General features: G+C 38.7%; 2 protein-coding genes across 3 annotated transcripts; both read left to right on the top strand.

Annotated features, from left to right (window-relative positions):
- Positions 1-2463: 2463 nt before the first annotated feature.
- On the top strand, positions 2464-42082 carry LOC121368941 (solute carrier family 13 member 5-like). The gene is made up of 16 exons (XM_041493705.1): positions 2464-2595; positions 3301-3594; positions 7967-8116; positions 12408-12523; positions 13141-13319; positions 15365-15506; positions 17251-17406; positions 17803-17931; positions 20139-20240; positions 27756-27859; positions 30477-30585; positions 30858-30874; positions 31777-31892; positions 33003-33164; positions 37203-37340; positions 40689-42082. Exons 2-16 carry the CDS (start codon positions 3355-3357, stop codon positions 40923-40925), a joined length of 2097 nt encoding a protein of 698 aa, XP_041349639.1. The 5' UTR covers positions 2464-2595; positions 3301-3354; the 3' UTR covers positions 40926-42082.
- Positions 42083-62978: 20896 nt separating this feature from the next.
- LOC121369349 (solute carrier family 13 member 5-like) lies at positions 62979-138084 on the top strand. 2 transcript variants are annotated; one of them, XM_041494353.1, is made up of 15 exons: positions 62979-63124; positions 85019-85343; positions 88117-88266; positions 89336-89451; positions 91744-91898; positions 92410-92506; positions 93766-93918; positions 99554-99682; positions 123967-124065; positions 126312-126416; positions 128667-128764; positions 129892-130007; positions 132030-132191; positions 134427-134564; positions 136486-138084. In XM_041494353.1, the coding sequence occupies exons 2-15, from the start codon at positions 85149-85151 to the stop codon at positions 136624-136626; spliced, it is 1854 nt and encodes a 617-aa protein (XP_041350287.1). In that variant the 5' UTR covers positions 62979-63124; positions 85019-85148; the 3' UTR covers positions 136627-138084. The 2 variants fall into 2 exon arrangements, with proteins under 2 accessions (XP_041350287.1, XP_041350288.1); XM_041494354.1 differs by lacking the exon at positions 62979-63124 and adding an exon at positions 83437-83467.
- The last annotated feature ends 6095 nt before the right edge of the window (positions 138085-144179 follow it).

The raw sequence follows: 144179 nt of genomic DNA, 5'->3' as shown, positions 1-144179 counted from the left end.
CAAACTATCTGATTCGGCTATGCTTTAGATAGGGGTGTCGGGTTTCTACTCATAGCGTTTGTTCTAATCACTAAGTTTAATGTCATTTAACTAGTAAATGTTCAAGCTAAAGGTATGAGGCGTCCGACCTGGTGCTTATACAACTTTAGCGTCTAGACTCGATACTCTAATAAAGTCTGAGACACTAATGTCATGACAACGCCATACAAATTGTATGCGTGTGACGTCATTAGAGACTGAGTCTGGATTCTAAAAGTTTTATAAGCACGGGCCCAGATTTAAGAAACGTTTCACAGTACTTAGCGTTCATCTGAAATGTGAACATTGACAGTTTTTAACACTGAGTGCGCTCTAGCCTTATTCCCGCATATTAACGTGTCCTGTATACGTCACACTCATTACCTCTAATCGTAACTGACTTGATTGACAAAAACCACGATGACTCTTTAGACATATAAACTAACCATTACCATACCTGTGTTAAAGTTATTTTTGTGTGTAACGACACCACTAGATCACATTGCTTAATTAATCATCGGCTATTGGATGTCAAACATTTGGTATTTCTGACTCGTAGTCATCAAAGGAAACCCGCTACATTTTTCTGAATGCAGCAAGGGATCTTTTATATGTACTTTCCCACAGACAGGAAAGCACATACCACGGCCTTTGATCAGTTATTGTGCACTGGTTGGAACAAGACAAAACACAATCCATTCAATGGATCCATCGAGGTGGTTCGATCCTGCCACGCAAGCACCTCAAGCGAGCACTCAACCGACTGAGCTAAATCCCGCCCCTCTCATACCATTGATACAAAACTGGAATTGATAAAAAATAATACGCTTTTTTCCAACACCTGTATAAAGTAACTATTCCTGAACCAGTGATACAAAACTGGAATTGATCAATAATAATACGCTTTTTTCCAACACCTGTATAAACTAACTATTCCTGAATCAGTGATACAAAACTGGGAATTGATAAATAATAATACGCTTTTTTCCAACACCTGTATAAACTAACTATTCCTGAACCAGTGATACAAAACTGGAAATTGATAAATAATAATACGCTTTTTTCCAACACCTGTATAAACTAACTATTCCTGAACCAGTGATACAAAACTGGGAATTGATAAATAATAATACGCTTTTTCCAACACCTGTATAAACTAACTATTCCTGAACCAGTGATACAAAACTGGGAATTGATAAATAATAATACGCTTTTTTCCAACACCTGTATAAACTAACTATTCCTGAACCAGTGATACAAAACTGGAAATTGATAAATAATAATACGCTTTTTTCCAACACCTGTATAAACTAACTATTCCTGAACCAGTGATACAAAACTGGGAATAGATAAATAATAATACGCTTTTTCCAACACCTGTATAAACTAACTATTCCTGAACCAGTGATACAAAACTGGGAATTGATAAATAATAATACGCTTTTTTCCAACACCTGTATAAACTAACTATTCCTGAACCAGTGATACAAAACTGGGAATTGATAAATAATAATACGCTTTTTCCAACACATGTATAAACTAACTATTCCTGAACCAGTGATACAAAACTGGAAATTGATAAATAATAATACGCTTTTTTCCCCTTACACCTGTATAAACTAACTACTAGTATTCCTGAACCAGTGATACAAATAAGAAATTGATCATAACAATACCCCCCCCCCTCAAGACAAGACTTTATTAACGCTCGGGCTGTTTCACAACGGCACAGGAGGAATATATAAACATGCATATACTCAGTTTTACTATAGTTTGATCTTCCATAACAGTATAGTAGTTTATCTATAGGAATTCAATTACTGAGCACCAGTAATCCAACTTGTGAGATCCTCTCCTAATTATAAAGTATACAACATTACGATATCGGCTACTCTTTGGGCGACAGCGAATGTATCGGATGTGTTTGTGTTAATAAATGCGTGCGAATATATATATATATATATATATATATATATATATATATATATATATATATATATATGTGTGTGTGTGTGTGTGTGTGTGTGTGTGTGTGTGTGTGTGTGTGTGTGTGTGTGTGAGCGCTAACACATGTAATGGACTGTATGTACCTGATACATCTTAATAATGTGAGACACAAAAACCTCGCGTGGACAAGACAATACAGGTTTGCTTAAAATCTATGGCCGGAGTGTGTTTCCTTGTCTGACCACCACCAAGAAAACAAGACGAACAACACACGCACCGAGCAGCAAAGGACCCCACATTGTTTTACTCGCCTGGAGATGTCGTTCACGGACGGCCAGGTGTCAACACACACGTGCTGCTCGTATACTTCCGGGTTTTTGATCAGGTGTAGCCTGCACTCGAACTGGCAGTTGAACACAGAGCAAAACAAAGTAATATACGATGGTTATTAAATGTACAATAAACGGCTAACCGAGGTTCAGTGAGTGTTCAAGTATTGTTTTAACCCGTGGGTTACCGGGTCCATCTGTACAGTACAATGGTCGGTGGTAATAGCAGATATCAAACCAATCTCACTGCGCTTTTAGCAGCCGAAAAGAAGCAACTGCTGTGGGCATCCACTTGTTGAAGGTGAGATATTGTTTTTAATGGTAATAATGACAGAAACTCAAACATACACACAGACAGAATAGAGATTTTTTTGAAAGCACTGCATAGCAGAACGATAGTAACAAGGCAAATATATATTGTTCTAACTATTCTTTTATTATATTTATGTCATAAAATAAAGTATCTATCCAAGGCATGACAATTTTCTCAACGGTTCGTCAGTATATTATTGACATCATCAAAAGCTAAACAAGTTATAAAGCAACATTTAGTTGCTTCTCTGTACACCCTCAAAAGTTTATAAAAATAAAATAAACCAAATGAGAAAAGATGTAAATTAACACAACAATATATATATATATATATATATATATATATATATATATATATATATATATATATATATATAATGTGTTTATGCTTTGGTTTGATAATAGGTCTGTGTGAAATTATTATGTTGCTGTGACCACCACGTGATTGCTACGTGCTTATGCATTTTCTATGCAAATGAGATGAAACTCCGCTGTTACAAATGTTAATTTAACTTATATACATTTATCTATATACAGATCAATAAAAGGCTTTGTAAAAAATATACATACTATGGTTTACAAGTGATATTGTTCATAATGGTATACCGGTTGAACAATGTTAGCTAAAATGTACAAAAGAAACGTAGGTGGATTTGATCACTGTCCATGTTTGTGAATGTGAAAGTTCATGTAGTGTTCGGACGGTGGAGATAAATCTCGTCAGTGTGGAGACTGAGACGTCGTCGCCATGGATGGTTCGCCAACCCTGGAGACCATCCCGCCCTATGCTGTAGCGACGGACAGCCCGACAGTGATGGTAGATAACGGGACTGTAGAGATGGACGGGAGGTCGACCACGCCCACCGCGCCCAGGATACCCACACAGACCATGTCTGTCCTCAAACAGCTGTGGTCCCTGAGAGCTGTCATCATCGTGTTCCTCGTCCCCATCATCCTGATGCCTCTACCGTTGGTAGAAAACTCTACAGTAAGTAATACACAATTCCTGATGCCTCTATCGCTGGTAGAAAACTCCACAGTAAGTAATATACAATTCCTGACGCCTCTACCGCTGGTAGAAAACTCCACAGTAAGTAATACACAATTCCTGACGCCTCTACCGCTGACAGAAAACTCTACAGTAAGTAGAACACAATTCCTGACGCCTCTACCGCTGGTAGAAAACTCCACAGTAAGTAATACACAATTCCTGATGCCTCTACCGCTGACAGAAAACTATACAGTAAGTAATACACAATTCCTGACGCCTCTACCGCTGGTAGAATACTCCTCATGTTAAGTAACACATTAAATAACACAACCATTCCTAATGCCTCTACCACTGGTAAAAAAAACCCACCCTACAGTAACACAACAATTCCTCGTGCCTCTATCACCCACAAGGGTACAGCCACTCCCAGACTAGTTTACTAAATCAAAACTAGTACAGGTGTCACATATAATTTGCACTTCCCTAGATTTGCACTTCTCATTCAAGATTATACGTAGAATAAGCACTCCCCAGTGCATATTATACATGTGATATACACTCCCCTAGTCTATATTATATGTATAATATGCACTCCCTCTGAATAATATGCACTCCCCCAGTTTATATTACACATAGATTATAATAATTGTTTGAGCACTCAAATAATGATATTTGTTTTAGTGGTTTTTTATGTTCATATGACCAGTGCACTTTGAAAAAGTTGATATAAATATCAGTGGTGAATCTAGATGGCTATGTGAATCAGGGGCGGACCCAAGGACGCAAAATCGTTCTTGGAACCGCCCTTGAAAATTTGCAGAATAAAAATAATAACTGATCTTCTGTGGTGATCGGTTGAATCCCAGAATCGCTTTACCCATCCCTTACTTTCCTTACTTCCGATTAATATGACAGGAATTATGTGGAGATAACATTTCAAAGCTTGGTCTTAAGCAGGTTCATATTTTAGAACAAACAAATCATTACTTCAGACCCACCTACCCCAGTTAAGTGCCACCTTATTACCACCATCATTCCTGCATTCTTTGTTCATATCAGGGATCCGATATTGACAGTCATTGTTTGTTTAAAAACATTTATAATTTTTTAAGTAAAGGAAGTTGTAGACGATGTATAAAACAAAGGAAGAAAAACGAATTTTAGATGACCCTGCAAACGATTTTCATGGAAAATTATTATACTTAACAAAAGAGAAGAATATATGAATATCAGCGTATAAAACAATAATACACTCATGCCATCGATCTCTACTATAGTTGTAAGTAACGATACTAATCATGTATACAGCGTATACATTCATGATTACCTCTATGCACGATAATACACTCATGCCATCGATCTCTACTATAGTTGTAAGTAACGATACTAATCATGTATACAGCGTATACATTCATGATTACCTCTATGCACGATAATACACTCATGCCATAGATCTCTACTATAGTTGTAAGTAACGATACTAATCATGTATACAACGTACACATTCATGATTACGTCTATGCACGATAATACACTCATGCCATAGATCTCTACTATAGTTGTAAGTAACGATACTAATCATGTATACAACGAACACATTCATGATTACCTCTATGCACGATAATACACTCATGCCATAGATCTCTACTATAGTTGTAAGTAACGATACTAATCATGTATACAACGTATACATTCATGATCACCTCTATGCACGATAATACACTCATGCCATCGATCTCTACTATAGTTGTAAGTAACGATACTAATCATGTATACAGCGTATACATTCATGATTACCTCTATGCACAATAATACACTCATGCCATAGATCTCTACTATAGCTGTAAGTAACGATACTAATCATGTATACAACGTATACATTCATGATTACGTCTATGCACAATAATACACTCATGCCATAGATCTCTACTATAGTTGTAAGTAACGATATAATCATGTATACAACGTACATTCATGATACGTCTATGCACGATAATACACTCATGCCATAGATCTCTACTATAGTTGTAAGTAACGATACTAATCATGTATACAACGAACACATTCATGATTACCTCTATGCACGATAATACACTCATGCCATAGATCTCTACTATAGTTGTAAGTAACGATACTAATCATGTATACAACGTATACATTCATGATCACCTCTATGCACGATAATACACTCATGCCATAGATCTCTACTATAGTTGTAAGTAACGATACTAATCATGTATACAGCGTATACATTCATGATTACCTCTATGCACAATAATACACTCATGCCATAGATCTCTACTATAGCTGTAAGTAACGATACTAATCATGTATACAACGTATACATTCATGATTACGTCTATGCACGATAATACACTCATGCCATAGATCTCTACTATAGTTGTAAGTAACGATACTAATCATGTATACAACGTACACATTCATGATTACGTCTATGCACGATAATACACTCATGCCATCGATCTCTACTATAGTTGTAAGTAACGATACTAATCATGTATACAGCGTATACATTCATGATTACCTCTATGCACGATAATACACTCATGCCATAGATCTCTACTATAGCTGTAAGTAACGATACTAATCATGTATACAACGTATACATTCATGATTACGTCTATGCACGATAATACACTCATGCCATAGATCTCTACTATAGTTGTAAGTAACGATACTAATCATGTATACAACGTACACATTCATGATTACGTCTATGCACGATAATACACTCATGCCATAGATCTCTACTATAGTTGTAAGTAACGATACTAATCATGTATACAACGTACACATTCATGATTACCTCTATGCACGATAATACACTCATGCCATAGATCTCTACTATAGTTGTAAGTAACGATACTAATCATGTATACAACGTATACATTCATGATCACCTCTATGCACGATAATACACTCATGCCATAGATCTCTACTATAGTTGTAAGTAACGATACTAATCATGTATACAACGTATACATTCATGATCACCTCTATGCACAATAATACACTCATGCCATAGATCTCTACTATAGTTGTAAGTAACGATACTAATCATGTATACAACGTATACATTCATGATTACCTCTATGCACAATAATACACTCATGCCATAGATCTCTACTATAGTTGTAAGTAACGATACTAATCATGTATACAACGTATACATTCATGATTACCTCTATGCACAAGGGGCGGAAGCCGGAACATAGCCCAGTGGTAAACCGCTCTAGGATCGATCCTCGTTGGTGGGGCCCAATCAGCTATTTTTGTTCTAGCCAGTGCGCCACGACTGATACATCAAAGGCCATGGTATGTGCTATCACGTCTTTGGAATGGTGAATATAAAAAAATCCCTTGCTACTAATGGAAAAATGTAGCAGGTTTATTAAATCTAAGACTCTATGTCAAAATTACTAAATGTTTGATATCCTATATTCGATCAATAATTAAAAAATTGTACACGCCTCATGTTCAATAATGTTCATTACTCTACATATTATCTACACTACCTATTCATTATTATACACAATTTAAACACCACTTTCATTGTTATACATATAACCTACCCTCAACATTCATTATTATACATATAATCTGCGCTCCCGTTCATTATTATACATATAATCTACACTCCCCATTCATTATTATACATATAACCTACACTTTCAATTTTTTACCAAACATAAAATCTGCACTCAAGACTTAGTTACACACACACACACACACACACACACACACACACACACACACACACACACACACACACACACACACACATATATATATATATATATATATATATATATATATATATATATATATATATATATATATATTAGGTAGATCGATATAAAAATAGCTAGCTAGATAGACAGACAGATAGAAGGAAGTAAATACTAGATTTGACTAGTACATGTACTGTATCTCATATGTAATGGTCGCCGAGGTGTCGTTAAACTAACATTCCTTTTCTTGGTTGCCAAACAAGTACGGATACGAAGAAGAAAGCCTTGATGGACGAACTAAATACGACAATAGAAATATTTGTAAATTGTTTTCACAGAACAGAATTTTATTCAACTCAGATCACCAAACGGTGATGCATTGAGGTGGTTTACAAACATATTATACAGACGGCTGCAGTAAACGCTTGACACACATATGATATACACATAATACACAATAGGTATAATAATATAACAGTGTTATAAGCAGTAGTATACTTTACGTATTGTCTATAATTATACTGTATAGATATTTTTGAGAACAGAGTTAATCACATTTAGGAACATTCCCAATTTTTATTTGTCGTTGATAGCTTTTCGAATTAAATAATTGACAGGAAGGAAGATGCGCCTATTTAATCATCGTAATGGCCATCTTTTGGATTTCTGAAGCCATCCCAATTGCTGTGACGTCACTGATCCCGATTTTCCTCTGTCCAATGATGGGTATTCTTACAGCGAGACAAGTGTCAGCCACCTATTTAAACGTATGTATTAGTAGGTTTGTTACATCGTGTTGTATCCGATCACTTTAAAGGATACACATTGAAAAAACATATATAGTGTTTTTGACTTATAAATACACTATGAAATATGAATTTTTAAAAATGAATTTTTTTCCGTATTAGTAAACTTTAATACATGTACTTCTGTTCATATTCCCAGTCATATCAATATTTTGATGTACAGATATGATAGAAATGATAAAGATAGCAGAAATGAACAACATAAACTGGATACATTATAACTAGCATTCAGAGAGTACTGCTAAGGCAATACATGTGCCTCACCGGGTCCCACAAACCCCTGTGTTGAAGAGCCATAACTTTGTTAAACATGGATAAATTCCATTTGACAGTTATGGCCCTTGAGTAAATTTAGTCAGGTACCATTTCTTAAAAAAAGTACTTATTTATCGAAGTACGAGCATTTCTTTAGGATTATACCAAGCATACTTTTCTAACCTAATTTGGGGTTGCTGAATAAAAAAAAAAGTTGGCCATCTGAAAAATTACATTTAGGGGGTCAAAATGAAAAAACAAAAATGATAGTGTAAAAAATTAGGATTGTGTTGAAAATACATTGTGTTTAAGTATAATTGAGTGTCACAGCTTATGTTTTTATCTATTTTTGTGCGATAATTTATTTAGGACTGTATGCAACATTTAAATGTGCTGAATCCAAAAACGTGTTGGCCAATTGGTTATAGACAATTTATGATGTTTTATAACAATTAGATGTGTACATATTTTGTGTATAATTATGTAACAATTAGAAACACAACGGCACATTTAATAACTAATCCTTCCAGTTTGTCCTCCCCCCCAGTTACCGGCCTCTCCCAACGCTTATGTTTCGAGGACTTGTTTATATCCAACGTCCAAAACTTAATCAGCAAAATTATGAAATCATGCCAGACCTGGCAATGACATGACAAAGATTTGCCTCCAACATGATTGATATTCAATTGGTATATTATTATTAATCCCAAGTTAACCAATGTCAGATATAGGCTAATTTTCAACCTCTATACCTATAATGGGAGGATCACACATCGCTATGAACTAAAGTTATCTGACAACACAGGAAAGGTTCAGGTATATATGAAATATGGATAGAGACATATGGCTCTGTAGCTGTTGATCAGGAATTGGCAGACAACCAATGCACGAGAGAAATGAGAGCTCATAAGCTAGCATCTCAAGCACTCCAACATTTAATCTTTTTGTAATTAATTATTTTCATAGAACAGAAATACAGAAACATTCACCAAAGACTAATTAAAATAAACAAAAATGTATGACAACGATGTATGTTCTTATTGCTGTCTCGCAATTTACATTACAAAATATATTATTAAACACAATGCTGGCTTCAGATTTTGATTAATGGTTTTATGAATACATTTGTATGATCACATTAACTACAATCAATGGTGCACTGTCTATGAGGCAAATTCTCATCGGTTGCTTCATGAAATCCTTCATGGATTTTTATATGGTAATTTTATGGTCAAAAGACCAAAGCGCCAAACTGCAATATACCAGTAGTACAATCAGGTACAATCCTTAAGTTGAATAAGACATTTTACACAGACTATTTACAGCATACAAAGCCGGCCTGGGAGTGAATACTGATCATACGCTGATCGTAAAATTATGACTTGCTACCAATACCAGTACCCGTTGTTGAAACAAACTCAAGATTCAAATGTACCTGAAAAAGTCAACCTTGATTATTAACGGACAGGCATTGGCTCAAAGTCCAAAACACAAAGGGAACAAAATGTTTCACAAACATGCTGACATGTTGTATTTGATCGCTACAAGTCTCTATTAACCAAACTAAATGCACAGATTACAGATGTACAAACCCGTAAGAAGGATGCCAATACCTCATACTGAACTGAAAGCAATACAAAATTAACTAATTCCCTCTTTGAAACTATTTTTAAAACTTTGCCGAGGACAATGCAGTGTAAAGTAGTAACACTGAGTTGATTGTTGAATAACCAAAGACCAAGCACGGGGAATCTGATAATAATAATAATAATAATAATAATAATAATAATAATCTTTATTTAAAGAAGGTTACACAATTAATAGTACTATAATCTCCCTTGTGGCCTTCTGTCTATTAAGTATTAAACATTATTACTCAACATATAATGAAATAAACAATGTAATAACAAAACACAACATAATTAATCTTCATTAAATGCATCGAAACTATAAGATAAATACCCATGATGCATACATAATTAATACAATTTTGTTTACATATACAAACAAATGTTATCACAACTTGAAATAATCATAAACAAATATAATTTAAACGTACAGACTCCTGAGTAAAGATTTTACCAAGAGTCAGTGTTGTTATGAATTTTTTATATTGTCTATTAAATGAAAGTAAGGATACACTTTTTAAAATATAAAATAACACCGAAATATTTGAAGGAGTGTTTATACAATTCAGTGTTGGGTCTTGACAATACAAGATTATTATGTGTTGCTGATCTCAGGTTATATTTATTTGAGCCTGATGATGGTATGAAATAATCACTTATATATGCAGGTGTCAGATACCAGAAAAGTAGTTCATGCAATTCACTGTTCAAAACTATCTGACTAAATATTGCTGTACATATTAGTAAGGCACTGATATCCTATTGGGTTTTTCTTTTTCACATATGAAATATCCATGTAACAATTGGACAATGTTTGGAAATCCATTCCTATAATATAATATTGGAAAACACACTTTTTAGTATCAGAATGTTGAGTTGGGTTGCTTTTCATGCTCTAAGATGCAATACTATTATTTCATATATTATGGGCTTTCAAGGGAAATTAAACGATTCTGAAAAAATGGTGGTTACTGAGATTAAATGGACATGCTTTAGACAATGAATTTGTAAAGTGTATAATCTAACAGTAGACAGCGGAGACAAAGTACGAAATGTTCTACCTGGGAAACTGAAACATCCAAAACGTGGTGTTCGCAGATGAGCCTCCTAGAGTCATTTCATTACCATGCAAAGCAAGCTTACATGTACCACTCTATACCTTCCACCACCTTCAGCAGTGGATGGACTTGTATGGATGAATAACCCATGAATGCCATCTGATTTTGCTTCTAGTTTGTGTTAAAGTATTATAGAGGTTGCTGTTGTTATTAAATAACCTTTTCTCTAAATACCCATACATGTTAAAAAAATCTTAGCATAATATTTGATGTAATAAATAAAAAATACAGCAATGTGTTGCTAAATAGACTACGTTTTGGACGATATATTTCCACCCATTGCAAATAGTTATAATATGGTAGCCATCTAAATCATACCACACATATTTTGAACTCATTTGTGTTGTATGCTGCGATGCATTCTTGCATTTATGGCAGTAAATAATACCCTTCATAAGACTTGCATGTCGATTTTATAACAAATGGCCACCATTTTGTTTTTTGCCATCTTGTTTTTAAATATTTGACACAAAACTATATTTAAAAATTTTAAATATTTTTATAAATTAAATGTATCCACATATATGTTAATGTCAAAACAAATCCTATAAAAATCGTTGGAATACCAGTTACATACTTTTTATTAGGCAATTTTCCGCCATTTTATTTTCGGCCATTTTGAACTAAAAAACGTAATTTCTCAGATGGCCAACATGATTGTTTTTGGATTCAGCATACCAATATTAGGTTAAAAATCTATGTTGGCCCAAATCCCAAAGCAAATGCCCGTACATGTCACATTTCTGGAAAATGGGACCTGACTAATTCTCATAAAATCAAACTTGATCTGGCCATAACTCTGTTAAAACTGGATAAATCCCCATGCATGTCAAACTTGTTCTGTAACTGTACATGATAAATATTTAAAGAACATTTCAAACAGAAGGATAGAGAGGAAAGCCATAGTCCCCTCCAGTTAGACCGGTAGGAGACTGACAAGAAAACAGCATGGTGGTAAAAGTGTACCAATGTGTATAGTATAAGATAATAATGATGCTTTTTGCAAGTAGTCGTGTATGTAGCTATCTCTGAAAGGTACGTTTAGTATCCTTACAAAGCAATGTTTTCTAAAACATTAAACAAACACCTTACACAGTATTGTTAGAGTACTTTATGTGTTAAAACAGTGACTTGAGCTATTCTCTTTTATAATTTGGTACCAGCAAATACTAAAGTATTTTGTGATATAAGATAGCTAGTTATTGTGTGAAGGTGTTGCCATACTAAGGAACTATTTCTGATTGTGTTTAGGACACGTCCATGCTGTTTATCGGAGGTCTGATTGTAGCTATCGCCATAGAGACGTGGGACCTACATAAACGGATTGCGCTCCGAGTTCTCATGCTGGTCGGCGCCGAACCCAGATGGTAAGTGTTATTTAATGTGCTCTAGTGGTGTAGTTTAACAAAACAAACTTTAACTGTAAGTCAGCCTGTCGTATTCTCTCTTTTATAAAGGTTTATGTTGTTGTTTTTTGCTTTGTTTTGTTTTATTATTTTGTTGTTAGATTTGTTGTTTTTTAAAATCTATATAACAAAAGGCTATGACAAATGAAATAATACATTTATTATCACATGTGTTTACAAACCTATATCCATATTCTATATTACATTCATTGTGTATTTGCCGAATTGTAAACGAGTAGTAATAACACAACGATAGCACCAGATGTTCACGATAAAGGAGCATATCACAAGAAAAAAAAAATCAAATTCCAATGGTATTAGTTGAAACTGATTTCCGTTTAACATTCTAAACAGTTGAAGTTGGTGTTTTTATTAACACCTGACAAAAATAGATTTAGAAACTTGTTAGTCTTTTACCTCCACAAAATGTTTCCTTTTGTTTGTTTTTGTCTTTTCTCTGTCTCTCTCTCTCTCTCTCTCTCTCTCTCTCTCTCTCTCTCTCTCTCTCTCTCTCTCTCTCTCTCTCTCTCTCTCTCTGTACAATATACAATAACAAAATCCCTAAAACATTCCGTTAGGCTAATGGCTGGTTTGATGTTCGTCACGTGGTTCCTGTCGATGTGGATCAGTAACACAGCGACGACGGCCATGATGATCCCGATAGTACAGGCGATCCTGCAGCAGCTCAAAGACAGCGGCAACCTCACCGGCCTGGACGGCAAAAACATCGGCAGGAAGGGCACACAGCAAAACTTTGGTAAGTACAGCCCCCACCTCATGCAGTGCCCGAGACCTAACTCACTAAACTCTCGCAACGTTGCGATCTCGCAGAGCAATAAAAAGAGTGCCCAGAGGCCTGATTCACTAAACCCTCGCAACGTTGCAATCTCACAGAGCAATACAAACAGTGCCCAGAGACCTAATTCATTAAACTCTCGCAACATTGCGATCTCGCATAGCAATAAAAACAGTGCCCAGAGGCCTGATTCACTAAACCCTCGCAACGTTGCGATCTCACAGAGCAATACAAACAGTGCCCAAAGACCTAATTCATTAAACTCTCGCAACGTTGCAATCTCGCAGAGCAATAAAAACAGTGCCCAGAGGCCTGATTCACTAAACTCTCGCAACGTTGCGATCTCGCAGAGCAATACAAACAATGCCCAGAGACCTGGAGCCTAATTCACAAAGGTCTCTTAAGCTCTGCTAGACAAAAAAGCATCCTCTTTGCAAGTCTTTTAACATTGCACTGCGAGATCGCAAAGTTGCGAGAGTTTAGTGAATTAGACCCCTGGGGCCTAATTCACAAAGGTCTGTTAGGCTCTGCTAGACAACAAAGCATCCTCTTTGCAAGTCTTTTAGCATTGCACTGCGAGATAGCAAAGTTGCGAGAGTTTAGTGAATTAGGCCCCTGATTCACTAAACTCTCGCAACGTTGCGATCTCGCAAAAAAATACAAAGATACTTGCAAGGACGATGCGATGTTTCTAAGAGAGCTTAATAGAGCTCTGCGAATTAGACCCCAGAACATTTATATGTTTGTCCTGCTATTATAAACAAAAACAATGTGCTTGTGCCACTCTAACTAAAGCGTGCGCCACCCCCGCCCCTTCTTCGCATGTTATTCGGAGTATGTTTGTGTCACAAGGCAATGTTTATATTAATCTTCAGAGTTGAGAGAGAGTAACCCCCTTCCAGCCCGGCTGCCCGCTTCCAAAACCTAATAATCGTCTCTTAAGTATTACAGGTTCGTTGTCAAGACATGTTACAAAAGGGGGATAATCCGTTTAGTACTCGCGTCGATGTGTCTCCAGTACAAAGTGTAAATCTGTTTTAAGACCAGGACAGCTATATATAATCCTTCCCACAGCGAACGCCATTTGTCATACTATGGAATTTACTACAAGTTATGTATTTATGAGCCGATTCTTATCTAAATTGGACACAAAAATAGTTTTTTTCCAAAACACGTATAATTTTCTTCTTATGTCAAACCAAACAGAAATTATTTACAAAACATTTCTGTAATAGTATAGTATAGACTATAGTTCACAATACTTTAAAAACTAAACCTAAATATAAACAACTCTTTCATTCCAAAATTATCTGGACAACAATTATATTCCAACCTATTACGAAAACTGAGGATTCTGAATTACTATGGTTTCGATATTGATGTTGCATGGACTCATCACTTCTATAATGTTTAGGTCTTCACTAAATATTAAGCTAAAATAATTTTCGTATAGTTTGTAAAAAGACCCCAGAAACAATAATATCCTGTATTCCCAAAAATCTTCCATTTTGTAACCGTTTTCTCGAATCGATCTTATAACATACTTTCATTTGAAAATCCTTCTCAAATACGCACCCAACGTTTTATTCTAATGCTAGGCTCAGACTGTCAGCTGTTACGACGAAGTTGGCCAACTCGACGGTTGCGTTGTAATTTCCCCAACTTCCAAATTATGACGGATAAGAATGGGTTATTCGACGATAATCGAGTTGTAAGAGCGCTCAGACCAGAAACTGGACAGTCATAGAAGCGGTGGCAGTATAAAACTGGCCAACTTTATGCTGGCAGTTGGCAGTCTGAAACCAGCATTACAGAACACATGTCGCTTGAAAACATTTTAGTCCTCTGCCTCCAAATTCATTGTATAGATAATGCTTTTTTTTAGTATTAATCTATTTTATTTATTCCATAATTTTGATTTACCTTTAAATGTTCATTAACGGCGTCAGTATAAAAAATGTTCTCTGTGTTCAGTGATTGTATGTTATACTGTTTGACTTGAACAGACAACAGAGCATACGAGGTAGAGATGGAAGACATCCCACTGGACGAGAAAGCTGCCGCCGCTGCTGCTACTAACGCTGGTGGTGATGCCGCTGTTGACGATACCAAACAGGTTGACGTCACACACAAACACAGCACAGACAAGTAGGCACTCGCATCTTACTTCATGTTGTGTACCACTCGAATATAGCGGTGTTTTTGTTCTAAATATATTTGTATGTTATTTATTTATTAAGTTATTTTATTATACATACATACATATATATATATATATATATATATATATATATATATATATATATATATATATATAATTGTATTTATTTAATTTTTTATTTATGCTATCTATCTGTCTGTCATTTTGTTTATCTATCTCTATATAATATCTATCTATGTATCTATCTATGTACCTATATATGTATCTAGATATGTACCTATATATGTACTGATGTATAAATATCTATGTATATGTGTATGTATCTATGTATGTATGTATGTATCTATCTGTCTATCTGTCTGTCTGTCATTCTGTTTATCTATCTCTATATTCTGTTTATCTATCTCTATATAATATCTATCTATATATGTATCTATTTATGTACCTATATATGTATTTTTATATTTTGAATATCTCTATTGTATGTATGTCGGGTTTTGACTTAAACATACATATATTCAATGACGCACTGGCACAGGGGATATTAAAATCCTTTATTGCCTTCACAAATTTCCTCATGCCGTTACCGAGACCCGAACCTGTGGCACCCAATCGCCCGCAATTGTTGGGCCGGAACGCTACCAATCAGACCATCTACGTTCCACAAAAATAGAACGATCGTTAGTCGACACATATTCGTACCGGTCCAACAACCACGCGGTTCTAAGGCCCCATGACTTGGCAACGTTTGACTTACATGCAGATGTGGACAGACCTGGCACTGGCTATATATGTATTTTTATATTTTGAATATCTCTATTGTATGTATGTCGGGTTTTGACTTAAACATACATATATTCAATGACGCACTGGCACAGGGGATATTAAAATCCTTTATTGCCTTCACAAATTTCCTCATGCCGTTACCGAGACCCGAACCTGTGGCACCCAATCGCCCGCAATTGTTGGACCGGAACGCTACCAATCAGATCCAACTACGTTCCACAAAAATAGAACGATCGTTAGTCGACCATATTCGTACCGGTCCAACAACCATGTATGAATATATATGTATCTGTATATGTATGTATGCATGTATGTATGTATGTATGTATGTATCTATCTATCTATCTATCTGTCTGTCTGTCTGTCATTCTGTTTATCTATCTCTATATTATTCTGTTTATCTATCTCTATATAATATCTATCTATGTATGTATCTATTTATGTACCTATATATGTACTGATGTATGAATATATATGTATCTGTGTATGTATGTATGTATGTATGTATGTATGTATGTAAGTATGTATGTATGTATGTATGTATGTATCTATCTGTCTAGCTGTCTGTCTGTCATTCTGTTTATCTATCTCTATATTCTGTTTATCTATCTCTATATAATATCTATCTATGTATCTATCTATTTATGTACCTATATATGTACTGATGTATGAATATATATGTATCTGTGTATGTATGTATCTATCATCTTTATATCTATCTATCTATATCCATCCACCCACCCATCTATCCATCTATCCATCCATCTATCCATCCATCCCTCCATCCCTCTATCTGTTATCTTTGTAAAAACATATTTTAACCATTCAGTTTATCTCGATCAGTGACGTGATGGTTGTAGTAATTTACAGTGACGTCATCGATGATGAACAAGTGCATCTAGACCAATGTTGTTGTGGCTGTAGTAGTTTAACAATATGTTGCAGTGACCTCACCGAGGAAGAGCAGGCCCAAGAGGACGCCGACCACCTGAGGATGTGCAAGGCGCTGTCCCTGGCTGTGGCCTACGCCGCTAACACCGGGGGGATCGCGTCGCTCACTGGAACCGGACCTAACGTCGTGCTCAAGGGCCAGTCAGACATGTTAGTATATTTGATGACTTTAAAAAAAAATCAGTCCTGAATTTGATGCCATTGTAAGATGAATTTGACTATAAAATATTTCTAACGACTAAAATTACATATTAGTATAGTTTTTTCTTTAATAAATCGGTGTTTGTATATTCAGTGTATGTCATAATATTTGTAAATAACCCAAAATTGATTTGGTCTACCAATAATTTCGTTCGTAAGAAAAACAAAACATCCCCACCCCCTCCCAAAAAAACAAAAACAAACTACCCCCCCAAAAAAAACCCTCAACAGCAACCCCCCCCCCCCTCAAAAAAAATAAAAAAATAAAACAAAACAAAATACACGCATCATTCATTTAAATCTGTATTTAAATTTTATCAATATTCATATTATGTTTATTTGTAGTATTTTTGACGAACGGAATATCCCAAACCCGATCACGTTCGCCACGTGGCTGATCTACGGACTTCCGCTCTCGTTCATCGTCCTCATCGTGCTGTGGATCTGGATGCAGATCTTCTTCCTCAGATGCAGGTTTGTTCCCTGTGGTCTGATTCGGTCTGACTCCCTGCAGGTGTGTTCCCTGTGGTCTGACTCGGTCTGGCTCCCTGCAGGTGTGTTCCCTGTGGTCTGACTCGGTCTGGCTCCCTGCAGGTGTATTATCTGTGGTCTGACTCTGTCTGACTCCCTGCAGGTGTGTTCCCTGTGGTCTGACTCGGTCTGGCTCCCTGCATGTGTGTTCCCTGTGGTCTGACGCGGTCTGGCTCCCTGCAGGTGTGTTCCCTGTGGTCTGACTCAGTCTGACTCCCTACAGGTGTGTTCCCTGTGGTCTGACTCGGTCTGGCTCCCTGCAGGTGTGTTCCATGTGGTCTGACTCGGTCTGGCTCCCTGCGGGTGTGTTCCCTGTGGTCTGTCTCGGTCTGGCTCCCTGCAGGTGTGTTATCTGTGGTCTGACTCGGTCTGGCTCCCTGCAGGTGTGTTATCTGTGGTCTGACTCGGTCTAACGCCCTGCAAGTGTGTTATCTGTGGTCTGACTCTGTCTGGCTCCCTGCAGGTGTGTTCTCTGTGGTCTGACTCGGTCTGACTCCCTGTAGGTGTGTTCTCTGTGGTCTGACTCGGTATGACTCATTGCAGGTGTGTTATCTGTGGTCTGACTCGGTATGACTCCTTGCAGGTGTGTTATCTGTGGTCTGACTCGGTATGACTCCCTGCAGGTGTGGTCTCTGTGGTCTGACTCGGTCTGACTTCCTGTAGGTGTGTTCTCTGTGGTCTGACTCGGTCTGACTTCCTGTAGGTGTGTTCTCTGTGGTATGACTCCCTGCATGTGTGTTATCTGTGGTCTGACTCGGTCTGACTTCCTGTAGGTGTGTTCTCTGTTGACTGACTTGGTCTGACTTCCTGCAGGTGTGTTCTCTGTGGTCTGACTCGGTATGACTCCTTGCAGGTGTGTTCTCTGTGGTCTGACTCGGTCTGACTTCCTGCAGATGTGTTCTCTGTGGTCTGACTCGGTATGACTCCCTGCATGTGTGTTATCTGTGGTCTGACTCGGTCTGACTTCCTGTAGGTGTGTTCTCTGTGGTCTGACTCGGTATGACTCCTTGCAGGTTTTTATCTGTGGTCTGACTCGGTCTGACTCCCTGCAGGTGTGGTCTCTGTGGTCTGACTCGGTCTGACTTCCTGTAGGTGTGTTCTCTGTGGTCTGACTCGGTATGACTCCCTGCATGTGTGTTATCTGTGGTCTGACTCGGTCTGACTTCCTGTAGGTGTGTTCTCTGTGGTCTGACTCGGTATGACTCCTTGCAGGTGTGTTCTCTGTGGTCTGACTCGGTCTGACTTCCTGTAGGTGTGTTCTCTGTGGTCTGACTCGGTATGACTCCCTGCTCCTTGTGTGTTATCTGTGGTCTGACTCGGTCTGACTTCAGGTGTGGTCTTCCTGTAGGTGTGTTTCTCTGTGGTCTGACTCGGTATGACTCCTTGCAGGTGTGTTCTCTGTGGTCTGACTCGGTCTGACTCCCTGCAGGTGTGGTCTCTGTGGTCTGACTCGGTCTGACTCCCTGTAGGTGTGGTCTCTGTGGTCTGACTCGGTATGACTCCTTGCAGGTGTGTTCTCTGTGGTCTGACTCGGTCTGACTCCCTGCAGGTGTGGTCTCTGTGGTCTGACTCGGTCTGACTCCCTGTAGGTGTGTTCTCTGTGGTCTGACTCGGTATGACTCCTTGCAGGTGTGTTCTCTGTTGTCTGACTCGGTCTGACTCTCTGCAGGTGTTATATCTGTGGTCTGACTCCCTGCAGGTGTGTTCTCTGTTATCTGACTCGGTCTGACTCCCTGCAGGTGTGTTCTCTGTGATCTGACTCGGTCTGACTCCCTTCCCTAATATTGTGTATTTATGTGAATTTTTGAATGGATCTCTATATTGTGTATTTATGTGAATTTTTGAATGGATCTCTCTATCTGTTTCTTTCTGTCTCTCTCTGTCTCTCTCTGTTTTTTTCCGTCTCTGTCGCTCTCTCTCTCTCTCTCTCTTTGTCTGTCTCTCTGTTATTTTAGAGAGAGACAGAGACAGAGAGAGAGAGAGAGAGAGAGAGAGAGAGAGAGAGAGAGAGAGAGAGAGAGAGAGAGAGAGAGAGAGAGAGAGAGAGAATGAGTGAGTGAGTGAGTTAAAAATTAACCCGTTTCTTATATAATTAGTTATGTATTGTTGTGTGTGTCGGCAGATAATTACAGTTAGTTTTCCACTTTCAGAGGCTTCTGTAGCTGTTTCCGGAGAAAGACAGACGGAGGGACGGACGACAGTGAAGTTAAAATAGTCATACGAAAGGCATATACAGATCTGGGACCAATTTCGTAAGTGAAGTAATAACTGAAATAACTAAATCCAACCTTACAGAAATAGTTTATCTCTGATGATGTATGTATGTCACTGTTCTTAACACTTATATTATCTGCAAAATGTTTAAATAAATTTTATTTCATTTTATTTATACTTATTTTCCTGCTTATATTCATTTATAGTTCAAGCACGCTGTCTTGGCACACGCATCAGCTACCTGCTTGGACTGTGTGTCTAGGACACTGTGTTAATCGTTAGTTGCCAGTGTATAGTGAGAAGTCGGCATAGTGTCCTGACACCTTCCTATTGAGTCATTACCGGCATGCAGCACTGATAGCTGAACCACTACACCACATAGGCCTGTTTTTAGTCAAATGCATAAAGATGAATTGTAGTCCGTTTGCGTCAAAAGGGAACCGATGAATTGCAATGCAGCCTTATATATGCAAATTCGCGTATATAAAGTAAAAAACAAAAACGTCGGTGTAAATAAAAACGTTTCTGTATAAATTATCATCAAATCGATTACTAAAGTAGTGTCGGAAATAGAATAAAACTGATTTTCGTCGATTATGTCTTTCATATTAAACTGACAAGTAAATATTTTGTAAATATCTATTTAATGATACTCTACCTAATTTAGCATGTACTTGTTTTGGCTCTCATTGATGTTCAAGGTGGTGTTTACTCTTGAAATTAAAAGAAAGATGTCAGTAAACAGGTGATTTGTGTACTTTATTGGAACAGACTAAATAAATTTTCATCGACATGTGTCAATTTCATTTACCCTAAACAAAGTTTTAATTTAAAACTGCAAGTTAACGGAGTATTTTGAATTTTTGCATATTTAGTGAATATAAATTCAATATAAGTACATTAGAAATGTACATAATCTTGCAAACACTTAAAGGTGCTATATCATAGTTACATGTGAACATCTGTTTGTGATAAAGATTCTTCCATAAAAATTTATTTTCTACTAGTAGATAAAATTATATTGTTAGAATCATTTATGGGCATATAGTTGAAGATGTAGTCTTTAAATTTTAAAGCAAAATTTAATTTAAAAAAATATATTTGCAGAAGCTGTGATTATGCAACTTGGATAAAGCATCTTTAATACATGTACATAGCACCTTTAATACCAGTATAACAGATCACACACTCAGAATGGTTCTTGACCGTTTAGCTCAAAAGTTACTTACAAATGTCTATAAATATTTTGTTTTGGAGAAGGATAGGGGTAAACCGTCATCAGAGACAGTCCTTCACATATTGCAACAGCAATGAAATTAACACATGTCGATCAATTGTTTTATAACCTGTTCCAATAAAGAGCACAACTCACCTGTTTACTGACATCTTTCTTTTAATTTCAAGAGTAAACACCACCTTGTATATCAGTGAGAACCCAAACAAGTAAATGCTAAATTAGGTAGAGTATCATTAAATAGATATTTACAAAATATTTACTTGTCACTTTAATATGAAAGACATAATCGATGAAAATCAGTTTTATTCTATTTCCGACATTACTTTAGTATACACTTGATCATGCCAGTGAAACAGCATACCTTAGCTGATCCAGTATTTTGTATTTATTCACCCCTATATTAAAATGAGCTTTAATCTTTACATTTGGATAGTAATTTATTAAACTATTTTGTATTTGGTTTATTTACATACAAATTATTGGTAAACATGTTTCTTACACACCCCTTGGTGAGAACCTCATTCGTTATTTATGATAACACATACGTAACACATATACGTGTGTTAACAATTTCAAGACTTACAACTGCCTGCTCCTAGGTGGTGAGAACCTCATTCGTTATTTATGATAACACATACTTAACACATATACGTGTGTTAACAATTTCAAGACTTACAACTGCCTGCTCCTAGGTAGTGAGAACCTAATTCGTTATTTATGATAACACATACTTAACACATATACGTGTGTTAACAATTTCAAGACTTACAACTGCCTGCTCCTAGGTGATGACCAGGTCACCAATGCCGTATATCCAATAAAAAAACACACACGAGCGAAATCGATTACAGTGTGACGTATAGTTAACCTGACAATCATGTGTCTGTGACGCGTAAGCCAGTTACACGTGCAAAGGGTTGTAAATATCTTTTAGTCGAAACATATGTTAAAATTTGCTTAAACCTGGTGTTTGATGATATGTAAGAAATAGAATAATACATTCGTGTCCGTTAGATACCGTTTATCTCACAAATCGTTGTTTAAAAACCTATCAAACTCGCTTTCGCTCGTTAGATACATTTTAAAACAACTGGTTGTGAGGTAAATGGTATCTAACGGTCACTCATGTATTATTCTCTATATTATAGTTTCGATGGGTCATAATATGAGTTTTAGAATCATTTAGTATATACATGTAATATATGCCAATTCATCGGTTCCCTTTAAACACAAACAGACTATATTTAGTCTTACCTGATAAAAAAAACCCTCTGGTTTTATGGATGACCGTTTATGTGGTTGACATATTTTTATTCTTTATAAAAATACCCGACTGGAATTTATAACCGAGTATATACAAGGATACACCTGTTGGTAGAAGCGATTTAAACCAGTATTTGATACTGCTCCCTGCAGGTGTGTCCTCTGTGGTCTGACTTGGTCTGACTCCCTGCAGGTGTGTTCTCTGTGGTCTGATTCGGTCTGACTCCCTACGTGTGTTCTGACGATTCAACTGAAATTGTAAAGAACATCGTGAACAAAAAATGATAATAAAATAACATTTTGTATGTATGTGAATGTTTCTTTCTCTCTCTCTCTCTCTCTCTCTCTCTCTCTCTCTCTCTCTCTCTCTCTCTCTCTGTGTGTGTGTGTGTGTGTGTGTGTGTGTGTGAGAGAGAGAGAGAGAGAGAGAGAGAGAGAGAGAGAGAGAGAGAGAGAGAGAGAGAGAGAGAGAGAGAGAGAGAGAAATTAACCCGTTTCTTATATAATTAGTTCTGTATTGTCGTGTGTGTCTGCAGATAATTACAGTTAGTTTTCCACCTTCAGAGGCTTCTGTAGCTGTTTCCGGAGAAAGACAGGGGGGGGGGGGGGCGGACTACAGAGAAGTTAAAATCGTCATACGAAAGGCATATACAGATCTGGGACCAATTTCGTAAGTGAAGTAGTAACTGAAATAACTAATTCCAACCTTACAGAAATAGTTTATCTCTGATGATGTATGTATGTCACAGTTCTTAACACTTATATTATCTGCAAAATGTTTAAATAAATTTTATTTCATTTTGTTTATACTTATTTTGATGCTTATATTCATTTATGGTTCAAGCACGCTGTCTTGGCACACACACCAGCTACCTGCTTGGACTGTGTGTCTAGGACACTGTGTTAATCGTTAGTTGCCAGTGTATAGTGAGACGTCGTCATAGTGTCCTGACACCTCCTTGTTAACTCGGTACCGGCATGCAGCACTGAAAGCTTAACCACTACACCATATAAGCCTGTTTTTAGTCAAATGCATAAAGTTGAATTGTAGTCCGTTTGCGTCAAAAGGGAACCGATGAATTGCAATGCAGCCTTATATACTCTTCAAAAAAACGTAGGGGAACCTGAAATATTAATGTTAATATCAACTATTAGACCGAACATACATTTTGACCACATACATCCTAGTAAAGAACGTTCAGGTCTGTTTATCAACACACCGAAACACATTCCATAGTTTTCACGTGCATCACGCAGTTTCCCCGTGCACGTGCGTGGGGTGTTATTAAATTTTTGACAATTTCCAGGAAGGTCGATTAATCACTGTGGAACATTATTACTGTCAATCTTTTTCATTCTGTTGATCATACAGTTGTTATTGTTTTGTTTTTAGTCATTTTTATTGTTTGAATTTGCGATTTACTGATATAAAAACCGTCAACTTTCGAATTTCATTTCTGACCTCAATCGTCCTTCAGTATCTTTGGTGGTCATAAAATCTACTGTAATACTGAACTACCGGTTGTAATGTTTGCACAATTAATTCACTATTATCATATAAATTTTAAAGCCACATCTAATATACCTTACAATTTTGGCAATTGTAAATTCTTATTAGAGTTCCCCTACTTTTTTTGAAGAGTATATATGCAAACTCGCATATATAAAGTAAAAAACAAAAACGTCGTTGCATAGGTTAAATTTCCTTTTTGGAAGGGACTAATGGAACAGACAAGGTAACCCGCAATTCTGCCGTTGCATTATCGATTACTAGTATACAACTGATCATGCCGGTGAAACAGCATTATCGATTACTAGTATACAACTGATCATGCCGGTGAAACAGCATTATCGATTACTAGTATACTTTAACTGATCATGCCGGTGAAACAGCATTATCGATTACTAGTATATACACTGATCATGCCGGTGAAACAGCATTCCTTGGCTCATCCAGTATTTTGTCTTGACCCCTATATTAAAACGAGCTTTAATCTATACATTTGGATAGTAGTTTATTAAAATGATTTTTATTTTGTTTATTTACATACAAATTGTTGGTAAAAATGTTTATTATAGTTGGTATAAGTTTAAAACGTCAAAATATAAGTTTTAGATTTTTGTTTAGTATATAGTATATGCCAATTCATCGGTTCCCTTTAAACACAAACAGTCTATATTTAGTCTTACCTGATAAAAACCCTTGGTTTTATGGATGACCGTTTATATGGCTGACATATTTATATTCTTTATAAAATTACCCGACTGGAATTTATAACCGAGTATATACAAGAAATATTACCAGTGTTCGTAGAAGCGATTTAAATCATGTGTTTGATACGTGCAAACACAGGCAAAGGTTAAGAATTCCCTTAGTCGTAACGAATTTGTTCAAGGGTGATGAAGTAAAAGAATAATACATTCGTGTCAAACACTAATTTCTTCTTTAGCTGTTTAAAAAGAAGAGTCTTACACGCAAGCCATCACACCTCGGTATATTTACTGGTTCATTCTCATCTTGCCATGCTCTATATTATGTATTTGAATTGTCCTCTTCTTACACACTGTAATGTGTCTGATGTGTTGTATGATAAATCTTGAAGTAACACTAATTTCTTCTTTAGTCTTACCTGATAAAAAAAACCCTCTGGTTTTATGGATGACCGTTTATGTGGTTGACATATTTTTATTCTTTATAAAAATACCCGACTGGAATTTATAACCGAGTATATACAAGGATACACCTGTTGGTAGAAGCGATTTAAACCAGTATTTGATACTGCAAAACAGGAAGAATAAGAATTCCCATAGTCGTAACGAATTGTTCAAGGGTCAAAGTATAAGAATAAATATGTGAAACACTAATTTCTTCTTTAGCTGTTTAAAGAAGAGTCTACACGCAAGCCATCACACCTCGGTATATTTACTGGTTCATTCTCATCTTGCCATGCTAATTATGTATTTGAATTGTCCTCTTCTTACACACTGTAATGTGTCTGAGTGTTGTTTGATAAATCTTAACGTAACACAACTGCTAATGATATATTAGTCTAAGGATGAAGTGTTAATGCCATCCATTAAACGCTCTGTTCTGAGTTCACTGCCACTGTAAACTGTTTCTGACTAACACGACCGTTTTAACAACTACAATGACACGTTATTAAATAACAAGGTGCTTTAATTTTATCATATCACTTGATTGTTGCATCTATATATTCTTTATGATGTAATGGAGAGGTCTTAATATATGCATGGCCTGTTGACCGATCCATGACCATTATAATTTGGTAATAAATATGTTTAAAACAATGACACGTTCAATACATGTTCTTGTTTACAATACCAGTGTCTGTATGTTCATTGTCTTTCTGGTCATCGTAGTGTTTGTAAATGTTCATTTTATTTCCTAATAATATATTGAATTTAGTTTTCGTACGTACGCCATTATCAAGAAGTGATATCTAGTAAGCTTGTGAAAGGATTAAGACGAGCTGTAACGCCTTGTATATATATATATATACAAACAATGACATTCGAAACAAGATAAATAAAGTTTGTTTTATTTAACGACGCCACTAGAGCACATTGGTTTTTTATCTTATCATCGGCTACTGGACGTCAAATATATGGCCATTCTGACACTGTTTTTAGAGGAAACCCACTGTCGCCACATAGGCTACTCTTTTACGACAAGCAGCAAGGGATCTTTTATTTGCGCTTCCCACATGCAGGATAGCACAAACCATGGCCTTTGTTGAACCAGTTATGGATCACTGGTCGGTGCAAGTGGTTTACACCTACCCATTAAGCCTTGCGGAGCACTCACTCATGGTTTGGAGTCGGTATCTGGATTAAAAATCGCATGCCTCGATTGGGATCCGAACCCAGTACCTACCAGCCTGTAGACCGATGACCTAACCACGACGCCACCGAAGCCGGTTCGAAACAAGAAAATGCACACAGCATTGTGTAATGTTAGACATTAAAAATACTCTGTCGATCAGGAAAGTGTTACAATAGCTCGAGCACGGGACAGTCTCTTTAAATGTTTTGAAAGCTTGCTGGTATGTGGACGTGGATTATGTGACGGGACTGACTTGTTTATCAATTGTTCGTGCGTTATGTGACAGGATTGAGTTGTTTATCAAACTGTATACTGTTGTATAAAAATGCACTGAGTTATTCGTGAATACGTATCAGATGGAAATTCTCAATAGCCTGACGAGCACAATTGTTCCTTCACAAATACTTGACCCGCCTTTGAATACCCCATTATTTGGATACACACCACATCTCGTGTCGTTATGACATACCAACGTATTTCAAGCTGGAAAGCGAGGGACTTAAATATCAGTGACGGATGAAGAACAATATACAAAAGGTTCTTAAAATATCTCTCTTAAAGGGGGAGGGACATAGCCCAGTGGTAAAGCGTTCACTTGGTGCGCGGTCAGTGTGGGATCGATCCCTGTCGGTGGGCCCATTGGGTTATTTCTCGTCCCAGCCAGTGCACCACTACTGATATACCAAATGCCGTGGTATGTGTTATCCTGTCTGTGGGATATAAAAGATCACTTGCTACTAATGGAAAAAAATCCTTTATAGCTGTGTCAAAATGACCATATGTTTGACATCCAATAGCCGATGATTAATAAACCAATGGCTCTAGTGGTGTCGTTGAACAAAACAACTTTCATCTATGTTAAAGGACTCATCTACCACTACCTACCCACCCCAGTAATCTTTGTTTAATATTTTATTATCTTAATCATTATAATAAAAACGGAGTTAAGATAGTTCATGAATCTTTATTAGTTTTTTGCTCTAATTCAACATTTTGGCTTTAAAGATTTTTTTGTTGTTGTTGTTTTTTTTTTTTGTTTTTTCAAACATAAACATGTAGTCCCATCTCAAATAACAGAGTTAATATTTTATAAAACATAAAACAATTGACTATTTGCCAGAATTTGGCAACAAAGATGTTTAAATATGACATATTTATTTCTTTGCATATATGTTTGCCTAAATGAATTGTGTTCTTGTTTGCTGTTAGGTTCGCTCAGAAAGTCATCATCATTCTGTTTATCATGCTGGTCATTCTGTGGATCACCAGAGATCTCGGCGGAACTGGAGGGTGGGCTCCATCTTCCCACCAGGGTAGGTTGGATACTGCAATATTTTCCATTCGTGTCCCCGCCTGCCCGCCCCCCCCCTCCTGTAGACCCCCTGTCTGTCTGTCTAGCTGCTTGCCTGCCTGTCTGTCTGTCTGCCTGCCTGCCTGCCTGTCTGTCTGTCTGTCTGTCTGTCTGTCTGTCTGTCTGCCTGCCTGCCTGCCTGCCTGCCTGCCTGCCTGCCTGCCTGCCTGCCTGCCTGCCTTCCTGCCTGCCTACCTACCTGTCTGTCTGTCTGCCTGCCTGCCTGCCTGCCTGCCTAAGAGCCCTGATTAAACTATGTAGTGAGGTTTTATTAAACAAGCATTTCTTTCTTTTCATTCTCCCTTGCTTCTAAAATATTAAATATTATACTATATCAGTGCTTACCATTCAAATCTACTTTTAATGCAGGGACTTATGTTTTATAACGCTGTTAGTGTGTAGTTGTACCCACATGGTTCACAATATCTTGGCTCCACGTGTTTAGACACACTTGAACGTAAAGTGGGAGATAACACACCATCCAACTACGACTGGCCAAGGCTAAATTGGCCTAACTGATATTGGCATCGTCAAAACCGGTCATTTGTTTACAATGCTAAATAGTTATATATGTGTTAACACGTACCATATTTTTTAAAAGAAAAAGGCAAAGTACTCATACAGCGTCAAGATTGTTTTATAATGTTATTTTACTGACCTTGACGTAAAGTGGACGAATCAGGTGTAATACGCTTAAACACTAATTCTCGTGCATTATGTCGGATAGTGTGTTTCTAAAACCCCTACCCCCTGAAAGATATAAACGACAATGGGTAATAAACAAGAAATATTACTGGCCTAGACGTAAAGTGGACGAATCAGGTGTAATACACATAAGCACTAATTCTCGTGCATTATTGGATAGTCTTTTTCTACCCCCAAAGATATAAACGACAATGGGTAATAGTATTATAGCCTAGACGTAAAGTATATAATACACACAAGCACCAATTCTCGTGCATTATTTCGGATAGTTTGTTTCAAAAAAATAACTTTTTTCCTTATATTTCTATATATATATATATATATATAGATAGATAATGGGTAATAAACAGGATATTTAGCTCGCTTCCCTTTCGTATCAAGTTTATGTTCCACGTGAAATAATTTCCATTGTCATTCGCTAAACCTTATAACAGCTGAACATTATTTTGCTCGGGACATAAACATGATACTAAACAAAAGCTTGTTTAATATCCTATAGATATGTTGGCCATGAATAGAAGAGTTTTTGTGTGCCCTACTTGTATTTAGAGTTCACTGCAACCTGTATTCCCGTCAACATATGTGGACGTTTTGTTAGTTTATTACTCCCTGGTCCTAGGTTAAGTATCGCGACTACCAAATGGGGCGTTATCACTGTGCTACTTGCAATAACAACTTGTAGCATGATAGGCAGTACTCACTTGTGTCATATTGCCTTTGCTGTATAATTCGTGCGAGTAAACTACCTTTGATTTGGCGCCCAGTACCAGTCGATCACATGTTGTAATGTCCCAAACACACTGGACCTGGGTCTGGGTCTGGGTCTGGCGTGTATGGTACCAGTCGAAAATGAAACGCATTAAATCGAATATAACAACACACACCGTGTCTGTGCTGGAGTGCACTGGAGTGGCAATAGATGACATAGAACATGAACTATATTTTCACTGAACCAGACTGGCAGTTGCGCAATGTTGGAGCCTTATTTTTTAATTTTTCTTACTAAACAACAGGAAAGATATATATTAAACAATGTGGGATTATTATAATTATTGTTTATGTTTATAGATATTTATGGACGCAGTCAATTATAATTGAAATATTGATAACATATAACAGATACAAACGCAGACGTCAACGTATACCAGATATGGTGTCTTTGCCACACTCTTCAGACCCAGATTCAGACCCAGATTCGAGGTGTTTAGGCCTAAGTCGTTTCGACAAATTTCATAGTGATAACGCCCCTTTAGCCAAAGAGTAATCGCTGATTAATAAATTAAACAACTACATTGTGTATTCCTTTATATTCCTCTCTGTCAATCATTTTCGTTTATATTCATGATGCCACACTACTGTTTATGTCCTGTTGGAATTTAAGCACATTTTCCTGGACACACCTCAGGTGTCTGGGCTGTCTGTCTAGGATAACGGATAGATGATCAATTATCGCGTGTTTATCATATCGCATCATTGTTATCTCATTCCCTGGATAGATGATCGATTACCATTATCTATCAGTCTTAATCTCTCATTCCCTGGATAGATGATCAATTATCACGTGTTTATCATATCACTTCTCTCATTCCCTGGATAGATGATCAATTATCACGTGTTTATCATATCGCATCATTCTTCTCTCATTCCCTGGATAGATGATCAATTATCACGTGTTTATCATATCGCATCATTCTTCTCTCATTCCCTGGATAGATGATCAATTATCACGTGTTTATCATATCGATTCTTTCTACTCCCTGGATGATCAATTATCACGTCTGTCATTCTTCTCTCATTCCCCAGATAGTGAACAATTATCACGTGTTTACCATATCGCATCATAAGGTATTGCCTCAGATTTCAATTTTCCCCAGGTTTGTCTCTCTTTCGACTCCCGATAGCTTTTCATCAGTGTCCTCATATGTCTTATTCCCTGTTACCGTCATCCGTGCCTAATGTCTTCTGCTTCCGCAAACCTGGACGGTAAGACTAGTCGCTGTTTATCGTATCGTCGTCGTCGTCAAGAGTAGTGACATTAGTAGTGTTTATCATCAGCAGGATTATTCTAGCAGTAGCATGGTAGTAGTAGTATTGACATGCTTATTATTATTGCATAGTCTGTGATTCTTCTCTCATTATCAGTGTAACAGTATCAACAGTCGCAGTAGTAAGGTATAGCACTTTCGAAGCAGGTTTGTAGTAGTCGACTCCCGCTCTTTTCATAGTGTCCTCCTGTTTAGTAGTCATCCCTGTAGCTTCCGCAAACCTGACGGTAAGACTAGCCGCTGATGTCGTCGTCGTCGTCGTCACAGTAGTACAGCGTAGTGGTAGCAGTAGTAGTAGTAGTAGTAGTGGTAGCAGCAGCAGCAGTAGCAGTAGTAGTAGTAGTAATAGTAGTAGTAGTAGTAGTAGTAGTAGCAGTAGCAGTAGTAGCAGTGGCAGGAGCAGGAGCAGTAGTAGTGGTAATAATAGTACTAGTAGTAGTAGTAGTAACAGCAGCAGCAGTAGTGGTAGCAGCAATAGTAGTAGTAGTAGTAGCAGCAGTAGTAGTAGTAGTAGCAGCAGCAGTAGTAGTAGTAGCAGTAGTAGTAGCAGCAGCAGTAGCAGTAGTAGTAGTAGTAGTAGTAATAGTAGCAGTAGTAGTAGTAGTAGTAGTAGTAGTAGTAATAGCAGCAGCAGCAGTAGTAGCAGTAGAAGTAGTAGTAGTAACAGTAGTAGTAATAGTAGTAGTAGTGGTAGCAGTAGTAGCAGTAGCAGGAGCAGGAGCAGCAGTAGTAGTGGTAATAATAGTACTAGTAGTAGTAGTAGTAGTAACAGCAGCAGCAGCAGTAGTAGTAACAGCAATAATAGTAGTAGTAGTAGTAGTAGTAGCGGTAGTAGTAGAAGCAGAAGCAGCAACAGTAGTAGTAGCAGCAGTAGCGGTAGTGGTAGCGGTACAAGTGGCAGTAGCAGTAGTGGTACAACTAGTGGTATCAGTAGTAATAGTAGCATCAGCAACAGCAGCAGAAGTAGTAATAATAGCAATAGTAGAAGTAGTAGCTGCAGGCCTTTATAGACTATGATGCGACTACAGGTTGAAATGACGACAAACAGTAATTGTAATAATAACAGACAATTATACTACATGTTATAAAAGTGTTTTAGATTGGTAACAACATATTGTTTATGTAACAGATGAAAGCAAGAGCCAGCTGGTGCCTATCTTGAACTGGAGGAATATACACGAGAAGATGCCGTGGTCTCTGTACCTTCTTTTGGGAGGAGGTTACGCATTGGCTAAGGCATCAACGGTAAGCGTGTATTCATTACCAAACGATGTGTTTGAGTGTGCGTCTTAGTATATGAATATATGATTATAGCAAATTAATTAAAATATCTTAACCACATCTTATCTCTCACACAAGGAAAGAAATTAAAAATACACAAATGAGTGAATGTTATATTAGAAACATATTAAAGTAAATATGTTTTGATCAAATCGTACCCAAGCTAATTCTTATACAATAGCAAACCCTCTGCGACAGGTTGTTCCCCATCCATGGTTCTTACTGGGAGGGTTGAGTTGGGTGCGAGGCATAATGAAAAAGCGCTCTTTTAGTTCGTAAGTGCATTTTGTTTTCTAGCTGGAGATCCTGTATTGGTTTTTCTGCCCTCACCCCCCTCAACTCTAGTTGATTTAATCCTAAGTCAGGTTCTGCCCTGTACGAACCGGTGATACATACATATAATTATGTTATAAAAGTCGCTATGGGTTGAAGAACGACCGTCAGTTTTAATAGGTTACATGTATGTAATTATGTTATAAAAGTCGCTATGGATTGAAGAACGACCGTCAGTTTTAATAGGTTACATGTATGTATTTATGTTATAAAAGTCGCTATGGATTGAAGAACGACCGTCAGTTTTAATAGGTTACATGTATGTAATTATGTTATAAAAGTCGCTATGGATTGAAGAACGACCGTCAGTTTTAATAGGTTACATGTATGTATTTATGTTATAAAAGTCGCTATGGATTGAAGAACGACCGTCAGTTTTAATAGGTTACATGTATGTAATTATGTTAAAAAAGTCGCTATGGGTTGAAGAACGACCGTCAGTTTTAATAGGTTACATGTATGTAATTATGTTATAAACGTCGCTATGGGTTGAAGAACGACCGTCAGTTTTAATAGGTTACATGCATGTAATTATGTTATAAAAGTCGCTATGGGTTGAAGAACGACCGTCAGTTTTAATAGGTTACATGTATGTAATTATGTTATAAAAGTCGCTATGGGTTGAAGAACGACCGTCAGTTTTAATAGGTTACATGCATGTAATTATGTTATAAAAGTCGCTATGGGTTGAGGAACGACTGGCGGTTTTCAATAGTTTAAATGGAAGTAATCATGTTTCAGGAGTCGGGCCTGTCGCGATGGGTTGGTGAGCGGCTGACAGTTTTTAGTAGTCTCAACCCCTGGCTCATGCTGCTCATCCTGTGCTACATCCTGACATTCGCCACCGAGGTCACCAGCAACACCGCTATCGCCACTCTCATGATGCCAATCCTCGCCCAGCTGGTTAGTGCCTTCTTTTATATACCCATACAATCACACACTATATCATCGCCACCCTCATAATGCCATCCTCACCCAGCTGTTCAGTGTCTTCTTTATAGTATACACACACACACACAATCACACACCATATCATCGCCACCATCATGATGCCCATCCCCGCACAGCTGGTCAGTATCTTCTTTATACACTCACACAATCACACACTATATCATCGCTACCCTCATGATGTCCATCCTCGCACAGCTGGTCAGTGTCTTCTTTATACACCCACACAATCACGCCACATATCGTCACCCTCATGATGCCCATCCTCGCACAGATGGTCAGTGTCTTCTTTATACACCCACACAATTACACACTATATCGCCACGCTCATGATGTCCATCCTCGCACAGCTGGTCAGTGTCTTCTTTATACACCCACACAATCACGCCACATATCGTCACCCTCATGATGCCCATCCTCACACAGATGGTCAGTGTCTTCTTTATACACCCACACAATCACACACTATATCATCGCCACCCTCATGATGTCCATCCTCGCACAGATGGTCAGTGTCTTCTTTATACACCCACACAATTACACACTATATCGCCACGCTCATGATGTCCATCCTCGCACAGCTGGTCAGTGTCTTCTTTATACACCCACACAATCACGCCACATATCGTCACCCTCATGATGCCCATCCTCACACAGATGGTCAGTGTCTTCTTTATACACCCACACAATCACACACTATATCATCGCCACCCTCATGATGTCCATCCTCGCACAGCTGGTCAGTGTCTTCTTTATACACCCACACAATCACACACTATATCGCCACGCTCATGATGTCCATCCTCGCACAGCTGGTCAGTGTCTTCTTTATACACCCACACAATCACACACTATATCGCCACCCTCATGATGTCCATCCTCACTCAGCTGGTCAGCGTCTTCTTTATACCCCCACACAATCACACACTATATCGCCACCCTCATGATGTCCATCCTCGCACAGCTGGTCAGTGTCTTCTTTATACACCCACACAATCACACACTATATCATCGCCACCCTCATGATGTCCATCCTCGCACAGATGATCAGTGTCTTCTTTATACACCCACACAATCACACACTATATCATCGCCACCCTCATGATGCCCATCCTCGCCCAGCTGGTCAGCGTCTTCTTTATACACCCACACAATCACACACTATATCATCGCCACCCTCATGATGCCCATCCTCGCCCAGCTGGTCAGCGTCTTCTTTATACACCCACACAATCACACACTATATCATCGTCACCCTCATAATGCCCATCCTCGCCCAGCTGGTCAGCGTCATCTTTATACACCCACACAATCACACACCATATCATCGCCACCCTCACGATGCCCATCCTCGCCCAGCTGGTCAGCGTCTTCTTTATACACCCACACAATCACACACTATATCATCGCCACCCTCACGATGCCCATCCTCGCCCAGCTGGTCAGCGTCTTCTTTATATACCCACACAATCACACACTATATCATCGCCACCCTCATGATGTCCATCCTCGCACAGATGGTCAGTGTCTTCTTTATACACCCACACAATTACACACTATATCGCCACGCTCATGATGTCCATCCTCGCCCAGCTGGTCAGTGTCTTCTTTATACACCCACACAATCACACACTATATCATCGCCACCCTCACGATGTCCATCCTCGAACAGATGGTCAGTGTCTTCTTTATACACCCACACAATCACACACTATATCGCCACCCTCATGATATCCATCCTCGCACAGCTGGTCAGTGTCTTCTTTATACACCCACACAATCACACACTATATCATCGCCACCCTCATGATGTCCATCCTCGCACAGATGGTCAGTGTCTTCTTTATACACCCACACAATCACACACTATATCGCCACCCTCATGATGTCCATCCTCGCACAGCTGGTCAGTGTCTTCTTTATACACCCACACAATTACACACCATATGATCGCCACAATCATGATGTCCATCCTCGCACAGCTGGTCAGCGTCTTCTTTATACACCCACACAATCACACACTATATCATCGTAACCCTCATAATGCCCATCCTCGCCCAGCTGGTCAGCGTCATCTTTATACACCTACACAATCACACACCATATCATCGCCACCCTCACGATGCCCATCCTCGCCCAGCTGGTCAGCGTCTTCTTTATACACCCACACAATCACACACTATATCATCGCCACCCTCACGATGCCCATCCTCGCCCAGCTGGTCAGCGTCTTCTTTATATACCCACACAATCACACACTATATCATCGCCACCCTCATGATATCCATCCTCGCACAGATGGTCAGTGTCTTCTTTATACACCCACACAATTACACACTATATCGCCACGCTCATGATGTCCATCCTCGCCCAGCTGGTCAGTGTCTTCTTTATACACCCACACAATCACACACTATATCATCGCCACCCTCACGATGTCCATCCTCGCACAGATGGTCAGTGTCTTCTTTATACACCCACACAATCACACACTATATCATCGCCACCCTCACGATGCCCATCCTCGCCCAGCTGGTCAGCGTCTTCTTTATACACCCACACAATCACACACTATATCATCGCCACCCTCATGATGTCCATCCTCGCACAGATGGTCAGTGTCTTCTTTATACACCCACACAATCACACACTATATCGCCACCCTCATGATGTCCATCCTCGCACAGCTGGTCAGTGTCTTCTTTATACACCCACACAATTACACACCATATGATCGCCACAATCATGATGTCCATCCTCACTCAGCTGGTCAGCGTCTTCTTTATACACCTACACAATCACACACTATATCGCCACCCTCATGATGTCCATCCTCGCCCAGCTGGTCAGCGTCTTCTTTATACACCCACACAATCACACACTATATCGCCACCCTCATGATGTCCATCCTCGCCCAGCTGGTCAGCGTCTTCTTTATACACCCACACAATCACACACTATATCGCCACCCTCATGATGTCCATCCTCACTCAGCTGGTCAGCGTCTTCTTTATACACCCACACAATCACACACTATATCATCGTCACCCTCATAATGCCCATCCTCGCCCAGCTGGTCAGCGTAATCTTTATACACCTACACAATCACACACCATATCATCGCCACCCTCACGATGCCCATCCTCGCCCAGCTGGTCAGCGTCTTCTTTATACACCCACACAATCACACACTATATCATCGCCACCCTCACGATGCCCATCCTCGCCCAGCTGGTCAGCGTCTTCTTTATATACCCACACAATCACACACTATATCATCGCCACCCTCATGATGTCCATCCTCGCACAGCTGGTCAGTGTCTTCTTTATACACCCACAATCACGCCACATATCGTCACCCTCATGATGTCCATCCTCACCCAGCTGGTCAGTGTCTTCTTTATAATCATATGATATACTTACCTTTGTTTGACACCTAATGGCTGATGCTGGGGTGTCGTTGTTTTAAAGTCATTAAAACACACACACACACACACACACACACACACACACACACACACACATACACTGCCAGGGGTCATAGAACGGTAGAACCCGAATCCGCCAATGAGAATAATTTCTCTACACTCAAACATATACTTGTAAGTATGTTAGACTGTTGTGCAATGCTACTTAAGTATCTGAGTCAGTTTACACATAATTTGCATGATTTGACTACAACATTCGAAATTCAATATCTTCATCAACTATCAAGATTTTCAAAGCAGATACGTCGCCACGGATTTATGAAATTGAAGATTTAAATGAAACTTTAAAAAACATAGTGCATAGATTAACAGGTGTAACCTTAAATTTTCTATGTTCCATTTGAAGTAAAGTTTCCTTAACCTTGGCCAAAACGAGTATACTAGTACATGTATGTGCCTTTTGGTTCAGTCACTTAGAATTCCACAGAACCGTATAACACTCTTTGACGATTCGCATTCCAACAAAAATGACCGTGACCTTTGTGTTTCTGTTTTCTTCTTTTAGGCATTGTCGCTGAATGTGAACCCATTATTCTTCATGTTTCCGGCAGCACTGACCACGTCGTTCGCTTTCATGTTGCCAGTAGCAACGCCACCGAACGCAATAGTGTTTTCCTATGGACAAGTTCGAGTTATAGATATGGTAAGTGATAAAATGATACTAAAGATGTTGTTGATGAAAATGATGTTGTCATGAAAGGTTATTTCCCTTAGATGAACTCTTCCAGTTTGACGACAATTGAACATTGTGTATTTGCTATGGTACTACATCCCCTCCATACCGTGTCTATTCTTGTTTATAATTATTACATACAGTGAACGCATGTCCAGCAGACCTGGGTGTAGACTATGAGACGTGCAGATCCAGATACTGCTTAATGCTGTAATCTCCACATAGGTGTTAATGTTTAAAACAGATCATTCACGTTATTGTATTCGTATTGTATAGTATTTTTATTTTTATTATTTTTGTTTACATAATTATATAAGTTTGATTTTTGAATTAATCCCATTCATATACGTACCTTTCTTTGACAGACATTTGTTTGTGCTGGGGTGTCGTTAGGCATTCATTAAAGGGACATTCCTCAGTTTACTGCATTGTAAGATGTTTCCGACTAATAAAATATTTCTACGATTAAACTTACATATTAAATATATTTTCTTGTTTACAATGTTAATATCTGTATATTCAATGTGCTTCTGGTCGTCTTAATATTTGTAAGAAGCCCAAAATGGATTTTGTCTTCAAATAATTTCGTACGTACGAAAAAATAATATTTTAAGGAAATAAAATGAAATTTAACCTAGTACAAATATTACAACGATCAGAAACACGTTTAATATACAGCCACTAATATTTTACGCAGAAAAACGTATTTAATATGTAATTACAATCGTTAAAAAGTCTCTGTTAGTCGATAACATCTTAAAACTTGCAGCACACTCAGGAATGTCCCTTAACTCATTCATATGACTTTGTTTTGTAACTTGCCATCATCTGTGCCACTTAACTCATTCATATGACTTTGTTTTGTAACTTGCCATCATCTTTGCCACTTAACTCATTCATATGACTTTACTTTGTAACTTGCCATCATCTGTGCCACTTAACTCATTCATATGACTTTGTTTTGTAACTTGCCATCATCTGTGCCACTTAACTCATTCATATGACTTTGTTTTGTAACTTGCCATCATCTGTGCCACTTAGCTCATTCATATGACTTTGTTTTGTAGCTTGCCATCATCTGTGCCACTTAACTCATTCATATGACTTTACTTTGTAACTTGCCATCATCTGTGCCACTTAGCTCATTCATATGACTTTTCTTTGTAACTTGCCATCATCTGTGCCACTTAGCTCGTAATTGTGTTTGCTAATCTATGTAACTTAAAAGATACGGATTAATGAAAACTTTTAATCCATTTATAGTGTTATATTTTTGGTCATTGTTCCCTCACCCTCAACAAGAAATTTCTTTAACCTAATATAATGCCAGGCGTGGGCCGTGATATCATCAATGTGCATTATAAGTTGTAGAAGTATCAGGAGGGGTTTATGGATTGTTATACCCTCTGTATGTTCTTGTATTCCGAGACGAAGGCCGAAGGCTCTGGATACAAGAGCATACAGAGGGTATAATAATCCATAAACCCCCCGTGATGCCTCTACAACGAATTGAACTAGTAACCATCAGTTATATAATGAAAACATGACTACAGGGAAACGACGGCAGTCACAATTAGAAAATATAGTTCGTCAGAAAAAACCCCAGTTATAAACTTCAAATGTCTTCAATGCCTCATTGTCTGAAACAGATATTAATTGAAACAATAACAAATTCTCAAAACTGAATGTAGTAAACAAATTGCAATAAATAACACCAACGATGTCACAATGTAGTGGAAGTCGAAATCAGCTGATCATTTTCCTATAAATAGATTTGCTCTGAAAGGGAGTGATCATTTTTTTTTATAAATTATGTTAACATTTTGAATAGAACAGTTTTGAAAAATAGACGATTGCTGGCATGTCAAGCTGTACGATTGCGCATTGGTAGTGAAGTCGGAGAATAACATGTACATATCTACACCATCAAAGTGGTCAACTTCCGAAATGTTTAACTCGGTTGTCTGTGGCGGGTCCCTGGTGTGATACGAAACGAGGTCAACTGCAGTGATGTTATTGGCGACAATGTTTTTGGTTGCAGGCCTACTAGAGGAGCGTGTTGCCAGTGCGTTAATATTTCGCCGATTTTTCTGCAGACCAGACGTCATAGCCTGTCCCATCTGAATGTTTCCTCGTCAGATATGCGTTGGTATGCGACAAGCGAACTTGTACCTTTGTGACCAGTCACGCTTTTAATTTGTGCTGCAGCGAAATTTGATCTGCTGAGAATGGTGGCCCCAGTTACTCGCAGACAATGATTTGTGTATACTTGGGAAAGACGACATTGCTTGCTTATAGTGGACATGAAACTACCCAGTGTGTTCTTTCCAATTGGTTTATTAGCGAACCATACTTCATCATCGTAGATGCTGTCCCTTGGACATTGCAAAAGACGATCACATTTGAGATTAAGCTTTAAAATATAAATGACAAAAAATTAAACTGTACACAGAGGAGAGTCCGGCTGTTTGGGCATGGAAGCACGGTACGATTCCTTGTCATCACGGTGATGTTTGCTAATTTCTGAATTCGTTTTCTCCGCATATCGTAGGCCTGTATAAGGATTTATGCGTACTTCAGTGTTTTTCGTCATTGTCTCCATGTTTTCAACCCACGACGGAAAAGGTATACTCTGATATCATGTTGAACTTTATTGGCTAGTCCAGTGGGTATATCGACATTCATAGACATTGAAGAGTATATTTTCTAGCGATCATGAACAGAAATCGATTGTTTGTGATCAGTCTTGCCTTTGCCGGCTGCTCTGAACTCTTAATTTGGCGGTTTTGAACGATTGGTTTGCATTGCAAAATTCTGGATATTTAATTGTCAATTTTGCGGCAATGTGGCGGATTCTTCAAATATCGGTTACGACCATACCTAACTGACTCCAGCGTTGATGTTTTGTACAATCCACCGTGCTTGGTTCTCAGATCCAGGTAAAAATTACATCACACTTCATTTAATCGCACAGCGTCAAGTGTTTCAAAATTAATGTCCAGTTGCTTTTCTTGTAAGTATTCTTTAAGTGTTCTTGCGACCGATTTGTTTGCTTTTTTAGTGCAACTTGGTATTAAACGTGCGCGCTTTTCTTCAATTTCATTTTCCGAGTGGTTGGCAAATCGTTTGACAATAAGAGATTTGACTCTGCCCACACGGGGTATTAGGGTTTTGTCCAATGAAATTCGAGTATTTTATTTGAAGGCGAGAAAAAATATATTACATTCTTTATGTTAACAGTGTCAGAGTTGGAAGTTGTGGTATCAATGGGACTTCTGTTTTCGCTGCAACCTTTATGTTAGTCGCTTGTGTTTGTAGGTGGCGTGCGGTTTCGTCATGAACGTAGTTACTGTGCCAATCCTCGTCTTCGCTACCATCACCTGGGGCAACGCCTTCTTCCACTTCGACACCCTGCCCGACGGCTTCAACGTCTCTATCCCCATTGCGACGACAGCGACACCGTTAATATGTCCGACGCTGGCTCCTGTGATAAACGCCACGCTGGGCTCTGTGATAAACGGAACACTAGCATCTCTTAACGGAACTGTGGGATAGAGGTTGAATACTCGTGTCGAATACAAGGGAACAGCCCGTGTATCGCAGAATGTTGTCACCTAATAAACAAAATACACATATACACATATACACACAGATATACATACATACATACATACATACATACACAATTATACAAACATATATAAACATACTAGTACAATGTATTACCGTTGTGAGATATAGATAAGGCAATTATAACCCAAGAGACAGACACATTTTGTTTTTAGGGCCGAGGTGTACCAAGACCCTGACAAAACATTTTGGCCCAAGGATTGGAGTTGCCTTACAACGGTGATTGATTCTTTTTCTTGTCCATTTACTTACAGTAACAAAACATTAATTATGTAAGCTAAGGTTTGTTTATTCTACTGTAGTAGTGTTGATATAAAGTGGCAGTAGCTAGTGGGAATTTCCCTATTAGCCCTGTTCGTAGAGCGCTGAACTCTCGTACTGAGAGACCGTGGTTCGAATCTTCTCAGTGGAGGTTGGTTTTTATCTGTTACATTTGGAGCCGACGTAGGGCTAATAGGGAAATTCCCACTAGCTACTGCCAGTATGAGCACTTTATATCAACACTATTACACAACAATTCATAAACATTTCACCTACAAACTCATTTAATCATACACGGGGAAATATAGTCAACATTATGCAACGACATAAAAATGTAACAACTTCAACATAAATATAAAGTAAAAAATATTAATTTGTTTAAATAGTTTTAATACAATGATCCAGCTTGAAATGGCAATTTGAGGAATACCTAATTCAACAGAATTCTGAAAAACCGCGGCCCTTACAAAAAACCACAAAACGTTTTGTCCCATGGGTTGGAATTGCCTTATCTAAACGTCACAATGGTGATAGATTCACACACACACACACACACACACACACACACACACACACACACACACACACAACCTGAAAGCCAGGCTATAAAACCAATATACAGCTACAAAGTAGATTTACAGCAATCATCTTTCTCACTTCAGCGCGACGAAACTGACTTTAAAAGCAACCAGCCATTATGATATTTATATTTATTTTATGATGTATATAAATATATGAAACTATTTTATGTTATAATAAATATTTATTTTTTTATATTTATTGTAGTGAAATATTGTTGATATACAAATGTAGAAAACCCCCACAACGTGTTTGTTTTGTTTTAACCAATACAATCTGGTGTAAATCAACACTGACAGAATCGGTTACAATTATGATATATTCTACATAACATGAAACAGAATTGGCGTAGAAGAGTGTGGATCTATCTCAGTCGGTAGAGCGCTCGCCTTAGGTGCTTAGGTCAAAGGGTCGAATCCCCTCGGTGAACCCATTCTCTCATTGATTGTTTTCCTCTTCCAATCTGCGCTCCACGAGTGGTATATCAAAGACCGTGGTATGTGCTGTTCTGGATGTGGGAAATGACATAACAAAGATCTCTGATGCTGGAGGAAAACTGCAGCAGGTTTTCTATGATGACTGCGTGTGAGAATTACCAAATGTTTGACATCCAATAACCGATGATTAGTAAATTAGTGTGCTCTAGTGGTGTCGTTAAACAAAACAAACTTTACCTTTGCTACAGTAATCACATGTGGATATTAGTGTGCCCTACCAGAACGTATACTAACGAGAGATAACTATTTAACGGCACCTAAGCACATTTAATTGTTGACGTCTAAGTTTCAAAACGTCGAAGCTGGGTCTGAGTCTGGCGAGTGTAGCAAACACAACGTCTGGTATATTTACCTCGTAACAGAATTTAGTAATCAGTGTAACTTAGAGTGTACGGATTAGTGGACATTTTCAATCCATTTATAGTATATTTGTGGTTATTGGATGTCAAACATTTAGTCATTCTTGAGAGGAAATCTGTTGCATTTTTCCATTAGCATCAAGGGCTCTTTTATATGCAAAGACAACATGTGTGGTGTATTTTGACGTCTGGGTCTTACCTGTTGTATAAAGAGAATTCCATTTTGATTAATGTATTATACGTTTCCTGTTGTTGACGTAAAGCATCTGCCAGTCTATCAGTGTGAAACTATGGCCCATGTTCTTTGTCGTCTGTTACCAGATCTGTAGTTCACGCCCGCACAGACGCGCCCTCCTATTTGATTCAGTGCGTTTAGTTTGTCGACTGGTACCATACTCACCCGACCCAGACAGAGCCCCGGTGTGTTTTGGTCCTTACACTCCGTTTTTGCAACACTTGATCTAAAAGGTTTAAAGTTTGTTTTCTTTAACGACACCACTGGAGCACATTGATCATCGGCTAGTTTGATGTCAAACACTTGGGGGTAGAAGTTGGAGATGGGGGAGGGGCAGATAAAAGAAGGACGAGAAAGGTCGGCAATTAGAGACGCGGTGCAAACCAGATTTCTTTTTCTTCATTTCTACCATCTGTAAACACAGATCCGTAAACATGCAATCATACACAGAAATCCAACCAGCATCATAAAACCAAACAAATACTTGTAGTTCAGATTACCCGACCTTGCCTAGAAAAACTGTGCCACGCTAATGTTTTTAATGAAAATCACAAAATGTTCAAGAAAAATGACAACCAACCAATTTCACCAAGCGGATATTTGTAATTGTTGTTATTGTGTACAATATTCTATAGGGAATTAAATTACATTTATGTTGTAAATTAAAAAATATATTACAGTGTGGACCTTAATTGAATAACATACTCACATGTCATTCATGTTTTAACCAATGTTACCACAAAATAAACCTATACAGGTTTCATATCCACGCCGAATACTTTGTGCGACCTAAAGTTGAGAACATTGACCAGCACGTAGATGCAAGAACCTGATATATCCAGTCTGACACGATCTTATTATGCGGACTCACTTCCCACAAATCAGACAGAGTGTGCGAAATGTAGCGCCCCTCGTTTGGACAAACTACACTGCCCCTGTAACTTATTTTCAGAAGTGTGATTTTACCTCCGCATTTTGAGGATTATGATTTGAGGATATGTATGTGTATATTCATTAAGGTATCAATCCGTAAATATATATATATCCATCCATCCGTTCATTCGGCCATCCATCCAATCCCGGCACCCATCCAACCAACCATCCATACTCCATCCATCCATCCAGCCAGATAGCCAGACAGAAGACAGACAGCCAGCCAGCCAGCCAGCCAGCCAGCCAACCAGCCAGTCAGTCAGCCATCCATCCAGCCAGATAGCCATCCATCCATCCATCCATCCAGCCAGCCATCCACCCAACCATCCATCCAGACAGCAAGCAAGCCAACCATGCATCCATCCATCCGTCCATCCATCCATCCATCCATCCATCCACCTATCCATCCATCCTGACAGCCATCCATCCAACCATCCATCCAGACAGCCAACCATCCATGCATCCATCCAGACATCCATCCATCCATCCATCCATCCATCCAACCATCCATCCATTCATCCATCCATCCATCCAGACAGCCATCCATCCAACCATCCATCCATCCATCCATCCAGACAGCCATCCTTCCATCCGTCCATCCATCCATCCTTCCATCCATCCATCCATCCATCCAGACAACCATCCATCCAACCATCCATTCATCCAGACAGCCAACCATCCATCCATCCATCCGTCCATCCATCCATCCATCCATCCATCCACCTATCCATCCATCCTGACAGCCATCCATCCAACCATCCATCCAGACAGCCAACCATCCATGCATCCATCCAGACATCCATCCATCCATCCATCCATCCATCCAACCATCCATCCATTCATCCATCCATCCATCCAGACAGCCATCCATCCAACCATCCATCCATCCATCCATCCAGCCATCCATCCACCCATCCATCCATCCATCCTTCCATCCATCCATCCATCCATCCAGACAACCATCCATCCAACCATCCATTCATCCAGACAGCCAACCATCCATTCATCCATCCAGCCAGCCAGCCAGCCAGCCAGCCAACCATCCATTCATCCATCCAACCATCCATCCATCCAGACATCCATCCATCCAGCCAGCCAGCCATCCACCCAGACAGCCAGACAGACAGCCATCCATCCATCCATCCATCCAACCATCCATCCATTCATCCATCCAGACAGCCATCCATCCAACCATCCATCCATCCATCCAGACAGCCATCCTTCCATCCATCCAGACAACCATCCATTCATCCAGACAGCCAACCATCCATTCATCCATCCATCCATCCAGCCATCCATCCATCCAGCCAACCATCCATTCATCCTGACAGCCAACCATCCATTCATCCATCCAACCATCCAGCCATCCATCCATCCATCCAGCCAGCCAGCCAGCCAGCCAGACAGCCATCCATCCATCCATCCCTCCAGCCATGCATCCATCCATCCATCCATCCCTCCAGCCATGCATCCATCCATCCATCCATCCATCCAGTCAGCCATCCATTCATCCTTCCTTTCATCCATCCATCCATCTATCCATCCATCCAGACATCCATCCATCCATCCAACCATCCATTCATCCAGACAGCCAACCATCCATTCATCCATCCAACCATCCATCCATCCAGACATCCATCCATCCATCCTGACAGCCATCCATCCAACCATCCATCCAGACAGCCAACCATCCATGCATCCATCCAGACATCCATCCATCCATCCATCCATCCATCCAACCATCCATCCATCCATCCATCCATTCATCCATCCAGACAGCCATCCATCCAACCATCCATCCATCCATCCAGACAGCCATCCTTCCATCCATCCAGACAACCATCCATTCATCCAGACAGCCAACCATCCATTCATCCATCCATCCATCCAGCCATCCATCCATCCAGCCAACCATCCATTCATCCTGACAGCCAACCATCCATTCATCCATCCAACCATCCAGACATCCATCCATCCATCCAGCCAGCCAGCCAGCCAGCCAGACAGCCATCCATCCATCCATCCCTCCAGCCATGCATCCATCCATCCATCCATCCCTCCAGCCATGCATCCATCCATCCATCCATCCATCCAGTCAGCCATCCATTCATCCTTCCTTTCATCCATCCATCCCATCCATCCATCCAGACATCCATCCATCCATCCAACCATCCATTCATCCAGACAGCCAACCATCCATTCATCCATCCAACCATCCATCCATCCAGACATCCATCCATCCATCCAGCCAGCCAGCCAGCCAATCATCCATTCATCCAGACAGCCAACCATCCATTCATCCATCCAACCATCCATCCATCCAGACATCCATCCATCCATCCATCCAGCCAGCCATCCAGCCATCCATCCAGACAGACATCCATCCATCCAACCATCCATCCATCCATCCAGACAGCCATCCATCCAACCATCCATCCATCCATCCATACAGCCATCCTTACATCCGTCCATCCATCCAGTCAGCCGTCCATCCATCCTTCCATCCATCCATCCAGCCAGCTAGCCAGCCAGCCAGCCAGCCAGTCAGCCAGCCAATCGGCCATCCATCCATTCAGGCAGCCAGCCAGCCAGCCAGCCAGCCAGCCAAACAGTCAGTTATCCATCCATCCATCCATCCATATATACCCATCCACCCATCCAACCAGCCATCCAGCCAGTTATCCAGTTAGCCAGCCACCAGGTAGCCAGCCAGTTATCCATCCATCCATATATACCCATCCACCCATCCGTGCATCCACCCATCCGTGCATTCACCCAACCATCCAACCAGCCATCCATCCATCCATCCATCCATATATACCCATCCACCCTTCCACCCAGCCATCCAACCAGACATCCAGCCATCCATATATACCCATCCACCCATCCGTGCATCCACCCAGCAATCCATCCAGCCATATATACCCATCCACCATCCATGCATCGAACCATCCGTGCATCCACCCACCCATCCAACCAGCCATCCATCCATCCATATATACCCATCCACCCAGCCATCCAACCAGCCATCCATCCATCCATATATACCCATCCACCATCCATGCATCCAACCATCTATGCATCCGTGCATCCAACCAGCCATCCAGCCAGTTATCCAGTCAGTCAGCCAGCCAGCCAGCCAGCCAGCCAGTTATCCAGTCAGTCAGCCAGCCAGCCATCCAGCCAGTTAGCCAGTCAGTCAGCCAGCCAGATAGTATGAAGACATTTATTAGTTTGTTATCATGAAAATCTAGGTCGCCAATCACAGTGAACACCTGAACACTTTAACCTTGAATTACAAAAACGTAGAAAAGCTGTATACCCTTTAGAAATCGCGTCCTGTTTAAAACTGCCTCACAATCAATAAAACATAACTTACAAACTATACTGGACCATATAAGAACAGTAACTGTTTAACAAACTTCAACACAAACGGAGTGCTTGCTTTGTTTCACTGGAGGTAGTACTAATGTATACTATCGCTACGATCGTCAGGACGTAGCTATATTATCTATATTGAATTGTCAGAAGAAACAAAAGAGAATACAACAAACGTATGGAGTATGCGTGTGTGTATGTATTTGTGATAATGATAAAAAAGGCTGAGGAATTTGCAAATTTAATTTGAAATAATATCAAAATAAAAGAAGAAAACCGGACAGCATTATATCACATCACATATTATAAGTAAATTTTAAATTCAATCCAAAAAGGAATTTGTTTACCTCAGTACTAACAAAAACTAAAAAAAAGAAAGAAAGAAGATAATTCGGGCAGCCAAAAAACAACATATTCTGAACTTGTTTTCATTTTAACTTATTTTCGTACTTATAATAATATATTATAGTATTATGTATATGGACATTTGATTCCTGAAATTAGGAATACAAATTTTGTGTCGTCTGGCCTGTGCATTCATATTGTTATTATTTTATTATTATTTGTTGTTGTTGTTGTTATTGATGCTACCTAATTATGTTTGCTGATGCCAGATTATTTGGTTTTGTACAATAATATTGAAAATGTAATACATCCAATTAAGGTTCAAGCACGCTGATCTGGGTAATCATTACAGCTACCGTCGTCTTCTGTCACTTCACATCCATCTTAAGTTAACGAAGAAAACTATGGAGGGACCGCGATCGCACACCCTCTAGAACACACATCAGTCCTAGTTGCAGGAATCATCAAACATAAACATGTCCCGCGTTTGGTACTGCTGTTAGGAAGTTTCGTCTAATAACAGTTTTAACAACTTAAATAACATATTAAATAAGTGTTGTTGTACCGAATAAAATATCCAGGGTGTTTGTGATCGTTCTAATGATTGTAGATGCTCAAACTTCCTTTTATTTCCTAATACAGTGATGTTCGAACAGACGAAACTATAGGGAGGTAAAATCTAGTTTGGGCTACTACAAACATTAAGACGATGATGAGGTAACTAGTTTAACGTGCAAACATCAAGACGACGAGAAACTATAGGGAGGTAAAATCTAGTCCGACCTACGATAAGACGGTGGCCTGACTCGGGATGGAGTTTGGGGGGGGGGGGGGGGTAGAAACTGGGCAGACTTTTGAAAATAGCAATTAGTAAAGAACGAGAAACTATAGGGAGGTAAAATCTAGTTTGGACTACTACAAACATCAAGACGACGAGAAACTATAGGCAGGTAAAATCTAGTTTGGACTACTACAAACATCAAGACGACGAGAAACTATAGGGAGGTAAAATCTAGTTTGGACTACTACAAACATCAAGACGACGAGAAACTATAGGGAGGTAAAATCTAGTTTGGACTACTACAAACATCAAAGTCCGACGATAGACGCGAGTGGCCTCGTTATTTGGGTGCACAGCATCTACGGGGAGGTGATCTAGTTTCCTCTACTACAAACATCAAGACGACCAGAAACTATAGGGAGGTAAAATCTAGTTTGGACTATCTACAAACATCAAGACGACGAGAAACTATAGGGAGGTAAAATCTAGTTGGGACTGTTATCCATGTCATGGACTGAGGAATCCCTATAGGTAGGTAAAATCTAGTTTGGACTACTACTATAACATCAAGACGACGAGAAACTATAGGGAGGTAAAATCTAGTTTGGCCTACTACAAACATCAAGACGACGAGAAACTATAGGGAGGTAAAATCTAGTTTGGACTACTACAAACATCAAGACGACGAGAAACTATAGGTAGGTAAAATCTAGTTTGGACTACTACAAACACCCGAAGAGGGAGTAGAACGACGAGAAACTATAGGGAGGTAAAATCTAGTTTGGACTACTACAAACATCAAGACGACGAGAAACTATAGGGAGGTAAAACTATCCACAAACATCGCCGTCGCGGAGGTAAAATCTAGTTTGGACTACTACAAACATCAAGACGACGAGAAACTATAGGGAGGTAAAATCTAGTTTGGGCTACTACAAACATCAAGACGACGAGAAACTATAGGGAGGTAAAATCTAGTTTGGGCGACTACAAACATCAAGACGACGAGAAACTCCGGGAGGTAAAATCTAGTTTGGGCTACTACAAACATCAAGACGACGAGAAACTATAGGGAGGTAAAATCTAGTTTGGACTACTACAAACATCAAGACGACGAGAAACTATAGGGAGGTAAAATCTAGTTTGGACTACTACAAACATCAAGGTCACGAGAAACTATAGGGAGGTAAACGCTAGTTTGGACTACTACAAACATCAAGACGACGAGAAACTATAGGGAGGTAAAATCTAGGGGGGGACTACTACAAACATGAGAGACGCGAGAAACCACGAGGTAAAATCTAGTTTGGACTACTACAAACATCAAGACGACGAGAAACTATAGGGAGGTAAAATCTAGTTTGGACTACTACAAACATCAAGACGACGAGAAACTATAGGGAGGTAAAATCTAGTTTGGACTACTACAAACATCAAGACGACGAGAAACTATAGGGAGGTAAAATCTAGTTTGGACTACTACAAACATCAAGACGACGAGAAACTATAGGGAGGTAAAATCTAGTTTGGACTACTACAAACATCAAGACGACGAGAAACTATAGGGAGGTAAAATCTAGTTTGGACTACTACAAACATCAAGACGACGAGAAACTATAGGGAGGTAAAATCTAGTTTGGACTACTACAAACATCAAGACGACGAGAAACTATAGGGAGGTAAAATCTAGTTTGGACTACTACAAACATTTACACAATAGGGAGGTAAAATCTAATCACTACAAACATCAAGACGACGAGAAACTATAGGGAGGTAAAATCTAGAAACGCTACTACAAACATCAAGACGACGAGAAACTATAGGGAGGTAAAATCTAGTTTGGACTACTACAAACATCAAGACGACGAGAAACTATAGGGAGGTAAAATCTAGTTTGGACTACTACAAACATCAAGACGACGAGAAACTATAGGGAGGTAAAATCTAGTTTGGACTACTACAAACATCAAGACGACGAGAAACTATAGGGAGGTAAAATCTAGTTTGGACTACTACAAACATCAAGACGACGAGAAACTATAGGGAGGTAAAATCTAGTTTGGACTACTACAAACATCAAGACGACGAGAAACTATAGGGAGGTAAAATCTAGTTTGGACTACTACAAACATCAAGACGACGAGAAACTATAGGGAGGTAAAATCTAGTTTGGACTACTACAAACATCAAGACGACGAGAAACTATAGGGAGGTAAAATCTAGTTTGGACTACTACAAACATCAAGACGACGAGAAACTATAGGGAGGTAAAATCTAGTTTGGACTACTACAAACATCAAGACGACGAGAAACTATAGGGAGGTAAAATCTAGTTTGGACTACTACAAACATCAAGACGACGAGAAACTATAGGGAGGTAAAATCTAGTTTGGACTACTACAAACATCAAGACGACGAGAAACTATAGGGAGGTAAAATCTAGTTTAGGCTACTACAAACATCAAGACGACGAGAAACTATAGGGAGGTAAAATCTAGTTTGGACTACTACAAACATCAAGACGACGAGAAACTATAGGGAGGTAAAATCTAGTTTGGACTACTACAAACATCAAGACGACGAGAAACTATAGGGAGGTAAAATCTAGTTTGGGCTACTACAAACATCAAGACGACGAGAAACTATAGGGAGGTAAAATCTAGTTTGGGCTACTACAAACATCAAGACGACGAGAAACTATAGGGAGGTAAAATCTAGTTTGGACTACTACAAACATCAAGACGACGAGAAACTATAGGGAGGTAAAATCTAGTTTAGGCTACTACAAACATCAAGACGACGAGAAACTATAGGGAGGTAAAATCTAGTTTGGACTACTACAAACATCAAGACGACGAGAAACTATAGGGAGGTAAAATCTAGTTTGGGCTACTACAAACATCAAGACGACGAGAAACTATAGGGAGGTAAAATCTAGTTTGGGCTACTACAAACATCAAGACGACGAGAAACTATAGGGAGGTAAAATCTAGTTTGGGCTACTACAAACATCAAGACGACGAGAAACTATAGGGAGGTAAAATCTAGTTTGGGCTACTACAAACATCAAGACGACGAGAAACTATAGGGAGGTAAAATCTAGTTTGGGCTACTACAAACATCAAGACGACGAGAAACTATAGGGAGGTAAAATCTAGTTTGGGCTACTACAAACATCAAGACGACGAGAAACTATAGGGAGGTAAAATCTAGTTTGGGCTACTACAAACATCAAGACGACGAGAAACTATAGGGAGGTAAAATCTAGTTTGGGCTACTACAAACATCAAGACGACGAGAAACTATAGGGAGGTAAAATCTAGTTTGGACTACTACAAACATCAAGACGACGAGAAACTATAGGGAGGTAAAATCTAGTTTGGGCTACTACAAACATCTCACAGGGGAAGAACAGCAAAAAGTAGTACATACAGACAAAACAACGACTCGATGAGATCAATGGGTGTGTGTCGTGACATCTCCGTTTCTTCGAAACCTGTTTGTCGAGACTTCGCGCATTATAAATGTGATATACTACACGCCATAAAATAATCCGCTCAATTAAAAAAAAAGAGATATAAAAAATACAACTAAAAAAAAGAAGAATTTAAAAAAAAGTAAAAACGCCAACACATCACTAATCCAGAGGACAGGATGACAAAGAGAAACCTAGAGAGAGAGAGAGAGAGAGAGAGAGAGAGAGAGAGAGAGAGAGAGAGAGAGAGAGAGAGAGAGAGAGAGAGAGAGAGAGAGAGAGAGAGTGAGAGAGGGGGGGGGGGGGGGGGGGAGGGATAAAGGAAAATTAACACATACTGCCGCAGGCCCGTAGTCAACATTTCGAGTGGGAGGGTTCGACTAGCTCTTTGCCGGGAACTTTTGGATCTGAAGTTCTTTGATACAGCGAAGCGCCCGAGTTTGTATGGGCTTTCAGGGGCATGTTTCCCAAGGAATTTTGAAATCTCTGAAAGCCTAAAACGCGTTTTCCTGGCATCTGGAACTTAAAAAGTTATGTTTTAAAACAACAATTTTCGACTATTTTGTAGATTGTATTTTTGTTATTAAGAGTATTAATTTTTTTTTCTCACGATAATGAAACTCTAGGACACAACAGTTAAGGGTATTGTCCCGGGATATTAACCCAAGGCATATTTGAAATATTTTGTTTATTATAAACTTAGTAACAGAAAAGGTACGTGTGCCTCAGAACTATGATCAGTTCCATTAATAATCAACATGTATATTTGTGAAAAACGAAACACATTACGTTCTTACAAATTGTATCATCACGAATGACCACCAACATATGCAGCCCCTGGTAAGAGTAGTCCTACTGGTGTAGTCCTCAAACGTGTTCAGCAAAAGGTATTGCACAAGACATTACATCCCACTTCATCTGTGTAACTGATGCGTCATATCATCAAAGTGGCATCAACATGTTGGTCATAAAACATTTTGAAATACATGTACTTGGAAATATATATATATATATATATATGTGTGCGTGTGTGTGTGTGTATGTATATGTATATGGAAGCCAGTGTCGATTTGAATCTCTATATAAAGATCAAAGCATGAACAGGAGTTTTCGCCAGGAGCTATCTTTCAATCAACCAAGTCAAATCAACTATTTAGCTCCATTTTCAACTTTGATGAACCATTCTAAATTATGCGTCAAAATTACCTTAAAAATTACACATTTTCTATTTGACTTTAATCCTACGGGATATTAGCAAATTGAAGAGCACCAAAACCAACCCTCGCCCACTACCGACCATAGTCGTTCTGCTTGTTCTCCTTTGCACACGCCAGCGCCGGCGGTCCCCTTTCCCACTCACACCAAACCTTTTCCTGTCCTATAAAAAGGAGCAGACGAAAGTCGACACCTGCGTCCATGACAGGCGTGTGCTACAACAGCTTGTTCTGAATGTGCACGTTAAAACATATAAACTGACCTGATCTAACAGAAATTATTTCTGTTGTTAACCCTTTATTTCTAACTTTGGTTAATAAATCAATGGAAGGTGACCTGATGTCATTGTCAAGTAATTATCGAATGCTACGAGGTCAGAAAGTATAATTGAACATTTTTGCTACATGTAGGTTGCTCTTTTTTTTGCCAGATTAGTTGGAAAATGTGAATCATGTACACTGCATCTTTCGTAAAGGGGGTACTACATTCAATTGAATTCTTTATTCCGGTTTTTAGGCCATAGCCTATTTACAGACAACAAAAGGTGACATTTGAAGGACCCGTTTTCCAACCATTCATATAGCAAACTAAATATTATTTAGTTTGTATATAGATTTTAGGAAGAATAACAATATTAGTAAATTCTAACAATTATTTTTGGTGTACATTATTTCATATAGGTCTACAAATTAACTTATATCCCACTATTATAGTTTTGATTCATATAATTTATTCTCATATTTATTATTTTCCTTTATTACCATACCCCACCCTCACCCACATATACACTCTTTATCAACGTGTAGTCAGCTTATGACTGTTGAACAACTGGACCTTTGTGCAGGTGACATTATTCCAAAGTACCACTATATGAACATTATAGTTATAATCTTCTATGCATTTACATTACACACCAGATCTGTAACTTACACTTCTTTCCTTTCTTAACTGCAATGCTTTAGCTAAATAAATATCTAAACCTTTTAGTATTTTCATTTCTTGTAGACATCAATTCATTAAAAGTATACAAGGATCTATTTGTCAAAAACTTTCTAGGTATATACATTTCTCTTAAAGTTTCATATAGTGGACAATTTATAATAAAATGGAATTCGTTTTCTACTTCTCTTTTATTACATAATTTACAAATCCTATCTCTTTTATTTAAACCTATATTTCTGCCTTCGTCCACCGCTAGACCCACTCCTCCCATTCTAATCAGTGATATATCCTTTTTATACATGTCAAGTGCAGAAGATGTAAGATATAATTCAGGTTCTAGATTTAATTTATATTTACAATATATATCATACCTACTACTAGAATTAATTTTCGTAATCCAGTGTTGTGTTTGAATATCCTTTACTCTTTGTTTGAATGTGGCTAAAAATAATGACTTATCCCCAACATCTTGAGATATCCACACATATCCAAAACCTAAAGAAAACATAATTTTCTTGATAGCAGTAGCCCATGTATATCTTCCTGCATTATCTAAAGAATATAACATGTTGTAAGCTTTATGAGGATATCTGAAAGTTGGCATTTGCAACAGTTTTATCCAATACTGTATACACCTAATGAGACTGTTATGGTATATCAAATATCTTCCACATTCCCCTAGTGCCATGACATTTGGTACATATTTACTTACATTTAAAAATCGTTTACAAGCCATATATGTACTCTTTCTATACTTTCGAACTGTTGAAAACCCCATAGTTCAGACCCATACAATAAAATAGGTAATACCTTTGTATCAAATATTTTAAAGTAAATATGAAATGGGAATATTTTGTAGTTTGACATTGTTCTCAAAACCTCTATTAATGCCCTTTTACCTTTGACTGCTAAATGACTAGTTACTTGTGCTAAACTTGTTTGACTATTGAAACATATCCCAAGATAGATATATTGTGGAATCACATTTAATATTTCCTTTCCATAATACCATTTTTCATTAAAGCAAAGTTTTCCCCCTCTTCGAAATACTACTACTTTTGTTTTCTGTAAGTTTACAATCAGCTTCCATTTTTGACAATAATTATACAGTATATCTAGTTGCTTTTGTAGCCCCCCTCGTGTATCTGAAAGTAAAACAATATCGTCTGCAAATAACAACATCATAATGTCTGTAAGATCTGGTGTCATCTGGATACCTCTTTTACAATACTCAACCATCTCACCACTAAGTTCATTTATATACAAAGAAAACTGTATCGGGTTTAAAACACACCCCTGCCTAAGGCCGACAGGGCACTCAAAAAAATCTGTTAGTCCATTGTTTGTTCTGATACATGACATAAAGGTTTTATAAATAGCTTTAACACTTGTCTATCAGTTTACCACACAGCCCAATGTCCTGTAGGAGAAACACTAACTTTTTTCTATCTATGCAATCGAATACCTTTTTAAAATCAACAAATGTAACATATAACCTACCCTTCCTTTTGGAGAGATATTTCTGTACACATGCATATAGAGTAAACACATTATCTATTGTAGAATAGCCAGCCCTAAAGCCTGCTTGAGCTTCGGTTATTTTATTATGATCATTGGCCCAGTCTGTTATCCTTTTACTGATAATAGAGATATATATTTTACTAAGTACAGGTAATAAAGTAATTCCACGATAATTACCTGGATTATCTTTTGATCCATTCTTATAAATTGGCACTATTATTCCTTTTGTCCACATATCTGGGAATACACCACTATCAAACATTTTATTAAATAATTTTATCATATATTCATAAAAATAATCTTTACCAAAAATAAACATTTCCCCAATCAGATTATCAAACCCTGCTGCTTTACCCATTTTCAATAAATTAATAGAAGATTCAATCTCACATCTTGTTACTGAGGTAGTATAACCTGTCATAATATCATCTAAATTTTGTCCTCTACTATTAATAGAATGAACTTTTTCATCATTATAAACTATGTCATTATCATCATCAATTTCTTTGAATAATGTTGTAAAATGTGTAAACCATTTATCTTGTGATATTGGAATGTTTATATTTTGTTTCGATCGCATGCGTCTTAAATGGGACCAGAATACTTTATTATTTTGTTTACCAGCAGCTCTTGACAATTTATAGATTTCATCATTTACATAAATATCTTTCTTTACCTTTATAAGTGCTTTATATCTATTCATTGCTGTTCTGTATTGACCATAACTATACCTTGTTCTAAATTTTCTATATTTCTAAGTGCATATCTTGCCTGTCTTTTATATTGGCGACATTCACCATCAAACCATTTATTATGATTCTTCCGATATGTGCCCTTTCTATATAATAAACACTGAATGACGAAGACATGCAATTTATATTGTTTTATGGAAGAGTTACAAAAGTTATAATCAAGTATTTGTGAAATATTAAAAAGAAGAGAAAAATAAGAAGTAAAAGTGGACCTTAGCTTTGCGGGAGGGTTCATTAGGTAGGACAGTACATACCATGTCATTTGATGTACCGGTCGTGGGACACAGTTTACGACAGGAAAATACAAATCCACAGCGGGCGATCGATCTTACGGTGTATCGCACGCCAGACGACGCTCTACTGAGTAGCATGTTGGGACAGTTGTCAAATATGAGGTCAGAACAGGACAGGTCATGTCAGGTCAGGTCAGGTCAGATCAGATCAGGTCGGATCAGGTCAGGTCAAGTTAGGTCAGGTCAGGGAATGTCAGGTCAGGTCAGGTCAGGTCAGGTCAGGTCAGGTCAGGTAAACTTTTACGCAATTTCTTAGAGGTAGGCCCTAATTTGGACGCATAATTTGGAGCAGTTCACCGAAATTGAAATAGAGCTAGTTTTGGTAGTTGATCGAATGTTAGATCGTGTCAAGTCAAATGTTAGCACAATATTTATTTTTATCCACCCCCCCTCCCACTCACACACATGATACACACAAATAAACCCCCTACGAAAATAACAACTACATAAACAGTAAAAGCTTCAATAATTTGAAATAAACAAGCGCACTCTATTAGTGAATATCTGCTAGATCAGTTTTGCTCAATTGTAGCAGAGCTGGTTTAAAGATCGACGGGGCCTGTAGTACAAATACCAGCGGGGACCCCTTCCCAGGATATATATTTTGAAACACACGCGGAGAGATGGGGACAAATAACCTGGGGGAAATAAATTTATACATCAAATGCAGCTGGATGTTAATACGAAAATAAATTAGTTGGTCATCATCATTACACAATAGCATCATAAAGTGTGAAAGAATTGAATCCTGCCATATCTACAGTCTGTGAGCTGTGTCACAGGACTTGTTTCGTCAAGTATGGTTTCCTCCGGGCGCCAGTAAATGTGTGTGATTTGATTAAATCTTGTATCAGTGCACCAAGAATCATGACCGTGAAACAAGTGCAGGGTGCAAAACTAGGCCAGTGAAACACGCTTCCGGTTTCATCCGTAATGAGCAATGTCATGTTCCAATTGTGAAATGTGGTACTGTTTATATGTCTAGGATGTTGATTGAAAAAATGCTTGCAGCAGCTTCAGCCACATCATAACATGAAGAAAGGAACGACATTGTGAATAAATATTGTTAGATACGAAGGGCCGAATTTATAAAGCCTGTTTTCCTTAAAGGCAGGTGTTTAAGCAATGTAAATATATGTGTTTACATACGTGCAAGACTCGCGTACATTCGGCTCTTTGCTGTTATAAAGCCTGTTTTCCTTAAAGGCAGGTGTTTAAGCAATGTAAATATATGTAGTTACATACGTGCAAGACTCGCGAACATTCGGCTCTTTGCTGTTACAAAGCCTGTTTTTCTTAAACGCAGGTGTTTAAGCAATGTAAATATATGTAGTTACATACGTGCAAGACTCGCGTACATTCGGCTGTTATAAAGCCTGTTTTTCTTGAAGGCAGGTGTTTAAGCAATGTAAATATATGTGTTTACATACGTGCAAGACTCGCGTACATTCGGCTCTTTGCTGTTATAAAGCCTGTTTTCCTTAAACGCAGGTGTTTAAGCAATGTAAATATATGTAGTTACATACGTGCAAGACTCGCGTACATTCGGCTGTTATAAAGCCTGTTTTTCTTGAAGGCAGGTGTTTAAGCAATGTAAATATATGTGTTTACATACGTGCAAGACTCGCGTACATTCGGCTCTTTGCTGTTATAAAGCCTGTTTTTCTTAAACGCAGGTGTTTAAGCAATGTAAATATATGTAGTTACATACGTGCAAGACTCGCGAACATTCGGCTCTTTGCTGTTACAAAGCCTGTTTTTCTTAAACGCAGGTGTTTAAGCAATGTAAATATATGTAGTTACATACGTGCAAGACTCGCGTACATTCGGCTGTTATAAAGCCTGTTTTTCTTGAAGGCAGGTGTTTAAGCAATGTAAATATATGTGTTTACATACGTGCAAGACTCGCGTACATTCGGCTCTTTGCTGTTATAAAGCCTGTTTTTCTTAAACGCAGGTGTTTAAGCAATGTAAATATATGTAGTTACATACGTGCAAGACTCGCGTACATTCGGCTGTTATAAAGCCTGTTTTTCTTGAAGGCAGGTGTTTAAGCAATGTAAATATATGTGTTTACATACGTGCAAGACTCGCGTACATTCGGCTCTTTGCTGTTATAAAGCCTGTTTTTCTTAAACGCAGGTGTTTAAGCAATGTAAATATATGTAGTTACATACGTGCAAGACTCGCGTACATTCGGCTGTTATAAAGCCTGTTTTTCTTGAAGGCAGGTGTTTAAGCAATGTAAATATATGTGTTTACATACGTGCAAGACTCGCGTACATTCGGCTCTTTGCTGTTATAAAGCCTGTTTTTCTTAAACGCAGGTGTTTAAGCAATGTAAATATATGTAGTTACATACGTGCAAGACTCGCGTACATTCGGCTGTTATAAAGCCTGTTTTTCTTGAAGGCAGGTGTTTAAGCAATGTAAATATATGTGTTTACATACGTGCAAGACTCGCGTACATTCGGCTCTTTGCTGTTATAAAGCCTGTTTTTCTTAAACGCAGGTGTTTAAGCAATGTAAATATATGTAGTTACATACGTGCAAGACTCGCGAACATTCGGCTCTTTGCTGTTACAAAGCCTGTTTTTCTTAAACGCAGGTGTTTAAGCAATGTAAATATATGTAGTTACATACGTGCAAGACTCGCGTACATTCGGCTGTTATAAAGCCTGTTTTTCTGAAGGCAGGTGTTTAAGCAATGTAAATATATGTGTTTACATACGTGCAAGACTCGCGTACATTCGGCTCTTTGCTGTTATAAAGCCTGTTTTTCTTAAACGCAGGTGTTTAAGCAATGTAAATATATGTAGTTACATACGTGCAAGACTCGCGTACATTCGGCTGTTATAAAGCCTGTTTTTCTTGAAGGCAGGTGTTTAAGCAATGTAAATATATGTGTTTACATACGTGCAAGACTCGCGTACATTCGGCTCTTTGCTGTTATAAAGCCTGTTTTTCTTAAACGCAGGTGTTTAAGCAATGTAAATATATGTAGTTACATACGTGCAAGACTCGCGAACATTCGGCTCTTTGCTGTTACAAAGCCTGTTTTTCTTAAACGCAGGTGTTTAAGCAATGTAAATATATGTAGTTACATACGTGCAAGACTCGCGTACATTCGGCTGTTATAAAGCCTGTTTTTCTTGAAGGCAGGTGTTTAAGCAATGTAAATATATGTGTTTACATACGTGCAAGACTCGCGTACATTCGGCTCTTTGCTGTTATAAAGCCTGTTTTTCTTAAACGCAGGTGTTTAAGCAATGTAAATATATGTAGTTACATACGTGCAAGACTCGCGTACATTCGGCTCTTTGCTGTTATAAAGCCTGGGTTTTTTTAAAGGCAGGTGTTTAAGCAATGCAAATATATGTAGATACATACGTGCAAGACTCGCGTACATTCGGCTCTTTGCTGTTATAAAGCCTGTTTTTCTTAAAGGCAGGTGTTTAAGCAATGTAAATATATGTAGTTACATACGTGCAAGACTCGCGTACATTCGGCTCTATGCTGTTATAAAGCGTGTTTTTCTTAAAGGCAGGTGTTTAAGCAATGTAAATATATATAGTTACATACGTGCAAGAATCGCGTACATTCGACTCTTTGTTGTTATAAACCTGTTTTTCTTAAAGGCAGGTGTTTAAGCAATGCAAATATATATAGTTACATACGTGCAAGACTCGCGTACATGCGACTCTTTGCTGTTACAAAGCCTGTTTTTCTTAAAGGCAGGTGTTTAAGCAATGTAAATATATGTAGTTACATACGTGCAAGACTCTCGTACATTCGGCTCTTTGCTGTTATAAAGCCTGTTTTTCTTAAACGCAGGTGTTTAAGCAATGTAAATATATGTAGTTACATACGTGCAAGACTCGCGTACATTCGGCTGTTATAAAGCCTGTTTTTCTTGAAGGCAGGTGTTTAAGCAATGTAAATATATGTGTTTACATACGTGCAAGACTCGCGTACATTCGGCTCTTTGCTGTTATAAAGCCTGTTTTCCTTAAACGCAGGTGTTTAAGCAATGTAAATATATGTAGTTACATACGTGCAAGACTCGCGAACATTCGGCTCTTTGCTGTTACAAAGCCTGTTTTTCTTAAACGCAGGTGTTTAAGCAATGTAAATATATGTAGTTACATACGTGCAAGACATTCGGCTTACATTCAGCGTACATTCAGCGTACATTCGGCTGTTATAAAGCCTGTTTTTCTTAAAGGCAGGTGTTTAAGCAATGTAAATATATGTAGTTACATACGTGCAAGACTCGCGTACATTCGGCTCTTTGCTGTTATAAAGCCTGTTTTTTTTAAAGGCAGGTGTTTAAGCAATGTAAATATATGTAGTTACATACGTGCAAGACTCGCGAACATTCGGCTCTTTGCTGTTACAAAGCCTGTTTTTCTTAAACGCAGGTGTTTAAGCAATGTAAATATATGTAGTTACATACGTGCAAGACTCGCGTACATTCGGCTGTTATAAAGCCTGTTTTTCTTGAAGGCAGGTGTTTAAGCAATGTAAATATATGTGTTTACATACGTGCAAGACTCGCGTACATTCGGCTCTTTGCTGTTATAAAGCCTGTTTTTCTTAAACGCAGGTGTTTAAGCAATGTAAATATATGTAGTTACATACGTGCAAGACTCGCGTACATTCGGCTCTTTGCTGTTATAAAGCCTGTTTTTTTTTAAAGGCAGGTGTTTAAGCAATGCAAATATATGTAGATACATACGTGCAAGACTCGCGTACATTCGGCTCTTTGCTGTTATAAAGCCTGTTTTTCTTAAAGGCAGGTGTTTAAGCAATGTAAATATATGTAGTTACATACGTGCAAGACTCGCGTACATTCGGCTCTATGCTGTTATAAAGCGTGTTTTTCTTAAAGGCAGGTGTTTAAGCAATGTAAATATATATAGTTACATACGTGCAAGAATCGCGTACATTCGACTCTTTGTTGTTATAAACCTGTTTTTTTTAAAGGCAGGTGTTTAAGCAATGCAAATATATGTAGATACATACGTGCAAGACTCGCGTACATTCGGCTCTTTGCTGTTATAAAGCCTGTTTTTCTTAAAGGCAGGTGTTTAAGCAATGTAAATATATGTAGTTACATACGTGCAAGACTCGCGTACATTCGGCTCTATGCTGTTATAAAGCGTGTTTTTCTTAAAGGCAGGTGTTTAAGCAATGTAAATATATATAGTTACATACGTGCAAGAATCGCGTACATTCGACTCTTTGTTGTTATAAACCTGTTTTTCTTAAAGGCAGGTGTTTAAGCAATGCAAATATATGTAGTTACATACGTGCAAGACTCGCGTACATGCGACTCTTTGCTGTTACAAAGCCTGTTTTTCTTAAAGGCAGGTGTTTAAGCAATGTAAATATATGTAGTTACATACGTGCAAGACTCTCGTACATTCGGCTCTTTGCTGTTATAAAGCCTGTTTTTCTTAAACGCAGGTGTTTAAGCAATGTAAATATATGTAGTTACATACGTGCAAGACTCGCGTACATTCGGCTCTTTGCTGTTATAAAGCCTGTTTTTTTTTAAAGGCAGGTGTTTAAGCAATGCAAATATATGTAGATACATACGTGCAAGACTCGCGTACATTCGGCTCTTTGCTGTTATAAACCTGTTTTTCTTAAACGCAGATGTATAAGGACAGAATTTACAAATCCTGATTATGTGTTACACGCGTGTATCTACCTTCATTTACGTTACTTAAACACCTGCGTTTAAGAAATAACAAGTTCCCTACACTGGCGTAGGAAGGTGCCAAAAAGTGTTGTGGGGGGACACACTTTTATATTTACATTATTATAAAGCAAATATAAAGCAAAATATCTGAAAAGTACCCCCCGCTTCCTACGCCAGTGCCCTACATTTGGCCGTAAAATGTTTATAGTTACACAAAAACCCTGGGGCGAGCTTACAAAGCCTTATACGCGTCTTATGTCTTACGCGCGTGTAACTACGTGCAATACATTTACTTATGTCTTACGCGCGTGTAACTACGTGCAATAAATTTACTTATGTCTTACGCGCGTGTAACTACATGCAAACTACGTGCAATACATTTACTTATGTCTTACGCGCGTGTAACTACGTGCAATAAATTTACTTATGTCTTACGCGCGTGTAACTACATGCAATACATTTACTTGCCTGTAAGAAAAACACGCTTCGTAAATTCGGCTCAAGCTTTTAAATTTAACCATTTGTTTGTAGTTACACGCGTGTAAGACAAAAACAGGCTTTGTAAATTTTGGCCCTCCTTCTTTTATGTTAGGTTTGCCATCTACGGGATACGAGTTGGTGACATACACCCTGAATTTCGCTGTGATATGGTCTCGCAGACTAGGTAAAGGTAACAGGTAAACATTGAGAGAGGTCAGCCAACCACCGTACACAGATGTGAATAGGACGTAGTAAGTGGCTTTATAGGAGCAGTCTTCAGTGAATAAACGACAGTAAAGTGATGTGTGCAAGTCACGGTACAGTGAGCATCAGGTAGGCCTACTGGTTGTCGGCTGCTGTGCAGGTTGCAGGTAAGATCATGGATTATTTCGTTTTTAAACTCTCACTTTCTATGAAATTCTATCAAGTAATCATATTCATTCTACTCTCATTTACGGGGTTCTGTTTTCAATGTAAAATTAAACATGTATAGTTCTTCCCATCACTCAGGGAACGTCGTTTTCTTACTTTGGTATTTACTACACATTATTTATTTCTGAGCCGATTGTTTTCTCAATTGCATACAAAATAGTGTTGGTATTTTTGTTATTGCCAAAACAAATCAAACTGAAATTATTTACAAAACCCCCAATGTTCGTGGATGCTGGGAAGGGCTATAATAACACATATCATGACTGTCTGTACACACATCATGACTGTCTGTACTAGCTTGTCTGTCCACACAGCATGACTGTCTGTACTAGCTGTCTGTACACACATCATAACTGTCTGTACTAGCTGTCTGTATACACATCACGACTGTCTGTACTAGCTGTCTGTATACACATCACGACTGTCTGTACTAGCTGTCTGTCCACACAGCATGACTGTCTGTACTAGATTGTCTTTCTACACAGCATGACTGTCTGTACTAGCTGTCTGTACACACATCATAACTGTCTGCATTAGCTGTCTTTCCAAACACCATTGCTGTTTGTACTAGCTGTTTGTTCAGACATCATGAATGTTTGTACTAGCTGTCTGTTCAGACACCATGAATGTTTGTAGTAGCTGTCTGTTCAGACACCATGGCTGTTTGTACTAGCTGTCTGTTCAGACATCATGAATGTTTGTACTAGCTGTCTGTTCAGACATCATGGCTGTTTGTACTAGCTGTCTGTTCAGACACCATGAATATTTGTACTAGCTGTCTGTTCAGACATCATGAATGTTTGTACTAGCTGTCTGTTCAGACACCATGGCTGTTTGTACTAGCTGTCTGTTCAGACATCATGAATGTTTGTACTAGCTGTCTGTTCAGACATCATGAATGTTTGTACTAGCTGTCTGTCCATTAGACATCTTGACTGTCTGTACCAGCTGTCTAGACCTGTTTGTACAAGCTGTCTAGACATCATGACTGTCCGTACTAGCTGTATGTACTGTCTCTCTAGACACTGACTGTCTGCACTGGCTATCAGAACATCTTGACTGTCAGTACTGTCTCTCCAGAGACCGTGACTGTCTGTACTAGCTGTCCATCCAGACACCATGACTGTCTGTACTAGCAGTCTGTCCAGACACCATGACTGTTTGTGGAAGGCACACATTTATTAACACACGTATTCATACACTGCATACAGCCTAACGCCGGATAACACGAATATCGCAGGTGACCGAGTGCGCCGGGATAGCGATAATGGTGTTAATTTGTTTATCTTTATATTCTGTACACACTCGTTTTGTTGTACACGATTGTCCCATTAGAGTTAGGGTTATGGGAGACCTGCATTTTAATATGACCCGTATACCCACACAACCAACTGTGGTCGACTTGGTGTAATTGAATGTTGATGTTTCATTGTCGATAGATAGAAAAAAGTTGGGGTTTTTTTTTAACACCACCACTGGAGCACATTGATTAATTAATCATGGGCTAATGGATGTCAAACATTTGGTAATTTTGACACGTAAAGTTGCTGTAAACCGTAACTTTGTATTTTCCTGGCATCTGTAACTTAAAAATTGTTATTTTAAAACAACGATTTTCGATTATTTTGTAGATTGTATTTTTGTTATTAACATTTAGTTCTCGAACTGTCCATTTCACCACCGATAATTATAACCTAAAATAATTTATTTTTATTTTAAACAATACTAACATTTTTCTGATAAATAAACTATAAACGCATAATAGTATGTAAAATAGGGATGAATCAACGTTTATATATACTTTGTCCACGTATTTTCCTAACATGCTTGGGGAATAACTTTAGTTTGAGTCAACGTATTGAAATGTTTAATGGTTAATAGTCATATATGTTAAAATAATAGTGAAATCGATATGACTGTAGCCTACCGTACACTAAAATATCACGGCCATTTGAACACAGCCTATGGAGAGAAAACCGATTATTTTGAAACTGGTACACAAAATAGTACATTAAATTGTGTTTGATTTCCAAAACACTTACATCTGTATCAATACGTGGACTCAAACAGTACATTAAATTGTGTCTGATTTCCAAAACACTTACGCTATCATTTAGATGTGTACAGGGAAAATATACACTTGTAAGCGGGTATTATCTACCGGCGAGGTTACGTCGATAACGTAACTGGGTAGTCTAAAGAAGCGGGTGATATCTACAAAGCGATTTCTATAGGCTTTTATTTACCGGGTTAGAGGCAGACGTCTAAGATTACCTTAGATCACATTATGTGTGCTATTATATGACGTTTAAGAACTTTAAAAAACCCACACAAAAACTTTAATATGAAAAATTTCAAACATGCATTAAAACGAAGAGTAATAGATGTAACTATAAACCAAGTTTTAGAGATGTAGGAATTACGGTTTGTGAGCCGCCGCCAGAAAGCTAATACCTATATGTCGCCTCTTCACTCCGTAAAGGCGGGACGAAAAACTATTCACTAAACAACAAAGTATAACGTAAAATATCGTATCTCATTACTTACGTCTGACAGCAAGCCTCGTTACGCGCTCGCCCGAGAGTTTGTGCGGGGACTTCGTGCCGGAGATCACTCATACTTATCATATCCCTAGCGAGACAGGCAAGATCACACACTCTTCACGTTTCAAAGTAATCCACGATAAGCTGGTCTTCGTATCCTGTGCGGATGTAAAACAGAACAAACTGTGTAACGTATGTAACTATAACAGATAAATCAACCTCCAAAGAAAGGATTCGAACCACGAACCCTTTGTGTGAGAGTCCTGCGCTCTATTAAATGGGCTATTATGGAAATGTCTACTGACTGCCTACTACATATTTACCTTCTCGAGTGGAGCTACGACCCTTTGCCACCTATGCATATTTGCCGTATGATGAGCACTATGCAGAATTTACCCCATCTACAATACCCTTAACCTCAATCCAACTGCACCACTGCCAATTATTCATACAGGAGCAGATGTTACAGGTAGATTTGCTGACAAGCAGAATACATGCTTGAAAGTGATTCAAGAACACCAAACATACATTTATACAGCTTGTTGTGACAGGGACCTTTCATTCTAAAAGCATATTTGCCTTGAACAGAACTGACGGATGTAACAAGCTCATTCTGAGGGTATATCTCCAACTAGGGCTGTCCTGTCAACATTGAGGGACATTATTAAAACAAAAGGGTAATCAGACTGTTTATCAGAGTTGTTTGTCTTTTGAGTTATTTTACTCCATTGCAAACTTGTATTAATAATGTAGGTTCCATTGGTAACAGCAAACCAGTGAATACACATATGTGTGTTTTTAAATCCGAAACACTGAAAACCTAACCCTAACCCTAATTGGTTTGTTACTCATATGAACTAAATTAGATATTTACTTCTTTAAGCCAATAGCCATTGAAAATGTAGGTTTATCCACTGAAAATAGTTTCATACGATCTTCACAACCCAAGTTATTGTTAAAAAAAGCTAGTGTAAATGGCAGTCATTTTGAAATCCAAGATGGCCCCCACTAAGCACCCCTTCAAGGTTGCACTATACCAATTAATTTCCGGCTGGGTCGAAGTTCGAGGTGTACCGAACTTTTGATAGAGAAGTTAACACCACAAGTCCTGTGATTGGTTATAAATGTGAGTGTGTTGGTTGTAAAAACAATTAGTTTCATCTGGGCTAAAAATGTATGCAATTTTATTTGATGTAGTACCACCGTGTCAAGTAGCCTTGTGCTTGGAACATGTATGGGGTACCTGTAAAAAAAAGTACTAAAATTTTGTGCGAAACTAGGGGTGTTGCAGAAACATCTGGTTATACCGAAAATGAGCCATGAAAGGTACCATTTTCTGCAGTTAATACTTTGAGGTAGGGGTTGTAGTACTGATATTTATGGGTCACAGTTTGGTTGATATATTGCATATAGTGTTTTTAAACACAAACGTTAACATGGTCGCCTATGGGATTTGAATTGGTATAGTCCAACCTATAGCACATATTCAGTGCATAATAAAAAAGATTATGATTTTTGTGATTTAATTAAATTAAACTACACTATTTGATTAATTAGCCGTCACTCGGCCATGCAAGTTCACAATGACCTTGACCTTGACAATAATTACTGTACATAGCTCTGAATGGAGTTTGAACAAAAATTAGCACTGAGGAAAAGTTGGTTTTGGCCTATAATTCATACTATACAGATTTGAATGTTCTTATTTACATGGTGTTTGACTTGCCATATACAACTGCTCTTAAATATGTTAATATATCTAGGCAGTCTGAACTTAGATTTTAATAGCAATTTACTTTTATATTAAAAATAACATGTGCCAATATTGGGATAATGTCTTTAACTTCTATAAACATAGTTAATGTTTCATGTGTGTACTTCTGATAGCTTAACTTTTTAAAGACCTTGATTTTTATTGTCCTTTTGGCATATTTATAGGGTGCTAAGTCATATTTTAGACACATTTGTAGTTTTAGGGGAAACATTTTTTTACTTTGAAGAATTTTTTTACCAAAGCCATAATTAAAATTTGTGTCACTATTGTGCCTTCTGTTCTCATTTATACATAACAATAAGCTTGTTAAACATATCTTTAGGTCTCCAGATCAAATCTTTTTTTTAAATAATCACTTAGTTTGCTCCCATGAAGTGTATTTTGAGTGTATACTAGATTTGGAACCAATTTTTCCAGATTTGATTATCTACCTTGGTGTAATTTGATGATTTATTTTATTGTTAATGCTGTATTATCCAATGTTAATAGCTAAATGATATGCTGGATTACAGATTGTAGGAATACATCCAATATACATATTGTATTGATCTGGATTAGAAAATAATGCAATAAAATAGATGTTTCGGGTAATTATGTCACTTAAAAACAGGTTTTTTTTAGTAATGAATCAAAAATAAATATGCGAAAGCTGCATGATAATTCCAGATATCACACATTTTTAAAACCTCCAACTACAGTAGGGTATACATAAAATATAGTCAGGAATATTGGTGGCTGCCAATGGTTTTGATGGTCCAATTTGAAAATCTGCATAGCTGATGGATTTGAAATTCCCGCACATGGTAACTTGAAGATGCCCACACTCAGCATACAGGATTTTCTTCCAACAGTGATGTGCAGGACATTAAGTCATTACTTCATACAGATGCAGTCATGTTGGTTTTCCCTTCCTCAGACATTGTATTTTTTTTAATACTGATATTTCTTTGATGTGCCTATTGAGGTCTTCATAATCTAGGGGTCAGTCAAGTACATATGTTTCAATGGAATAAGTTTAAGGAGTTGAGGTACTCTGAATAGCCATGCTGTCTCTACATATATAGCTGAGCACACACACACATCTGACAATAAATATCTTCTGGAGTATTATTTAAAAAAAAAATTATTTGTTCAAATATGACATATTGCATTTGTACAAAACTGTACAAAATACATGTGTTTTTGTGAGGTGTACATTAAATTAGGTTGCACTGTAGAAACAACAGTTTCAGTGAGGTTGTCAGTTTATGTCAGAAGACACCAGATCCTGGTTGTCATAAAAACACATGATTCACCACCTTTTGAAACATGTATGTTATCAGTATAGGTTGCACTATACCAATTAATTTCCGGCTGGGTCGAAGTTCGAGGTGTACCGAACTTTTGATAGAGAAGTTAACACCACAAGTCCTGTGATTGGTTATAAATGTGAGTGTGTTGGTTGTAAAAACAATTAGTTTCATCTGGGCTAAAAATGTATGCAATTTTATTTGATGTAGTACCACCGTGTCAAGTAGCCTTGTGCTTGGAACATGTATGGGGTACCTGTAAAAAAAAGTACTAAAATTTTGTGCGAAACTAGGGGTGTTGCAGAAACATCTGGTTATACCGAAAATGAGCCATGAAAGGTACCATTTTCTGCAGTTAATACTTTGAGGTAGGGGTTGTAGTACTGATATTTATGGGTCACAGTTTGGTTGATATATTGCATATAGTGTTTTTAAACACAAACGTTAACATGGTCGCCTATGGGATTTGAATTGGTATAGTCCAACCTCAAATGTGTCTTGCTCTTTCGTCAGGTCAGGTTATAGGGCTTAACGTGCACATTCACAGCAAGCTATTGTAGCGTACGTCTTCCACTGGCGCAGCTGTCGACTTATGGCAGCTCCTCCGTCCAAGACAGGAAGGGATTTGGGGTGAGTTGGAAGAGGGATCGCCCGCGCTGGAAAGTGTAAGAGAGTATGAGCAGCCCGACCGGTAGCCGGGGGAGGGGGGGGGGGGGGGGTGGAGGGGCATTTGTGATGCTATTGAAGTTTGCATGTCCTGTAGGATTAAGTCCAAAGTATAAAAAGATTGCGCAGTTTTCATGAGATAATTTGGCGCATACTTTGGAACGGTTCATCGAAACGGAATAGAAGTATTTGAGTTATTGGACTTAGTTTGCCGAATTGACGTTTCATATAAGGTATTAAAATAGAATTCACTTAATCATTTATATACCATGGGATGCCAGATATGCTCCTTGACTAATACTGGGCAGGTGAACTCATATGGGTCCTGACTGGGCTATAATTATAATCAGGTGTGAAGAACACACACCAGTCCATAGGTCGGCCCCACTGTAACACATTCGTCCAGTCCATAGGTCGGCCCCACTGTAACACATTCGTCCAGTCCATAGGTCGGCCCCACTGTAACACATTCGTCACAAGGCTGCATTATTCCCAGGGACAACCAGTTGTAATATCGTAACCCACATTCATTACGTTTTTTTTTAAACTTTAAGTTCTTTATTCAAGTTACGTTTTACAACTTATCAGCATTATAACAATGAAAAACATTAATATAATTAACCAGAAAGAAGTTTACACATTAAAAATGCATTTGTAGATATAGATGTACCTATTCGCTCTCCCCCTCCCCCCCCCCCAAAAAAAAAAACCCACCCCAAAAACCCCAACCCCAAAAAACCAACAAACAACAAACAACAAACAAAACAAAAAAAACCCGACAAAAACAAAAAGTATCTGCGCGTATTTCCCGCTATAACGCATATTGCACGTGCATGCTGTGTCGAAATGATATTGTTGACATACGGTCTCAGGGGTATGGCAGATGCATAGTTTGCATATGCTGGGAATGTTTTCTTGAGTATATGTGCCACGTTTTTTTCTGGAATACTCACAACAAAGGTTAATAAAATTCCTGTTGTCCATGCCACGCTTGATCTCAAATGAACATGAGAGAGAAGGTGGAATGCTTCAAGTATGCATCAACATCAATGACATCTGCAGAGGTTTTGGTGTGACAAGACACTGGGTCCACCAATGACCGTCCTCATAGGAATAGGTCACGTGTTATGTCAGTTGCGCAGGATCAATATATCCGACCCACAAGTGGTTTCAACTACCCACATGTATGGCACAGCAGTTGAACATCACTGCCCAAACTAGGAAAGCGACTGACAACTTACAGTGTCGGGGCATGACGATTGTTTTTCCATATTTTGCACAACTTCAGCATATGGCATTTCAACATTGTAACGCACGTCCTCACGTTTCTGAAGTGTACAAAGCCACGTGGACGTTTTGCTTTGGCCAGTGTTGTCATCAGACCTCGATCCCACAGAACATCTATAGGATGAACTTGGGAGTCGTGTTCACGTGCAAACTCTTTAACCGCTGAAATATACTCTTTTTTTTGACACCCAATAGCTGATGTGTATTTTTGTGCTGGGGTGTCATTAAGCATTAATTCATTCATTCTTTAACCCTTGAACATTCCTAACAGGCTGTGACGGAACATGCTCTTAAATTTGTTTCGCCTGTGGCGATTTTAATTGTGTTAGAGGGCCGTGTGCAGTTTCATTGCACGTAGACCAGGTGGGCAACTTGTTACGTAATACTTCGCGCGATCGGGCATTCCAATATGCACTTAGTCCAGCTGTGGAGGCCATGTGGCGAGTAGTTACGTAATACCTCTGCGAGTGCGGTTTCGACGACCGTGATTTTGGCGACCAAGGCGTCAGTAAGTCTGACGATCAGAGAAATTATACCGACTCTGGGAGAGGTGGAAATCAGATGATAGGGGGAGGTACCGCCTTGTACCCCCAGGCGAATTCTGATTTTATAATAAATAGCTAGTTTTTTTTAGAGATATCGAGGAGAACCAGAATAGGAAGGCTCCCAGGGAACGTAGTCCGTTGGTAAATATTTTTATTTCTGCTCTGTGTATAACCTTGATGTGATTGATGTGACTTTAAATATTTTAATACTGTATTATACCAATATTCTTTAGACAGTGTCTTCGGTTATCTGACGAAGTAAATCGTAGACTTTTTGTTCTAACATTATACGAGTATTTGGTAATATAAAGCTTAGCCAGTCATCCTAGAAGACCTAGGTAAACTGTAGGTTATTGTCTTTATTGTGATAGGTACCAGTATTAATTATGTGTTACAAGGTTACTGAATGAGTAGTTAGAGTTAATTAAACATTAACCAGTTAGGAATAGAGCTGTAATTCCTTTATTAATTAAGTTCCCCTGGAAGCGTTTCTAAATTATCACACGTTACTGAACGAGTAGTAAGGGTTAATTAAAAATTAACCAGTTAGGAATAGTGTTGTATTTCCCTTATTAATTAACTTCTCCTAGAAGCGTTGCTCAATGATCACACGTGTGGGTGTTGTGTCACGGTGAAGTGATTCGCATATTGTGTAACTAGACACCTAGAGATTAACTAATTAAGTGATCAGTTCTGGGTTGTTATTATTGTTGTTATTAATTAACTACTACGGCTGTACATTTGTCAGCGTAGGTTAATACAGATTCCAAAGTGTATTGTATTTTGTTGTGTTTGTAGTGAGCTAAACTTGCTATAATAATATATACTTTATATAAGATCGTATCTCTGATCATACCTAGAGACGAGCCATACTAGGATTTAACAGCCTGTTACAGAGAGATCTAATAGATATACAGTTAGGAGAGATATTTTGATAATCGTGTTTTATTCAGTTACGGGAATTATAGAATCCCCGTGACACAGGCCCTTGTAGCGGAGTTATGCTGGTGAACTTGTCACGCGTCTTACTAAGCTGCCGAAACATTCAACCTTTTGTGCTCAGAAGTTTTTTTTTTTTTTTTTTTCTTTTTTAGGGGGCGAGGGAGTAGTGCTGTTATGATTATGTGATGTAAACACAGACCCGTAAAATCACGTTTAATTACAAAAACCTTCTTCGTATCGAAACAATTATCTTTTTTCCAAAATTTCATCCATGGAGACAAACATAGTGTCATTATATGTATCCTTTCTCCTTTTTTTTGTTTTGTTGAATATATATATATATATATATATATATATATATATACAATGGTGCTGAACAATAGTGGAGAGTGGCTTACACAAATACATGTATGTAGACTAGTCAAGTCAGAATTACTTTTATTTCATTTCCATTAAAATACACCGACTACACACATATTTACTCCACGTCACGTGTAGTAGGCAGACACTCCTGCATAATAATGAAAACGTAGCATACCCTAAACCTGCTGGAGATTAAGAGTAAGTGGAAACCGCAAATAGAAGCAAGCGGCAATGCTAAAAACGAAGAAAGGAATGTGTGTTGGAGGCGAAACAAACTCCAAGTTTTGAAAGGGTGAATTTACACAGAGAAACTAACACATTTCATATTAAACTATTTCAGTAACGATCGGATGTCAGGAAGTTTGGTAGTTTAAACATTATATAGGTAATAACAGGTTAGTTTATGATTTTACTTTAGAAAGTCAATACAAAGGCTGATTACAGGATGATAACATTACTATTATACTCTTTAAAAAAAAACCCGCAAAAAACTGAAAAAGAAAAAAAAACTTGACATTGGTAAAAATAATGCTATCGGATTATTTTTACAGAACCAAAGACATCGTAAAGACAATTAAGTAAGTGCGCGAATGGTAATGCAAAAACACTAGAAAACACGTTCGATTCGCATAAACGTAGCCATAGTAAACCTTTGTACTGAAAAACAAAAGCGCGACCCTCAGAGAAGCATGTGCATCATGAAGTTCTGTAACTTTGCATGCCGAACCCTTCGTTGGTGGGTTATAAAAGGCCACATCAACAGTGATTCAAACAGACCATATAGAGACACTGTAGGTAACGCAATAATGCCAAGATGGACTACGCAGTATTTCTGACCAGGCAGGAATTTTCCCTAGAAGACCAGTGCGACGTAACGTTTTGACCCCACGTCACTTAGCTGAGCGTCTGCAGTGATGCCAGCAGAGGGTGAGGTGGACACGTGCCAGGTGGAGAACTGGTTTGTTCTCAGATGAGTCTCGTTTTCTCCTGTCGCGTGCTGTTGGACACACACGTGTCTATAGACGTCGAGGGGAACGTTATGCTCCAAACTGCGTGCAACAATCGACAGTTTTGGTGGTGGCAGTGTCGTGGTGTGGGCAGGAATCCATCATGGTGGTAGGACGGCTCTTGTGCATGTGGGAGATGCACTGATGGGCATCAGATATCGAGACGAGATCCTGCAGCATCACGTCATTCCGCACATGAACGTCAACGGTGGAATGTTTCAGCATGACAATACCAGACCACATGTTGCACGTGTTAGTCAGGAGTTTCTGCAAATCCACAACGTCCAGACATTACCTTGGCCTGCCCGTGTGCCGGATTTACACTCGATAGAAGATCTATAGGGTGCACTGAATCAACGTGTGCGCCGGAGGAATCTACCCCCCCCCCCCACCCACCCCCAGACACTTCTGCAACTTCTTACGGCACTGCAGCATGAGTGGCAGAACATTCCACAACGTGTTGTGCAAGGTCTGATTGCTTCCATGCGTCGCCGTTATCAAGCTGTCATCAGGGCTCATGGTGGTCATAACCGAAACTGACATTTTGCCCACCCCTATGTCACACATATGCCTGTGCACATGTTTTAGGTGGATCCCCATAGATACTCTTTCGGACATGTACAGAGTAATCCCCTTCCCATGGCGTCTTGATCTTTGGTTGCTTGTATCATGTCTACCAGCTTTTTTTGTTGTTGTTTGTTGTTGTTTTGGGGGGTTTTAAAAATTAAACTTTGAAAATCAATGTCAAATTTCTTGTTTTGAAGAGTATATATAATATATCAGTAAGCTGACTCATATCATTATATTAGATAAATTATAACTTTGTTTTGACTTTGCTTTGTGCACGTTGACTATACAAAGGTTGGACTCGTAAGTCATTAGAAACCATCTGCAACCTGGTGAATACGGTTACGATTGAGGTAAGAAAATAGTTGTATATGTTAACAAACAAAAAAGGAATCACATCTACACGAGAGGAATAGCAAATTACATTCTAGAAGGTTTGGTACGGGTTATTACATGAACAGTCGGTGTGTCATCTACACGAGAGGAATAGGAAATTACATTCTAGAAGGTTTGGTACGGGTTATTACATGAACAGTCGGTGTGTCATCTACACGAGAGGAATAGGAAATTACATTCTAGAAGGTTTGGTACGGGTTATTACATGAACAGTCGGTGTGTCATCTACACGAGAGGAATAGGAAATTACATTCTAAAAGGTTTGGTACGGGTTATTACATGAACAGTCGGACAGTCGGTGTGTCATCTACACGAGAGGACTAGGAAATTACATTCTAGAAGGTTTGGTACGGGTTATTACAGTCGGACAGTCGGTGTGTCATCTACACGAGAGGAATAGGAAATTACATTCTAGAAGGTTTGGTACGGGTTATTACATGAACAGTCGGTGTGTCATCTACACGAGAGGAATAGGAAATTACATTCTAGAAGGTTTGGTACGGGTTATTACATGAACAGTCGGTGTGTCATCTACACGAGAGGAATAGGAAATTACATTCTAGAAGGTTTGGTAGGGTTATTACATGAACAACAGTCGGTGTGTCATCTACACGAGAGGAATAGGAAATTACATTCTAGAAGGTTTGGTAGGGTTATTACATGAACAGTCGGACAGTCGGTGTGTCATCTACATGAGAGGACTAGGAAATTACATTCTAGAAGGTTTGGTACGGGTTATTACATGAACAGTCGGACAGTCGGTGTGTCATCTACACGAGAGGAATAGGAAATTACATTCTAGAAGGTTTGGTACGGGTTATTACATGAACAGTCGGACAGTCGGTGTGTCATCTACACGAGAGGAATAGGAAATTACATTCTAGAAGATTTGGTACGGGTTATTACATGAACAGTCGGACAGTCGGTGTGTCATCTACACGAGTGGAATAGGAAATTACATTCTAGAAGGTTTGGTACGGGTTATTACATGAACAGTCGGTGTGTCATCTACACGAGAGGAATAGGAAATTACATTCTAGAAGGTTTGGTACGGGTTATTACATGAACAGTCGGTGTGTCATCTTCACGAGAGGAATAGGAAATTACATTCTAGAAGGTTTGGTACGGGTTATTACATGAACAACAGTCGGTGTGTCATCTTCACGAGAGGAATAGGAAATTACATTCTAGAAGGTTTGGTACGGGTTATTACATGAACAGTCGGACAGTCGGTGTGTCATCTTCACGAGGGGAATAGGAAATTACATTCTAGAAGGTTTGGTACGGGTTATTACATGAACAGTCGGTGTGTCATCTTCACGAGGGGAATAGGAAATTACATTCTAGAAGGTTTGGTACGGGTTATTACATGAACAGTCGGACAGTCGGTGTGTCATCTACACGAGGGGAATAGGAAATTACATTCTAGAAGGTTTGGTACGGGTTATTACATGAACAGTCGGACAGTCGGTGTGTCATCTTCACGAGAGGAATAGGAAATTACATTCTAGAAGGTTTGGTACGGGTTACATACATGAACAGTCGGTGTGTCATCTTCACGAGGGGAATAGGAAATTACATTCTAGAAGGTTTGGTACGGGTTATTACATGAACAGTCGGTGTGTCATCTACACGAGAGGAATAGGAAATTACATTCTAGAAGGTTTGGTACGGGTTATTACATGAACAGTCGGACAGTCGGTGTGTCATCTACACGAGAGGACTAGGAAATTACATTCTAGAAGGTTTGGTACGGGTTATTACATGAACAGTCGGTGTGTCATCTTCACGAGAGGAATAGGAAATTACATTCTAAAAGGTTTGGTACGGGTTATTACATGAACAGTCGGACAGTCGGTGTGTCATCTACACGAGAGGAATAGGAAATTACATTCTAGAAGGTTTGGTACGGGTTATTACATGAACAACAGTCGGTGTTTCATCTACACGAGAGGAATAGGAAATTACATTCTAGAAGGTTTGGTACGGGTTATTACATGAACAGTCGGTGTGTCATCTACACGAGAGGAATAGGAAATTACATTCTAGAAGGTTTGGTAGGGTTATTACATGAACAGTCGGACAGTCGGTGTGTCATCTACACGAGAGGAATAGGAAATTACATTCTAGAAGGTTTGGTACGGGTTATTACATGAACAGTCGGTGTGTCATCTACACGAGAGGAATAGGAAATTACATTCTAGAAGGTTTGGTACGGGTTATTACATGAACAGTCGGTGTGTCATCTACACGAGAGGAATAGGAAATTACATTCTAGAAGGTTTGGTACGGGTTATTACATGAACAGTCGGACAGTCGGTGTGTCATCTACACGAGAGGAATAGGAAATTACATTCTAGAAGGTTTGGTACGGGTTATTACATGAACAGTCGGACAGTCGGTGTGTCATCTACACGAGAGGAATAGGAAATTACATTCTAGAAGGTTTGGTACGGGTTATTACATGAACAGTCGGACAGTCGGTGTGTCATCTACACGAGAGGAATAGGAAATTACATTCTAGAAGGTTTGGTACGGGTTATTACATGAACAGTCGGACAGTGTGTGTCATCTACACGAGAGGAATAGGAAATTACATTCTAGAAGGTTTGGTACGGGTTATTACATGAACAGTCGGACAGTCGGTGTGTCATCTACACGAGAGGAATAGGAAATTACATTCTAGAAGGTTTGGTACGGGTTATTACATGAACAGTCGGTGTGTCATCTACACGAGAGGAATAGGAAATTACATTCTAGAAGGTTTGGTACGGGTTATTACATGAACAGTCGGTGTGTCATCTTCACGAGAGGAATAGGAAATTACATTCTAGAAGGTTTGGTACGGGTTATTACATGAACAGTCGGACAGTCGGTGTGTCATCTTCACGAGGGGAATAGGAAATTACATTCTAGAAGGTTTGGTACGGGTTATTACATGAACAGTCGGTGTGTCATCTACACGAGGGGAATAGGAAATTACATTCTAGAAGGTTTGGTACGGGTTATTACATGAACAGTCGGTGTGTCATCTACACGAGAGGAATAGGAAATTACATTCTAGAAGGTTTGGTACGGGTTATTACATGAACAGTCGGATAGTCGGTGTGTCATCTTCACGAGGGGAATAGGAAATTACATTCTAGAAGGTTTGGTACGGGTTATTACATGAACAGTCGGTGTGTCATCTACACGAGAGGAATAGGAAATTACATTCTAGAAGGTTTGGTACGGGTTATTACAGGAACAGTCGGTGTGTCATCTTCACGAGGGGAATAGGAAATTACATTCTAGAAGGTTTGGTACGGGTTATTACATGAACAGTCGGTGTGTCATCTTCACGAGGGGAATAGGAAATTACATTCTAGAAGGTTTGGTACGGGTTATTACATGAACAGTCGGACAGTCGGTGTGTCATCTACACGAGGGGAATAGGAAATTACATTCTAGAAGGTTTGGTACGGGTTATTACATGAACAGTCGGTGTGTCATCTTCACGAGGGGAATAGGAAATTACATTCTAGAAGGTTTGGTACGGGTTATTACATGAACAGTCGGTGTGTCATCTTCACGAGGGGAATAGGAAATTACATTCTAGAAGGTTTGGTACGGGTTATTACACGAACAGTCGGTGTGTCATCTACACGAGAGGAATAGGAAATTACATTCTAGAAGGTTTGGTACGGGTTATTACACGAACAGTCGGACAGTCGGTGTGTCATCTACACGAGGGGAATAGGAAATTACATTCTAGAAGGTTTGGTACGGGTTATTACATGAACAGTCGGTGTGTCATCTTCACGAGAGGAATAGGAAATTACATTCTAGAAGGTTTGGTACGGGTTATTACATGAACAGTCGGTGTGTCATCTACACGAGAGGAATAGGAAATTACATTCTAGAAGGTTTGGTACGGGTTATTACATGAACAGTCGGTGTGTCATCTACACGAGAGGAATAGGAAATTACATTCTAGAAGGTTTGGTACGGGTTATTACATGAACAGTCGTAGAGGAGTAGGAAATTACATTCTAGAAGGTTTGGTACGGGTTATTACATGAACAGTCGGTGTGTCATCTACACGAGAGGAATAGGAAATTACATTCTAGAAGGTTTGGTACGGGTTATTACATGAACAGTCGGTGTGTCATCTACACGAGAGGAATAGGAAATTACATTCTAGAAGGTTTGGTACGGGTTATTACATGAACAGTCGGACAGTCGGTGTGTCATCTACACGAGAGGACTAGGAAATTACATTCTAGAAGGTTTGGTACGGGTTATTACATGAACAGTCGGACAGTCGGTGTGTCATCTACACGAGAGGAATAGGAAATTACATTCTAGAAGGTTTGGTACGGGTTATTACATGAACAGTCGGACAGTCGGTGTGTCATCTACACGAGAGGAATAGGAAATTACATTCTAGAAGGTTTGGTACGGGTTATTACATGAACAGTCGGTGTGTCATCTTCACGAGAGGAATAGGAAATTACATTCTAGAAGGTTTGGTACGGGTTATTACATGAACAGTCGGTGTGTCATCTACACGAGAGGAATAGGAAATTACATTCTAGAAGGTTTGGTACGGGTTATTACATGAACAGTCGGTGTGTCATCTACACGAGAGGAATAGGAAATTACATTCTAGAAGGTTTGGTACGGGTTATTACACGAACAGTCGGTGTGTAATCTTCACAGACATTAAGTTAATAGAGAATACTACACTTTAGGCTTATTGAGTGTTCGCGAGACTTGCCGAGTGTCCGCGGCTCCTTGCCGAGTAGAGCTGCACATTCATCCTGAACTTTAAGGTTCTTGCTTACAATATTAAATGTACATCTACAGATGCTCAAAACAGCGCTCTCTTTGTACGTCCATTAGGTAGGCGCCAGATGTGTAACGATACTGTAATTCTATAAGTACCTGTTAGAGATCTACCCTGGCAATCAGTCATTCAAAACACTTCAACTCATCATTAACATAAGCATTCCAGGCGCGTGTGCAGAGTGATGGGGGAAGGGTACATGAGCCGGAACCTCCCTTGCTCAAATTTTCTTTCTTTTCAATATATTTTTCTCCGGAGTATGATCCAGCACCCTCTATAAACTTCTCTCGCCACAGTCTAGACCCTCCCTCCTGCATAAATTCCTGCACATGCGTCTGCATTTATAGGTGCTGATAAATTTAGAAGTAAATGTCATACGTGAAACAAGTACTAATTGAGGCACTAAATCAAGTGTTAAACACAAATACAGTGTACCATGCAATGTCATCAGAGAACGAACTATCTTTATTATATAAGAACACATTTTTGAAGGCGGACCCCAACTCTCTGAAAAGCTCTAATGTCGCACAACTAAAGACGCTGTTTCGTACTGTACCATGTGTTCGCATATGTCGTTACTACTCCTATAGCTCAGTGGGTCGTAGGACCAAATGGGCTATTCCCATTCCAACTAGTGATTTACCCATATTAAATTCTGAGGTATGTGTTATCCTGTCTGTGAAGAATTCTATATAAAATATTATTGTTTTTATCTGGAAGGAGTTTTGGTAACAGGTTTCTTCTCTAATGTTCAATTTAAATCGTTTCATTGTAAATATCTGTAGTTGCACGCGTGTAAGACATAAACAGGTGTTTAATCCTTGTAAATGTCTGTAGTTGCACGCGAGTAAGACATAAACAGGTGTTTAATCCTTGTAAACGTCTGTAGTTGCACGCGAGTATGATATAAACAGGCTAATTAACAATATGCAGACGAGATGATGATGAAAAACATTTTTGTTTACATTCTCCTTTCTCGGTGCAAAATTCAAAAGTATATATTACTTATAGCTACATGTAACCTATCCGCATAGGTAAAAGTAAAGGTTACAAAATTTTCTTTACATTCTCCTCTCTCCGGGCAAAATTCAAAAGTATGGATTACTTATAGCTACATGTAACCTAGCCGCGTGGTTAGAGAGGTTTCACAAACACACCGTTACTGTTACGGATATCGATAACTGATCATAATGGGCCTAATTTACACAGCCTGTTTATATCATACTCGCGTGCAACTAAAGACGTTTACAAGGATTAAACACCTGTTTATGTCTTACACGCGTGTAACTACAGACGTTTACAAGGATTAAACACCTGCGTTTAAGAAACACAAATTTCGTAAATTCAGACCTAATATACTTCAGTAAGAGTACTAAACTTTTAGTTAATTTCGCAGATCGGCATAGCTAGTGGTTAAAGATGACGTCATTTTCAGAAGTGTTATTTATTATTATTATTTTAAATTGTATATTAGCTACTAAATGTATCACATGTAGCAGACCTTTTAATCGCAAAGAGCGGAAGCAAATTACTGTGACGTCAAAAACTACACTCATAATGGTGACCTATCACGTGACTATCCGTAACAGTAACAGTGCGGTTACAAAACCTCTCGAATATCGATTCCCCACCATAGCTGCATTTTGTCACGCACACCTGTAACAACGACAGTAAATAATAGTTCAGTTCACAGGAACTTGTAGCGATCTTTATTTATATCAAGTAGATAGACTGTCTGAATGGCCGTAAAGATAGTTACCAGTCTATCTTCGTGTATACAGTATATAAATATATATTCATATGAGGTAGACAGATTGTCTAAATGGCCGTAAAGATAGTTACCAATCTATCTTCGTGTATACAGTATTTAAACATGTATTCATATGAGGTAGATAGACTGTCTGAATGGCCGTAAATATAGTTACAAGTATATCTTCACGTATACAGTACATAAATATGTGTTCATATGAGGTAGATAAACTGTCTGAATGGCCGTAAAGATAGTTACAAGTCTATCTTCGTATATAGAGTATATAAATATGCATTCATATGAGGTAGATAGACTTTCTGATTGGACGTAAAGATAGTTACCAGTCTATCTTCGTATATAAATATGTATTCATATGAGTTAGATAGACTTTCTGACTGGCCGTAAAATTAACGATAATCCCTGTGGTTTAGATTTACATCCAGATTGTACTTGTAATGTATCTGCTATACATGTATTACATAAATTCGCATAATGTGTTATTTTCATTATCAAGCTGCTTTTACCTGACACACGGTACGCAGTATGCGAAACACGAAATTCTGAATGCAGTAGGGGTGTTAGGTCGCCCTAGCCTATGCCAATGTATCTGTTTATATGCACACGGAATGTGGTACGCGAAACACGGAATGATGAGTGAGGTATAGGTGTTTGGTCGCTCTAGGCTATGTCAATGTATCTGTTTATATGCACACGGAATGTGGTACGCGAAACACGAAATGATGAATGCGGTATAGGTGTTTAGTCGCTCTAGGCTATGTCAATGTATCTGTTTATATGCACACGGAATGTGGTACGCGAAACAAACACGGAATGATTAGTGCAGTATAGGTGTTTGGTCGCCCTAGCCTATGTCGATGTATCTGTTTATATGCACACAGAATGTGGTACGCGAAACAAACACGTAGAAAAAGTTCTCTATCTACTAAAAATACCGCAGTGAAACCGTTTGCAAGTAAACAGTGCACGCGGTATTTTTTAAAACCGCATTCAGCATACCGCATTCAGGTCTCAGTGTTCAGCACACCCTGTTCAGGTAAAAACAGCTTTATTTTATTTTACAATCATATATAGTGGTGTAACAATACATCAAACTATCGATATGTTGCGATAGTCACGATAACTATATCCCTGCTATGTTCGTACCGTCAGAAAGTTTTCAACAGCCGGCGATATTGTCACTGAACATAGATCGCAATTAAAGTCAAAACAGGTGCTTGTAACTCGAAGCAGTCGGAAGGGCCTACTAAACTTACGCTAGTCGGAAAGTAATAGTAAAAAGTTAGGTGTCTAACCCGAACCACTCTTAATTTTATTACTCACCTAGGACAGGCGTAAATTTCCAGATTTACGTCAAAATGTAGTTCTACCAATCGTTTGTATGCTTAAAAAGGCGAGCGATGGTATAATTCTGACCCTAATTAGATCACTTAATAAGATTTAACGTTCAGAAAAAGCTGTTGTAGCAGACGCCTGTCATGGGCGCAGGTGTCGGCTCTCTCCGGTTCGTCCGTCCAGGGCAGGAAAGGGTTGGAGTGAGTAGAAGAGGAGATCGCCCGCGCTGGCATGTGTAACGGAGCACAATCTGCCCAACCGGGATCGGAAGCTGGCGAGGGTGGTGGTTTTGGTGCTATTGAATTTGCAAATATCCCGTGGGATTATAGTCAAAGAGGAACTGTTATGTAATTTCGTGAAGGTAATTTGAACGCATAATTTAGAACGTTTCACTGAAATTTAAACGGAGCTAGTTTGTTTGTTTTGACTTAGCTGGTGGAATGCTAGCTCGTTGCTAGAACCGTGCCTTCATGGAGGTTGTGGTGGTTTGACACTCATAAGGGCCCTCTGTTAGTCCTTAGAAAGACTCGGCCGTTGGGGGACCGCTTTGAGAATGTCCTGAGAGGGGCACTGTAGATTGGTGGGAGTCTCTTTGAAAGTCCTTAAAATAACTGTTTGTAATGGCCCTTAAAAGGGCCTTCATGTCCGGACAGTAACTTTTATCCTCAATGTTTGTCCCTAATGTTAACTAGATCATTATATTATATAGGCCAAGCATTACTGAATTGTGTGCGATGTTAGACGATGATCTTGGAAAACAAATTCACTGATCGCCGTTGCTGTATGCTTCTGCACCTGTAATTGCAGTCTTAAGTTAATTACGTAATTTGTAATTTATTAACGACACCTCAGCACATTTAATAAACTACTACTATTTGATATCTAACATGGTTATTTCGACACTTCAGGGCGCGAGTGTGGGGAGGGAGGGAGAGCGAGGGAGACCCGTTGGGCCGCTGCTGTCACGCAAAAGTAAGCATGCGATTTGTATATGCATTTTGTCATAAATAGGACAGTATATACCACAGCCTTTTACATATTAGTCGTGGGGCACTAATTGGGAATACAAATATTCCAGCACCCCGAGGGCGATTGATTCTGCGTCGACCCATCGCACCAGAAGCGAGCACTCTACCACTGAACTACATCCACCCGTTTGTTGTCAGTACGGTTAACAAACATTATCTCATTGGTGGCAACAAGGGAATCCCCTTGTCGTCAATGTATACGTCTTTCGAGTTAAAGTCGTGTTCCTCTAGCTTTACGTATGCTTTACGCCAAAGCTACGTGTGTTTCGGGTTATACTACAAAACATTTCCTACGACCGTCGAAGTGCTATCGTAGCGAACACGTAATATTAGAAACCATAAAAATTATATTTCGAAACCATAAATAAATAGTCTACTAATAAGCTGATCTTTCTGCAAAAACATTGGACCCCATATAAAATAAAGCGTAACAACAACGTGTGGTTTTGCGAAATATGTATTCATATCAAGCGATTTAAGAATCCACAATACTATTGCAATAGTACTTTTACTATTGCAATACTATCACAATAAAACATTTTAACTATCAAAATACTATTTCAATAGTATAATTGACCGCACCAGTCACTCCTAATCATATGTGCCGTCCTATTGTAGTCGTATTATAATAATACTTATTATGTATTTAGGTATTGTTATTTATCATCATCATCATCATCATCATCATCATCATCATCATCATATTGTAGTCGTATTATTATTGTCTTATATATTGTTATTTATAATCATCATCATCATCATCATCATATTGTAGTCGTATTATTATTGTCTTTATTTATTGTTATTTATCATCATCATCATCATATTGTAGTCGTATTATTATTGTCTTTATTTATTGTTATTGATCATCATCATCATCATCATATTGTAGTCGTATTATTATTGTCTTTATTTATTGTTATTTATCATCATCATCATCATCATCATATTGTAGTCGTATTATTATTGTCTTTAGTTATTGTTATTTGTCACCATCGTCATCATTATTATTAATAGTAATCGAAATGAAAATCATTATTTTTGTTTATCAACACTACCTATCGTTGTTTATCAACACTACCTATCGTTGTTTATCAACACTACCTATCACTGTTTATCAACACTACCTATCGTTGTTTATCAACACTACCTATCACTGTTTATGAACACTACCTACCTATCATTGTTTATCAACACTACCTATCGTTGTTTATCAACACTACCTATCGTTGTTTATCAACACTACCTATCACTGTTTATCAACACTACCTATCGTTGTTTATCAACACTACCTATATGTGTTTATCAACACTACCTATCGGTGTTTATCAACACTACCTATCACTGTTTATCAGCACTATCTATCATTGTTTATCAACAATACCTATCACTTTTTATCAACAATTCCTATCATTGTTTATCAACACTACCTATCACTGTTTATCAACACTACCTATGATTGTTTATTTACTAGTACTACTATTTCTATTTACAGTACTACAGTTATTACCTACTACTACTATAATTACAACAACAACAACAACTACTACTACAACAACTAATCTCTTGTACTTGTGGAGAGACAAGACGCCAGGTGTCGGGTTGACAAGTGAAATCCGGGGAAAATGAACGAACCACGGAAAGGGAAGTCGTTTTACGACATGTCAGCTCAAGTCGTTGACCATGATGCCGATGTTGTAATAGTCGGAGCGCCGTTTCGGCCGAGCGCGTGGTCACAGTTCTTGGCTGTGTGGAAGTTCCTGGTCTGCGTGCTTACGCCAATCATATTTATCTTCTTCTTCTTCATTGGTGATCACCCGGTGAGTACAGGTCAAGGCCAACCTCGCTACACCGGCCGTTAATCAGCAGTCGGTTAAAACATGTGGTCGTTTAGAAGAGATAGAATAAATGTAGTGGTGTATAGAAACTACCGAAATGGGGTGCTCAATATAAACAGGTACTTGCTGTACATGGCATTTTCATTTGTTGGCTTTTTGAGTGTTTTCCGGAAGGGTGGGGTGGGGTGTGTGTGTCTCGTTACTTTCTTTCCTTTTTGTTTTGGATTTAAGGAATAGTGCTGAAGTTTGAGCAGTCATTAAAGCCTTAGAAGAAATCAAGGATTCGATTGCATCAAAATTTATTATTTTTACCGACTCACTTTCGTGTCTCCAAGCTTTACGCAATATGAAGCTGGAACATCCCTTAATTGGGATGGTGCTACGAAAGTGTGTCTTTTTATCCATTGCCAATAAAGATATTGTATTTTGTTGGGTGCACAGCCATGTTGATATCAGGGGTAATGAAAAAGGCAGAATCAGCTGTCAAGTCTGCTTTGGATTTTGCTCATGCCGGGGTTGGTGTGCCTTATACTGATTTTAAATAAAATATCAACTAATTTATCATTTCGACTTGGCAACATGATTGGGACGACGGTGCGGATGCGAACAAGCTTCATGCCATCAAGCCAGTCTTGGGAGAGTGGCAGTCCTCCTATAGGCAGTGCAGGAAGGATGAAATAGTCTTGTGTCGTGCTCGCATCGGCCATACATACTTGACCCATTCATGTATCTTAAAGAAAGATCCTCCACCTCAGTGTGTATACTGTCAGTGTACTTTGATGGTGCGCCACACTTTGGTGGAGTGTAAGCATCTGAATGAAATACTAAAAGATATATTTGGTCAAAGAAATGTGATGGAATCATTTCGATTCCATCCAGAACTTTTATTAAAATTTCTTCGAGATACTGATTTTCATTCTGACTTTTAATTTGATCTATATTTGTATTTTTGCACAGTTCGTTACACTGTGTTTGTATTTAACTGTTTAATTTTTATATTGATGCTGTTCATCACTTCATATTTTGAATTTCCATAGTTTGACACACAGTAGCCGATGTATTTGTCATGCAGTGTTGTTAAACATTCATTCATCCCCCCTTTAGAATTTTGCATACGGGCCTAGTGTGTATATGTATGTGTGTTTACGTGAGCAGTGTGTATATGTGTATGTATATGTGTGTGCATGTGTTTACGTATATGTGTTAATGAGTGTATGCATGTGTACATGTACATGTGTGTGTGTGTGTGTGTGTGTGTGTGTGTGTGTGTGTGTGTGTGTGTGTGTGACAGGTGTGTCTGTATGTGTGTATATGCGTATGTACATGCATATTTATTTGCAAATAGCAACACAGTGGCAGGTGGTAATATTATACAGTGCATGGCAGTGAGACCATGGAGTCACATGGTTTAATGTTATGCAATGCAAAGCAGTGAGACTGGAGTCGCAGATTGTAATGTTATGCAGTATATGGCTGTGAGACTGGAGTCGCAGACTGAGATTGTAATGTTATGCAGTATATGGCAGTGAGACTGGAGTCGGAGATTGTAATGTTATGCAGTATATGGCAGTGAGACTGTGGAGTCGCAGATTGAGATTGTAATGTTATACAGTATATGGCAGTGAGACTGTGGAGTCGCAGACTGAGATTGTAATGTTATACAGTATATGGCAGTGAGACTGTGGAGTCGCAGATTGAGATTGTAATGTTATGCAGTATATGGCAGTGAGACTGTGGAGTCGCAGATTGTAATGTTATGCAGTATATGGCAGTGAGACTGTGGAGTCGCAGATTGAGATTGTAATGTTATACAGTATATGGCAGTGAGACTGTGGAGTCGCAGACTGAGATTGTAATGTTATGCAGTATATGGCAGTGAGACTGTGGAGTCGCAGATTGAGATTGTAATGTTATGCAGTATATAGCAGCGAGACTGTGGAGTCGCAGATTGAGATTGTAATGTCATGCAGTATATGGCAGTGTGACTGTGGAGTCGCAGATTGAGATTGTAATGTCATGCAGTATATAGCAGCGAGACTGTGGAGTCGCAGATTGAGATTGTAATGTCATGCAGTATATGGCAGTGTGACTGTGGAGTCGCAGATTGAGATTGTAATGTTATGCAGTATATGGCAGTGTGACTGTGGAGTCGCAGATTGAGATTGTAATGTCATGCAGTATATAGCAGCGAGACTGTGGAGTCGCAGATTGAGATTGTAATGTCATGCAGTATATGGCAGTGTGACTGTGGAGTCGCAGATTGAGATTGTAATGTTATGCAGTATATGGCAGTAAGACTGTGGAGTCGCAGATTGAGATTGTAATGTTATGCAGTATATGGCAGTGTGACTGTGGAGTGACACAGAATACACCAGCTTGTAAGGAAATAAGTCGTCACGTAATACTTGCATGATATGGGTACAGTATAAAACATTTACAGCTGCACAAACACCACATTCCACTTGTTATCGAAAGTTTGGTATATATTTAAATTATGGCTTCGTAGCCATAAATGAGAAGTTAAAATATAAAGGTTAACTATTGATAACAAGGCAGTAACTGGATATAAACACATATGTGTTTCAAAACAAAATAATCACCGATTCTAAAACAAATATTGTATGGGATGTTGTATGCCGTAGATGAACGACACATGTTGGGCAATACAGCTGCGATACTTGAGAAATTATATAGTTTTGTTAATCCGGGGCATTAAGCCGATTCTAATTAAAAATAAAATGAATTTGTCTTGCAGGCATATCGCTGCGCGTATCTCATTGCGTTAATGGCCGTGTTTTGGATCACCGAAGCGGTTCCCATCGCTGTGACGTCACTACTACCAGTTTTCCTGTGTCCAATGATGGGTATTCTGACAGCTAAAGAAACGTCATCTACCTATATGAATGTGAGTATATAATATAGCTTTCAGGGTTTTTGGTGGTGTTGTTTTTATCCAATATATTTCTCCTCTAGTTCATAATAAATAAACAAACAAACAAACAAACATGTTTACACATATGACTACATCGATGGATTTTATTTTATTTATTTTTTATTATTATGTACTAACCAGTATAATATAAACCCTGTGATTGGTTGCAACATAATTAAATATGTAAGTCACTTTCTCCAAAGAGACAAAATGGACACAACCCTTCTCCACAGAACCGCGTTTGGCATTAATTCTGATGCTACCCTTAAAATATTTATTAAATAGAATCCATACATGATTTTAAATATACTTGTGTAGTATTAACTACGTAAATATTTCATGTCAACTATTTACATTATAAAAAACAACCAACACTTAAAATTGAAAATGTGGACATCGTTCTATATAAAGAAATAACTCTATGTGGCTTATGTTTTGGATCTGCAGTAGCCCTACAATATGTGTAATGGGCATATATATATGTGTGTGTGTGTGTGTGTGTGTGTGTGTGTGTGTGTGTAAATTGGTGTAAGTGCGTAAATGTATATAAATATTGACGCCAGGTAATTTAGTATGCTTACCATAATATAAAATGTCATATGAAACAGATAATTTAGGCATATATAAATGTGGTAATATTGTCATATAAACTGAATCTATGTTTTGTTAGAACAATGCTATTATCATGTTTCATTACTCTGCATACAATACCCATACACAATATTGCCTAATCTGTACAAAGCTCATCACAAGCTATCGATCTATATTCTGAAGACAAAAACCTCACATATATAAGATGTATAAGTCGATTTTGGGTACTGACCTTGAACAACGCAAAATTACCTTGACCTTGATTAGAAAAACAAACGGAAACAATTGGTTTTTGTAATCTACATACTATAACAATTACAATCATGGACATTTCCAAAAATTAACATTCAAGTCCCACGGAATTACATATACCCCTATACTAAGCCGGTGATTAATAAATCAGTGTGCTCTAGTGGCGTCATTAACAAAACAAATGTTTTACTTTTTTCAGGACACCTCAATGCTGTTTGTCGGAGGACTGATTATAGCCATTGCCATAGAAACATGGAATCTACACAAACGACTGGCTTTAGGCGTCCTGTTATTGTTTGGTTCCGAACCAAGATGGTATATATGTTATTGGTTTACATTGTAGCTCCACTATGACGTTTGTTTTTCTAATACCAACGTGTCCTGCTTCCGTCCGTCCCACAACTTTCCTTTTAAATCTATCTTCTCCTAGAGTTTTTATTTTTATTTATTTGTTTTCCCACAGTCCCCCTTTCCTTTCTCTCCTTTGAATTCTACCTAATTTATTCCCAATCTGGCTGCTCCATCAATCTTTCAACTTCGTTCGGTGTCCACCTCAACCGCGACAGGGGTTTGTTTTTAGTGACTATATTTGCCATTAACATGCCGTGATTAAGCTGTGGGCTTAGTTTGACCACTTTGGAGACGTCTGGAGGTTCTTGTAACCACATACTATATTACCCTTTTACTGGCTGTCGTTAGTAACCAGCTTTATTAGCGGCAGAGGACAAGGATGGCAGATGGGTACAGGGAAGTAAACAGAGACTGCACCAGTGGAGGAAGTAGGTGATTGTGTGGACATTTCAGAAGACAGAGTCGGAGGAACCTGATAGAAAGGATGGAAATTGAAATCGTGGAAGAAATTGGAATTTATATTATTATTATTATTTATTAAGATAATGAGAATGATAGACAGAGAGTGATAGATGAGAAAGAAGAATAAAAGTGTGAGCCAGCATTTGAACCACTCTCGTCAGCTTCATTATCCAGCAGCTTATTCATTGGACCACGGAGCTCACTCCTAGTTTTTTTATTGCTTGTTCTGAAAAGTAGTACAGTTATCTTCTTGGGCACATTCTACAAACTAATAGACAGATATTATGAAAATGTTTAATTAGAGAATTTTTATTAATTTATTTTAGACTCTTCTCCTACAGTTTCGATTGGATAGTTCTCAAACTTTAAACAAAATTTAATTTGTTTATACTTTATCACCTCCTGGAGTTTAATCGATATCGAAATTTTGAATTTGTATTTAATTTTTAAAATATAACTAAACATTTTAAAATTTTAAAATATACTTTCTCCTACAGTTTTTATTGGATAGTTCTGAAACGCAGTAAGATTCTCATGGGCAGTCTTCACAACTGATAGAAATTGTTATGTTTTTTTATTTTGAATTTGTAAATGTAATATTTATTAAATTAAAACATTTTAAATAGAAATTTACATTGAACATTTAAAAGTATGTTTTCTCCTAGAGTTTTAATTCATTTTAAAACTCAGTATAATAAAGAGATAATTGTATTGTATTTGATTTTTTTTTTTTTTTAAGGTTTTAAATTACATTTTAAAAATTTAAATAAAAAAATTACCATTGGAAATATTAAGTCTGTTTTCTCGTAGTTTTAAATTTAAAAGATTTAACTAAAATTGTAACATGCAAAAGTTGACGAAAGTTTGTCTTGTAGAGCTTTGATTGAAACGTGGTACTATGACAACATAAATAGTACAATTCTTGACCAGAAAAGATGGTGTCTTTGTGTGAATTATCCAGATTGTGCATATATACCATTCAGATTTAGTATTACTTCAAGCTGATCAGATGTACAAAGACATTCAGAAAACTTCCAAAATGAAAGAAGTCAGTGTGTGAACACCGAACAGCCAAGATCCAAGCATCTTCGTCTTTTTGTTTTTCTAATCTGAAAACATTTCATAGTGTTAACTGGGTAGTTCTTAAACTTGACACATGCATATTCTAAGGTGGTATTTTTACTGAATTATTGCCTACTAGTGGCAAAATTAAAATTTAAATAGCGGAGCTCTCTACGCAAATGGGACCCTGGTCTTGGATTGTCTTGTTTGTTTTGTTTTGGTTTCTTGAAAAGATGCAATCTCGAGAAGCCGTTTTTTTGTTTAGTCCTTCATTTTTCTTTTAACGTTTGACATTTTACGGCAGAAGCTAGGCCCTGTGTTTATAGAACGTCTTTAAGAGTCTAGTCATAAGACTATTTCAGAAAGGGTTAGATAACATTTGCAGATCCTCTCTGACCACCATGGGGCGCTGCTGACTTCAGTCCATATCTGAACATGCTTGTAATGTTTTCATGTTTTTAATCAAAAGTGCACAATTGTTTTGTTAGCCGCCCCGCTAACAGGTCCGTCGAAGGAATTCTGACTTGAGGTGGCTGCAGAGATTTTATAGACGGGCGCTGCGATGTTAAGTAGAAAGGGTACACACTACCTGCTCCAGATCCTTGAACCCACGCCTGGTGAGGTGGGTAGCAGCTGGAGGACCTTGCCATTGTAATGTTGATGAATGGGGTGGATGTGTTTTCCTCAGGAACGGAGTATGGCGCATTGTAGTCATACCTTTGTATTTGGCAGGGTGATGGCGGGCTTGATGTTGGTCACCTGGTTCCTGTCGATGTGGATCAGTAACACTGCTACGACGGCCATGATGATCCCGATCGCACAAGCCATCTTGCAGCAGATGAAGGAAGGAGTCGACGTCGGTGACGATCAAGCTGTAGAGGGAATCGGTTTGTTCTCACTTTGTAGACGAAACAAATAGCATAGTGTTGAGTCATCAGCCTCGGGGCTGGTGGATACTAAAACAGGTCCATAGAAACGATAATTGAAGTGGGGGTGGGGTATGTGTGTTTTGAACAATATCTAATGCACGTGTGTGTGTGTATATATATATATATATATATATATATATATATATATGTGTGTGTGTGTGGGGGGGGGGGGGGGTGTCTTTATTTATAAAGTATTTTAAAAACACCCGTACATTTTCGTGTCTCCAGGTTGCTACGGGCTTGCTGGGTTCGTATCCCGAAACAGGTTTTCACCTTGAATGTCTCTCAGCAGAATTCACAGAAGGTTCATTTGTATTATTGGCTGCTGTACTCCACCGATTTTAACTATATACCACCTTTCACTGGACACATGTTAACTGTATCAATGTTGACACCTAAACGCTGGGTGGCAAGTATTTCAAGTTAAATGCGGAACTTAATAATTAATGTCATTCTAAAATAATTCCAGAAAACGAGGGATACACAGCAGAAATGGAAGAAGTATCCAGGACAACAACAGCACAAAATGGTGTCCATCATGACCATGTGAACACACCTCAGACCAGGTACTGCTGTGAGACATGTGGACAGATTTTCAAAGCAGTTATAGCGTTTAGCTGTCAGAAAGGGATGTCAGAGAGAACATGTTGTTGTCCATCTTTAGATGTCAGAGAGAACATGCTGTTGTGTTGATGTTGTAGTACATATTTAGATATCAGAGAACATGTTGTGTTCATGTTGTTGTATATGTTTAGATGTCAGAGAACGTGTTGTGTTGATGTTGTACATGTTTAGATGTCAGAAAGATGTTGTGTTGATGTTGTTGTACATCTTTACATATCAGAAAGAATATGTTTTGTTCACGCTAAAGTACATATTTAGATGTCAGAGAGAACATGCTGTTGTCTTGATGTTGTAGTGCGTCTCTAGATACATGTCAGAGAGAACATGCTGCTGTGTTGATGTTGTAGTACATCTTTAGATATCAGAGAACATGTTGTGTTCATGTTGTTGTATATGTTTAGATGTCAGAGAACGTGTTGTGTTGATGTTGTACATGTTTAGATGTCAGAAAGATGTTGTGTTGATGTTGTTGTACATCTTTACATATCAGAAAGAATATGTTTTGTTCACGCTAAAGTACATATTTAGATGTCAGAGAGAACATGCTGTTGTCTTGATGTTGTAGTGCGTCTCTAGATACATGTCAGAGAGAACATGCTGCTGTGTTGATGTTGTAGTACATCTTTAGATATCAGAGAACATGTTGTGTTCATGTTGTTGTATATGTTTAGATGTCAGAGAACATGTTGTGTTGATGTTGTACATGTTTACATATCAGAAAGAATATGTTTTGTTCACGCTGAAGTACGTATTTAGATGTCAGAGAGAACATGTGTTATACATGTTTAGATAGTTGGATGTCAGAGAAAACATGTTGTGTTGATGTTGTAGTACGTTTAGATGTCACAGAACATATTGTATTGATGTTGTTGTACATGTTTAGATGTCAGAGAGAACATGCTGTTATGATGATGTTCTAGTGCACGTTTATACATTAGAAATAACATGCTATTGTGTTGATGTTGTACATGTTTATATGTCAGAGAGAACATGTGTTGATGTTGAAGGACATGTTTATATGTCAGAGAGAACATGTTGTGTTAATGTTGAAGAACATGTTGTGTTGATGTTGAAGAACATGTTTCTATGTCAGAGAGAACATGATGTTGTGTTGGTGTGGTATAACATGTTGCTATGTTGATGTCGTATAACATGTCGCTGCGTTGATGTCGTATAACATGTTGTTGTGTTGATGTTGTAGTGCGTCCGATGACGACCAGAGAGAGGATGACGCCAAACACCTCAGATTATGTAAAGCGATGTCGTTGTGTGTAGCGTACGCCGCCAACACCGGCGGCATAGCATCCTTGACTGGGACTGGTCCCAACTTAGTCCTTAAGGGACAGTCCGATATGTAAGTACATCTGTGATCTGTTAATTAAGGATGACTCTTTTTTTTTCCATTAAAAATAAATCATATACACACTGTGAATCGGTGAAGCCGTTCACACGTTTGCGAATGATTTGTTTTGTTCACATATTTGCGAATGATTTGTTTTGTTCACACGTCTGCGAATTATTTGTTTTGTTCATACCCCGATGAACGTAAAGGAAATAACAAACAATCCTTATAATTAAAATTGGAACATACTTACTAATAAGTAATACTAAAATAACGGGGAGGGGTGATAAACAACATATTTTTTTATTATATATAATATGCAAACAAAACTACCCATTTTGTATTAACAATGAACATACCTTTCCAATGAGCTATTGCAGTTGCTAGTATCTTTATTGTTTACCCCTCCCAAGTTCCGATGTATAATTACAGATATAGATAAACTCATATTTGCGAAGATCTTTAAACAAAATTGTTTTTTCTCCCCTAACGTTTTTGTTCTTGGGTCTATGTTCTAAACTAATGTAACACAATGTGTTAATATGTTAGGCACATCTAGAACACTGTAACAAAGTATTATTTTCGTGGGAATTTTAGTTCAAATATTGGTGATGGTGACATAACACTAACAGATTGCATATTGCTTTGAGACAATGACGTCTCGAACTACTCATATGTCGGGAGCACTACTTGGCCCAATTATTGACTTACCTACAATAAAGAAATTTGCAGATGCTAAGAGACTTCCACTATACTAGGATGTAATTGGTGTTTTACGACATCTTTTGAAGAACCAAAAAAAAACCCACAAGTGTCATATAGCAAAGCATTTAATGAAGTGAAGAAAATGTTATACAGTAAATGGTACCATGACACGGTGCACTGTATAACGTAAGCAGCGATTCTGAAAAGAATTGAACAAGTTTGATCCATTTTCAAAGAAGGTCAGGAGATATTACGGTAAGACAGATTAAGTGGAAAAGCCATTAATGATTATAACATTTTGAAGGACAAGTCCAACAAACTTAATAACATCTCTGCTACCACAACTGAGAGGATTCAACAGTGTGCTATGGAATTTTGTGTGAACATGTCAGCGAAAGAGAAAGAGTATCTTGATGATCAGCGCACTATTAGAAAAATGCAGTGTGATAAAGGTGTTGATACTGTATGGTATGCTGACGTGATGAGAAAGCAACGCATGCGTGAATGTTCTGAAAATTGCAAAATGGAAATGGAAAACAAAATCAAATATTTTGACATTGAGCAAATTAGAGAATTATTAGATGAGCAAACTGGAGATGTCTGTGTAATTAAAATACCTGAGGAAAATGGATTCTGCAGACACAGGTGGAACTGGAGAAAGCAGCAGTGTTGGTACTGATAATACTCCTATAAGTCGTAAGCGAAAACGGTTCATGAGCAGTGAACATGAACCTGAGTGCGACGATCCATTACCACGCGCATTGCGTCACATTAGGGTTTCTCAACGGATTATTCGAGATGATATATATGAGGCTCTAGATGATGATATAAAGGGATTTGGACTGTCTTCAAACGGATCTTCTCAAGCTTTAATCTAAGTCGCCAATAGGTTGTTTGTGAGGAAATGGAAACTACCTCAGGAAGGTGATAACATTTTTGATTTGAACACACTACCTCATGCAAGGAATATGCGACATGCAGATGAGCTAATTGAAGTGAAGGGCCTAGCTTGTATTGCTGGTGACATTCAAAGTAGAGCACGGGCTGGCAGAACGATTACTCATGCAGCAGACAGTACAACCGAGAAAGGAGTTGGACAGTTTGCAGTAGCTGGCATTCATGTCGGTCAGACTGTCCCTTTTCCTCTGACTTTGATTCCAGTTGTTGGTGAAACTACGCAAGACATAGCAAATCAATGTGCTCTGATGTTTGAAATTCTGGGAGCGGTATCAAACTAGTATCTGCGATATACCAGCTTGTTAATGCTCACATGATTGATTCCACAGAACACGACAAAGGATTCGCAGTTATTATAGCTGATATGTACAACCTTGAAACAGCAGATGGGCAGCTTTCTTGTGGTACACATACTACTTTAGGATTTGCATCTGGCATGAATAAACAACTGGCATTAATTGAAAGAGACATGACACTGGAGGCAATTTTCAAAAACGTCATGGTTGATCTAGACTTTCATTCAAAGCATGGTTCGATTGCAGGTCAATCACTTGACTGCATTTTGAGGCTCATTGCACCTGAATTCCAACATAAGCCATGGAACTGCTATAAGCAGTTTGTCCTCCACCTACAGAATAATAATGTTCATCAAGTGCTCTTTGTCTACAAAGATCACAAATTTGGCTGTCTGACACGTGCTTCTGTGGTAATTATTTTCTTTATCCAGTGGATTGAAAGCTTTCTGGATAATAATCCAAGTATCACAAACCGTCTGGCTTGCATTGTGAGGGCTTTTCAAAATGTGGAATACTTCAAACCAGCTTTTGCTGTGTTTGCTGCTCTTGGAATTCAACTCATAGAGCCCTTCTACAGTGTAACCATTGCTAAAGGAGCAACACACGCAGACCTCAAGATCTTCTACCAGAGTCTAAGTCCAATACAATCAACAGGTTGTGACAGCTGTTAGCGAGATGGCTATTAGGTATGCTGACGACTGCATGAAATTGTGTAATTTTATCCCACCAGAACCCAAAGGGATCCTTTTCAGGCAGTGGAAAGACTATGGAATATCCACACAGTTTGAACCGCAGTATCTAGTTGAAACGCAGGCTCCAAACATTGATGACACACCTGTTACCAACATGGCCATGGAAAGGTTATGTGGTAAAGCTGATTAATACCTACATAAGCTAAAGCAGCTGGAGGCTGTTAGTAGAAGTATCATTCTCCAACAAACTGAAGGACTCCGGGAAAACTCTGAATCATCATTCAGGAGTTTTTCAGATGAGGCAACTCGAGTGAAGGACATCAAGCTGGCATGGAGTCAGAAAATGAAGGACAAGTTCGCAGCAGAAGCAACCGAGAAAGAGGCCATTGCTATGCTTAAGAAGAGGAAAACACTGGACATGCTGGCAAAACTGAAAGATGTAGGACCTTTCACTTGTGACATGATCAGTACATAGAAAAGGAAAGAAATGCAATTGAACAACAGAGAAGAATGAAGATGAAGGTTCAGTTTGCCAAGGAATCATCAACATGCCTTCCAAAATCTCATCCATTATTCAAAATTCAAATTACACTGCCAAACAAAAAACGTCGTGACAAAACACCAATTGAATACAGTGTTGCTTTGAAGGCTCTTCTAGGAAAGCGTTCTGATTCAGAGTCCATGGTTACACTCGAACAATTCAGAGAATCTCTTCAGAAAACATCGGAAAAGTGATATTGTTGAAATTTGTACTGAACTATTCATTTACAAATAGGACATATATGTATATATTTATAATATTATTAAGATGCAGCAAGATAAAATACTCATTATAAACCATTGCAAGTGAAAAACAGATACTTTATAGCAAACTTTATAGCAAACTTTATAGAAAGTGTATGATCGGTTTTCTAATCGCGAATGATAATTTTGACCTAAAAAGTTAGTTTTGAGCTTGGGAGGGGTCACAACTAATGCTACACCCTGATGTAATAGCTTCTTGAAAAAGTACTTCAAAGCTTAACATGATAGGAATGGTTTCGTATTCAATTAAAAAAATCACATATTATCACCCCCCTCTACCTAAAAGTTCGTATTTTATTTTAAAGAATAATGCTCAATAAGACAAAGTACCATTATAAAATGACGTTCCATGACAACGTTCTTTTCACCTTCATTGAAAAATGAACAAACTCTTGTTCCTACGGCTGGACAAATCGAATGACTTCAATTAAGACTCTGTTATTCCTATGTTTACCAATACCTTTTGGGGTTTTTCGTTCATACATAGGCGTGCAGGCTCCCATTTCTGTAGGGGGCAGGCTGTTTTTTGATCGAATGAAACGAAAATTCCCAAATCTGGATAACATTTAATCATATTATTAAACAGCCATGTTGAGTTGCAAACGAATCACTACGCATTTTTACATGGATTACAACGAATTTTGAGAGTAGAATGATGAAAATACATGGTAAAAAGGTCTCAGGTTAGCACATTTTGGCCGAATTTATGGTTTTGGTCCAGCACTAGGGGTCAGTTGTGTACGCTTCTGGGTTCATACCCAGTTGAACGTAAAATACATAATAGACAATACTTATAATTAACGATAGTGACGTTATCATATGAAGACACGGTAATAGGTGCGTGGGTACAAGGAAGTTACCTCATCCGTCACTCACCATTCCCCCAGTTAGTCCACGGTTATTGCGGCCGTCGATACAAGGAAGTTACCTCATCCATCACTCACCATTCCCCCAGTTAGTCCACGGTTATTGCGGCCGTCGATACAAGGAAGTTACCTCATCCATCACTCACCATTCCCCCAGTTAGTCCACGGTTATTGCGGCCGTCGATACAAGGAAGTTACCTCATCCATCACTCACCATTCCCCCAGTTAGTCCACGGTTATTGCGGCCATCGATACAAGGAAGTTACCTCATCCATCACTCACCATTCCCCCAGTTAGTCCACGGTTATTGCGGCCGTCGATACAAGGAAGTTACCTCATCCATCACTCACCATTCCCCCAGTTAGTCCACGGTTATTGCGGCCGTCGATACAAGGAAGTTACCTCATCCATCACTCACCATTCCCCCAGTTAGTCCACGGTTATTGCGACCGTCGATACAAGGAAGTTACCTCATCCATCACTCACCATTCCCCCAGTTAGTCCACGGTTATTGCAGCCGTCGATACAAGGAAGTTACCTCATCCATCACTCACGATTCCCCCAGTTAGTCCACGGTTATTGCGGCCGTCGATACATGTGGTAACCACTCGTAAGATGATTCGTCTTCATCGGGTACTCGTGTGTTATTATTTATGGCAGTCATGGTACAAAACTGTTATACTACTTACAGCTTGGTTTGTATTCATTTAACTGTATCTCGTGACTGTAAATACACTTAACTCACGTCATAGAAACGTTTGCCTTTATTGTCATGTCCAGTATGAAGTTACATATATGTTGTCATTGCAGGTTTGAACAGTATGACGTCACGTGTATGTTGTGTTGCAGTGTTTGAACAGCATGACGTCACGTGTATGTTGTACTTGCAGTGTGTTTAGTGTTTGAAGAGTATGACGTCACGTGTATGTTGTACTTGCAATGTGTTTGAAGGGTTTGTTTCAAGGGTATGACGTCACATGTATGTTGTACTTGTAGTGTTTGAAGAGTATGACGTCACATGTATGTTGTACTTGTAGTGTTTGAAGAGCATGACGTCACATGTATGTTGTACTTGTAGTGTTTGAAGAGCATGACGTCACATGTATGCTGTACTTGTGTTTGAAGAGCATGACGTCACATGTATGTTATGCTTGTAGTGTGTTTGAAGAGCATGACGTCACATGTATGTTGTACTTGCAGTTTTTAAACAGTATGACGTCACATGTATGTTGTACTTGCAGTGTGTTTGAACAGTATGACGTCACATGTATGTTGTACTTGTAGTGTGTTTGAACAGTATGACGTCTCATGTATGTTGTACTTGCAGTGTGTTTGATGAGTATAACGCGACCAACCCGATCACGTTCGCCACGTGGATGATCTACGGACTTCCGCTCTCGTTCATCGTCCTCATCGTGCTGTGGATCTGGTTACAGATTGTCTTTCTCAGATGCCAGTAAGCAAAACAAACACAGACACTGACTCACACCGAGAGAGAGAGAGAGAGAGAGAGAGAGAGAGAGAGAGAGAGAGAGAGAGAGAGAGAGAGAGAGAGAGAGAGAGAGGTTATATTATATAAAGAAAGAGAATACATACACACACATAGATATATTGAGACATATATATGCAGACACCACACAGAAACACAAACAGTCGTGTACACCATAGCGATGGGACATTTCGGTTTTTTTTAAATTTTCTGTTCGTTTTTCGATTATTTATGATACTTTTCACAAGTAGTACAAATACGCCAATTATCATACATACATTGTACATTTTTATGTGACTGTTTCATGAACATTTTAAGCTAACGAAGGCGCATTATTACTTTTCTGACAGTATATATATTTACATACTGTGTTTACATTATGATTTTAAATCCAAAACAGGTTTTGTCTGATATTGTCCACAACCAAGTATTATTGATTTTACTATTCCATGTACTTTACCAGTCTAAATTGAGTATAAATCAGTATATTGCGTCTTTAAAATAACTCTATTACAAATAGTTGGACCTGGTTATTATTGTAATAGCCTATATCTCAGCATATCTGGCAGTTTTATGTTATTTCTTATATTCATATAAATGTTATTAATCACAAAAGCTTACATGGTTCTTTAACATTCAGTTATATCTTAAATAATATAAATATTATGTTCACAATTGTTCATGAATCAGACACCCCGGCATATAAATACCACAACACCAGATGAAGTGCCTGTTCTCTTGCTATGTATGACTGCAGTGTCCGTAACCTTAAGGCGAATAAAAAAGAAGTTACCGCTACAAGTATAAATTTGAAATTATAATAATGCCTGTTGGTACATTTTTCGACAGCAAAATTGCCAAACTTTCATTGAAACAAAATTTAGTTACATCTACCATGAACTGTTGATGAAAACAGAAATAAAGTACAAAATACCGCATCAAAGGTACACTCAAATTGTCATTTTTTAAAATAAAAATTAATAAACTTGATTAGAGTTGCGGCCCTTCGCTTGCCCGTCGCTATACATCACTCATTAAAATTAAATTATTAATAATGTATAATAGGATGCTGTGACCGCAGGCCAGCAACATATTTATAAAATGAATTATAGTATCAAGGCCTGTTAAAGTTGGTAAATTATCCGAACACAACCGTAGTCCATGGGCATCAATAGGTGGGGGACAGGGGGGACGTGTCCCCCTCACTTTTCAACGCCGGGAGACAATCTATATAGGTGTCCCCCCACTTTTTCGTTTAGCAAAAGCAACAACACCACCACCACCAACAAACACAACAACAGCAACAACCAAAAAACAAAAAAATATTAAAAATTTAACCACTAATGTGTAGCTTTATGCTTTTCATTGACATTCCTTTATCACACACACACACATACACACACACACGCGCGCGCGCGCGCGCGCGTACACACAAAACACTAACACGCCCCCCCCCCCCCCCCCCCCCCCCACACACACACACACTTTTGAAGCCGGATTGACGCCCATGCCGTAGTCAGTTTGTAAATTTTAGTTGCCGAGCAACAATGCACGAGCCGCACAGAACTGGCCAATCGCGATTTAGCCACAACACCTCCGCAAAATATGTAACGACTGGTAAAGACACTATTTTCTAAATGAAAGAAACAAAGAAATGTTTTATTTAACGACGCACTCAACACATTTTTATTTACGGTTATATGGCGTCAGCCATATGGTTAAGGACCAGACAGATTTTGAGACGAAACCCGCTGTCGCCACTACATGGGCTACTCTTTCCGATTAGCAGCAAGAGATCTTTTATTTGCGCTTGCCACAGGCAGGATAGCACAAACCATGGCCTTTGTTGAACCAGTTATGGATCACTGGTCGGTGCAAGTGGTTTACACTTACCCATTGAGCCTTGCGGAGCACTCACTCAGGGTTTGGAGTCGGTATCTGGATTACAAATCCCATGCCTCGACTGGGATCCGAACCCAGTACCTACCAGCCTGTAGACCGATAGCCTAACCACGACGCCGGTCAATTTCTAAATGATGCAAACACAAACGTTAGTACTAAGGCAGAGAAACTTGCAAAACACACTGATGTTCATCTAACAATGAAAATATGATACTATAATTAGTATTTTAAAATATATATATATGTTATTTCAAATTTTAGAGGGTCAACTAACCGCTTCTTTTTAAGTTTTAAAAAGAAGCACATCTGCGCATACTTAACTAAACCGTATATATATAACTATACACAGAGCAGGAAACAAAAAGCCACTTGTGTAATTAAATTTATGATTAAACTTAAATTCTATTAAGTTCATACTCAAACTTTAAAATCTTTAGGTGACATAGAGATTTGAACCCACAGTAATCACACAACGAGGGAAGACTGCCAAAACCTCACTTTTTTCTCTCGTATCTTGCTGGCAATTCATGCAGATGTAGAATATAGCAAACGGACATCTAAATAATAAATATATAATTAATTATTATTGCCAAATATAATTAACATATTTATTGATACTACTTATTAGTGAGAATGGCTGTCTAATCCCAACTCTTTATTTAAAAACTCACAATTTTAGAAAATAAACAAAAATGGGTCCCAACCCACCTATTGTCCGAACCAAATTGTTAACAACTACGAAAAATTACTCTCCTACCTTTAATTGCCGTTAGATTTCCTCCAAAGTTTGTCCAGACAGAAATCTTGAAAAAACCATTACAATGACACAGATACCACATACCAGATGATAACTATGTCACCTATATCGACTTCGCTGAGCGCATAGGGCAAAAAGCATGTAATTTTGTGCCAGCTGCCATTTTGACTTTTTATGGAATATTCTTCAAGAGGGGTGAAAGGATAGGACTTAATCTAACAACGTCATAACATGTTATGATATAAAACAAAACGTGATGACGTCATATTTTTATTATTATTATTATTATTTTAATGATACCATTAGAGATAATTAATTTCATATTAATTGTGTCACATACTTTGGAGGCTTTCACCCCTCTTGAAGAGTATTCCATAAACAAGCAACATGGCAGACGGCAAAAAACTGCATGTATTTTTCCCTATGCAATCTCAGCAAAGACGATATCGGCGACATCGTTGCAGTCTCGTGTGTGGAATCTGTATATTGTAGTGTCTTTTTTTGCGATTTGTGTCTGGACAAACTTTGAAAGAAATCTAACGGTAATTAAAGGTAGGAGAGTAATTTGTTGTAGTTGTGAACAATTTGGTTCTCTTAGTAACTTTCTCTTGCTTCTTTTTCATATCCCTTGAAGACAAATGTTGATTCCATGGGAACCAGTTATCTCTTAGAATTGTTTCATCTCTTGTGGAAACTTCTCTGATATATCTTCCTTCTTCTGGCATGTTGCATTCTCTTAAGCCGACAAGCCAGTAGACCATGCAAAGGGTGAAGATCCTCTCCTTAGGTTTTTAATTTTACAGTAGGCTTATAGGTTGTTTTCAGTCTTTCACCTAAACCTCTGTACAATTCTTTCAGCTTCTGTTTTATCCTCTTTATTTCTTTACTTGAACTTGTTTCTGTATTTGAATTCAGTTCTTCACTCATATTTGTGTTGTCTGAAACAAATATACTCAACAGAAACAGTATGATTACTATAAATAGTGCAATTATCTTATTACACGTCACTGCTGGTACAGTAACACTATACCCTTGATTACATAAACAACTTCTCCGAGTCTGTACGTTTTCACTGCTGTATACACCCTGCATTTCTGTGGCTCTTTTCTGACATTTCTTGCAAGGACCACACTTCAAATTCTGCATGGAATCTGTGAATGGACAATCACAGTCCTCTGGATTTGGATATCTCGACATGCTGTCTGCATTTCCATTTTTCACACCTTGTCTAAATTCTATTTGAAAATCATATTCGGACAATATCTCAATCCATCTAGCCACTCTCCCCTTTGGGTTTCTAAAGTTCATTAGCCATTTTAGTGCATGGTGATCTGTTCTGATTTTAAAATTTCTTCCCAACAAATAATGTTTAAAATATTTGACAAAGTATCGGGCAGCTAATAACTCTTTATCAGTTACGTAGTAATTTCTTTCTGCTTTATTGAGTGATCGACTAACATAACTAATAACTCTTTCTTGTCCATTTTGGATTTGGGAAAGGACTGCTCCTATTCCGAAATTGGAAGCGTCTGTGTCTAAAATATAAGTACCATCATTCGTGGGACTAGCCATTACTTCAGGACTTGTTAAAGCTATTTTCAGTTGATTAAATGCTTGCTGGCAGCTATCTGTCCATACTAATTCACTTTCATCTTTCGTGAGGTAATTTAAAGGTTTTGCTATTTTTGAACAATCTTTTATAAAAGACAGTAATATGAACATATCCCTAGAAACTGCTTTACCTCTTGAACGTTCTTTGGCTCTCTCCACTGTACGATTTTTGCCACTTTATTTGGGTCTGGTCGTATGCCTTCTGGCGTCACTTTGTGTCCCAAGAAAACAATTTCCTTTTTCATAAGTTCACACTTGTCTGGGCGTAACTTCATATTTGCTTCTTTAAGTTGCTCAAAAATCAACCTCAGTCTTTCAAGCTGTTGTTTCTCATCAACTGATGGCACCACGCAGTCATCTACATAGAAGACGCAGCAAGTCCACTGTAACCCTTTAAGTGCTAATTCAAACACCCGTTGAAAGGTTGCACCTGCTGTTTTCAATCCCATTGGCATGGTTGTAAATTCAAACAAACCTTGTTTTGAAACGAAAGCTGTTTTAGGAATATCTTCCTCTCGCAATGGAATTTGATAGTAACTTGAAGTCATATCAAGTGTGCTGAAAACTGTAGCTCCAGCAACTGCATCTAGACATTCTTCCACTCTGGGTATTGGGAATGCATCTGCTTCTGTAATTTCATTAAGTCGTCTGTAGTCTATGCATGTTTGTACATTGCCATCTTTCTTTCTTACAAGTACAATTGGTGAACTCCAGGGAGAACTACTTTCTCTTATTACTCCTTGGTTCTTAAGTTTCTGAATCGCTTTTTCCTCCTCTTCTGCAAAAGCAAGAGGTGTTCTGCGAAAAGATTGTTTGATTGGTTTTGCATTTCCAGTATTTATGACATGTTGACAGATTTACCGGCCTCGGTGGCGTCGTGGCAGGCCATCGGTCTACAGGCTGGTAGGTACTGGGTTCGGATCCCAGTCGAGGCATGGGATTTTTTAATTCAGATACCAACTCCAAACCCTGAGTGAGTGCTCCGCAAGGCTCAATGGGTAGGTGTAAACCACTTGCACCGACCAGTGATCCATAACTGGTTCAACAAAGGCCATGGTTTGTGCTATCCTGCCTGTGGGAAGCGCAAATAAAAGATCCCTTGCTGCCTGTCATAAAAGAGTAGCCTATGTGGCGACAGCGGGTTTCTTCTAAAAAACAGTGTCAGAATGACCATATGTTTGACGTCCAATAGCCGATGATAAGATAAAAAATCAATGTGCTTGTCACGGGGATTCTATAATACCCGTAACTGAATAAAACACGATTGTCCAAATATCTCTCCTAACTGTATATCTATTAGATCTCTCTGTAACAGGCGGTATATACCCGCTGTGGCTCGTCTCTAGGTATGATCAGAGATACGATCTTATAAAGTATATATTATTATAGCACGTTTAGTTCACTAGAAAACACAACAAAAACACAATACACTTTGGAATCTGTATTAACCTACGCTGACAAATGTACAGCCGCAGTAGTTAATTAATAACAACAATAATAACAACCCAGAACTGATCACTTAATTAGTTAATCTCTAGGTGTTTAGATTACACAATATGCTAATCACTTCACCGTGCCACAACACCCACACGTGTGATAATTGAGAACCGCTTCCAGGGGAACTTAATTAATAAAGGAAATACAGCTCTATTCCTAACTGGTTAATTTTTAATTAACCCTTACTACTCATTCAGTAACCTTGTAACACAGAATTAATACTGGTACCTATCACAATAAAGACAATAACCTACAGTTTACCTAGGTCTTCTAGGATGACTGGCTAAGCTTTATATTACCAAATACTCGTATAATGTTAGAACAAAAAGTCTACGATTTACTTCGTCAGATGACCGAAGACACTGTCTAAAGAATATTGGTATAATACAGTATTAAAATATTTAAGGTCACATCAATCACATCAAGGTTATACAACAGAGCAGAAATAAAATATTTACCAGTCCAAACGGACAACGTTCCCGGGAAGCCTTCCTTTCTGGTTCTCTTTTTGCTTCTGCCAGATATCTCTAAACCATAGCTATTTATTATAAAATCAGAAAATCGCCTGGGGGTACAAGGCGGTACCTCACGTATCATCTAAATTTCCACAGCGACCAAGACGGCATATCTGTCTCTTAGATCGCCAGACTGGATGTCGCCAACCGCGAGCAATCCCCTGGCCATAAACAGCACTACCGGAGATATTACGTAACTACTAGCCACATGGCCTCCACACCTGCTCTGTGTGTGTATTAGACGACCATCGCGCAGAAGTATTACGTAACAAGTTGCCCACTTAGCTAAGTGCATTTGGAACTGCACACGGCCTTCTAAAACAATTAATAATGCCACAGGCGAAAAGAAATTAAGAGCATGTACCGTCACTGTGCTCTAGTGGCGTCGTTAAATAAAACAAACTTTACTTTTTTTGTTGACAGATTTGTTCTACCCAGATCATTTTCGTTTTTAGAAAAGACATCTGCATATTCTATTAACAATTTGGCCAGTTCTATTTTTATAGTTTTCTTCCCCTTGATTGAATTGAGAAACAGAGTACTCAAATGTTCTGGAATTTTAGCAGCTACTTTTCTAAATTCTCTATCTTCCTTTTCCTTTAATGCCATTTTGTTTCTTTCATGATTATTCCTGATAAGAAATGGACTTTCTTTTGTTGTGTACCGCTTTCCTTTTATGATGGGCTGTTCATTTACCAATGCTAATCGCCTTACCCTGTTTGTATTGTTTATTTCGATCTCATTTTCACAGTCAGTTATGATCTTTATAATTGAGTTATTGTTGATTTCTTTTGCAATTCCCAGTACTGTATTTTGTCTGATTGTTGCAACCGTTGGATATGGATTCATAACTCTGACCTGTACTGTACTTGACTGCTTAATATCTGCTATACTTGAAGCCATGACTAATGGATAGTTTTCTTTAAAATGTTCAGTTGGCTCAATCATAATTTCACAAGTCTCTTGATCCTCTTCGCTTGTATTGGGATCAACATAAGCTTCAACCAGTTTCTCTGTGTATGGTTCTATTATAAAATTATCAACTGCTTTTACTTGTATTTTACGAATCGTATCTTCCTCAGTCTCATTGCATCGAATTTCGACACCATCTAAAATGATTTTTCATTGACTAAGAATATTATCAGCTGGTTTCCCTCTTGTTCCTTTCAACACGTCCATGCCTATTAAAGCATCATCTGTAATATCTGCAATGACAACTTGTCTTTGCAAACTGAGTGCTCCCAGGTGTAATCTTAAAGTGCATCTACCATAGTTCTGCAGCTTGGTTCCTCCCGCATGTAGCTGTTTTATTTCTGACCCAAGCTTCGGTTTAACTAATGAATCAATTTTCTCATAAATTTGTTTCGAAATTAGGGTTGTTTCAGCTCCAGTATCAATGATGAATTTTGTTTTTGCTCCTTTTACATCCCCAAACACATATATGTCACCTGGTTTTGGAAGATCTCTTCTTATAATTACCACATCTGGTTCTTTTACGTTGTCACTATCTGATTTCTTGTTTTCTGTGTTCCCTTCTTCATTTTCTGTTATAATTTCGGGACTCAATTCTTTGTCCTCTTGTTTTGCTACTTGACCTTCAACTGTGTCGAGGACCAACTTTAGACCATTTGAATTGGTCCGCTGGCATTTAAAGATTCATTTCCTTTATTACTGTTAGAATTGACATTTAAATGTTTCTTAGTTGTTTGATCTATGTAGGGGCATCTATACATGAAGTGTGACGTCTCTCCACAATGGAAACACCTTTTGGTTGATAATTTTGCCTCCTGTAGGCAAATCTTGGTTCTTGATTTCTGTTATATCTTGGGTTTTCATGATTAAAATAAGGATGGAGTGGAGGTGCTTGATTATGTTGCTGTTCTGTTCTTTTGAATTTCTTTCTTTAATTCTGTAATTTCTTTCTTCATTTCCTCTAACACAGCCTTTTGATCATTTTGGTTACTGTTGTTTGCCATGTTATCTTCTGGTTTAGCTTTGATAATTCTGTTTTTGTTCTTCTGACCGATGTGATTTACCTGTTGAACTGATGTAAAGTCAGTTTCTTCATCACTTGATTCATCAACGTCAACTGCACGCATGGCTCTGCTGTATTTCCCTTCTTTACATGTAGTTCTAGTATCTTTTGACATTTGAAGTATCTCGTTAAAGTTGATAATCTCAAACACAGCTTCGTCAATATCTGCAGGTTGTTTTATGTATTCAACATGAAATCGGGCTTTATCATTGTTCACTCCATCTAAAAACTTTTGAAGTAAATCTTCTCTCCGGGTGTTATGTTCCCGTCTTGGATATGCTTTGTCATATAATCGTTTCAACTCAGCAGCGAACTCTTCTACTGTCTCACTAGGTATTTGTTGCCTGCGACTTTATAATCTGTTTGAACTTCATGTGAAAGCTGACCATACACAAACTCTCCTGCTTGCCCTTGTAATCTGGGTAACAGTTGGTCTAATTTTTCATCTGTACTCCACCTTTGTCTCGCTGCAACTTCTTGAAATCTGTTGTACCCATACGTACCAACTTTCCTTTCCATTAAAGGGAGGTAATTTGACATTATTGTATGATGATCTAGTTCTATGTCTCACATATTCACCTTCCAGATCAGATGTAAAGTCTGTTCCAGGTGCGCTTTCTCTAGACGACTCTCTATGTCTGTATCGATGCTCTCTGTTTTGTTGCGTTCGATGATTTGTTGCAGTATTTGCTGATCTACATGTAGGTCGATCTGCGGAAAGATTTCTCATAGCCTCTTGAAGTATCGAAACTGAATGTTGCATCTCTTGCATCCGATTTAGGACAGTTTCCATATTTTGTGACATTTCTTGAACTACTTGGCTATTCTCTGTATTTGCTCTCTCTGTGTATATGTAATGATCTCTGCAATGGCTTCTACCTTCACCTCGATCACCTAATGCATTTTCATCTATCATCACCAAGTTACTTGACTCTTCACTTGGAGTGATTGTTCTGCTTTCTCCATCAAATCTTGATTATCATCATTTTCAATGTGAAGTGGAGCTTGTGGCCTTTCAGAGAGACTTTGTACATTTTGTGACTTTGATCGAGTCATAATATCATCACACCTTTTCTTTGGCATAATTTCTGATATTTTTGGGAGTACTTTTATGTATTATTATTTTTTTAATTTTAGAACACATAATTCTAACTTAAGTACTTGCTTTTCTCAAACCTGTTATTAGGGCTTTTCTTGGTTAAATTATCAGTATCTTTGCCTGCTTTAAATAAGCTAACCAGCTTTCGCTTTATTTTACCAAGCCATTCAATTTGGAAGAAACTGTTTACTACATGAGAATCGAATCACTGGATGTTAGATAAAGTAACATCCCACTTCTGACACCAGAATAAAATGTGACGACCGAGCGTCTGAATGTTTTGTGAATGGCTGGTAATAAACTCCCAAATAACTATAGAAGGCAAAGATGACACAACAAATTTGTAAAGTTCAATCATTTATTATGTAACAACAAGGGTAAATAGTTTTCCAACAGTCTCAATAAAATGCTTCTTGCACTTCACTATATTATTTGTATATTTGCTATCAGCAAGCACTTTCAGGTCATACACATTGACCAATATGTCATTAAATATTACTAAAAACTAACAGTGTCTCAGCTATATGTATTCATTAAGGTGAGTAGTATTCAGGTTACCTATTTTATCATTAATCTACTTTATGCAACTACACAACTATTTCCATTATAACTAAATTTCTGTTTACTTATACTCTAACTTCAGATGTGCTAGTTTAATATATTGCTTTGCTCTACTCAGAGTGGCACTACATCACTCTCTGTCACTTCAACACTATAATAACTAGACAGGGTGGCACTACATCACCCTCAACTACTACTTCAACACTATAAACTACACAGCTAGGGTGGCACTACATCACCCTCAACTACTTCAACTATATTTCACTTCTCTTCACTACTTCTACACGATCTTCTCTTATACACAGTGTGAACAACCTCACTTTTCACTACTTCAGCAATATATTAAACTACATTTTAACTTCTATTTCAATACTTCTCACTCTTCACTACTTCTATTCTATCTTCTCTTATACACTGAGTGAACTATCTCACTTTTTACTACTTCAGCAAAATATTAAACTACACTTAAACTTCTATTTCAATACTTCTAACTCAATAGACTACACATTTCTATCTCAGAATGATATCACCTATGTCTAAGACACTTTATTTCAATGAATGCTGTGCCAGACCATACACTAAAATTTCAAATTCCACAATTAAATGCTTTCTTAATTCATTGCAATAATAGTTTACACCGATATGTAAGTCAGTAATTACGAAAATGCCTCATAAAAGTATTAAAACATCACTCCCGTAGAACACTGCCGGAAACGACCGAGTAAAATTCTCGGTAAAAACATTTGCCTGTAAATAGCCGTGACGTCACGAAGGGAACGCGCTTCACGGAAACCTACCACGAGATGACTTTCAGCGCAAGCGAAAGTGGGACCGACAGCGACTGCCAAGCTTGATCATGCGATTCTCCTTTCGATGATGAATAGTGTAGTAATGACGACTGGACTAATACTTGTGCAACACAACAAATAATGCCTTATCAGTTTGAACCTGGAACATCTTCCGACGAATCACCGGCCTGACAGATGACGATGAAAATGGTCGTGGAGACAGCTTACCACTAATTTACAACTTTTATTCTTGTTTTGTTCTTTAGCTTTTCGTGCGAATTATTTTGCTACACTGTATGTTCTAATACTTGTGATGTAGTAGAAAAGACGATAAATAACCCTTGAATTCTACGAGTCAAGTGGAACCGATATCGGTAATTTTAAGAAATAAACAAAAACCACTTTTAGTCTGTCCCATCCATGAAGATGTTTTTTTTGTGTGAATAATTTCATTTTAGTTTGACGTAAAAAACAACAAAAAGTAAGTCTTTTGGAAATAACAAAACAATACTATTTTTTGTGTGCAGTTGTGAAAACAGTCTTCTCAGAAATAAATAACTTATTTTAATTTTAAAAAATAAACAAAAACGACTTTTAGTCCGTCCCATCCATCTAGAAAGATGTTTTTTTGTGTGAATAATTTCAGTTTTGTTTGACGTAAAACAAAAAAGTAAGTGTTTTGGAAATAACAAAACAATACAATTTTTGTGTGTGCAGTTGTGAAAACAGTCTGCTCAGAAATAAATAACTTATAGCACATTCCATAGTATGAAAAAAGGTTTTCTCTGTGGGAGGTATAGTAAAATTAATTTAATGTATTTATAGTCTGTTTTACAGGGAACGCCTTTTTTCATACTATGGAATTTGCAAGTAATTTACTTCTGAGCCGATTGTTTTCTAAGATGGATTCAAAATTAGCTTCTTCTTTTTTTCTCTTTTTTTTTTTACAAAAAACCCCTACATTTTTGTAGGATGGGACGGACTAGGGTATAGATACTTACTTGTCTGTACTTTATTGTTTTAATGTTCTCGAACTATAAAGAAAAATCTCACAAACGATGCAAACGACAACAAATCGGATCTCGATGATTGCACGAACCGTGCATGAGAAAACAAACTGACCGGAGTTGAAAGCATAACGCAATTTGGGACATTGACGATATGCACCCCAAGGTCGTTTCAGTGTGAATGGCGTCGGCTGGTTGTCATTTGTTTTGTGACGCAGAAAAATTGTTGGTACAGCATCTTTTTTAAAAGCCATAACACATGGTATTCCCATATCTCGCTAAAGCCGACAAGCCAGTTTGGACGAATCGAAACTAAAGTGTCTGCTGTCGCAACGGTCTCCGGCATTTTCTTCCTGTCCAGTATTTCTACGTTGTTTTAATCAAATTCACACACAGCTTTCTCACAGCAAAATTACTAGGAAATGCGTGAAGACTAAATTTATCGGCTTTTATATTGCTACAGCCGCCAACAACACGCCGTTTAACCATAATAAACACAAAAGAAGCAATGAACAATGGCTCTGACTATCGAAAGGAGTTCCCTTCGTGACGTCACGGATCAAATCTTACGGAAATTCCCGAAACTAATTCAGCTGGTTCTGTTTTTCAGGGGAATATTTTTAAATGGAAAATATACCGGTATATAATTTTTTTACTTTTTTTTTAAAAATTTTCTAATCATATTAAATAATATCTTGATTGATATAGCTCAATACATCATACATCTGGCACAGCACTTTAACTTTTCACAGTAAATACCATAGCACTTCTGGGCTCTCAGTTTATGATTGAAGGCTATTAACCTATATCTAAATAATAAATATCTAATTAATTATTATTGCCAAATATAATTATTATATTTATTGATATAGTTCATAAAAATAAACTCGAATGTGCATTTACATTCGAGTTTATTTTTAGGAACTATTATTGATACTAGGCTACTTATTAGTGAGAATGGCTGTCTAATCCCAACGCTTTATTTAAAACCCCACAATTTTAGAAAATAAACAAAATGGGCCCCAACCCACCTAATGTAAGGGTAAAGCCAGACTGACGGCAAGCGTTAAACGCTGCCTTTTTATAACTTTTGATAATCGGCGAAAAAATCAGCGTGCTGAATCAGCGGAGCCGGCTGAATCAGCGAACTAAGACCCGCCCCGTTTGGCTGGGTAAGGCTAGTCACGCTAAAAGTACACCCGACTTCCCTATTACTGGCGTAAACTAATACCTCAATAAATTATCTAAATAAACATATACAGTAAATTCTAATCTCATTCATGTTCATACAAAAATAATAATTTAAACTTTGGTTTTCCAAAGTTTGGTTGTATTTACCGCTAAAAAGTTTGACAGCTGTGACCCGGATGTACAATAAATATAATTCTTGAAGGTCACGGTCAACTCGGCCATTACCGGCATTTGCAAATGCGTGAACATATAAACATGATTTGTTAAACACTCAGAAGTTACAAGAAACTTCGTGCCACGACATGACATCACTGGAATACAAATTTGGAATGTACACAAGTAATAATTACATCATTTAAAAGGATCGACATTCGCCCAAACGTAATAAAATGGATATAAAAGACTTCGTAAGTTGGCGGTTAGTAATGGTCTCATACCGGAGTTATGTGAGCGCCAGTTTACAATTATGAAAAAAAAAATGTAACTCACAACAGTATTACTTATAAATAGACTGAGGTCTCACAATATATATTAAATTGCCGACTAGTATTTGTGTCACTGCTGTAAAAGGAATTTAAGTTCAGTAGAAATACAAGTCCAACTTGAACATAAACCAGGTATGAAAGTATTGTTAACAACTACAAAAAATTACTCTCCTACCTTTAATTGCCGTTAGATTTCCTCCAAAGTTTGTCCAGACACAAATCGCAAAAAACCCACTACAAATATACAGATTCCACACACGAGACTGCAACGATGTCGCCGATATTGTCTTTGCTGAGATTGCATAGGGAAAAATACATGCAGTTTTCTGCCGTCTGCCATGTTGCTTGTTTATGGAATACTCTTCAAGGGGGGTGAAAGCCTCCAAAGTATGTGACACAATTAATATGAAATCGATGATCTCTAGTGGTATCATTAAAATAATAATAATAAAAATTAATATGACGTCATCACGTTTGCTTTTATATGATAACATGTTACGACGTTGTTAGATTAAATCCTATCCTTTCACCCCTCTTGAAGAATATTCCATAAAAAGTCAAAATGGCAGCTGATACAAAATTACATGCTTTTTTCCCTATGCGCTCTCAGCGAAGTTGATATAGGTGACATGGTTATCATCTGGTATGTATAATCTGTGTCATTGTAATGGTTTTTTCAAGATTTCTGTCTGGACAAACTTTGGAGGAAATCTAACGGCAATTAAAGGTAGGAGAGTAATTTTTCGTAGTTGTTAACAAATTGGTTCGGACAATAGGTTCCCACGGCTGGGTTTACACTTTTTTAATTTAATTTTTAATGACTTGCCATTCGGGCGAGTCATGTCAGAACTTTGACTTGCCAGTGCAGTTTTTGAGTTTCCCGAATTTTATTTTTAAAATGTACATGTATTTGGCATAGGAGATCAGTTTCAATGGTCATACACATCTTGAATTATTATCAAAACTAACTTTATGGTTATTTTACAAACATTACATTTTGGACATTCTGAAATTATATGCTGTAACGAATGCGCAAAATTTTGGTCGCCAGGCGGGCAACTCACAATACGGTTTTGACTCACCCGATGTTGTTTTCACATGCCCGGGGTAAATGGACGACCGTAAAATGCACACTGCCATGGACCTGCGTTCGTTTTACACTGGTACCGACCTGTAAACCCAGTACCTACCAGCATTATGTCCGATGGGTTAACCACGACACCACCGAAGCCGATGACCATTTTTGACAGTTATGGCCAGGGCCCCGTTCCACGAAATAATAGTTCCAAAATGTGAATATTCGCAAACACGCAGCCACGTGCAAACCATGTCACCACTGCACGTGCGTTGTCTGCACGTGCAACATGAACACCGACAGTATAAAAGTGCAGGGTGTTCGCTTGCCTGGCCTCTGTATCTGGCCGACAGTTGACAATCCAGGACATGCCACGTCTCAGTGAACCGCAGAGAAACAATGCCATCGGCCGACTAGACGCAGGCGAATCCAGAACGGCCGTTGCCAGGGCATTCCATGTGTCCCCAAGCACCATCTCCAGACTGTGGGACCGTTACCAGCAACATGGATCAACACGTGACCTCCCTAGATCCGGTCGACCACGGGTCACTACCCCCGGGCAGGACCGCTACATCCGGGTACGCCACCTTCGGGAACGATTGACTACTGCCACCTCCACAGCCGCAGCAATACCAGGTTTGCGCAGAATATCCGACCAGACCGTACGGAACCGCCTACGTGAGGTAGGAATTCGTGCCAGACGTCCAGTTCGAGATGTCATCTTAACACCACAACACCGTCGATTCATCGACAATGGCCTCAACTGCGATGGAGACAGGTGTGGTTCAGTGACGAGTCCCGATTTCTGCTCCGACGTCATGATGGAAGATGTCGCGTGTATAGGCGTCGTGGTGAACGTTATGCGGCAAACTGCATGCAGGAAGTGGACAGATTCGGCGGGGGTAGTGCCATGGTGTGGGCAGCCATCTCACACACTGGCAGAACTGACCTGGTCCACGTGCAGGGCAACCTGAATGCACAGGGCTACATTGACCAGATCCTCCGGCCACACATCGTTCTAGATATGGCCAACGCCAACGCAGTGTTCCAACATGACAACACCAGGCCTCACACAGCACGTCTCACAACGGCTTTCCTACAGAACAACAACATTAATGTCCTTCCTTGGCCATCGATATCACCGGATTTGAACCCAATTGAGCATCTATGGGACGAGTTGGACCGACGCCTCCGACAGCGACAACCACAGCCCCAGACCCTGCCCGAGCTGGCAGCAGCCTTGCAGGCCGAGTGGGCCACCATCCCCCGGGACGTCATCCGTACTCTGGTTGCTTCAATGGGCAGGCGGTGCCAGGCAGTTGTCAACACACGCGGAGGCCACACCCGGTATTGACTCCAGAGGACCTTGACCTTGGTGGTGTGTCCTATCACTTACTCACAATGGACTAGAGTGAATTGTGAACAATCCTGCAACATTTGGTAATTATCGGACTCACCATTCAATAATTAAATCAATTCTCCAAATGTTACGACAATGTGGTTTTGCGTTTCTTCTTTGGAAGAGTATATTTTACCATGCTCATATACCACTAAGGTTTCGAGCATGTTTGTCCCGGGTCCCGTTTCTGGATAGCCAGAGGCCCGACCCGGGACAGACCTTTGCATGCAGCTAGGATATCATGTGTAGAGTAAAACGTTGATATAGGACCAACTTGACAGTTACCCCTGTTGGCCACGTGACGTCACAATTAAAAAAATGACCGCCATTTAACTATTTTTTACACTATGTTTGCATCACATTTAGAAGTGTAAGCTGTAACATTTTACTTCCAATGACACTTTCAGAGCTATAGTAGGAGTAATATACAATTATTACATTTACTGATGGATCACAAGACCTTACAGCAGGTAAAGAAGGAGTTTGGTTTGTTTCACGACACCACTAGAGCACATTGATTACGGACCGTAGCAAAAGTATATGAAGCCAAAAGAGACTAAATCATTTAGTCTCTCTGCACCCCCCTCCCCCCTCCAAAGAGACTAAAATAAAAGCAAGTTTGGCTTCACATTGGTGGACGTGCCCAATGTGCTATGTGAACCAGTTTGTTTTTGTTGGAATGGGTCCCAGGACATGTAGACATTTGCGAGAAAAAAAAGAAAGAAAGAAATGTTTTATTTAATGACGCACTCAACACATTTTATTTACGGTTATATGGTGTCAGACATATGGTTAAGGACCACACAGATTTTGAGAGGAAACCCGCTGTCGCCACTACATGGACTACTCTTTCCGATTAGCAGCAAGGGATCTTTTATTTGCGCTTCCCACAGGCAAGATGGCACAAACCATGGCCTTTGTTGAACCAGTTGTGGATCACTGGTCAGTGCAAGTGATTTACACCTAACCATTGAGCCTTGCGGAGCACTCACTCAGGGTTTGGAGTCGGTATCTGGATTAAAAATCCCATGCCTCGACAGAGATCCGAACCCAGTACCTACCAGCCTGTTGACCGATGGCCTAACCACGACGCCACCGAGGCCGGTCACCTCATTTGCGAGAACGAAGTGGCCGACTTAAAGACTAAACAATGTTTATTAGATACTAAAATAAATTTATCAGTTAAACACAATTACAACGAAACAGCCTCTACAATTAAGAAAATTACCACGGCAAATAAAATGCCGTGGAAAAATGTCCACGGCATTTTTCACAGCACCTTTACCGTTAACGTGTTTCCAACTCAGAATTGTAAGTAAATTTGAATGAGCTAGTTTATTTCATAATATTTGTTTTGCTTGCCAAAAGTGACGTAACAGCATGCGAATGACACGTGCACGATCAAGAACAATGAGGTTGTAAAACGTTGTTTGCCCGCAGTGTCGTGATAGTTCAATATGTATGTTTTAATTAGATTGCATCAAAGTGTCAGAATATATTTAATGCGATACAGAATTAAAATAATGTTCTTTAGTAAGGGCATAATTTCTATTTGGAAATCAGTCAGACTGAATGCCCCGCCTCACCCTCTCAAACCCCAAGTAAATCAGTATAGTTTGGGTTTTGGGATTAAGCCACTCGGCACCAAGCCAAAGGGTAGTATATTTTGTGAATATAAATGACAGAAAATTTTATTAAACTCTCGGCAAATATGTATCTCTCTGTATATATTCACGGGTATAGGAAGTTGCCAAAACGGGGGGGGGGGGGGGGGGGGGGGGGGGGGGGGACATAAATACACGTACATGTAAATATATATAAAAGCATCGCTGCTGTCTTCACCTCCACCCCGATTCCTACGCCAGTGTTTATATCAACAAATATCTCATCATCAGACCGACCATAACATTTCAAGTGACTAGTGCAGGGCACACATTAAGTCAATACTAATACTTGTCTTAATGTGCAGGGCGAGTTACTTCCATCTATTTAGCAAGATCGGCCTCGGTGGCACAGTGGTTAAGTCATCGGACTACAGGCTGGTAGGTACTGGGTTCGGATCCCAGTCGAGGCATGGGATTTTTTATCCAGATACCGACTCCAAACCCTGAGTGAGTTCTCCGCAAGGCTCAATGGGTAGGTGTAAACCACTTACACCGACCAGTGATCCATAACTGGTTCAACAAAGGCCATGGTTTGTGCTATCCTGCCTGTGGGAAGCACAAATAAAAGATCCCTGGCTGCCTATCGTAAAAGAGTACCCTATCTGGCGACAGCGGGTTTCCTCTAAAAAAAAAAAAAAAGTGTCAGAATGACCATATTATGTTTGACGTCCAATAGCCGATGATAAGATAAAAAAATCAGTGTGCTCTTGTGGCGTCGTTAAATAAAACAAACTTTACTATTTAGCAAATTTTACTTCCGCTTTCCAACAAAACAAAACCGCACATAAAACCAATAGCAAAAACAGAGTTAAAGCTGTAAGTAAAATAATAAATAATATACTTAAGTCTATATAAACACAAATAAAGTAACTTAAAATAAAACAGCCATCAAGGAGTGAGTAAAGCTCAGCTAAAAACTGCAGAACAAACCACTGGTCAAAGATTAAAAGTATGATAACACTAAACCTACCATATGATTGAGGTAAAAACTGCAGATCAAACTACTGGTCAAAGATTAAAAGTATGGTAACACTAAACCTACCATATATTGAGGTAAAAACTGCAGAACAAACCACTGGTCGAAGATTAAAAGTATGGTAACACTAAACCTACCATATGATTGGAAGGAAGGAAATGTTTTATTTAACAACGCACTCAACACATTTTATTTACGGTTATATAGCGTTAGGCCAACAAAAAAGAAGAAGTTTGTTTTAGGTAACATGGCCAAAAAAAGTAGGGTAGGTAGTTCAAAGAAAGGTTACCCTACCTTAAATGTGTTTGCCAGAGAAAAACTCAGTCTCAAGATGAAAGACATGAAGGCAAGCTGTCTGAAAAATCTTAGTTTACTCTTTGCAGCCAGAGAGAAATAAAAACAATCTCACTGTCAATGTCAGTTTTAAGTTTCACATGCCATTTTCAAAAGACAGGAAAACAAAAAAAGTTCAAACTATTCCTTTCACCAATAAAAGTCAGTACAAGCCTTGAAATAAATCTGTCGCGTCGCGCGCGTACAGTTAGGATGCGGTAATGGAAGTCAATGATTTCTAAAATAATCGCTCGCGGCCAGTTAGGATAGGGCTTAAGAAACCCATGAAACTATCACTTTGTGTTGAACTTTCAGATTCATGATGATCTGACTCAGACTCTTCCATTTTTTTTAATGTCATCAGTGTCTTGTCTGTGGTAATATTCTATATTTTTGGTTGCCGAGTGATATTTGACACACACAGATTTGTGGACTCTTTGATCCATGCGTCCGAAAAATCGTGATTATACTGCATTTCTTTTTTAAATGTCTTGCAGAGCGAGCACGCCATAAGTGTAACCTCGCCTTTGGTGTTTTCTTCAAACTGTAGCCACAAAGAGGCATTTGTTTTAACTAAATACTCCTTTTACCGTTTTAATTCAGTGCTAGATTTTAAGATACTACTCTACAGGATATTCGTTTGGGAATTTTTGAGGGACGATTTAATCGGCGGCTGCCCGCCGCGGATACTGGGAACAGGGACAGTTGATTTGTCATTATCGGTACCTGTCTGTTCTTTTACAGCAAAGACTGAAGTTATTTTGTTCAACATCCTTTAATTGTTAACCACGAGGCAATTTGAATTGCAACTTTAAACGAAAACGCCACAGGAAGTATACGCTAAGTACGAAAGGTCAATTACTAATATGCGTGACATCACTCTTCACAATGTAAGTTCCCGCAAAATCGAGACTATAAAAAATCCTACTAAACAGGTACGCGGACTGTAGATGGACTTCGTGTTGGACTGTGACGTGCCCCGCGAACCAGTTCGAATTCCACTGGTACACATTTGTATTTTTTCATTCGTAATCATTTTTTTTTTTAATCGGTGCATTAAGTGTATTCGACTCCAAAACAGCCGGCTTTTACTACAACGCGAGCTTCGGACATGGTGACCGGCGCAATCAACATTGTTACTGACAAGTTACAAATTTGTACCGGACAATGACCGTGACCGGCCGCTTATTTCAAGGCTTGCAGTAGATGACTGCACAGAAACTTCACAGCTTTGTCCAGTTTTGTCAGAGGATGACTGCACAAATTTGTCCAAGTTGGTCAATAGATGTTTGCACAAAAAGTTCACAGATTTATCCAGTCAGTAGATGACTGCACAAAAACTTCACAGATTTTTCCAACTTGTATTGGAAATAACAAAACAATACTAATTGTGTGTGCAATTTACAAATCAATCGGCTTAGAAATGAATAACTTGTAGTAAATTTCACAGTAATAAAAAAGGCGTTCCTAGCCCGAGTACTCTGACTGTAAGAGAGCTAGACGGACATTTGGACATAAATAATGAGAGCGTGTTTATGTTCAAATGTCCGTCTAGCTCTCTTACAGTCAGAGTACTCGGGCTAAGGCGTTCCCTGTGGGACGGACTTATAGTTTTAATGTTTATTAGCCTATTGAACGGACCCATGCTAAAATCACCCAAATTACTTTATTCCCAATTAACTGAAATAAATGTGAACTGTTTAATGTTTGTGGTTATTCTTGAATATTCCGTTTATTTAATTATTACCCATGCTCAGCAGTTGATAGGCCTATCTACATCACTGGCGTAGGAAGCGGGGAAGGGGGTACTTTGTAGCAGCATCGATGGTTTATATATTACCCCACCCACCCCACTTTTTGGTATCTTCCTACAGGCTACACCCGTGTATATTAACAAATTCTGGGTACTAGGCCTAAGCAGTAGCCAACAACGAAAATTGTATACAGTCTTCTTCAAATGACCTTCACCTTTGCATGCGGAAAAACGCGATGACTTGTAGTCTGTGCATGTGGTATCGAGAAATCCTTGATTGTTTTGTTGAGATCGCACGTTGTTGTTTTTGGAAAATAAACCTACAATGTATGAGATGACTGGAGTTACGATATTACGATATATTTTCCTCTATAGGCCTACAGTATTTAGCAGTTTGTCATAAAAGCCGTTTAATCGCCACACACGTTACCGTACTGTCATGCGATCTCGTGTGTCACCAATTACCGTGGTACCTAATAAGAGCACGTGTTATTAACAGTGTTCTACACTCGGTGTTATAACTTACTCTTCTTTGGCTAGTGGACAAACAAAATTTACTAGCCAAGCTTAAAGTGTTACTCGCCACAGTGCGACACTACTCATTTTGTATCATTTATGAATGTGTTGTAAGTATCTGGATTGTTTTCGCCAAATTACTAAAATCAACGATGAGTTCCGAATTGTACCGACAATTAATACGGAATTCACAGTGATCAATCGGACAACTTCGTAAATAGTGAAATGTTCCGACTGCACAATGATGTCAACAAATTTTATTTGTTTTCGCTGCTAGGACTCTGAACGCACATGGCAAATAATTTAATACTTAGACGTTTTTGGAGTCAGTCGCCAGATGATGACGATAATAAATTCAATCAGTCGCCACGCCAACGTTTTGGTCGCATTGGCGACCATTTCTGTCGCAACGTAGAACACTGGTTAATGATTCCAATTTCAAACAAATTAGTTATGCTCATATATCCATTCAACGTCCAGGCATGTCTAGTCTGGGTCCAGTCTCTAACAACGCCAGTGATTGGGTCCAGGGCACGGCGTAAGAAGGTGCCAAAAAGTGGGGTGGGGGTGTATAAAAACCATCGCTGCCCCCCCCCCCCCCCCCCCCCCTCCTCAACCTCCATTTAACACACACTGACGTGTAAGAGTTATCCTACTTGAGTACTTCTGTCGTCTGCTTTGTCGATCCGCGACCACAACTTCTCTGTGTGCTTCCCCCCACCGCACCCCACCCCAGCAGAAAAAAAAAGGTTCAGGGTAGGTGGCAAAATTTAGTGTCGGTCGGGTGACCGGAAACAAATGATTTTTTTTTTTTGGCCTTAGACATATGGTTACGGACACACAAATATTGAGAGAGGAAACCTGCTGTCGCCACTTCATGGGCTACTCTTTTTGATTAGCAGCAAGGGATCTTTTATATGCACCATTCCACAGACAGGATAGTACATACCACGGCCTTTGTTACACCAGTTGTAGAGCACTGGCTGGAACGAGAAATAGCCCATTGGGTCCACCGACGGAAATCGATCCTAGACTGACTGCGCATCAAGCGAACGTTTTATCACTGGGCTACGTATCGCCCCCGGCCCATATGATTGAGATAAAATAAGTGTCGGGAGGGGAAAACAATAAAGAGCACAAATCACCTGTTTACTGACATCTTTCTTTTAATTTCAAGAGTAAACACCACCTTGTACATCAATGAGAGCCCAAACAAGTAAATGCTAAATTAGGTAGAGTATTATTAAATAGATATTTACAAAATATTTACTTGTCAGTTTAATATGAAAAAAATAATCAACGAAAATCAGTTTTATTCTGTTTCCGACACTACTTTAGTCTGCTCATCAATAACTGGTTAACCCCTTAGATATTAGGGATAATGAAACAATTGTCGACATATATATATATATATATATATATATATATATATATATATATATATATATATATATATATATATATAGATATATATAGATATATATATATATATATATATATATATATATATTTAGACATACGCACGCACACACACACACACATATATGATTATTGTTATGTTTTTTAGCATGGTGACCAAAAACACATTTGTTTAGGCCTAATATGAAGTAACCAAAAGAAAAGAAAAAGTTCTCTCTCTCTCTCTCTCTCTCTCTCTCTCTCTCTCTCTCTCTCTCTCTCTCTCTCTCTCTCTCTCTCTCTCTCTCTCTCTCTCCTGATACATTTTAAAAGTTTTGTTTGTCTTTATCCTGTCATAATCGGAAAATTATAGTAATATCCTAGAAGAAACTTGTGTAACAGTAAATAACTATTTAAGATAAAGTACCTGGTATTTACTTTAAAGATGTTTGTATATATATATATATATATAGCTCTTAATTGTGTTGTGATTGATCTGAAGTTGGACACTTCAAGTTTATCATTTAATCGTAATGTAACTGTCTGACTCAGTATCAAGTATGGCACCACCAAGGCAGGGGATATAATGGGAACTTTAAACGCCCTGCCCTATGTTTGACGTATTGGAAAACCTTTCCTACAATCTTTTTAACACTAAAATTTTAAATTTATTTTATTGTTTGGGATATCAGTATCTGTATATTTCTAATAGTGTTGATACATGTAAGTAGCCCAAATTGGATTTGGTATTTAAATAATTTCGTATGTGCGAAAAAATATATGTTAGAAAATAAAATGAAGTTAGACCTATGACAAACACTAGGACAATAAGAATATATAACCACCAGTATTATATGCAGAAACATTTATTTAATATGTAATATACAGTCGTTAAAAAGTGTCTGAGTCGGCGACATCTTAACAACTGCAACAAACACAGGACAGATCCTTTAAGCGAAGTGGTGGCTCGTCTACAACCGTTATACAGTTGATTTTATTATCTATTTAGATAAATTCCTACACACTGTTCGACTTAAACGCGAATGTATGAGAGTCAACATCAATTTTAAAATGTCATATTTTGCATGTTATTTCTATTAATTAAAGGAAAGGTCAAACAAGTTATTTCACCTGGTAGGCGTATTCAACAATATTAAATGTGCATTATTGCTTAAGATCAACAAGTGCATTGATACATTTAATAAATACAACAAAGAAAATGTGCCGGCTATTGTATATAAATGGCCGCAGTCATTGTTCTTCCATGCTGCAAATGCGCTCCCTGGTGAGCATGTGGTCATGTGGTGGAAAATCAGGAATGCTGTTCAAAGCATATGAGTCTTGTTACTGTAGATAGCTTCTTTATTGTAGAGTTAAGGTTTAACGCCTCACACATACTAAACGGCCATCATCTGATCTACAATGGACGATTCCATTGATATATGGGCTTTAGCAACTGGGCTATTGTATACAAGCTGTTTGTAATTAGACGTGGGTTTTTGTTATTCAGCATATTTGTATTTAAAAAAAAAAAGATTAATATTTAACAGCAACACATAAATATTAATAGCATTGTCTACATTTTGTCATTAAAAGTAATATATAAGGAGATATAAAAATGTGTTGGGCAAGGTAGTGGACGTTTCGTGCTTTAGAAGTACTTTGAGAGAAGGCTTGTTTTATTTCTAGGGGATGCTGCTCGTGTTTCGCTAAGAAGGGGGACGGGGCAGCTGCCAAAAGTGTGAGGAAAGTCATCCTCCGTCAATACAGAGCTTTAGGATCAGTGTCGTAAGTATAGGAATACACAGAGGCACGTACACGATTTTAGGACCAGTGTCATAAGTATAGAACTACATGGATACAGGTACAAGACTTTAGGACCAGTGTCGTAAGTATAGGACTACACAGATATACGTACAAGACTTTAGGACCAGTGTCATAAGTAGGCCTACACAACTGACTCGAGTGACATGTACAAGACTTTAGGACCAGTGTTCAACACTGTTGTAAGTATAGGACTACACAGAGACACGTACAAGACTTTTAAGGCCAGTGTTATAAGTAAACAACTTACTCCGAGACACGTACACGACTTTAGGACCAGTGTCGTAATTATAGGACAACACGGAAATACGTACAAGACTTTAAGACCAGTGTCGTATGTATAGGACTCCACAGAGACACAAACAAGACTTTAGGACCAGTATCGTAATTATAGGACTACAGAGAGACACGTACACGACTTTAGAACAAATGTAAATATAGGATTACAACCAAACACACACATTGTTTTGGGATCAGTGTCGTAAGTAAACAACTACAGAGACACACGTACACTACTTTACAATGAATGTCGTAAGTATATTGCAATATAATTCCATTTTATAATTACTGTTTTGTAATAGGCGTCTTGATTGGTTAAAATGCTATCACGTGATCTAAAAAAAACCAACGTTCATTCTTCCATGAACATGAAACTGCACTTTTTCAGTAAACAAGTGAATCCCCGAGGATTCTATCGTTTCTATTTTTATCCCAATTTCGTCTGCACTGTGAGTGAAGGTGACAATTCAGGCTTTAAACGACTGCGGTTTTGAACTGAGACACATAATAACGTATATGACAGGCCACAAAAACGAAGCTTCTATTAGAAGTTATAGCAGAGGATGCTCAACAAATCAAAAGAGAGACATGAGCGATTGGGTCTTTTAATATCGTTTTATATAATGGTAATACTAATGCATTTGGAATTATAAGAATTGAACGTTATATTTTGGACATTCATGCAATGATTTTATGACCTGCACACGATTAGACTCACTACACCACCACACACATACACCCCCCCACACCCCACACACATACACACCCCACACACGTGTACTGTGTTATGTCCTACACACCCCTACACACATACACCCCCCCCCCCCCCCCCACACACACGTGCACTGTTTTATGACCTGCACATGATTAGACCCCACCCATACACCTCCCCCATCACATACACCTCCCCCACACACATGCACCCACACCCACCCCACACACGTGCAGTTTTATGACCTGCACACGATTAGACCCCCCCCCCCCCACACACACACACACCCTACACATCCACACACATACCCCACAAGCACGTGCACTGTTTTATGATCTGCATACGATTAGACTCCCCACACCTCCACACATACACCCCCCTACACATCCACACACATACCCCACACGCACGTGCACTGTTTTATGATCTGCATACGATTAGTCTCCACACACCCCCCCCCCACACCCACCCACACACCCCACACACATACACCCCCACACACGTGCACTGTTTTATGACCTGCACACGATTAGACCCCATACACACATACACACCCCACACAAGTGCACTGTTTTATGACCTGCACACGATTAGGACCCCCCCCCCCACACACACACACACACCCCACACACGTGCACTGTTTTATGACCTGCACACGATTAGGACCCCCCACACACACACACACACCCCACACACGTGCACTGTTTTATGACCTGCACACGATTAGGACCCCCCCCCCCCCCACACACACACCCCACACACGTGCACTGTTTTATGACCTGCACACGATTAGACCCCATACACACATACACCCCGCACACACGTGCACTGTTTTATGACCTGCACACGATAAGGACCCCCCCCACACCCCCCCCCCCCACACACGTGCACTGTTTTATGACCTGCACACGATTAGGACCCCCCCACACACGTGCACTGTTTTATGACCTGCACACGATTAGGACCCCCCCCCCCCCCCACACACACACACACACACATGTACAAGGCTTGTGAACCAGAGTAATACAATTTCAAATTTTCCTAACATTACTGTTCACATAAATGCGCAGTGTTCCCATTAACACCCCCACCCCTCTTACTCCATCCCACGTCCCACAAACACCACAGCTCCACAACACTTTCTTCTGGCTCTTATTGTCTTTGTAGTTACCTTGATGAAATGTGATTTGGTGATAAAACGTATTTGTATCTGTTTCAGATTTGCACAATACGTCATCATGGTGATGTTCGCGATTCTTGTTGTCCTTTGGATCACGCGAGATCTGGGAGGAAGTGGTGGATGGGGCATACTTTTCAAACCAAAGTACCTTTATTATTATCACCGTTTTCAGGTTTTTTTACTTTCCTTAAAATGGACTAAGATGAGGTTGCTGTCATTTTAAAGTCACCATTAGAGCCGTTTATGATCACTGAAATCAAACATTATTTATATTTTATTGTTTATATTATCCATTTCCGTATAGCCGAAGTATTTCTGGTCATCATGGTGTTTTTAACACCATAAAATGTTTTTTCTTTCATATTTTTAAAAACACACATGCGTTTGAATAGTAACTGTTATGGAGTCGAGTTATAGTATATTTTGAAGGATTTCCCTGTGTTTACGTCACAGACTCTTTGTTTCACTCTTTTTTAACTCTATCCAAAAGTGTTACAGCTTGATACATTAACATACATGTACCTTAGTGTACAATTTTACGCATTACAACTGGGGTCTGTGATTTTAAAATGCTCTCAACTAACAGTCTTTTCATTGATTAAAATTACATATAATGATATTAAATTCATTTCCTTGTTTAGAATACCGGTATCAATGTTTGTCAATGCAATGCTTTCTGGTTATCCTAACGCTTGGCTTAGACTACCAACTGCCAGCACAAAGTTGGCCAACTGTCTGCTCCCGTGAATTCTACGACTGACCAGTTGCTAATCGATTGTCGTCAGTAATCCTAGGTCAGACTGTCAACGAAGGTGGCCAACTTGATGGTTGCGTTGCAATTTCCCCAACTTCCAACTTACAACTGGTGCCCTCAGATTAACAACTAATGTCAATGTAGGTGTTGTCTATATCAAATCATGTCAATATCATGTATCAGTACAAGTGTTGTCTATATCAGACCATGACAATACCATCTGTGTGTCGGTGCAGGTGTTGTCTACATCAAATCATGTCAATATCATGTATCTGTACAAGTGTTGTCTATATTAGACCATGACAATACCATCTGTGTGTCGGTGCAGGTGTTGTCTATATTAGACCATGACAATATCATGTATCTGTACAGGTGTTGTCTATATTAGACCATGACAATATCATGTATCTGTACAGGTGTTGTCTATATTAGACCATGACAATATCATGTATCTGTACAGGTGTTGTCTATATCAGACCATGACAATACCATCTGTGTGTCAGTGCAGGTGGTGTCTATATTAGACCATGACAATATCATGTATCTGTACAAGTGTTGTCTATATCAGACCATGACAATACCATCTGTGTGTCGGTGCAGGTGTTGTCTATATTAGACCATGACAATATCATGTATCTGTACAAGTGTTGTATATATCAGACCATGACAATACCATCTGTGTGTCGGTGCAGGTGTTGTCTATATTAGACCATGACAATATCATGTATCTGTACAAGTGTTGTCTATATCAGACCATGACAATACCATCTGTGTGTCAGTGCAGGTGTTGTCTATATTAGACCATGACAATATCATGTATCTGTACAAGTGCTGTCTATATCAGACCATGACAATACCATCTGTGTGTCAGTGCAGGTGTTGTCTATATGAGACCATGTCTGTATTATATGTGTCAGTAAAGGTGTTCTCTATATCAGATCATGCCAATATCATCTGTGTAAGGGCAGGTGTTGACTATATCATCCCATGTCAATATCTGTGTCAGTGCAGGTGTTCTCTATATCAGACCATGTCAATATCTATGTAAGGGCAGTTGTTGTCTATATCAAACCATGTCAATATCATCTGTGTCAGTGCAGGTGTTTTCTATATCAGACCATTTCAATATTATCTGTGTCAGTGCAGGTGTTGTCTATATCAGACCATGTCAATATCATCTGTGTCAGTGCAGGTGTTTTCTATATCAGACCATGTCAATATCATCTGTGTCAGTCTATATCAGACCATGTCAATATCATCTGTGTCAGTGCAGATGTTTTCTATATCACACCATGTCAGTATCGTCTGTGTCAGTGCAGGTGTTGTCTATATCAGACCATGTCAATATCATCTGTGTCAGTGCAGGTATTTTCTATATCACACCATGTCAGTATCATCTGTGTCAGTAGAGTTTCTGTCTCTATCAGACCATGTCAATTTAATCTGTGTCATTACAGGTTTTGACTATAGCAGACGATGCCAAATAGCATCTGTCTATTACAGGTGATGTCGTCTATATCAGACCATGTCAATATCATCTGTGTCAGGACAGGTGTTGTCAATATCAGACCATGTCAGTATCATCCGTCTGTTACAAGTGTTCTTTATCAGACAATGCCAATATCATCCGTCTATTACAGATATGTCAGAGACTCGACACCGGCGCTCCTTATTGGTTTTTTGCTGTTCATTCTTCCATCGTCACTGCCAAATGTTTTCTGCTTCAGAAAAAACGACGGTAAGCTTAGTCCTTGATGATTAGTCCTTGATATATTTCTTAGCTTTCTAACAGGTCTGCTCTCATTAGACAAAATGAGGTATAACCACTAATGAGTAGTCTCGTTGTAATTGGTCCAATGTGTAAACACGGATCTGAATTAAATATCTTATTTTGCACAAAGCATGTTTTGACGATCATGACTGCTACCATGTATAATGATTGTGGTGCTGGTGGTAGTGATGATGATGGTGATGATGGTTGTGGTGCTGGTGGTGATGATGATGATTGTGGTGCTGGTGGTAGTGATGATGATTGTGGTGCTGGTGGTGGTGATGATGAAGATGATAATGATTGTGGTGCTGGTGGTAGTGATGATGAAGATGATGATGATGATGGTTGTGGTGCTGGTGGTAGTGATGAAGATGATGACTGTGGTGGTAGTGATGAAGATGATGATGATTGTTGTTGTGCTGGTGGTGGTGATGATGAAGATGATGATTGTGGTGCTGGTGGTGATGATGAAGATGATGATTGTGGTGCTGGTGGTAGTGATGAAGATGATGATGATTGTGGTGCTGGTGGTGGTGAAGATGATGATTGTGGTGCTGGTGGTAGTGATGAAGATGATGATGATTGTGGTGCTGGTGGTAGTGATGATGATGATGATGATGATTGTGGTGCTGGTGGTGGTGAAGATGATGATTGTGGTGCTGGTGGTGGTGATGATGAAGATGATGATTGTGGTGCTGGTGGTGGTGAAGATGATGAGTGTGGTGCTGGTGGTGGTGATGATGAAGATGATGATGATTGTGGTGCTGGTGGTGGTGAAGATGATGATTGTGGTGCTGGTGGTGGTGATGATGAAGATGAAGATGATGATGATTGTGGTGCTGGTGGTAGTGATGATGATGATACTTGTGGTGGTGGTGATAATGATGTGGTGGTGGTTGTGGTGATAATGATGGTGGTGGTGGTTGTGGTGATAATGATGGTAGTGGTGGTTGTGGTGATAATGATGGTGGTGGTTGTGGTGATAATGATGATAATAATAGTGTTGTTGATGATGATGACGGTGGTAGTGGTGGTGATGATGATGATGGTGGTGGTGGTGATGATGCTATGATTAATATGACTATTTCTCACAGACACGACGAATGGTGAGTTTGTCCCTATTCTGAACTGGAAGAACATTCACGAGAAGATGCCGTGGTCGTTGTATCTGCTGCTCGGAGGAGGCTTCGCGATAGCTAAGGCTGCCACTGTAAGGTCATTTCAAATCATTGTCACAAATAGTATACAAAGTCATTTTGTTTGTGATTGCGTGTGTGTGTGTGCGTGTTTGTGTATGCGTTTGTTTGTGTGTGTGTGTGTGTGTGTGTGTGTGTGTGTGTGTGTGTGTGTACATGGACGGGGGATTCATGGGTACAGGGTGTTTTGGGCAATTTTAAAAAAGGACACCTGCAGTATTCCAAAGTGCACTAACATGTATCATATTCAGGCAGTATTCCCCAAGAAACGCCCATTAGAACAAGATGTTACATCGTCCATGCTAAGAAGTTTAGTTTCATCCGTTATGCATGCGGCACTTTGATTTTAGGGAGGGGTGCAAACACGCAGCCCAACCCTTGAAGCAGCACCTGAGAATGTTAGGTCTACACTGTGACTGAGTATATACAGTCGAACCTGTATATAACGACCTCTCAAGGGACCTGATAAAAGTGGCCGCATTGAACAGGTGGCTGTTATATACAGGTAACATCAAGTCTATAACTTGCCCCTCCTACACCTACTCCCAATGAAAGCGAATTAATTGATAGGCGTCCCCTCCCAGTTCATAGCATTTTCGAACGCCTATAGTAGGCCTGTATAACATGTAATATATATAACAAGGTGAGAACACGTCTATATATCATTGTATCTGTTTGTGAAGACTGTATAAATGCACGAAAACTGTTCCATATAATCCATCATTGTGTCCGTTTGTGAAGACTGTACAAATGTATGAAAACCCTTCATCTAATTCATCATTGTATCCGTTTCTGAATACTGTATAAATGTATGAATACCTTCTATTCTGTCATTGTGTCCGTTTTTTGCCCAGGTGGAACTTTATGGTTTTTTTATACAACCAACACACTCACATTTATCACTAATCACAGAACTTGTGGTGTTAACATATCTATCAAAAGTTGGATGCACCTGGAACTTTGACCCAGCCGGAAGTTATTTGGTTTAGTGCTACCTATATACCTGTAATTGTACAAGAACCCTTCTTCTAGTCTATCATTATGTCTGTTTGTGAAGACTATAGTCTATACCGATAATATTCCGATATGTAATCTGAATGTTATAACAACTTCTGGAGAAAATGTTCTTATATTAAATATTGTATACACAAAAAGCTATATTTTATCAAAACATTATTTGACTCGATATTTCGTGTACAGAGATACGATTTGGAATGGGATCTGATTTGTGTGTGAAGGTGACCTTTTCAACTACAGTAATTCACCGGTGTAAGCTTTAATAGAAAAGTCCAACCCAACTTGTCTTCGTTATTTATGTAACTGTTCTTCGAAGTTGGAGGTGGGGGGGGGGGGGGGGGGGGGGGGGGGGGGATATCTAGCTCAGTTCGCAGAACGTTCGTCGGAATTGTATGATCAACCCATCTCGGTGGATCCGTTGGGTTTTCCCCCATCACAATTAGTGCACCACGACTTGAATACATCAGAGACCGTGGTATGACAAATGTATATAATAAAAAATAAATCCCTATCTGCTAATTGGCAGGCTTCCTCTGAAGACAGACTGTTTTAGAATTACCATATATTTGTCTAGTTAATTTGATAAATGACCAGTAATTAATGTACTGTCGTCAAACAAAACAAATGTACTTTTCTTCTTAAACGACTGGTATATCAAAATCTGTGGTATGTACTGTCCTGTCTGTTGGAAAGTGCATATAAAAGGATGTCTTGCTGCTTTATTGTTAGGAATTACTTGTGTTGCAGCAGTAAGTTTCCCTTTCTTTCTCTGCCTCTATCAAATGTCGAAATAATCATATGTTATGCCGACTTACGACGGGTGCGCTCACGTTAACAATTAAAGGGTTGTACGACGAGAATCGAGTTGTAAGAGCGCTCAGACTTGCAACTGGACATTCGAGAAGTCGTAACAGCAAGAAGTTAGCCAACTTTGTACTAGCAGTTGGTAGTCTGAAACTAACATTATTCATCAAATGCGTTGAGGTGTCGTTAAACGAATAACACTCCTTTCCTTTCAGAAAACAGGGCTGTCTAAAGAGGTGGGAACGTTTCTGCTGGTGTTCAAGGACCTCAACCCGTGGCTGATGCTGCTCATTATCTGCTACATCATCACGTTCTTCACCGAGGTGACCAGCAACACCGCCATCGCCACGCTAATGATGCCCATCCTCGCCGAGCTGGTCAGTAGTGACTTTCATTTTCATTTGACATTTTCAAAGGTACTTCGGCCTCATAAGTGTCCTGTTCTGGATGGAGGAGCCGGCGAGAGCCGACACCTGCGCCCACGACAGGCGTGCGCTACAGCAGCTCGTTCTGAACGGTCACGTTAAACACTATGACCGTGACCTTAAAAGTAAAGTCTTCTTCTCTGAGAAAATGAACGATGATATATCTAAAGGCGACGCCACACTATACGAGTGCCTTGTATGATAAAGGTACGAGAATAGCCAATTGTGACAAGACAAACAATCAGCTATTCTCGTACCGTGTGGCGTCGCCTTTAGTCTACCCGCTAGTAATATACCAAAACAGTACCAATGTTTTAAAAGAAGCTGTAACGATTACATGACGATTATGAATCTTCCATTAGCGTATTTAGTAACATACCTCTGTACAAGACTGATTCCAAAAGACGTCATGCTAGAATCGTGAAGACTATCTGTGAGGTGATTTGTCTACACGGGGAGAGGCGATGTTGACCACGATACTAGGAGAATACTCAACTCGCTACTCGGCAATACTGTTTGTTGCACGAGTGAATTGCTGGTGTCCTTCCCGGACCTATGGCGAAAGTAGGACAACATCAATTGACGAGTACAAGATAAACGATATTGCCGAGTAGCGAGTTGGATATTATATTTATTAAACATTGTCAATTATAACTGTATGGTTATATACGGCAAATATGCCAAAGGTGTATGCGAGTTGCGTCCCTTGGGGTAAGTTGAGCTGTCGTCTGCGTTTAATGTTTTCACGGATTTGAGTATTTTAATAATTTACTTTCGAACATTTGTGTACATAATTCGCGTACTTTCTTTGTGTACTGGTGCATACAGTTGTTTCTGTGATGTGTGTTCGAGTGAACTGTTATTGTTCATAAACTACGAAGTTACATAAATGTTCAAACATGTGTGAGAAAAACTGTATGAACTTAAATCGATTTCGAAACCCATGCATAACACTAGCGTAGGAAGGTGCCAAAAAGTGTGTGGGGGGGGGGGGGGGGGGCACACTTTTATATTTACACTTTTACACTATTATAAAGAAAATATATGCCCCCCCCCCTTGCCACCCTTAACCCCCACCCTCCACACACCCCCACCCTCCACCCCCCCCCCCCACCCCCAATTTAATTCCAGCGCTGAACGTGGATGCCAAATCATGCCATTGTATTGCATTTAGAAACCAGTTGATATGTTCAGTGTTGTGACGGATGGACGGCCAGTTTAAAAGGAGAAACTAGCGAATGGTCATATAATTATTGTGTAAGTTACATCGTTGATTATCTACTGCTGAAATTATTGTCCTACATTGTCCAATATATTATAGTTGAAAGTTGTATTCCACCTTTTACGGGTACTCGAAGCCTGTGCCCGAGTACCCGAGTATTCGTGGAGACCCTATTGAGAACAAGAGACAGCGTTTCATCATAGTGGTGACGTATGTATCGCTGATGACGTCAGTTACTTGTTGACATGACTGCCACCATGGAAACTGTTCTTACACGCACTAAACAGGCGCTGTTCTAGGATTTTTTAAATAGAGTTTCTGTAATATATATTGTTTGACCAAAAATAGGAGGGGGGAGAGCTTGGACCCTCGCCTGAATCATCGCCTGCTAAAATTACTAGCAGTTCTAACCAGTGATTATGACATCAAAACGTATCTAGGGGAAGAAATGTTGTGTTTTCGTTCCTGGACTGCCACTTTATAGCGCGCCAAAAACCTTTCTGCAGCTTCCGTAAACAGACGGAACTCTAAAGGGTCACACAGATGTTCATGGAATAATATTTCAAGCAAGGATGTCTATAGTCTGTCCCATCCTCCTACAAAAATGTGTTTTGTAAATGATTTCAGTTTGATTTCACTTAAGAAGAAACGTAAAAGTGTTTTGAAAACCCCCCACAAAAACACCCAACTATTTTTGTGTACAATTTAGAAAACAATCGGCCCAGAAATAAATAACTTTGAAGTAAATTCTGTTGTATGCGTTCCATGTCACAGAACTTTAGTTTGATTATTCTCGAGTCCAGTCATGATGTTAAACTTACATGTTGTTAATCAGTACCAACGCTACACGAAGAAACCCGACGCCTCAGGCAAAACGAACCAGCGCTGTACTCTCTTGTGGTGACGTAGTTTGTAGTAGTGATAATAATAATAAGAATAATAAATTGAAGTGTTTATTTTTTCAGGCGAAGGCTCTGAATGTGAATCCATTGTTCTTCATGTTTCCGACGGCACTAACAACGTCTTTCGCTTTCATGCTACCAGCAGCTACGCCACCGAATGCAATAGTGTTTTCGTATGGACAAGTCAGAGTTATAGACATGGTAAGACTTATTTCCAGGAATACTATAGTGTTTTCGTATGGACAAGACAGAGTTGTAGATAGAGTTGTAGACATGGTAAGACTTATTTCCAGGAATACTATAGTGTTTTCGTATGGACAAGACAGAGTTGTAGATAGAGTTGTAGACATGGTAAGACTTATTTCCAGGAATACTATAGTGTTTTCGTATGGACAAGACAGAGTTGTATATATGGTAAGACTTATTTCCAGGAATACTATAGTGTTTTCGTATGAACAAGTCAGAGTTGTAGACATGGTAAGACTTATTTCCAGGAATACTATAGTCTTTTCGTATGGACAAGACAGAGTTGTAGATAGAGTTGTAGACATGGTAAGACTTTTTTCCAGGAATACTATAGTGTTTTCGTATGGACAAGACAGAGTTATAGATATGGTAAGACTTATTTCCAGGAATACTATAGTGTTTTCGTATGGACAAGTCAGAGTTATAGACATGGTAAGACTTATTTCCAGGAATACTATAGTGTTTTCGTATGGACAAGACAGAGTTGTAGATATGGTAAGACTTATTTCCAGGAATACTATAGTGTTTTCTTATGGACAAGTCATTTATAGACATGGTAATACTTATTTCCAGGAATGCTATAGTGTTTTTGTATGGACACGTCAGAGGTATAGACATGGTAAGACTTATTTCCAGGAATACTATAGTTTTCGTATGGACAAGACAGAGTTGTAGATATGGTAAGACTTATTTCCAGGAATACTATAGTGTTTTCTTATGGACAAGTCATTTATAGACATAGTAATACTTATTTCCAGGAATACTATAGCGTTTTCGTATGGACAAGACAGAGTTGTAGATATGGTAAGACTTATTTTCAGGAATACTATAGTGTTTTCTATATAGACCAGTCGGAGTTCTAAGACTTGATTGCAGAAATAGTAGGCTATAACGGTAGGAAGCGCTAGTCTTGTCAAGTCTGGAGGTGAAAATACATACACACCCGGGTGGGTAACAAACAGTAAGATGCGCTAGTCTTATCAAGTCAAGAGGTGAAAATACATACACACCCAGGTGGGTAACAAACAGTAAGATGCGCTAGTCTTGTCAAGTCAGGAGGTGAAAATACATACACACCCAGGTGGGTAACAAACAGTAAGATGCGCTAGTCTTGTCAAGTCAGGAGGTGAAAATACATACACACCCAGGTGGGTAACAAACAGTAAGATGCGCTAGTCTTGTCAAGTCTGGAGGTGAAAATACATACACACCCGGGTGGGTAACAAACAGTTAGACGTGCTAGTCTTGTCAAGTCAGGAGGTGAAAATACATACACACCCAGGTGGGTAACAAACAGTTAGACGTGCTAGTCTTGTCAAGTCTGGAGATGAAAACACATGTTCGCATTGTCACATCTTTACGAGTTATTATCCACCGTCTGTATGTTTGCCATGAAAGGAAAGTTTAATGACAGCTCGACATAATTTTAAAACTACGGTCATTTCATTTCTAGCATATGGTTATTTCGACATATTAGTTTAATCTTGAAATAAAATTTTAAAGCCACCACATTTGCAGGTTCTTACGTGCATGTGGTGCCAAACATATAGTTATTTTGACACTTGAAAACCCACAGAGTTTGTTAATTTGTTGCCGGGGAGGGGGGGGGGGGGGGGTCATAATACATCGGCATAGGATTGCACTATATGGTGGTAACCAAGGATTAGCATATGGTTGTACTAAATGGTGGATTAGCATTTGCTTGTACTAATTTGTGGTAACAAAGAGTAGCCTAGCATATAACTGCACTAATTGCATGTAGTACCAATTGGACGGCACGCCTTTAGTCAATCACATATGTTTTAGCCCTTAAGATCAGAGAAGACAGATTTGTAGATTTGTTTGCTTATGTTGATAACTCTGTTTACATTTTCAGGCACTCTGTGGATTTTGGATGAATGTTATCACAGTTCCAATTCTTATTGGTGCCACTGCATCTTGGGGCAACGCCTACTTCCACTTTGATACTCTTCCAGACGGATTTAACTATAATATTACCACTACGACACCAGGTTAACAACACCCGTGACGTGTGTGCCGGTCACAGTGAGTGGTTGAAAGACTACTCGCATCTTCATGTCACAGGTCAAAGGTCATCAGACCACACAACTGAACTTTTGTACAATGTGCATTATACCCGTACAGCTTCTACTAAACGTATAGTTTTTGTTTGTCAATAATTTCAGTTTGTCTGATGGAGAATGAAATAAAGTAAATTTCCCCGATTAGTTCGAAAATATTTCACCCTCCAAAATGCACGCGATATTCTTACATTCTTCAATATGGGTAGGTATTGCTGTTGTATTTATAGCTTGACCAATGCTTTTAGAAGAAAAAAATTCACATGAAATGTGAACCATTTTGTTATTTTGAAAAGAATTTTAATTTTAATTTTACGTCTATCCACATTGACAAAATCACCTTTAGTCGAATATTGGATGGGATATAGATGACTGTTGTTCAAACACTAAGACGTTTTTGACCATATCACCGTCTTAATGCACAATGTTAGTAAAACAAATTATGTTCGTCTTCCACCTATACTCAGGCATCGAAATATGTCGACAATCGCCGTGCAGGTTACGGTAGACCCCGTTACCAGAACGTTACCACATGTCAAGCAACGAAATTGTTTGGACAATAACACCACCACCTAAAGTTTTATCAGTTTTGTACTGTTTGAATATAAATTACATTCGCAAATATTACAACGAGAACAGTGACATTAATAAAAAGTATCAGTGTTTTCATGGTAGATGATAAATGGAAACTACACTTCATAAATGTATTGTAACCTATGGGTTACAGGCCTGTAATTTACGGTAACCTGTACATGGGTTACCAGATACTATTCTCATCTCGATGCCTATAAGTGTGATGTTGAACCATGTTTGTTAATTTGACTTGACTTAGTTACTTTGCATATCATACAAATTATAGCTGTATTTTATACAATGTTTATCATATTTTGTTATTTTATTGACTGGTCTATTTTACGACAGTTATATAATTTTGTAAAATGTTATTGTTACACATCAAGCTAGCCATTGCTGTTTTACAATGCTCTTATGGTTACTGTTTTATATATTTTAAAAGTGACGTTAATGTATTAAGAATTGTAATATGTATATCAAATATCTCTATTTCATTTTATTAGAAGATGCATACTAAATACGTTGAACCAGGGTTATTTTTTATATAGATTTCTTTATATACTAATAGAAAATCCTTCTGTGTTGCTGGCACCTCTCCTGTAAAGTAGCAAGGGGCTTGAGATAATATATTTTATATAAAGAAAAAGTCAGAAGCCTCCTTTAAAAGTCATATATCCCACTTTAATTCAAATTTTCGCCTGTTCAGGCTTCATCAGGGTAATTTTAAAACTGAGCTAAAAGAAGTCAAACCATACTGCATGAAAATATAGATAGATAGATAGTGAACACGCCACTCTTAAATAAAAACTTCTTTACTGACATTTGTTGCGTAGATATTTTTGTTTTTCTTTTATAGATGGAAACCAGGGGCCTAGCTTCCAGGAACGCAGCTGTGTACCACCTGAGATTAGAAATATATATATTTTTTCAATTACAATATATGACGTAAATGCGTGTATGTCTATGGTTTTATTCCATCGCCGAAAAAGTCTGTGTACCACCTGAAAGTCCCCAGCTAGGTCCTTGGAAACAGTTAAGTAGTGAATGATATGAAATTCATGGTTAACATATTGAATATAAGTCGACCTTTATGTACCAGATAATTAGCACAGAGAAGTGGGAAACAGTTAAGTAGTGAATGATATGAAATTCATGGTTAACATATTGAATATAAGTCGACCTTTATGTACCAGATAATTAGCACAGAGAAGTGGGAAACAGTTAAGTAGTGAATGATATGAAATTCATGGTTAACATATTGAATATAAGTCGACCTTTATGTACCAGATAATTAGCACAGAGAAGTGGGAAACAGTTAAGTAGTGAATGATATGAAATTCATGGTTAACATATTGAATATAAGTCGACCTTTATGTACCAGATAATTAGCACAGAGAAGTGGGAAACAGTTAAGTAGTGAATGATATGAAATTCATGGTTAACATATTGAATATAAGTCGACCTTTATGTACCAGATAATTAGCACAGAGAAGTGGGAAACAGTTAAGTAGTGAATGATATGAAATTCATGGTTAACATATTGAATATAAGTCGACCTTTATGTACCAGATAATTAGCACAGAGAAGTGGGAAACAGTTAAGTAGTGAATGATATGAAATTCATGGTTAACATATTGAATATAAGTCGACCTTTATGTACCAGATAATTAGCAGAGAGAAGTGGGAAACAGTTAAGTAGTGAATGATATGAAATTCATGGTTAACATATTGAATATAAGTCGACCTTTATGTACCAGATAATTAGCACAGAGAAGTGGGAAACAGTTAAGTAGTGAATGATATGAAATTCATGGTTAACATATTGAATATAAGTCGACCTTTATGTACCAGATAATTAGCACAGAGAAGTGGGAAACAGTTAAGTAGTGAATGATATGAAATTCATGGTTAACATATTGAATATAAGTCGACCTTTATGTACCAGATAATTAGCACAGAGAAGTGGGAAACAGTTAAGTAGTGAATGATATGAAATTCATGGTTAACATATTGAATATAAGTCGACCTTTATGTACCAGATAATTAGCACAGAGAAGTGGGAAACAGTTAAGTAGTGAATGATATGAAATTCATGGTTAACATATTGAATATAAGTCGACCTTTATGTACCAGATAATTAGCAGAGAGAAGTGGGAAACAGTTAAGTAGTGAATGATATGAAATTCATGGTTAACATATTGAATATAAGTCGACCTTTATGTACCAGATAATTAGCACAGAGAAGTGGGAAACAGTTAAGTAGTGAATGATATGAAATTCATGGTTAACATATTGAATATAAGTCGACCTTTATGTACCAGATAATTAGCACAGAGAAGTGGGAAACAGTTAAGTAGTGAATGATATGAAATTCATGGTTAACATATTGAATATAAGTCGACCTTTATGTACCAGATAATTAGCAGAGAGAAGTGGGAAACAGTTAAGTAGTGAATGATATGAAATTCATGGTTAACATATTGAATATAAGTCGACCTTTATGTACCAGATAATTAGCACAGAGAAGTGGGAAACAGTTAAGTAGTGAATGATATGAAATTCATGGTTAACATATTGAATATAAGTCGACCTTTATGTACCAGATAATTAGCACAGAGAAGTGGGAAACAGTTAAGTAGTGAATGATATGAAATTCATGGTTAACATATTGAATATAAGTCGACCTTTATGTACCAGATAATTAGCACAGAGAAGTGGGAAACAGTTAAGTAGTGAATGATATGAAATTCATGGTTAACATATTGAATATAAGTCGACCTTTATGTACCAGATAATTAGCACAGAGAAGTGGGAAAAGAAAAATGATCTTTCCATTGGGAAAGAAAAACAACATTTCTTCCCCTAGATACGTTTTGACGTTATAATCAGTGCTTGACTACAGGCTTTGGCATCACAACTGTTAGCTGATCATGTTATGCCTGCAGCGGTTAAATGTGCCCCTGCGCGTACTGTAACCTCATCGTGGTACAGGGGTGTAACATTTTCTCTGAGAATGGCTAATACAGTATAACTTCTCTTTTGGTGCACCTTGTTTGCCGTGATGTGCGACCCGTAAAAGTGGATGATGGGATCCGCATGATTGAGTGGGGGCATATCTGAGGGTATGACTTCTGACAACACACCACTTTGGACCAAAGTTCAAATAGACGGATTGTCAGGGAGGCCCGACCTGATCAATTGGCTGGTCACGCCAAGCTCAAGAGCAATGCGGCGTTAAGTTTTGATGACTTTGAATAATGAATGTGGTAAAGAGTTGCATATATTGCTATTGTAGTAGCAAAGTAATCAAAAACAACATCTATAAAACAATTCGTTAAACACTACCGTATAACTGACGATTTACTTGCCGTTAAATGGGGGATCATATATATGTGTGTGTGTGTGTGTGTGTGTGTGTGTGTGTGACCCGCTCTGGCGAAATCAGTCGCATGTCGCAATTGCCAATTTTGCGTAATGAGGCAATTAGTGAAAAAATACACTACCTGGTGAAAATTGCAATTTTGACAGAAAACCGTACCTACATGTTTAAGTTATCATTTCAAACTACCCTCATTTAATTTAATAACGTCTAAATAATTTTTATTATTGTAGGTGTGTTGGTATAAAGTGCTCCTACTGGCAGTAGCTAGTGTGAATTTCCCTATTAGCTCAGTTGGTAGAGCGCTGGACGCTCGCATTAGTCCGTGGTTCGAATCCCCTCAGTGGAGGTTAATTTTTATGTTACATTTGAAGCCGACGTAGGGACTGGGTGTGTTCTTAATACAAGAATACAATTATAACTCAGTCAGAACCCGTAGCAGTTCAACTGCCCGTGGCCCACAGCTCCGGGGCGTAGCTTCACTTGAGGGAGGAGTTTGTAGTAGTATTGGTATAAAGTGCTCCTACTGGCAGTAGCTAGTGGGAATGACCCTATTACCTCAGTTGGTAGAGCACTTGACCCTCGCACTGACGAGTCCGTGGTTCGAATCCCCTCAGTGGAGGTTGATTTTTCTGTTACATTATGATTTGTAGTTTGGGTTATTATTCAGAGTCGAAACAATGGTCCGAATTAGGCTGTTTGTTCATTTTCACCACTAAATCGCGGTAGCCATTTGGTGAATAGCTTCATATTTGGTATCAAATTGCGCCAAAATAATTCCTCTACACCATCCTTTCAGTGACGCATTGGTATGACTTAGCTGTTAGCCAATAGGAATCGAAAACTGACCATACACAAACCAGTTTGTTACTAGGCAGACATCTTAGCTAATTGATATGCTACCTTTGATTGGTCACTCACAAGGTCACTGCGGCTTTCTGGGTAATCGAAGCATTCAAGCTTACAGTGGTTCGCCGAAGGAAAACACAAAAGAAGAAAAAAAAAGATGGCTGTGCCTACGGTTTTTATTTGAAGAGCAATTATTTTATGTGAATTTATGTAACATTTCAATCAGTTATTTAATTTTTGATGATTTTAAAGTGAGTAAATTAGACGCTCTTCTTGCGAGAGCTTTCAGTGAGCTGAATAATCTAAATTTAAGTGGATCGAATTCGGTTAATGAGTGGACAAATGTAATTTCCGATTATTCCTGGGATGTGGACGATCACGATGACGGGGTCGGATTTCGAAACCAAAATTTGTTCCTGAGTTACCCAGGATGCGACTTTAGGAAAATGACGTTATTTATTTCAAGTAAAAAAAAACAATACCTAAAAAGAAACCCCTCACACACAACCTTCCATGGATTATCTCTGGAATCAGAATGTTAAAAATCTAAAAGTTATAATAATAATGGTTTCACTCTGTATATTGTGTTTGACTTATTTCAGAAATTTACCATCTACTGGATTTTCATGCTTAATTTATAATTTGGTGCTTATATGGCTCATAATTTTGCAAAATGGTTTTCAGTAAAAAGATTTACTATGTATTAAATTATTTTATTTTATTGTATTCAACCACCCTGAACCTACAAAACCTTTTTGTTCATATAGTGTATGATTTAAACTTAATGTGTGCAAAACTTGAGAGTGTACCTTTATTTTAAGTATATTGTTGCTATGGTGTTTTGATACCAGTGACCAAAATCCAGGACCTCTTCGGCGGCCATTATTTCAAAATAATGATCCTACATATCACCGAACATGTTTTGCTCAAACTCCGTCAAAAATCAATGTATTTTAAAACAAATTGCACCACACTGAAGCTGAGACTACAGTTTACGAATATGCATATATAAGTCTAATTTAGTATTTTGCGACATGTGACTAGTTAATTGACCCATTCATTGTAAACTGCTATTTTTTTGTGTGGAGATGTAGCATGTCACATGGTCACACGAAAGTTAAGACATAATTTTATCCTAATTTAATGTGTAATGTTACAAGGGAAATGTGGGTGAAAATGTCGGTAAATTAACTATGGGACTGGCGCTAGTTTGTAATGATTTGCAGAAGTGTTTTGTGGCTGTCATGCTCGAACAAGGTCCAGAGTATTAGAAAATCTTCAAAACTTCAGTATCTGGTGTAACCCCCACCGACACGGATGACCGCTTCAATACGTCTTCTCATGTCCTGGACCAGACGTTGGATTTGACGTTGTGGGATCGCCCGCCATTCCTGTTGCAATGCTGCTGACAAATCTGCTAAATTGTGGACTGGAGGATCTCTCTGACGTACTCTTCGACCAAGAATGTCCCACAAGTTCTCAATCAAATTGAGGTCGGGGCTTCGTGTCGGCCGAGGAATGGTAGTGATTGCATTTCGCTGTAGGAAATCCATTACTGCAAGCGTTCGATGGGGTCTAGCATTCTCATCCATAAACAGTGGTTTCGCGTGGCCAAAGCATGGTTGTCAAAGTGAGGAACGGCAACGGTTTCCAGGATGGCCCTCTGATATCTTGGCCCATTAACATTGCCTTCAACAGCGACCAGATCCAACTTGCAATCGTGAGAAACGCATTCCCACACCATCACAGAACCACCGCCAAATGGAATGGTTTCCTGGATGTTGTTGGCGGCATAGGCGGTATTTGGTTGCCTCCAAACACGAGTTCTTCCATCAGTCATGTGCAGAAGAAAGCGGCTTTCATCGGAACAATGAACCTTTCTCCAGGATGCAAGATTCCATCTATGGCGTACCTGACACCGTGCTAAACGTGCTGCTTTGTGTGCTGGTGTCAGAAGGGAACGTTTGATAGGCCTGCTGAGACGGTACCCAGCGGTCTTCAACCGATTCCTTACGGTCCTCGTTGGAATGACCCTGTTGGCAATCCAATTATCTCTCAAGATCTTGCTGCTCGAAAAGAGAAACGTCGAACAAGTCTTAACAAGGCCCTGTCTTCTTGTGGAGATGTTTTACGAGGTTGTCCTGGACGGTTCCTGTCCTTGACGCCATTGATTTGTTGGTGATGATAACTAGTTTAACGTGCCCATATACCACTAGGGTTTCGAACACGCCCATCCCGAGTCCGACCTCCGATAAGATCGGTGGCCCGGCTCAGGATGGAGCGGGTAGCGGGGGGGGGGGGGGGGAGGTTGAAAATAGGCAGAATTTTGAAAATAGCAATTAGTAAAAAAGTTAATAGAATAAATAAAAAAAGGAAAAAGGTTACAAGCCAAAAATAAAAAAGAATTGACTGCTCGGCCGAATATTTATATAATTTGGAGCATTTTAGGACAGTCCAAAATTAAATAAGAGAAAGAAGAGAGGATCGGACTATTTAATAATATTAAAAAAAAAAGAAGTAATTTCGACATAAAATTTTGAACGCAGATCTAAAAGTTTAAAGTCCGATCGATATGTCCACGCGAGTGGCCTCGTTAAGGCCGTTTGGGTGCACAGCTTAAAGGGACGAGATGGGTTGCATCCCGTCAAGAAAACCCCTAGATTGACAGTCGATAGACGTTGGAGGTGC

The sequence above is a fragment of the Gigantopelta aegis genome, chromosome 3 (assembly GCF_016097555.1).
Source record: "Gigantopelta aegis isolate Gae_Host chromosome 3, Gae_host_genome, whole genome shotgun sequence".
NCBI classification, from domain to species: Eukaryota; Metazoa; Mollusca; class Gastropoda; order Neomphalida; family Peltospiridae; genus Gigantopelta; species Gigantopelta aegis.
This window is presented reverse-complemented; position numbering and strand designations above follow the sequence as displayed.

Bases quoted from the DNA above. Each gene is read 5' to 3' on its own strand.
- LOC121368941 (XM_041493705.1), top strand. From the start codon at position 3,355: ATGGATGGTTCGCCAACCCTGGAGACCATCCCGCCCTATGCTGTAGCG. The intron at 12,524-13,140 runs GTAAGTGTTATT...ACATTCCGTTAG, and splicing joins GTCGGCGCCGAACCCAGATG to GCTAATGGCTGGTTTGATGT. The intron at 37,341-40,688 runs GTAAGTGATAAA...TTGTGTTTGTAG, and splicing joins AAGTTCGAGTTATAGATATG to GTGGCGTGCGGTTTCGTCAT.
- LOC121369349 (XM_041494353.1), top strand. From the start codon at position 85,149: ATGAACGAACCACGGAAAGGGAAGTCGTTTTACGACATGTCAGCTCAA. The intron at 92,507-93,765 runs GTACTGCTGTGA...TTGATGTTGTAG, and splicing joins GTGAACACACCTCAGACCAG to TGCGTCCGATGACGACCAGA. The intron at 128,765-129,891 runs GTAAGCTTAGTC...TATTTCTCACAG, and splicing joins CTGCTTCAGAAAAAACGACG to ACACGACGAATGGTGAGTTT.